Source organism: Medicago sativa, chromosome 7 (genome assembly GCF_051527215.1).
Source record: "Medicago sativa cultivar Bolivia chromosome 7, Bolivia_mono, whole genome shotgun sequence".
Lineage (NCBI taxonomy): Eukaryota > Viridiplantae > Streptophyta > Magnoliopsida > Fabales > Fabaceae > Medicago > Medicago sativa.
Window position 1 is genome coordinate 59,791,795 of NC_140755.1, and position 144,179 is coordinate 59,935,973.

The 144,179-nt window shown below is 35.1% G+C and overlaps 6 protein-coding genes, 3 long non-coding RNA genes and 1 pseudogene across 9 annotated transcripts; 6 read left to right on the plus strand and 4 right to left on the minus strand.

The window, feature by feature from the left end:
- Nucleotides 1-4,005: 4,005 nt before the first annotated feature.
- On the plus strand, nucleotides 4,006-5,514 carry LOC146907261 (uncharacterized). Its single transcript, XM_085729065.1, has one exon. It carries the CDS (start codon nucleotides 4,006-4,008, stop codon nucleotides 5,512-5,514), a length of 1,509 nt encoding a protein of 502 aa, XP_085585191.1.
- A 15,027-nt stretch (nucleotides 5,515-20,541) lies between these two features.
- On the minus strand, nucleotides 20,542-27,523 carry LOC146907262 (putative receptor protein kinase ZmPK1). The gene is made up of 2 exons (XM_085723334.1): nucleotides 27,138-27,523; nucleotides 20,542-23,033 (listed from the first exon to the last, which is right to left on the minus strand). The coding sequence occupies exons 1-2, from the start codon at nucleotides 27,412-27,414 to the stop codon at nucleotides 20,914-20,916; spliced, it is 2,397 nt and encodes a 798-aa protein (XP_085579460.1). The 5' UTR covers nucleotides 27,415-27,523; the 3' UTR covers nucleotides 20,542-20,913.
- A 623-nt stretch (nucleotides 27,524-28,146) lies between these two features.
- Nucleotides 28,147-32,857, plus strand: LOC146907263 (uncharacterized). The gene is made up of 2 exons (XM_085729066.1): nucleotides 28,147-28,209; nucleotides 32,036-32,857. Exons 1-2 carry the CDS (start codon nucleotides 28,147-28,149, stop codon nucleotides 32,855-32,857), a joined length of 885 nt encoding a protein of 294 aa, XP_085585192.1.
- Nucleotides 32,858-42,449: 9,592 nt separating this feature from the next.
- Nucleotides 42,450-52,133, minus strand: LOC146907264 (uncharacterized). Its single transcript, XR_015019921.1, has 2 exons — nucleotides 51,724-52,133; nucleotides 42,450-42,756 (listed from the first exon to the last, which is right to left on the minus strand). It is a non-coding gene; the product is annotated as an uncharacterized LOC146907264 (long non-coding RNA).
- A 2,076-nt stretch (nucleotides 52,134-54,209) lies between these two features.
- Nucleotides 54,210-57,405, minus strand: LOC146907265 (putative receptor protein kinase ZmPK1). Its single transcript, XM_085723336.1, has 2 exons — nucleotides 57,122-57,405; nucleotides 54,210-56,495 (listed from the first exon to the last, which is right to left on the minus strand). Exons 1-2 carry the CDS (start codon nucleotides 57,393-57,395, stop codon nucleotides 54,376-54,378), a joined length of 2,394 nt encoding a protein of 797 aa, XP_085579462.1. The 5' UTR covers nucleotides 57,396-57,405; the 3' UTR covers nucleotides 54,210-54,375.
- Nucleotides 57,406-64,915: 7,510 nt separating this feature from the next.
- LOC146907266 (uncharacterized) lies at nucleotides 64,916-66,472 on the plus strand. Its single transcript, XR_015018294.1, has 2 exons — nucleotides 64,916-65,054; nucleotides 65,132-66,472. It is a non-coding gene; the product is annotated as an uncharacterized LOC146907266 (long non-coding RNA).
- A 626-nt stretch (nucleotides 66,473-67,098) lies between these two features.
- Nucleotides 67,099-70,737, plus strand: LOC146907267 (uncharacterized). The gene is made up of 5 exons (XR_015019761.1): nucleotides 67,099-67,496; nucleotides 67,835-67,899; nucleotides 68,307-68,504; nucleotides 69,357-69,419; nucleotides 70,370-70,737. It is a non-coding gene; the product is annotated as an uncharacterized LOC146907267 (long non-coding RNA).
- Nucleotides 70,738-84,412: 13,675 nt separating this feature from the next.
- Nucleotides 84,413-92,521, minus strand: LOC146907268 (putative receptor protein kinase ZmPK1). The gene is made up of 2 exons (XM_085723955.1): nucleotides 92,242-92,521; nucleotides 84,413-86,656 (listed from the first exon to the last, which is right to left on the minus strand). The coding sequence occupies exons 1-2, from the start codon at nucleotides 92,513-92,515 to the stop codon at nucleotides 84,540-84,542; spliced, it is 2,391 nt and encodes a 796-aa protein (XP_085580081.1). The 5' UTR covers nucleotides 92,516-92,521; the 3' UTR covers nucleotides 84,413-84,539.
- An 808-nt stretch (nucleotides 92,522-93,329) lies between these two features.
- On the plus strand, nucleotides 93,330-95,781 carry LOC146907269 (uncharacterized). Its single transcript, XM_085729067.1, has 3 exons — nucleotides 93,330-93,754; nucleotides 93,869-94,365; nucleotides 95,633-95,781. Exons 1-3 carry the CDS (start codon nucleotides 93,330-93,332, stop codon nucleotides 95,779-95,781), a joined length of 1,071 nt encoding a protein of 356 aa, XP_085585193.1.
- Nucleotides 95,782-107,605: 11,824 nt separating this feature from the next.
- LOC146907270 (uncharacterized) lies at nucleotides 107,606-109,650 on the plus strand (annotated as a pseudogene).
- The last annotated feature ends 34,529 nt before the right edge of the window (nucleotides 109,651-144,179 follow it).

Sequence of the window (144,179 nt, forward strand, 5' to 3'; positions counted from 1 at the left end):
CATGTTTTTATGTTATTTCCATTTTTATCACTTTTTTCTCTTGTCTTTTAAAGGTCACGTTTTTTATTTTCATTAAGATAGAATTCTTGTTGTTTTATTTTTTTAATGTCCTTTTTTTAGTCCATAGGTCCATTTAGTTTAGTCCAATGTCAGAGTTCTATGGGTCCATTTTCATCTCAGCTGCAAGAGTTTCTTTTGTCCAATTACAAGGTGACATGTCATCAAAATACCTGTAAAACCCTACATTTGTCAGTATAAATACACTGCATTGATTGCAGTCACTGGGGACCAATCATTGACACTGTAGCCGCAGCCCCAATCACATCTCAGAAAACCCTAATTCTCTCTCTCTTTCTACTTTTTCGGATCAAACACCCAAATTACACAAGAAAAACTCAAGAACATCAAGAATAAAATTTCCAGAATTTTTTAACAGCATCAACATTTCACAAACCTACCACCAGCTTCGAATTTCCGACTAAACACAATAACCACAAACAAATCTGTTTCAAAATGTAACATATAACACAACCATCATCATCTTTATTTTCGAAATCCATCACAGATCTAAACCCAAACACCATTTTCGAAATCCAGTGAACGTGAACAACAGAGTTCATCATCAAGTAACAACATACAAACTCGGCTAGCAACTCAACCGAGTTAACAAGCGAGTTGTATGAATCCAGACTCACAACAACGCAACAATCCCTCAGTAGCTCTTAAGATCGGATCTGAAACGAAATAGAAGCAGAAGAAGATCGATTGGAAAGCAAGAAAGAACGCAACAAACAGAACCGGCCGAAGATTATGCATGAAGAATCAAAGCCGATTGCAGCGCGCATGCCTCTGAAACAAACCAGATTCGAAACGAGGAGAAGAGGTAACGGTTTGATGTCTGTTTTTGTGAGTTTTTTTTTTTTTCGAATCTTTAAGCTTAGATCTAGGGTTTTTAGTTTATCTTTTGTGATTTTTGACTTGAGAAATGAATAGAGGATGAAGAGAGCTTCCGATTGGTATAAAAAAATTCAAAAAAAAGGAAGTTGAAACTTCTGGCACGGCGGCGCCGCCGTCCTCGACCGGTCACCACCGCACCGGAGTTCATACCTTCATCTTCTTCGTTTTTGTTTGAGAGAGAGTGGTTGAAGAAAAATGTTTAGAAAACCAGCATATTCCCTTTTATACAACTACAACCGGTTCGGTTTTACCCTGAACCGATCCAGGTGAACCAAACCGGTTCATTCTCTGCAGCCCAAACGAACTGCTCTTAAGCCCAACTGCTGGTTTTGTTTCACTGCTTGCTACTGAAACCCCATACATGCTGCTTACACCCCCTGAACCTTTTTGTTTCTTTAAGTCACACTTTCTTTTTTCATTGTTGTCATTCATTTTCACTTAATATTTTAATTAATATCCTCATTTTGTAAGAATCATCACATGCACTTTAATTCAAATAATTTTCATATCATGCATTATTTTATAGTTTGTTCAATGTTAATTATGTTTTCATTATGTTTCAAATAGTTTATCATGAATTTTCCAAATCATCTTCTTCATATCTTGTAATACTTCATTATGTTTTGCTTAATTTTAGCCCTGCTTTCATGCTTTTAATTCAAATCATTCTTTATGTATCACACATCATTTTACCATGTAGCTCGCTTAGTTTTAACCATGCCTTCACATATTTCTCTAAATCAAATCATTTTCTTCTTTGGTTCGTGCATTTTTTTGGTTTTCAAATTCTTTTATCAACTCATGCATATTTTAAACTCCTTTTGTGACTTTAATTCTAAGCATTTTGAAATATTTTAACTTCTTTGTTTTTTTTTTATTTTTACTTCAATATTTTTAAACGTTATTTCACGCACTTTAAGTGTTTTTATTCCATTATATCCTTTGTCATTTTTGCTTTACTAATCCAATTTCTATTTCGCGCATTGCTTCAAAATTTCAACATCATGCATTTCATTTGATAATTCATCCTAGTATGTGAGACCTCTAAGTTTTTTTTTATATCTTGTTTGCTTTAATTTGCTTTTTATTATCTCGCTTGCTTTAATTCGCTTATTATTATCTTGTTTGCTTTAATTTCAGTATGATCTCATGCATTTTCTTTATTCTTGCAATTCATTTAAAGCCCCATGATATTTAGTGTGTATAATTAGGGAAATGATGTAATTTATTTTGGGCTTTGCATTTCTCTTAGTGTGTATCTAGGAAGGGTATGTAATAGCGTAGTAATTGCACACACCGACACAAGCACCGACACTACACCATTTTATTCGTTGCTTTACGCTTGCTTTATTTTTTCGCATCGTTACGCTAGTTTACCGTTAGTTTAGTAAAATCTTTTTATCTCAAATATCAAATAAGCAAAAGTCAAATTATTTTCTTAATAAACCTTGGATCCAAATCCAAGAGATTTTTCCTTTATTTTCTTAATCAAATTCCTAAATGAATCTTAATTAAACTTAGACCAAATTTCTTAAATAAAATGAAACAACCTCACTTCTATTTTATTCTTCTGTACCTTGAGGTCTCGCAACCCTTCTTAAAACCATTTTCAAAATCAAATTAAAATCAACCTAACCCACCAAATTTTTTTAAGAGAGAACTACGGCGGTTTTGATCCCTTTTTAGGGTACGTAGGCAGAGGGTTTATTCATTCCAAATCGATCAAATAAAAAACAACAAAGCTCATACTTCTTCTCCCTCCATTCTTTCACTTAGATTTTAAGCAATAATTTTTTCAAATAAAAATAACCTAGCACAAGATAAAGTTAGAAAGATGTTCCCACGGAGTACCGTGGACGATGCAGGTGCCTAACACCTTCCCCAATCGTAACCAACCCCCGGATGCAAAAAGGGTTTTAAATTCATCTTTTCCCTTCCCACGAATAAAGATCGAAAAGTCCAAACGATTGAAGGTTCAAAACCAATTAATGGATTGACACCCGAAAATCACGGTCTACAAAATTGGCGACTTCACTGGGGATCCTACGCGGGGTTAAACCCACCTTTCTTCCTTTATTATTGTGCTTTATTTGTTTATACTTTGTATATATTTACCTTGTTGCGTGAGGGGTGAGAAAATAAGTCCTATACCCGGACTTGAGGAAAACATAAGATAGGAGTGGTAGACTCATAGTGGCATACCGAGAGTATTCTCGTGTCTTGTCACACGTGAGATAACCACACTTAGCGGAGGAGCTTAAAGTGATATATGTCGGCGGGTGTTGTCACGCTTAGACACTATTGCTTTTAAGTTTCCGTTGAACGCTAAGGACCTTTAGTAACCCTTAACCCATCTTGGCCTTTTTAGGACGTAGTGCGGTAGGCTAACCGGGTGTTGTCTCGGTATTAGTCGACTTGCAATGCTACACTCGAACTAGACTTTCCTACGAACGATGTTGGACCGGGTGTCGTCTCGGTATCCGATAAAGTTCTGTGGCGGTTGTAATTCGGGAACCTTGGTAGAACCCTTGTTACTTGTACAAATGGAAACCATAGTCCTTACCAAATGGCGTTGTTGTCCCTAAGCTCCAACCTTGTATACCATAAACCTCATCATAATCATGCATACATGAATTCATCCATAAACCTTTTTTCATCCATTAAAAAAATATTGAAGGATTTATCCAAGCTTCTTGTAAACATCAAAGGAATGGACCTTGTAAGAATGAACCCCAAGCAATACAATTTCAAAAATCTTTACTAAGCTTTTGCTTTTGTTAAAGAACTTCGTCCTTGGTTTCATTCTTATCTCTTGAAAAAGGAACCGATTGCGATATCTTTACAATTTTCAAATGAAACCTGTTCCTCTACAATGTTTGCAGATTAGCTTCGATAAGTCCTTCAAAAAAAATGTGTCCATTTTTACATAAACATATCATGCATCATTTTGCATTCATAGTTTTTAGTTCGTGTCTCATACTTTGTTTCTGTCTGCAAAAAGGTCAACCCATCTGTCTAATCGCATCTACAACACTCGAGCAAATCAGAATGGATCATCTTGAACAAGAGAACCACAAGCTTCGTGAAGAGGTGACAACCCTCCGGGCCGAAAATGAGATTTTGAGGAACTTGGTATCTTTGATGACAGTTGCACAGAGTCAGCCATTATCTCTTCCTATTGACGGCACTCAAGCTCAGACAGTTGCTTCCACTACCCCAATTTCAACGGTGTTTGCTAGTAGTCCTAAACATGCTATGCTTGAAGGTTATCTCTGGAGTACACCTTTAAATTCTGGTGAAGTATTCTGTCCTGGTGTCTCTAAGGTTCAAGCTCCTTTTTTGCAACAGACAATGCCTACCCCTCAACTAGGCTCTTTGATCCCTCAAGCTGCTATGACCTACTCAGCTCCTTTGATTCATACTACTCAGCAGGGCCCTGGGCCAACCTATCACTCAAAAAATGTGGTCGCATACGACCGGATAGCTGAACTGGAAGAAAAGTTTGACAAAATACAGTTGGAATTGAATGCTCTCCGTGGGAAAGAACTGTTTGGGAAAAATGCTTATGATCTTTGCTTGGTTCCCAATGTCGTGATACCACCCAAATTCAAGGTCCCTGATTTTGAGAAGTACAAAGGGAACATTTGCCCAGAGCTTCATTTAGTGATGTACGTGAGAAAGATGTCTGCTCAAATAAGTAATGATGAACTCCTTATCCATTGTTTCCAAGATAGTTTGACTGGTGCTGCGCTGATATGGTACATGGGTCTGAGCAAGGATGATATCAAAACTTTCAAGGATTTGTGCGAGTCTTTCATCCAGCGATATAATTACAACTTGCACTTGGCCCCAGACAGAAAGGAACTGCAGGTTATGACTCAGAATGATAATGAATCCTTCAAAGCTTATGCCCAACGTTGGAGAGATTTCGCTGAACAAGTCCGTCCACGTCTAGAAGAGAAAGAGTTGACCGAGATTTTCTTGGAAGCTCTGGATCCGTTTTATTTTGAGCATATGCTTGCAAGTGCAACTGGCAATTTCGCGGATATGATGACTGTAGGCATGCGTATTGAAGATTGGGTCCGAAAAGGACATTTGATCAAAGAAGTTGTTCCCACTGATGGTTCAGAAGAGGAAGACCAAGAAATGAGTGTGGCAGAAAGTCAGCCTCAACAACAGTATCTGGCTTATCACCCTGTTTCCGCTGTTATGCCTATCATAAACGCTGTTCAAAGTTCGGGTTATCAACCCAAGTTTCAGCAATACCTACAACAGCCTCGACAACGGACTTCAAGGAAACAAATTGATCCTATTCCCATGACATATGCAAAGTTGTTTCCAAAGTTGCTTGAAAGGAATTTGGTCTACACCAAGGCACCCTCTCCAGTGCCAGCAAAATTGACATCCTGGTACAGGCCCGATCTCTTTTGTTCTTTCCATCAAGGGGCACCAGGTCATGATATTGAGCACTATTTTGCATTGCAAAAGATAGTTCAGAAGTTGATCCAAAAAACCTCATACCTTTTGAAGAGTTTGGAATTTGAATATGCAAGTTAATCCGCTATCGGATCTTGGAGCTTGATGTTGATACATGGAATGTTTAGCTGCAATTGGGTCATTGCTGATGTTTATTTCTACTACTCATTTGTTCAATTAATATGTTTGTTTGTTGCTTTATGTTTTTAAAAAAAAAATCCTTTCGTCCCACCCGAGACGGAAGTGAACTTGTTTAGGGCTTTTTGCTTTATGTATTTTCATCATTAATTTAAAGGTCGCTTTGATCCCGACTTTGTTCTTATTTTGTGTTTTTTCTGGAAAAAATGGTAATACAAAAACCAAAAAAAATTATTATTAATCATTTCCATATATCTGCATAATCATAATGTTTATATCAATAATCAAATCATGCATTAATAAACCCGTTGAACACTTAAACCCTGTACTCTCTCTCGACTTTGAGTTCCTTGTATCCGAGACTGAAGGAAAAGATGATGAAGAAGTTTCCAATGAGATTTCTCGCCTACTGGGGCATCGTGGTCGTCGAATCTGCAAGTATCAAGAAATATTGTCCAGAAGAGGACTTTCATGTACAAAGACTGGCACGAGATGCTACCATTTGCTTTGTAGGGATATGGTACTTCAAGGGCACACTTCAACATGGGCAACCCCCCACCATCTCTCAGTATACATTATAAAGGCAGTGCTCTACAGGGAGGTCAAAGTCCTGTCAACAAAGGTTCCAATGAAAGCTAAGCTTGATTGAATTCAAAAGTGTTATTGTCGTGTGCCACCGACAGTTATATCAAGTATTCGACAAAGAAGGTTCGTCCCCGTGAATGTCAAGAAAGTGGCTTTGTGATCAAAAGAATATGTTACCTGATTCCAAGGGCAAATGGATGCCAATTTACAAAGAATGGTGATAAACTTGTATGTCCTGTGAATACCGATGTAGTCAAGAAATACTTTGTTAAAATGAAAAAGCTCGATAAGTCGCAAACCTGAAAAGGCGGCTTAGGCAAAAAAAGAGCGTCTCGATGGACTGAAAACCCAAAAGGGCGGTCCATGCAAAAGTTAGAGACATGTAAAAAAAAATGAAAAAATGATGATTATCCTGATAGGTTGAAACCCGTAAGGGCGATCTATGCAAAATTTAAGGATCATGACAAAGTAACTGCATCTGGTCGGACATGACTCACTTGGGGCACTTCAGCCAACAAAAGATTTCCGAATTATGGCAAGGTAACTGCATTAAATCAGATATGATTCATCTGGGGCATTTTTAACTGTCAAAGGACCTCCGATATGAAGCACTTGCAAATCAAAGACTCGGAACAGTGGAATTCAAAGTTGTTAGGGAGCATAGCGGTTATTGTGTTCAATGTACCTTTCCCATACAATTACCATTTTCCAAACTTTTTTAAAATCTGTGGAGCTACGCCTTTGGCAGGTCACCACTCCTTTACATCTAATTTGAGCCTGTGCCCATTTATTTGAAATTCTCATTTATTCTGTTTGCATAATTTTCTTCTATTTTTGATGTGAATACTTAAAGCAAAAAATTTAAAACTTTTTTAATGTCTTTTGAAGAGCATAAACAACAGGTACATCTTCTTTGAACTTATGAGTATTAGAAACATACATCAACATTCGTCTCAAGGACAGTTAAACTCTGCAAGGTAAGCATGACCAAAAGCTGTGAGATGACCTCTGTCAAAAAAAAAAGAGAAAAAAAAGAGAAAAGAAAAAAGAACACAAAAAAAAAGAGCTCGCTAAGTCGAAAACCCGAAAGGGCGGCTTAAGCCAAAAATGAGCGTCCCGGTGGATTGAAAACCCGAAAGGGCGGTCCAGCCAAAAATTAGGGGCATACAAAAAGAATATATTCCCGGTGGATTGAAAACCCGAAAGGGCGATCTAGACAAAAATTAGGGATTCAAAAAAAAAAAACAACAATACAAAAAATGAATGAAAAATAAAGACAGAGGCATCACAGTTCAAGTGGGTCGAATGGAAAGAATGCACTTTGTGCTGGCTTACAAATGGCGACTTCTGCCAGTGGTTGTATTGATGGCGACTTCTGCCAGTGGTTTGATTAAATGGCGACTTCTGCCAGAATGATTGATTGATGAGTTTTACCCCGAGAAATGGCGACTCCTGCCTATGGTTTGATTGACGGTGTCTCCTATCTGTGGTTTGATTGATGTATTTTATCCCTTAGAGATGGCGACTTCTGCCAAATTGTTGATTGATGAGCTGTTTCCCCAAGTGGATTGATTATAGGGCTTTCTCCCTTCAGTGGTTTGATTAATGGGTTGTTTATCCCTTCAAGTGGTTTGTTTATAAGGCTTTACCCCATCAGTGGTTTGAATGGCTTTACCCCGACAATGATTTGATTCATCTCCAGTAATGTTATCCCCAAAGAAGATTGCCGAGTGATTGTGCTGCAATGTCTGTCCATCTCTCATCTTACCTGTTTTGTTTTGTTTCATAGAGTTCACCTGTTATATACGGTCATACAAGTCACACAAGTTTCACTCATACATTCATTCATACATATATTCATGCATATAAACGTTCAGGCAAACATAAATTGCATACAAATATCATTCATACATGATTGCATTGACCACCTTGTGTCTTATTTCAATTGTATCTCCTAAAAGTGACATCCTCAGTGTGTCTGCTCCAGAGAAGTCACCCATAATCTTGTTTGGCTGTATCCTTTTGTTTTATCTTGGTTTTCGGGTGTCAAACATTGATTACGTTTGTACCTTTTTAACCTTTGATATCTTATTTTTTCTTGGGAAGGGAAAAAATAAGCAAAACCCTTGAGAATCGAGGTCCGGGAGTTGTTTTCGCTACGGGAAGGTGTTAGGCACCTACGACTATAGTATCCTATAGGAACCGTCTTTAATTTCTACGCGCGCGCTTTATTTTTAAATGCTATTTGAAAATGTTACCTAAGAATTTACTAAGTCAAGAATTGGAGGGAGAAGAATGTGTTTGAATTTTTATTTTATTTGAATTGAAGGAATTTTGATTCCTTGCCTACGTACCCTTTTAAGGGATCAAATCCACCGTAGTTCTCTTCCAAAAGTATTTTTTTTGTTTTTGTTGGTTGATTTTAAGTTTGAAAAATGGAATTTTGAAGAATGGAGATTGAGAGGCTTCATGAGCATTGAGATTTAAGAAAAAGTGGGGTTTGATTAGTGATTTTGGAAAAAAGTCAAGTATGATTAATTTTCATTGAAATTTGATTAAGAAAATAAAAGGAAAATACAATGGGATTTTGATCCCAAGGTTTATTTAGAAAATGATTTGGGTGATATTGTTCATGTTTATTTGGAAAATGATTTTTTTGCTAAATTTCAAATCCTAAACATACATCTAAAGCATTCAAACCCTAAACATACATCTAAGGCATGCATATCCTAATCATACATCTAAAGTATCTATGTGATGTGTGTGCATGTGTCGGTGCTTGTGTCGGTGTACATCATTAGAGTCCATTGTCCTTTACATCATGCCCTAATTACATGCTATAGTCTTGCAAGAATTTAAAATTGCATAAAAGTAAAGTACAAAAAATTCCTAAGTGTTACATTCTAATTTTTGCATGAACTTTAAAGTGTAAGAAAGATAAAGGCTAAGAATATAAGATGGAGGATGGGATGTCTTATGGAATGCATGAAACATGAAGTAAAGTGGTTAGTGATAAAAGGCATAGTATGGTAAAAAAAAAAATTGGCAAAGAAATAAGGCATAATAACATAGTAAAATGGCAAGAAAAAGTGGCAAAAATGCACTTAATAGAATACCAAAATTCCAAAGCAAGCAAGAGACCCATAACTCTCCATTTTGGCATTCTTCAAAGGGTTTAGGTTCAGCCCCAATATGAGAGTTATGAGAAAATTACAAGTCAAGAAACTATGGTATGATATTAAGCCTATTTTTACACTAATTCACACATTTAAACATCAAGTAACTTGCTATGTAAGTAACCAATTATCACATGTTCAAAACAGCCCCAAACACTACTTATCAAGCATCAAACAACATTCCAAGATCATATGACGAAGAGGAAGAGGAAGAGGAAGAGGAAGAGGACGAAGAGGGAGAGGACGAAGAGGGAGAGGACGAATTTGCTATGTAATTAACCAATCATCATCATCACATATTCAAAACAGCCCCAAACACTACTTATCAAGCATCAAACAACACTTCAAGATCATTCAACAAAACACAATCATTATGAGCCAAAAGATTGGAATTAGAAAGTGCAAAAAACTTCATAAAATTTGGACAAAACAACACAAAATCACAACAAATCCTACAAGTATATTTTCCTAACAAATTTCAACATACAACAATCCACATGCAATAATCCTAAATCAATCAACACAAATGCAAAAAGAACTCACCAAATTTTACAAGCTTTTCATCAAGATTTTTCAACAAAAAGTAAAAGAAAAAGTATTAAACCAAGGCAAAATAATTTTCTAGTATTTCTTGATCAATCTTGACATGCAATATATCAAAATTGATCAAAATATACTAGAAAAATTATAGGAAGAAGCACAACAAGAAAATTTTCTCTCTCTAAACCAATTTAAAAAAAAAAAGTGGAATAAAAAGCTTGGATCAAGAACAATACCGTGATGCTTGACGAAGCTTTGAATGGCTCCGGATTCTTTTTATGTGTTCAAATTTGGTGCTGTTTCTCTTCTCTCTTTGCTTCGATTGAATTCCTTTCCTTCGTCCGATTCCGGTTCGTCGTTAATGGAATTGATTGAAGGTTGTTGTTTATGGATGTGATTTTTGTGGAGTTGAAGGTTAATTTGTGGTGGTTGAAGTTTGTTAGAGATGAAGATTGTGGTGGTTGAAGTTTGTTAGAGATGAGGATTGTGGTGGTTATGGAGGTTTTGTGGTGAATTTTAATGGTGGATGTTGTTGATGATGATGATGGAGGAAGAAGATTGTGGTGGTTAGAGAGCGATTGAAGATGAAGTTGTGGTGGTAGAAGTTAGTTAGGGTGGTTAGAGGTGGTGGAAAGAGTTTGTTATGGAGGTTAGAGGTGGTGGAAAAAGTTTGTTATGGAGGTTGTTGTTGTTGATGAAGGTGGCGGCTTGGAGAAGAAAGAGGGAAAAGAAAATTTGATTTTTTTTGTGATTTTTGTGTATTTGTGAAAAATGATTAGTGTGTTGACTCTTTGACCATGGGACCCATTATATAGGTGATGTGTGAATTTTTGGACCAATAGGAGTAGGACATGTGGCGTAACTAACTTCTTGGACAAAAATGAACTAAGATGCAATTTTAACAACTTGAGGACTAAAATGCAAAATAACAAAAGGACTAAAATGTAATTAAAATAAAATTGGTAAAAAATGTAATTTGAAAATAACGTAAAGTGAAACGATTAAAAATAACAAAACGGACTAAAATGAACCAACTACTGAAATGAGGTACTTCAAAGTAACCTCTCTCCGTCAAAATTTTATGTGAAATGACCAAAATGCCCCTGGGGACTAAATTGACTCAAAATGTTTCAGATGCAATTTTAAAATGGTTTTTAACATTGAATTAAAGCAAGAGTTTATTCAACCCAATTAAAAAGACTCAGAGACAATTTTTAGAGATTAAACAGAGTTTTAACACTGGAAATGACTAAAATGCCCCTAGGGGCTAAACTGACTCAAATGCAATTTTCGAAATGGATTTTAACATGGAATTGAAACAAAGAATTATACAAACCAATTGAAAAGACTCACACAATTTTCAAGGATTAAAATGAGTTTGAATGCAGGAAATGACTAAAATACCCTTTTTCATGAATTTTGTAAACAATATTGAAATAAAATGCAGAGAAGTATGCAATCGATCAGAGACCAATTCAAATGACTTGAAATGCAAGAAAGATGTTTTGGATGACTTGAAATGCAAGAAAACATGGACAAATACACAGTTGAAAAGATTTTCAGACATAGACAGTAGAAATATGCAAATACAGCAGCGTAAAATATCAGAGTAAACATAAACAAATAGGCAATCTTTCAAAGGTCCAAAGACACATATCAGAGATAGAAAACATCTTGAGAAAATATTTTTAGGTCCAAAATTAGGGTATAACACCTTTCAGTTCAGTCTTCACTCTTTGTATGTGTTAAGCGAATAGCTTGCAAACCTCTTTTGTGCCTTGGTGTCAAGCGAATAGCTTGCAAACATATTTTGTTACATGTATGTCAAGCGAATAGCTTGCAAACATTTTTGTCACTTGTGTGTCAAGCGAATAGCTTGCAAACCTCTTTTGTTACTTGTGTGTCAAGCGAGTAGCTTGCAAATATCTTTTGTTGCCGTTGTGTCAAGTGAGTATCTTGCAAACATCTTTTGTAGCCTGTGTGTCAAGTGAGTAGCTTGCAACCATCTTTTGTTACCTATGAGTCAAGTGAATAACTTGCAAACCTTTTCTGTTACCTTTGTGTCAAGCGAAAAGCTTGCGAACATCTTTTGTTGCCTTGGTGTCAAGCGAATAGCTTGCAAATTTCCCTTGAAGTCGGGTTGATATCCTGCCAAATGCCTTTGAATCAGGTTAATACCCTGCAAATGCTTTTGAATCAGGTTAATAGCTCGCGATTACTTTTAGTGTCAAGTAATCATTTTACCAATGCTTTTCAGTTCCCCAGTATCCTGCTTAAGGTACTCTTGTATTGATAATAGTTTTTTTTACCATTTTCATCATCTACCACGGGCTGTTGGTAATAGACAAGCTTTACTTTCCGTCTTAAGCTTTATTTTCCGTCTCAAGCTTTATCTTCCGTCTCAAGCTTTATCTTCCGTCTGAGCTTTATCTTCCGTTCAAACTTTATCTTCCGCATTTTCATCATTTACCACAGTAGTGGTAACAGACAAGCTTTATCTTCTGTATGTTCGTCGTTACCACGATAGTCGATAATAGACAAGTTTTATCTCCCTAGTGATACTTATCAGTTTGTCCCCCAGTCAGTTTATTTTTGTCGTCTTAGCATTCATACTTGCATCACAAGGCATTCATATCATTATATTCATAAGCATTGCATCCCTAGCATTTCAACTGGTCAAAATTGGTGTACTTAATATTTAAGTCTCTTCGACCCGTTGACTTAAAAATTTCATCTTTTAAATCCCCGTGACGAAGAAACTTAAATAGGGGCATCTGTCATACCCTAAATTTTGACCAGTCGTCTTTTTTATTTCGTGTTTTAAGCAATTAAAACCTCTTAGAATTTTTATTCATTTTTTTTAATTAGTTAAAACCTTTTATTTGTTTTTTAAACTGTTACATGCTTTGTTCGCATTTTAAAAGTTTTATTCGTATTTTAGAAGCCGAATAATTTCGTCGTCCCAGACGAAATTTCGGCAGAGAGGTATTTTAAAATACCTCATTTTGGTTCCAAAGTGACAATTTTTGCTCTTTTATCAATTCATTTAATTTATCTTTATTATTACTTATTTCTCTTTATCTACTTTTTTTTTATTTATTATTTCATGTTTTTATGTTATTTCCATTTTTATCACTTTTTTCTCTTGTCTTTTAAAGGTCACGTTTTTTATTTTCATTAAGATAGAATTCTTGTTGTTTTATTTTTTTAATGTCCTTTTTTTAGTCCATAGGTCCATTTAGTTTAGTCCAGTGTCAGAGTTCTATAGGTCCATTTTCATCCCAGCTGCAAGAATTTCTTTTGTCCAATTACAAGGTGACACGTCATCAAAATACCTGCAAAACCCTACATTTGTCAGTATAAATACACTGCATTGATTGCAGTCACTGGGGACCAATCATTGACACTGTAGCCGCAGCCCCAATCACATCTCAGAAAACCCTAATTCTCTCTCTCTTTCTACTTTTTTGGATCAAACACCCAAATTACACAAGAAAAACTCAAGAACATCAAGAATAAAATTTCCAGAATTTTTTAACAGCATCAACATTTCACAAACCTACCACCAGCTTCGAATTTCCGACTAAACACAATAACCACAAACAAATTCGTTTCAAAATGTAACATATAACACAACCATCATCATCTTTATTTTCGAAATCCATCACAGATCTAAACCCAAACACCATTTTCGAAATCCAGTGAACGTGAACAACAGAGTTCATCATCAAGTAACAACATACAAACTCGGCTAGCAACTCAACCGAGTCAACAAGCGAGTCGTATGAATCCAGACTCACAACAACGCAACAATCCCTCAGTAGCTCTTAAGATCGGATCTGAAACGAAATAGAAGCAGAAGAAGATCGATTGGAAAGCAAGAAAGAACGCAACAAACAGAACCGGCCGAAGCTTATGCATGAAGAATCAAAGCCGATTGCAGCGCGCATGCCTCTGAAACAAACCAGATTCGAAACGAGGAGAAGAGATAACGGTTTGGTTTCTGTTTTTGTGAGTTTTTTTTTTCCGAATCTTTGAGCTTAGATCTAGGGTTTTTAGTTTATCTTTTGTGATTTTTGACTTGAGAAATGAATAGAGGATGAAGAGAGCTTCCGATTGGTATAAAAAAATTTCAAAAAAAAGGAAGTTGAAACTTCCGGCACGGCTGCGCCGCCGTCCTCGGCCGGTCACCACCTCACCGGAGTTCATACCTTCATCTTCGTCGTTTTTGTTTGAGAGAGAGTGGTTGAAGAAAAATGTTTAGAAAACCAGCATATTCCCTTTTATACCACTACAACCGGTTCGGTTTTACCCTGAACCGATCCAGGTGAATCGAACCGGTTCATTCTCTGCAGCCCAAACGAACTGCTCTTAAGCCCAACTGCTGGTTTTGTTTCACTGCTTGCTACTGAAACCCCATACATGCTGCTTACACCCCCTGAACCTTTTTGTTTCTTTAAGTCACGCTTTCTTTTTTCATTGGTGTCATTCATTTTCACTTAATATTTTAATTAATATCCTCATTTTGTAAGAATCATCACATGCACTTTAATTCAAATAATTTTCATATCATGCATTATTTTATAGTTTGTTCAATGTTAATTATGTTTTCATTATGTTTCAAATAGTTTATCATGAATTTTCCAAATCATCTTCTTCATATCTTGTAATACTTCATTATGTTTTGCTTAATTTTAGCCCTGCTTTCATGCTTTTAATTCAAATCATTCTTTATGTATCACACATCATTTTCCCATGTAGCTCGCTTAGTTTTAACCATGCCTTCACACATTTCTCTAAATCAAATCATTTTCTTCTTTGGTTCGTGCATTTTTTTGGTGTTCAAATTCTTTTATCAACTCATGCATATTTTAAACTCCTTTTGTGACTTTAATTCTAAGCATTTTGAAATATTTTAACTTCTGTTTTTTTTATTTTTACTTCAATATTTTTAAACGTTATTTCACGCACTTTAAGTTTTTTTATTCCATTATATCCTTTGTCATTTTTGCTTTAGTAATCCTATTTCTATTTCGCGCATTGCTTCAAAATTTCAACATCATGCATTTCATTTGATAATTCATCCTAGTATGTGATACCTCTAAGTTTTTTTTATCTTGTTTGCTTTTTAATATGCTTTTTATTATCTCGCTTGCTTTAATTCGCTTATTATTATCTTGTTTGCTTTAATTTCAGTATGATCTCATGCATTTGCTTTATTCTTGCAATTCATTTAAAGCCCAATGATATTTAGTGTGTATAATTAGGGAAATGATGTAATTTATTTTGGGCTTTGCATTTCTCTTAGTGTGTATCTAGGAAGGGTATGTAATAGCGTAGTAATTGCACACACTGACACAAGCACCGACACTACACCATTTTATTCGTTGCTTTACGCTTGCTTTATTTTTTCGCATCGTTACGCTAGTTTACCGTTAGTTTAGTAAAATCTTTTTATCTCAAATATCAAATAAGCAAAAGTCAAATTATTTTCTTAATAAACCTTGGATCCAAATCCAAGAGATTTTTCCTTTATTTTCTTAATCAAATTCCTAAATGAATCTTAATTAAACTTAGACCAAATTTCTTAAATAAAATGAAACAACCTCACTTCTATTTTATTCTTCTGTACCTTGAGGTCTCGCAACCATTCTTAAAACCATTTTCAAAATCAAATTAAAATCAACCTAACCCACCAAATTTTTTTTAAGAGAGAACTACGGCGGTTTTGATCCCTTTTTAGGGTACGTAGGCAGAGGGTTTATTCCTTCCAAATCGATCAAATAAAAAACAACAAAGCTCATACTTCTTCTCCCTCCATTCTTTCACTTAGATTTTAAGCAATAAATTTTTCAAATAAAAATAACCTAGCACAAGATAAAGTTAGAAAGAGGTTCCCACGGAGTACCGTGGACTATGTGGGTGCCTAACACCTTCCCCAATCGTAACCAACCCCCGGATCCAAAAAGGGTTTTAAATTCATCTTTTCCCTTCTCACGAATAAAGATCGAAAAGTCCAAACGATTGAAGGTTCAAAACCAATTAATGGATTGACACCCAAAAATTATGGTCTACATTGGGGTTAAAAGATTTTTAGCCTAGGAGGGTATTATGGTCATTTCCAGAGCTGAGGGTATTTTGGTCATTTGTAGAGTAAGGGTAATGTAGCAATTGTAGAATGTGGATTATTTGGTGTTCTAGCGTGATTGGTTATTTTTACTAAGTTAGTACTCCCTCCGTTTCGAAATGAGTGTCGTTTTAGCTAATTGCATAAAAATTAAGGAATGGAATAAAGTAGTCGAATGTCATAGCAATTTTACCAAATTATCCTAATCAACTATTGGTTTGTTTTTCATTAAAGTAAAAATAATACTTTCGAAGTAGTGTAACATAGTATTAATTGAAGGGTACAATTGAAAAGAAAAAGTTATTATTGCATTGTGAACTAAAAGTGGCATTCATTTTGAAACAATTTTTTTTGGCTAAAACGACACTCATTTTGAAACTGAGGGAGTAGTTACTTGTGGCAATTATTTCTAGATGATAATTATTCGATATTCTAGCGAGTTATTGAGTAGTAACTTTTTAGAATTTATTAGTAAGAGTAGGCCCATAGTGAATAATTGTAACCTAGCCCATTGGAGAGTCAAATTAGTATATATATACTTAACTCATGAAGGAAAATTAGGGTTAGAAACATTTCACATTCTCATAAGGATAGAGTGGCTAGAGAGATAAATTAGAAATATAGAGAGAAGACTAGAAGAATAGAAGAGGAAGAGCTTAGAAGACTAGAAAGCAAGAGCTAAGGAGTTAGAAGAGGAGAGTGAAGTCTAAACTAGAGATTTTGAAGGTTTAAGGTAAGGGGATAGTTCTATTTCATCAAATGAGCTATAATCTTCTTTTTCAATTATGGGTCACAATCAATTTCTAATGAATTATGATTTTGATGATTTTGAATGTTGATTTTCATGCTCCTAGTTAAGTGATGATTTTGAGAATGTGAAATTTATTGGAAACTTTTTATGGCTGCTTAAATTTCATTGTTTAATTATGTTGAAGTGATTACTTGACGTTTTAGCTTAAAATGTTGAAAATGATGATGCTGTTGTTACTTGATGTTGAATTCATGATGAATATGTGATAATTGTTGTTGGATACAAGTTTTTGATGAGAATTTATGAATTTGAAGATTATAAATGTGAAGTTTGAATAAGTTGTGGTGTTTTGATGATTTTTGAGAAAAAGGGTCAAGAATGGATAAGTTTGATTTTGATGAAGTGGAGTGGATTTTTGATGTGTTGTGTTAAGTTAGGATGAATAGAATTTCTGTTTTGAACTATAAGTTTTAGGTGTGGGATTGTTTGGAAGAAAATTGGGTTTTGAGTAAAAAGTTGTTTTTAAGTGTTTTTGAGAAATAAGTGATTTTGAAAGAATTGGAGTAAGTTGTTTTGAGATAGGAAAACATTATTTTGTAGTGGGATATGATATGTTTAAATGATTGGGATGCGGAGGAGAAAACGGAATCGAAAAACAGAACGAAGATTAAAATTTTACGCACGAAAATGTGAAAAATTATAAATCGGAAATTCTACACTGTTAGGGCCGCACGACCGTGCGTGTCCTTGGCAAGGACCGTGCGGCTGGTTCGCATTTGGTCAGCACGTCTGTGCATCCAGCAAGCACGACCGTGCCAAGCCTGCAGGTGCTCAAAAACTTGATTTTTCGCCTTTTTAATGATCCAAATGCATTCCTATGAGTTCCAAGCACCTAACCCTACCTAATTGAAGTGTAATTGAACTTCTAAGAGTGTTTTCACATTGTTTTACTTTGAAATCAAATTGGGTTTGAATAATGAGGAAAAAGAGACGAACTTTCGAAATTTGGCAAAAAAGAGGAGCTTTATGAACTGAATTTGCTATGATTGATTAACTAAGATGTTAGGTGATATGTAGGGATATTTTTGATGTGAAAATTGAAAACAGACAATTTTTGGGAAATAGTCGAACTTTGCAAAAAGTGAGTTTTATGATTCCATAACCTGTAAATGGATTGTATTCATGATAATATGATGAAATAAGGATGAATCAATGTTGATTGGTATATAGTGTGTTGGTGATCATGATTGGTGGATTGTTGTCTAGTTGTGGATTGTATTATGTGAAACGATGGTTGTTTCTTTGTGGTGATAGATCTTGATGATGATTTTGGTGATGACTCTTTTGTTGATTATGATTTGTTGATTGTGTGGATGTAAATACTTTATAATGCAAATGGTGGTGAATGGGTTAATATATTATATGATGGTGAAAATTATATAATATGGTTTGGTGATATATGTATTGTTGAATCTTTGCTTAAATTCCATGCATTCATAGTCATGTTGAGTCTTTATGAAGAATGTAGTTGAAGGTGTACCTTTACATTGCTTTGGTGATGAACGTATTGGAGGTGTACTTTACGTTGGTGTGGATTCATACGGTAAAATCATCTCCGAAATCCATTTGGTACCACATGCATGAAGAAATGTCTAGAACATTGGATGCACTTGAAAATTGGTGAAACATGTCATACTTGACTATGTGAATTGGTAATTATATGTGTTGGTGAATTTGTATATGTTGCTTTATTATGCTTGATGATTAATGTTGATGTAGAAATTCATTGTTGAATGATCTATTTAAGTGTTTATTTATTGATCATTGAAAATGAATATGTTGATTTACTTTCATTTGATTATACATTATTTATCGAATATAATATATCCCCAGTGGTCGTTTGGTTGACCGTCTGCCTATTTGTATGAATGGGTAGACGGTGTGCATGATTGATTTGCTTTTGCTTGTGAGTTGCTTGAGGACTAGCTTTGGAGCTGCCTCTTTTTCTTATGCTTGGGGTCTAGTTTAGGGCTCTGATTAGGGTGTCCAACTTAAGTCATTTTTTATGTCTTTTGAGACTTGTTGCTCATTTATATTTTGAGATTTGAGTTTTGTTTGGTGTTTCCTTATAAGATGTGAATCATGGTTATTGAGAATTGTTTACGCTTGAGATAAATTTGTATGATGATTTTCTGCTGCGAGCTTTTGAAAGCATAATTATGCATGTTTTGAATTAATTGAAGATGTAACATCTAAACTCTTTTGAATAACTGTATTATTTACATGATTTATTGCATTAAAGGGGTTTAGGGTGTTACTGCTATTACCCTAAAACAAAAAAAAACTAAAATATATTTGGTGCTAATTTAAAAAAAGAATATATATATTTTGTGTTTTTGAAATAAGACGAAATAAAAACAAACTAAATCTAGTCTAACTAGAAACAAGTAAAATGAAAACTAAACCTAAACTAGATACTAGGAACTAACCCTAATTTCTAGGATCTATATAAAACTAAAAACAAAAAAATAAACTAATCCTAAAAAAAATTGAAATCGAAAATTAAAATTAAAAAAATAAAAAATGAAAAATGAAAATAGAAAATAAAATACTTACCATACACTACCTAATTATTCACAAAAATAAATTTTACCGATTACCTTGTCGAATATCCACAATTTCCGGCAACAACGTCAAAAACTTGATGGTGATTTTAGTGAGTTGCACCAAGTCGGACCAAGTAATAAAGTAGTAAGTTAATCGTCTCCACAAAGTTTTTTTTCCTCAAAAAAATAAAATAATAGTCTCCACAGAGATTGTCGTTCAAATCGGTAATTAGCAGAATCTATTTAAAAAAGCAAATAAAAGAGAAGATTTAAAGCGGTTGCAGGGTTTTAATTGTCTTGTTCAATGCGAGATTATGTTTGATTGATTCAGAAGTTTAGCGTCGATTAGGGAATCCTTGAATCCCCTTCATCTTTGTTGGAAATTAAATATAGAAATCATTAGTTTATAACTTGTCTTATGTTTGGATTTAAGAAAGTAGAAGATAACTCTGTAATGAATCACTGGAAATTTATATTAATCCCCGCAACCAAACCATTTGAAATTGCGGGATTCCCTTAAGATGAGTTATAGCCATAAATTCATACTTAGATTCAATTATATTAGAAACTAAGCAATTCACTACTGCCTTGTTCGAATGAAGGCGAGAGTTGTCAATCCTAATATTGCTCCATCTAAGATATGGCATAGAAACGGGCATACACGAATTAAATTAGACTTTAGATTATAAACCGAGTAAAAAAATTATTAATAGAATCCAACAAATAAGAAGGGGGTTCATCCTAAAACCCTAAGGAAAGAGGTTTAGTTGCTCACGGAAACTGACATAATTAAAAAAAAAAAAATACAAAAACATACCCTAATAAGAACAAGAGGAGCATGGAAATCCTCTTCCTTGAAGCTTTGATGTTTTACCCTTGCCTTGAACTGGTAGCTTTCTGAATGAATAAAAGAGTGTGCAAGAGTCTTTATTTATAGGGCATGATTACTTAGGGAGTGAAAATAGAGGGTTTCCATCAAAAACGACTTGGAAACACAAGTAATCAGCACTCCCTGGCCGTGTCCATCCACAAGGCAAATGAGGCATCAAGGAATGGTGTCTCATGCGCAGGGACGCACGAGGCAACCCTTTCTGCGTGAGTTCCGCAGTTTTCGACCCTTTTTCAAGCATTCTTCTGTCTTATGATGCCATGGAACTTCAAATGAATTTTCTTCACTTTGTATTGTCTTAAAATACCTTATAATACCATTGAACTTCAATATTTATATCCTCAATACTTCACGTGATGTCTTGTTTTGTCAATTTACATGATTTCTCACTAAAAGGACTCAAAACACCTATGAAGTTGTATGATTTAGGATAAAAGTGAATTACAAAGACTCAAGTGAAAATAATACAAATAGTTCCTCAAACCAATAGCAAATACTCTATTGACTTCTAATTTGCCTTAAAATGCAAAGAATGGCACTAAAGACATAGCTAAAAATATCATACGATACTCCATAATCAATGAAAATAGAATTATTTGCAAAGATAAAACATGTAGGTATTTTATTTCAAGACCAAGAGATCAAGGAATCTTGTTTAGCATCCTGAATCACTCAAAAACTCTTCCATTGATTTGAAGCTTCTCAACCACCTGTCTCATATTTGGCCTAATATCCTTATCTACCTCTACACACTGCAAAGCAACTTTAGCCAAAATTTCCATCTTATTAAAATCACAATTAGTCTCCATTGCAGGATCAATAATTTCTTCAACCCAACGTGTACTCATCTTTTTCTCTTTTACCCACGTTATCAACCTTCCATTGTATGCTACTTCTCCATCCACTCCTTCTATATTCATCATTGTTGGACTCTTTCCAGTTATCATCTCTAACACAACAACCCCATAACTATAAACATCCACTTTAGATGTTATTGGTAAATTGGAAATCCATTCAGGGGCCATATATCCTCTTGTTCCTCTAATCATTGAGAATTCTGAATTATTATCAAGACTATTTCTGCTTTTTAGTTTAGACAATCCAAAATCTGCTAACTTGGGTTGAAAATTAGAATCAAGAAGTATATTTTGAGGCTTTATATCACAATGCAAAATCCATTCCAGACATTCTTCATGTAGATAAGCAAGAACTCTAGCTGTTCCTAAAGCAATATCATACCTTTTACTCCAATCAAGTATGTTAGTTTTAGATGAAAGATTTTCAGCTAAAGATCCATTTTCCATGTGCTCATATACCAAAAGTTTATGCCTACCTTCAGCACAATATCCCCACATTTCAATCAAGTTCATGTGGTTAAGCCGTCCAATGATGCTTACTTCGGCAAGAAATTCCCCTTCTCCTTGTTTAGCTTCATTCAATCTCTTTATTGCTGCATGTCTTTGATCTGACAATGTACCTCTATATACAATCCCTCCTCCGCCTCTTCCAATCTCATTACTGAAATTCTTTGTTGCTACCTTTAACTCAGAGTAACTATATCTTCTAAATCCCAATAATGCATGATGATAATTATGTCGATCTCCATTAGACTTTTTCTTGGTCTTGATTAAAAAACAACAAACCACAACAAAGAAAAAGGATTCCAAGCCAGCAATTGTAATTGAAAGCCACAGAAAAAACCTCAACAAATGACTTGTTGGTTTTCTGACAAAGTCTTTGTGAAGATGAACCAAACAAACACTATCTGTTACACTCATAGACTCTTCTTTAGAGAAGTTATTATGTTTTGGAAGTCTCAAGAATGTTTTTCCTATAAAACTTGGGGAATGCCTCCCATTTAGCAATTGTAGTTTTGTATAGCATTGGAAGATGTTTTGTTCCTCTTCATATGAGTATTGGAATCCTGTACAGTTACAAGCTTGTAAACATAAATTTTCACATTTTTTGTAGGTACTATTTGGAACAAAATTACTATCATAGCCGTAGAACTCAAAACCATGCAATTCTAAAAAGGTAGACTCACTTTTATTGCAAGTAAAATCAAACATAGGTTCACAACCAGAAGACCAATCATTATGATTCTTCATTTTATACCCTGGCAAACAAGAGCATTTCTTACCCTTCATAGGATCATAGCTACAAGCGCTATTTGCACCACAAATTCCATTAATGAGGCAGGTGTCAGATATGACTTGCCATGATACATACCAATTTTCTAACAAGTTTTTTCGGCTGTAAACTCGAATATTACCATCAGAATCCAAGGTTAATCTTCTTTGCATAACCATACCATAATCATATGTGGAAAAAAAGTAATTATCAGATGATATGAACTTTCCAAGAGAATCCAACAAAGCAATTCTAGTACTATTGTAATTGGTCCTTCCAGCTTGCCAGCTTAACAAAAAAGATGGTGGCCAATATGTGCTTGAAACATCAGGACCATCATAATCGAGACGAATAACATTGTTATCATCAAAGAACAACTTATAGAAGCCAGAAGAATGATTACTCAGGCTTCTTGAAGAAACAAGGTTTGTATATCTGGTGAGAGGTTGATTAGGAAGGAGAGTATTTGTCGGGAAATCATAGCTTTGCCACAAGATGGTATTTCCTTGAAGCTCACGTAACACAAGATTCCCATCTTCTTTGAGATACAACTCTAATGGAGCATCTGATGCTGTGTTTGAAGACCAAGTGTTATGTTGACCCGCATCAAGCAAGATAATGTTTCCAGTGTTTAGGAGGAAAATCTTTGAGTGCTTACCTGTCGGAAATCACAAGGAGAAGATCAGAAAATTAGAGGAGATAAAACAAGATTGGTAGAATGATAGTATTTTTTTTTCTTCTTATTGGTAGGCCCATTACCTAAGTCATCGTCACAAAATCAGCTTGTAAGACGAGAAATGTTTTTTTTTTTTTTTTTGAAGGAAAGACGAGAAATGTTATTCTTTATAAACTTTATTTAGACCTTATCTTTTAGATATGTGAGACTTGGTTTATATATATATATATATATATATATATATATATACACACACACACACACACACACACTCTAATACCAACAATACTCTAATACTCCCTACGTCCCAGTATAATTGAGCATTTTGTTCATTTCACACGTATTAAGAAAAAGTGAACAAGTGAAAGAGAGAGAGAAAATTAGTTTTGAGTGTCTTGTCACTTATTGGTGCATTTCTCCTTATCATAAATGCAAAGTAGAATATATTGAATTGAAAATGATGAAAATAATATTAATTAGAGTTATATTTGAAAAAAAGTAATTAATTAATGTTGTATTGAAAAGTGAAATAGATCAATTTTTTTGGACAATATGTTTTTACAAATGACTCAATTATTATGGGACGGAGGGAATATCATTTTAAGATTTTATATTGAGTATAACCCATTCATACAAAACTAGTTTATAAGTGGATATATGTCTCTTATTATACACTCTGATCAAACTTATCGTTAATCTACGTGGACTTTATTTTTTTTCAATAATACCAAATTGTAGTATAAGGTGTACCATAGTCACATACACCATCCGGTCACCAATAAATGTTGTATGTGGCCTATAATATAGATCACATACATTATTTATTGAATCAATCTAAAAAGTCAAATTTTCGTTTATAATAATGACCGCAAGGTGTAATTCGCAAGTATTTCCATACTCCTACAAAGTATTGGGTACATTGAGGTATACTTTGAGTCTATTATACATATTTTACTAATAATTTTTCTATCATATCTAATATACCGATTAAATCTGACCCTAAAAAAAAAAAAATTAAATCTGACCCTCAAATCCTTTTGTTGACAACTATCCTCTTGTCTTATACAACATTTTATCTAAAACTGCCACATCCGATTTATTCTGATGTGACACCTTTCAAAATAAATCTACCACTCCGCTATTGCTAAAACTCACATCAACTCTCTTATCTATTATTCCATGCAGTTGCTTCCCATAAGTCTCAAGGGATTAGTCTCCGCAGTTGCGCGTGGATGATAATTGGTTTATGAAAAAAAAAATCATATAATTTCTCCCCTTCCTGATCTCATTCTCTTCTTGACATAAACAGTGTCTACAAAATGTGTTTTAGACATAAATCTATCAAAACCAAATTACTACATGAGCCCTATCATGCCCAAGTTCACTATTTGTATCTTGTTGATTGTTGGGAATTCCCACCCCAAACTGATTATTATCTAATTTTAGGGCTTCGGCCCTTTTCCCTCCCAAAAAAAAAAGGGAAAAATTTGCAATCATTACTACGGTCATGATCAAGAAAGCAGGGGCGAATGGTAGTATAAGGGAGGGGTAGCCCTTGAGTGAGTAGGTATATTTTTATATTTAGCTACCCCTAATAATATATATTTAGCTACCCCAAGTTTTATTTTAAGTGAACTAATTTTTTTCTATCTTTATTTAACTTTCGGTTGAACTTCAAATTATTTAATCGTGTCGTATAGGAATCGGAAGATTAACACCCAAAAGAGATAATAATCTTTATAGTTTATCTAACAGTAAAATAATACAAAAGTGGGCACATACCCACAGTCCACCACACAATTATTATTAATAAAAAAACAAGGTAAAGTGGCTTTTTAACTCTTCAGATCACAACACAACACACAACACAGGATCCCCACGCAACACAATTACACAATACACATGAGAGAGACAAACAAACAATCTGTGCGGTGCCATGGTGACCTAAAAGTAACAGGTTAACAACAAGCAACATTAATTAGATTCTCAATTCACCCAGGTTACCAGGTATGATCTCAATTCACTAATTAGATTCTCAATTCACCCAGGTTACCAGGTATGATCTCAATTCACATTTCACAATAATCTCATTTAGTTTGAAATCAATTTTTTATGTTTTGCTTTGGAATTTAGGGATAGCAACACAAACCGCTAAAATTTAGTTAGTTTTTATGGTTACTATGTTTCTATAGTTAGTTTTTTTTATAACTTTTTATGTTTTAGTTTAGCAAATTTATAAAAAAATTAGTTTTAGGTTAGGAAAAACAAATTAGGTTAAAACAATTTGTGTTATACTGTATAATTTTACTTCCGGTTCTTATGTTTTTTTTTTGTTGTTGTGATATTTGATTTAAACAACAAAAATTCTTATGTTTATTTGATCTATTATTTTAGGTATGAGTAAAATGAAAACTATTGACAACTTCTTTAAAAGAATTGATACAAATGATACAATTATGGATGAATTTGAGTCTTTGAAGGGCCGTCGAGTTCAATTTTCATAAATAGCTACTATTAGTCTTTATTTTTTTTTGTTGTAGCTTTTTTGGTACAATACGCTATTCTAATGTGGCTTTTTTGATACAAAATAGTTTATTGCCGCATTTTTTGGTATAATCCGTTCTTGTTGAATCAAGTGTATATTTTATTAAGAACATTTTATATAAGTAATAGTTATTGTGAGTTTTTTTGCCTACTGCATTAGATTAGTTTAAAAAAAAATTATATGTGGCCACCTCATAGAATTATCGCTAGCTTCGCCGCTGCAAGAAAGGATACACTGTACGCAACATTTGATTGAAACACTACCTCTTCTTAGAACAACATGTCAAAATTGAGATATGTAAGCTTTCAGCCTCTGTGTATTTTTTAGTTTTTGTTATTTTACATTCAATATCATTAATTTTCTTGTTATTATGTGTTGATTCATTTATATGGCACTCTTTAATCTTTATAAGAAAATATAGTTTTGATGTGATTCTTTTAATCACTATATGTTCTTGGAACAACGTGTGAAAATGGAGCATGTAAGCTTTCAGCCTCAATATTTTTTTAGTTTTTGTTATTTAAATGCATTTATTTAAGGGTATTGTTGTAATATGGGTCGTAGTAGTTATATAAGACTTGTAATGTCTTAAACCCTACATTTCAATTCACGTAAGTAATACTCAGAGATACAATTGCTTTGGTCACAAAATCAGTCACTAAATATGGAGGTTCTAAATCCGTATCTAATTTGGTCTCTGACTTTCGTCGCAAATATGGTCTCTGAATATCAGTTGCTAATTTGGTCACAAATGATTTGCGACCAATGAATTAGCACTTCTTATTTTTGGTCGCTACTTCGGTCACTAAATCTGTTAGTGACCGCTTTTGATGATGTAGTGAGCAAATATTTGATCTTTAAAACATTGATTATCAAAATTTTGTAATGGGATCAATTGCAATAAAAAATGGAGTATTTTTATGAAGATGATAAAATAGATGGACAAAAAATACAATATAAAATATGAGGTTAAATATGTTTTTGGTCTCTATCGATATACCACCTTTTAGTTTTAGTACTCTAACTTCTTTTTTTTTCACCTTTTGTCCCCCAAATTTTTTTATCATCACTATTGGTCCCTACTTTTAAGTCATCTCTTGTGTAACCTTCATATTTTTTAATGAATTTTTTTTTCAAAAATGTTTAAAATATTATAAGATTCTCTCTAAAAAAATTAATTTTTTTAAAAAAAGATGAATTAAATATTAATTGTTATGTTTTTGGCGCTTAAAAATTCATATTTATTTCATGTTTTGTTAAAAAAATTAAAAAAAATTGGGAAAAATTCTTATAATATTCTAAACCTTCCTTAAAATTTTCTTTCAAAAACATGAAGGCTACACATGATTTGATTTAAAAATATGAAGCAAAAGTGATGATTAAAAACTTTTGGAAGACTAAAAATCAAAGAAAAATTTAAGGGGACTAAAGTGAAAATTTTGTATATATTTATAAAGACTAAAAACATATTTAACTCTAAAATATATATTAATAGAGGGATATTTTTGGTATTATAAAATTTGCATGAGTTTTAACATTACCATTCACAGGTTGTTCACGGTTTGCCATCCAAACAATATTGGCTGGGTTGTGACTTTGATTCTGCAGCTCCGTGAACCATATGGCGAAGGAAAAAGCATTTTCACCAACTTGATAAAAACCAGCAGAGAAAGTGCCATTTGAAGAGACAATTACATCTTCTGTATGTTTCTCTACAGAGAGAGAGGATCCCTTGTTCAAAGATGATACAGAAGATGAACAATATTGGAAGGGAAATAGCAACAAGACTAGGAAAATATGTGATATTGTGAAAGTCATTTTAGTTATTATTTGTAAGTTACAATAGCAATGTAAGTTAGAGTCCAGGTGTAGATATGTTGAATATGTAATGCATGATTTATTTGTCGTAGGTGATATCAAGGTGTGTTTATGTAAAGAAACATATAGTACAAAATACAAATAATATATTCCAAGTTTGAAACTTTCAATGCTTAAGGCGGCGAGTCTTTGCACTAAGGACAACAAATAAGGAGTGAATTGCACTCCACTTCTAATTTTAATAAGTTATATAGTCTATTGCATTTTAATGGTAATTTCATTCATATGACATTTTCAAAAAAAATATATTCACAATTGAAAGAGTTGAAATTTGGGGTTGTCCTCTATATAGGGAAAATATGCTATTTTTAACCAGTGCCCCTGGTTAACATTTCCCTTTTTATTATTATGTAAGAGAAAGATGTTTAAAATTTATATTACATATTCCTTTCTATTTGAAAGAAAAATAAACTTATAAACTTAGTTGCTTTATTAGCGAGTTACCATTTTTTTAATGGCAATTTTTTCTTGAATAGCGAAATGATATATGTAAAACCGGAAAAAGAGTTACTAAGGACTAACGTACCAGCAGAACCCTAGACACCCCAAATCTTTTCCCAATTTTTTTGACAGCCTTCACCCTCACTACTTGATTGCAACCCTTCCTCGAACAATCATTGCCACCCTTGATTTCAACTTCTTCAGTATGTCAGTTGATGTCGAGTATCTATAATGCCACCTTCGATTGCAACTTCTCTTTGGCACCAACCTCTACATTCACTCACTCCCATTACGGTAGATCAAACCATCGGCATGAGTACTATCAGGGCCGTCTCTAAGAATTCAGAGGCTCGGCTTTGGGAATGAAAAGAGGTCAGTGATAAAATCAAAACGTATTTTTTTTTAAAAGAGCAATGTTCTATTTATATTTTTTAAAAGATAAATATATGGTGTCGTATATATGCGGAACACCCAAAGGTGAAAATGACCACCGTATACCAAAAGCAAGAGGACCTAATTCTAATAGGCCTAAAAGGCTAAAACAAGGGTACAGAAAATGGCTGGGGGTATTAAAAAAAATTGGAGGACAGTAATACTAGTGGGTATTAAATTTTTTTTCGAGGCCCATGGCTAAGGGAGGCCCAACTCTGTTGAGCTGTTTGCACCCCCTCAGGGCCGGGCCTGAGTACTACACCTCATGCTTAGGAGGTATACCCCACTTGTTCATACAAGAACAATTCTCATAATGAGAATAATAGAAACAAATGTATAAATCCAATAAAACATCACAAACCTTAAAAATAGTGAAATAGACTTCTTCTCCATTATGACCCCCAATATTGATTGAGATGAAAAATATAAAAAGGACGCATAATGAAGATATATAGATTTAAGAAGTTTTCAGAGACTTACTAGTTCAGGAAAGTGAGAGCGACTGAGATTTTAAGATAGGATCTTGGTGTGAGATTTTAAGATAGGATCTTGGTGTTGATTTTGAGATAGAATTTTGAGTGTGGTTGTCATGTGGTGTTCGTGCGACTCCTCTTTTTTTTGTAGAGAGTGTAAAAGGGGTCCTCATGAGTTTAGTTCAGTTGGTATGGACAATGCATAAAAATATGCAAGATCTGGGGTTCAAACCCCGGTCAACAAAAAAAAAACAAAAAAGAGTGCAAAAAGGTGGTGTTTTCAAAAGTTAAAGATTTTTGTATGTAATTTTTTTAATTAGGGGTAGGATTTTTCAGAGTTATTAGTGAGAAATAGAAAAATAAATTGGAAAATTCAATAATAATGACAAAATAAATTTACTGAATTGGGTCCCACACTAAAATTTTGAAGATAACTTACTACTAGATGCATTATAAAATTTCTCACTTCGTGTGAATCTTAGGGATGGGAACATGTCAGACCGACCTACAGGGGCCTACAACCTAGCCTACGGTCTAGCCTACGATAGGTCAGACTTTTTTCTTAAATAGAGGATGCCTAGGCATTTTTAGAAGCCTATTTAGCTTAAAAGGTCAGGTCACAGACCATTCAGAAAGCCTCTTAGGCCGGCCTATTTAAGTAAATATGAATATATTTTGTACTTTGAATTAAAATAAAAATTTGTTAACTTTTTCAGTAATTTAAGCTCATTAGTATACATTAATTTTTTGCATATTTAAATGTATTATTATAAAGTAGAATTGAAATACGATACAATAAATAGTTAAGTTGACTAAAAACTCATGTTGATTATCAAAAGAGAATTTAATCTAATTGATATATTAGTTCGTTAGTCTATTTAAACTTAGATCACATTGCTTATTTAAATACGTTCATATGAAATAGGCTAGCAGACCGCATCAGACTTTCAGAAGGTCAGACTCAGACCTAAAAAGTAAGCCTATGATAGGCTGCATGCTAGGTTTAGGCTTTCAAAAAATTTGACAGGACAAACTCAGGTCTTGGAAAGCCTAACTCGACCTACCATATTCCCACCCATTTGCGTGATATATTGTTTTCATAGGAGAATTGACAAAAAAAATTATTCATACCATTATTAGTTGACTTTTGTTTAGAGAATCAAAATGATTTTATTCAGGAGAATATACTATACTCCAAAACTTTTTTATTTTATTTTTAATAATGGTACTCCAAACCCATTATTTTTTTGACAGTATACTTCAAACCCATTATTAGTTGACTTATACGTAGATAAAATATAATTCTACATATATAGATATAATTAATGGAAAACGATGATGGGAATTAGATAGCAACATTTAAAGGTGTCTCCAGTAAAAAACTATTAAACCAAAAATCGATAGCTTATGCAGTAGAATTTGTAAATATTAGTAATTTGCTAAACGTTGAATGTGGGATAAGGACATAAATAATAAACTAATAATGTTTCATATGAAGTTGTTTATTATTATTATTATTACTACTACTACTTTGAGTGTCCGGTTATCCGCTCTTTTCTGTTGTATTTAATTGTATATATTTGATTTTATACTTTAATTTAATTAATTTGGTTAACATCTATATTATTTAAATCCCTAAAAAAAATCTATATTATTTAAAATTAATTTGTTTATTGATGATTTTGTGTTCAGCCAAACCCTACAAAAAATCAAGAGACCCAAACCATAAAAAATCATTTTTAACATGTATGTATAAACATATTATAGTTTGAAGTTATCTTATTTATACCATATATGTTGTGAAAGAATAACGATTGTTTGAAGTTATATTATTTATACCATATATGTTGTGAAAGAATAACGATTGTATATATTTTCATAGTGGTAAACTTGAGAGACCCCATGCCATCGTGTTTCAAGTTTGAATCCTGCATACCATAGTTTTTTAATTTCTTTTTTTGAGAGAAGTTTTTTAAAATTTTTTTTTTTAAATAAAATCATTAAGGGGGATCAAACCAGCACGTAGTTGTCCTCGTGAGCTTAAATAATATATGTCTGAAGTTCGAATCCCGGGCACCAAAAAAAAAAAAAAAACACGCACTTGGACATTCACATAACACTCCTAGGCGCTAAAGCAACTACCTTTTTATCTTATATAGCTGCTTTTAATTATGATAAATCTAATGTTATAGCTCTCATCAACTTTTTGTGTGATTATGATAAATCTAATGTTATAGCTCTCATCAACTTTTTGTGTGAATAAAACACAATTTCTTTTTCAATTAAAAGAATGTGTAATATAATAAAACATTTTGAACAAGGCAAAATTGATTATATGTTACCAAAAAGCATTCTACCTAGCACAAGACGTACCATAATAGAACACCACAGTTACAACAAATTACAAGTCAAAGCACATAAAGAGAAGAACAAAAATAAGCAATTAAACAATGTTCAGACAAGAGAAAGGGCTTAGCCACGAATTATGATAACCTAAAGCATGATTTATATGTTTTTCCTTTAGTCACCAAAATGAGAGTAGCTTTATATTGTCCAAAAGTTGTTGAATTGTTTCTTACTTATTGTTGAAGATTATGTTATTCCTCTATTTCCAAATTATCCATATACACGAGTATCATATGACATGCAAAATAGAACGCCGCAATTTAGAATCGCATGCTGGATGACCAAACTGAATAAAATGTTTTGAAATGCTCAAAGGGTGGACTGAATCAAACCAAAGCCACAGTCTAATGAAACACTAAATAGTGTTGAACAAGTTACACTCGAAAAAAAGGCGGTTTGCCGACTCAAAAGGACCGTAACCACAAACATAAAGCCTTGAATCATTATTAATAATTCCCTTTCGATTTTGAAGAAGACGCCATACAAGTAATGAGACCTTCAGAGGAATCTCCTTATGCCAAATAAGTTCCGAAACAAGTGAAAGAGCTCTCGATTGAGTGGAAGTAATGAACCGATAAGCTCCGCATTCTGAAATCTAGTGTGAGATGAGTGAGAAAGAAGAGAGAGAAGCTGTGGGGGGGGGGGGGGGAAGGGTCCACTGGGACAAAAGTGAGTGACTCTATCAAAGACAAAGGCAAAGAACCGGCTAGTGGTTCCCTGGAGGTGGTGGCGGTTGTGGTGGCTTCCGCCATCTGGATAATACTACGATTTCGTTTTTCTGCACCAACTTTCCGGACAATGCTTCGAAGGCGGATCTCTGGAAGCTGTTTGTGAACTTTGGCAAGGTTGAAGAGGTCTTTATTCCAAACAAGTTGGATAGATGGGGTAAGAGGTTTGGTTTTGTGAAATTTAAAGAGGTTAGGGGTGAGGATGAGCTTGAGGGCCGGCTGGAAGAGGTGTGGTTGTGGAAGTCACGGTTGAAGGTTAATAGGGCCAGGTTCAGCAGAGATGAGAAGAAAGGGGTGGAGAAGAAGGTGACTGAGGTGAAGGTGGGGTCGAATAGTAGGTATGTTGGTGATGGGAGGCAAGCTTTTGTGGATGGCCGATCCTTCAAAGGGGCATTGTCTAATGAGGTGGCTATAGGTACTGGTGGGGGGAAGGAGGTTCCTTGTTTGGATTTGCAACCAAGTGAGGAGATGATGAAGATTTTGAAGGAGGGCTTTGTGGCAGAGTTGAATCATGGTTTGGAGGCAAAGGAGGTTCAACAAGGGCTGGTGATGGAAGGCATTTCTACTATGAAGGTAACTACAATGGGGATGAGGATGCTGTTCTTGCAGATCGAGGAGGATGGGGGCCTGAATTCTGTTACTAAAAATCATGAAGAATGGTGGTCTGTGATGTTTAAGAAGGTTAGTAGATGGTCTCCCAAGATGGTGTCTGCTAGTATGTCAACATGGTTGAAGGTTTATGGTATCCCTCTCCATGTTTGGGATGAACCATTGTTTAAAAGGATTGGCTCTCTATTTGGTGTGTTTGAAGACTTTGATGAAGACACAATTTCTAGGAACAGGTTTGATGTTGGGCGAATTCGTGTCTCTACAGAAAGGAAAGCGGTGGTTGATGGAGGGTGAAAATCAAGGTGGTTGGGGCAGAGTATATTTTGAGGGTGGTGGAGGACGGAGGTGGACGGCGTTGCTCAGGGAGGAGGAGGGAAGGAGGGATAAGGGATGACATCACGTCGGTTGGATCGAGAGAAGCAGAAGTGTGGGGTGAGCAGAGGGACTTTTTTAGTGATGATGATGTGGCATCTGAGTGTTCTCATAATTCTGGTCATCTAGGGATTATGAGAAGACAGAATAGGGATGACTGATAGACGTTTGGCAAGTGCACCAAATACTATCGAAGTAGTAAAAATATCGATCCCACGAGGACTGTTTTAACTTCAATAATTCAATCGCGCTATAAGAATAGGATGTGTAAAAGTTTATTTTGATTTGCCACTAGGCGGTAGATTTGGTTTGATTTTAATTAAATCAAGTAACAGAAAATAAAGATTTGGTTAAGAAAATATGGGAGAGATGAGATCAGATCCGTCGAATCCTCTAAGTTCCTCTAATTGGTCTACTGCACCTATTTGTTATGAACCCTCTTCTAGTTTACGATGATTAACAAATTAGCCCTAATCAATCCCTTGAGTTAGGACCCTCTTCTTAAACTACAGCCCCTAATTCCTTAGGTGGTCTAATAATTCTTAAAGGTTTTACCGAACGTTAACCTATTATCACTAACAAACGATTATCTATTCCTAGACTAACCCTGTTTATTAGAACAATTCAATTAGGTCTAAGTTGAAAGCCATGGTCAGTGGTCATTCATTCTCACGAAATCAAGTTATATGTGATCAAGATATAAAAAGCATTAAGAACAATTGAATTGAATAAACTAGAATTGAATTCATAAACAAAATAGAGTTTCACAGCAACATGTGTCAATTAGGGTTACAAAGATTCATCTCGGATCTAATCTCTAAGAGATTTAGCTACTCATAATCGAGTTTACAAATAGCATAATCAATGATTGAAATAAAACATACATGAATTGGTAAAAGGATGAAGAGATCGCCCTTCTAGCCGTCTCCGATGTCTCAAAATCGCACTTTGCTCTCCAAAATCGTAACCCTTGTTCTTCAGATTGAGTGCAGTATTTATAGAAGTCATGGGCCTGACCCATCAAAATCGCGCCGCGCCTTGTTAATTGGCGTGCCGCGATTTCCCCTTTACAGGAAGTGTGTAATTTTGCTTCAAAAATCGCAGCACGGCTTGAAATTGGCGTGGCGCGATTTCCTTCGAACAGACTTCAAATTTTAAGCTTTTTGCACTCCAGAACAGTATAAAATGCATGAGAACTCTATCAAAATGTCACAATAAGTCCCTAATATTACGTAATGACAGAATGTCATCACAACCCCAAACTTAAACCATTCCTTGTCCTCAAGGAATTTGCTTGCAACAGTGACAAACGACAGTAAAATAACAGTTACCTGACAAAACGATAGTACCCAAAAGTTCATTCTCCTTCTAGATAAAGATGAGCTAGTTTGACTTGTTCGCATCCACCAATTCACAACTCCACGCATCAATATGAAATAGGGTTCTACCAGTCGACATGCAGGTCTACAAATTACCATACGCTTGAAAAGTTTCTAAACATCAATCAAAGTCAATATCATTACACACTTTTGAGGTCTTTAGGGTTATAACGGGGCTTAGGTGAAAGGTGGGATATATTTGGATAAGTAGGCTACACAAAATTTGAGTTAGGCATTCCTACGGAAGTTAGAGCACAAAATTCAATCCTTCAATCATTCACCTTGTGGAATAATAATCAATGCAAAGGTACTAGAGAATATTTTTAACATTTAGGGACAATCGAGTTTTAAGTTACTCGGATTTTCAATGTTTTGTCCCTTTTTCATCATTCAATTTCTTTTTTTTTTTGATACACCATTTTTATGTGTATATTGCATGACAATCTCATATTTCTTTCATTTTTTTGTTCTCTTATTCTCTAGTACCCCCACCCCAAACTTAGTTGGTTGCAAATTCCAATAGCAACCCCAAACTTAATCTTTAGCAACATTCTACAATGCCTTAACTCAGAAATTCATTAAGGGACAAGTCCTAAAAGTCTCTAGGCTTGTAATGTAGTTTGTCACCGAACAAAAAGTTCTAATCCTACCGGCTCACAATTGGTTAAGAAAGGATAAATTCAACAAATTAAAACAGGGTAGGCTTCAAAAAGGCTCACAGGACCAAGCACTTTTGCCTCAGTGTGTAATTGACAAAGACCAATCAATAATAGAGAAACAATGCAAGTTCTAGAAATGTAGTTGCATGGAAAACTAATCTAAATATAAGTAAATTGAAAAACAAGATTTGGCAATGAACCTTATGGCTGAGATTTCTGGGAGTATGTGACTACCTAGCAACGCCGTACACTTCGCCTTTGAATCAAGTCACCCCTCCTTTAGAACTTTTGGAATACCGTTTCATCAAACAACTGTTACTAAACTGGAATAGGTCACATGAAACAAAACAAATTCATTAATAAAACAAGTGCAGGAGCAATTACAATAGGGAAATAAGTTCAATGGACTTCGACATTAAAAAGAAAATAAAGAAAGTACATCAAAAAGAAAATAACTGAAAAATAAAATACAACGCAGAAAATGCTAATCCATCAGTAGATCAGCCCATGTCTTGATCATCATCCGAGTGTCCAGCCCCCGGTGTCCTCAATCCTTCGAAGATGCCATCCCCTTGATCTTGCTCGGTGGTGTTGAAATCATTAGTGATTTCCCTCCTCATGCGCAGCCCATACTCTTCTTGATGTGTAAAATATTGCTCCATGTGCTCACGGGAGCCTCCAAACCTCTCAAAAGACCCACGAATCGGACCCATATGCAATTGAGCCTCCGCAGCAAACGCAGCTGAGAACCTAGGACGGTTCACCCACAGCTGGTCCGAAGTCTCATTCATCCAATTAGCTTGCACATGCATGAATTCCTCAAGCTTTGGATGAAGAGGAGCATAACCCCCTTGGCTACTACTCCCTCCTTGCTCCATTTGTTGTTGCCTCGCTGCCTCCCTCTCTCTCTCCTTCATATAGCCTTCATATTTCTTGACAAACCCATCCATGACCGAGTCGGTGATTGGCTTCATATTGCTTGTGTTGAGATCACTATCATAAGCCGGTACCAACTCTTGCTCACACAACCAATTAATTAGACTCCCATGCCCCAATTGTGTGGTGTTTCCGGTTGCTAGATCATGAAGACTATTGGCCAAGAGGCGGCCAATATCTATAGGGTGCTCCTTGATGATGGCATAGGCAGCAAGCACCCTCTTGAGAGGAATTTCAGAAGTGCAGGATGCACTCTCAAGAGTCTGGACCACATATGATACCCACGCCTTGGGTACCGGCAGCATCTCCGCATAGGTAAGCATCCGGGACTTTTTCCAAGTCGACCCAGGCCTACACATGGTGGTGATGATCTCATCAAAAGTATCCTCCGTAATAGCAAATCTCTCCCTCCTCAATTTTTCAACCCAACACTCTTCCGGTGCTTGAACATTCAGCCATGCGTTGAGAGCATCCGGGCTGAAATCGATGTATTTGCCTCGAACAAAAGATTGAAAGGGTGTATCGGACACCCTTGCATTTGCAAAGAATTCGACGATCACCGTTTTGTTGTTTGCCTCGTCGATCATTTCATTCAATCTTGTCCATCCCCTCCTTCGTATTTCAGACTCAAAGAAAGGATATTTCACAAGCTTTGTGAAATCAAACTTCCTCTCCCCTATGACTTCAAAACTCTTCATAGATTGATGGAACTCTTGGGCTAGGTCATTGATGAAATGGATGGCGTTTTCGGGTGGTTCGGATGCGGCACGAGGGCGTTTGGATTTGCTTGTGGATGGTTTGGGGTTGGTGGCTTTCTTTGAGCGGGTGTTTCTTTGGTTAGAGGCCATTTGTGAGTGAAAGGAAGATGGTGAATGGAAAATTTATGGAGTTTTGGAAAATTGGTGAATTGTGGAGGTTTAGGTTGATGAATGGATGATAAATTTGTGGTTTGATGATGGTTAGGAAGTGAATATTGAGATGAAGATGAAGAGAATTCGTGAATGGAAGTTTAGGGAAGTTTTGGTAGAGAAGGGTAGGAAGAATGGAATGAAAATGATGATGAACAGTGAAGGATTTATAGGTCTGTTTGGGCAAAATCGCGGCACGCCAAAATGTAAGGCGCGGCGCGATTTTGAGTTGCAACGGTCAATAACGGGCAAATTTTGTAACGGCTAGTAACGGATAGTTCCAACGGCTATTTTTTTTTCACAAAACGGCCAAAATCGCGCCGCGCCTTGTATTTTGGCGTGCCGCGATTTTAGTGAAACAGGGGGTAATTCCTTGCTTTCTCAGGCCAAAAATTTTGTTTTCTTGAAAAATGCCTGAGTTCATTGAATCTTTGAAAAACTTTTGAGGAGAAAATCATGCAAGACATCAGTACCTTGCATGATTTTCTTGGCAAGAGGTATCCTTGAACAAATTTTTAAACTTTCCTGCCTTGTATTAAAAGAAAAGAAAAATATTTTTGTGTTTTTATTTTAGAAAGCTGATAAAATCATACCTGAAAAATAAATAGTGGGTTGCCTCCCACTCAGCGCTTCTTTACCGTCACTAGCTTGACTGATGAGCATCCCTAAGGATCAGTTGATGTGGCTCCCTCTTCATTGTTTGGGAGTCCTCCTTCACGGTACCATTTCAGCTTTTGTTCCTTACCCTTGAAAGTTCCTTGTGCACAAGACTTCTTGAGGTCTACAGCTTCATCAACAGGCTTGTTTCTTGCCAACCCTTCGTCACAGTACCTCCTAATTCTTTCCAAAGTATCAGAGAGAGTTGAATGCATACACCATCGAAAAGCAGCCGGCCCATTACGCATCCCACAGGGAATCCTTCTATAAGCCAATTTACCACCTGGACCAGTGGTAGTAGTCTTTATTTCATTTTTACCAGTTGTCAATCCCCCATACTTGTTGTCACGGATGTCTCCTGATGATTGTTGGTGCATCTGTTCTTTGCTTACTTCCAGTTGCTTAACATCCTCTATAATTCCAACATCTTCAATCACTTCTTGTCTGTCTATAGATTCCACACTTTCCACCTCCGTAGATTGAATAGGTTGAGATTCAAGGGATTTATCTTCGACTGTTTCTTCCACAACGTCAATCCGGTAACACTTGGGATTCTCATCTTGGTGCTTCATTGCCTCAAAGATATTGAAGACTACCTGCTCCTTATGGAACCTCAACATTAGCTCCCCACGTTCAACATCAATCAAAGCACGACCAGTTGCAAGGAAAGGTCTTCCTAGAATGAGTGGCATGTCTTCATCTTCAGCCATGTCTAGGACCACAAAATCTGCTGGGAACACCAAGTCATTAACCTTGACTAGCACATCTTCAAGTATACCGAAAGGATAAGAGATTGACCGATCAGCTAAAGTAATGGTCATTCTTGTTGGTTTTGGTTCCCCACACTTAAGCTTCTTCATCATTGAAAGAGGCATCAGATTGATACTTGCTCCCAAATCACATAATGTTCTTCCAATGTCTACCGGTCCAATTGAACAAGGGATAGTAAAAGCACCAGGATCCTTCAGCTTAGGTGGCAGCTTCTTTTGAAGAATAGCACTACAATTCTCAGAAAGTGCTATGTTCTCATCATCCTTAGGCTTCCTTCGTTTAGTCAACAAGTCTTTCATGAACTTAGCATACAACGGCATTTGATCGAGAGCTTCACCGAAAGGAATATTCACCTGAAGTTGTGAGAAAAGTTGCATGAACTTCTTGAATTGGCCTTCATCCTTTTCTTTCTTCTTCGAAAGGTGAGGGTATGGAAGCTTCACATATGATGGAATAACCTGTGGTTTGTCTCCATCTTTCAAAATTTGACTCTTCGACTTCCTCAAGATTGAATCTTCATCAATTAATTTCTCACTTTTTTCTCCCTCTATTTTTTTCTTCCTTTCGTTTTCAACTACTCCATGATCATTTTCTTTTTCAACTACACCCTCATCATTTTTTTCAGCTACATCATTCTCCTCCACCTCAACTACTTCATCAACCTTCTTTGGAGCTTTTGGAACTAAAGGTGTCAAAACCTTTTTGCTCCTCAGTTCAATAGCATTACAAGACTCATTCTTAGGGTTATCTTTAGTGTTACCTGAGAATCCGCCTTTGTTTTGTTCAGCCAACTGCTTAGCTAATTGCCCCAGTTGAGTTTCAAGCATCTTCCTAGAAGCTTCATTGTTCTTTCTTTCAGCTTCTTGACTCTTCTTCATCTCTTCAAAGTTGCCTTGAGTCATCTTCATGAAGTTCATCATAGTTTCCTCAAGAGCTGATGGCTTCCTTTGTTGTTGTTGAGGAGGAGTGAGCATCTGAGAGTTCAAAGCATTGTTATTTGAGTAGCTTAGATTTGGATGCTTATTAATGCCTGAATTGTAGTATTGATTTTGCCTTTGATATCCTCCCATGAAGTTAGCTTCTTCACTTGATCCTTCCGGAACACATTCACCGTTGGGATGTTCTTCACCACATAAGTCACACTTGATTGCAGCTACTTATTGTTGCTTATGAGCCAAAGTGAAGCCTTGAAACTCCTTAGTTAGAGCTTCGATTTGTTTGTTCATAGCTGCTTGGTTAGCAAGGATAGCAGTTTGTTCACTCACCCCAAACACTCCTCTTTCTTTCTTTTTAGCTTGATCACGATACTCATTGCCAGCCATGTTTTCAATTAGAGCTTGAACTTCATGATCAGTTTTACTTTTGAGACTACCTCCTGCGGATGCATCTAAGAACATTCTAGTGTTTGGTGTTACCCCCTCGGTGAAGATTTGGAGGTATTGTTTCTCAGTGAACTCATGATTAGGGCACCTCTTAAGAAGCAAATTGAATCGCTCCCAAGCATCATACAATGATTCGCCTTCTCCTTGCTTGAAGTTAGAGATCTCCATCTTCTTTTCCCAATATTTAGACATAGGGAAATATTTCTCCAAGAACTTCAGCTCTAACTCTTCCCATGTTTGGACAGTCCCGTTCGGTATTGTTAGCAACCAATCTTTTGCTCTTCCCGTCAAGGTGAAAGGAAACAGCCTTAGCTTCTTTTGTGCTTCAGTCACGGTGGCTGGTTGCACACAAAACTCGCAGGTTTCAGCAAAACGGCTCAAGTGTTCATGAGGACTTATAGTTTCAGTCCCATCGAATTGCTTGTCCCTCAAACCGTTGAGGACAGTTGTCTTGATGTCGAACGCTACGGGGTTAGCTGGTTGAAAAGTGTGGGTCAGTTGACCGCGATGAGTGGCTAACCCGTAGTCTCCAAGCTTAGGTCTTGGTGGTACAACTCCTTCTCCTTCCATAGTTGCAGATTTAGGAGAAGAGGTCGTTTCAGATTCACTTGAGAGTTGCTCCGGTATTTGTTCTCGAACACCCGGTGGAACGGATTGAGCTAACCTTTGCGATCGGACAGCTTTCCGAAGTGCTCTAGCAGTTCTTTCAATTTCCGGATCGTACTCTAAATCGTCCGAGCTCTGTTTACCTCGCATAAACAGCAAAATACCTTAGTAGCACTGCACAACGCAAGGTAATCAAGTGAATATGAAAACAGAAAAATAAAAATTAAAAACAGAAAATTAAATTGCAAAAAACCTAAATTATAACGTAATTGCCTTGTTGAAATAATTCAACAGTCCCCGGCAACGGCGCCAAAAACTTGATAGACGTTTGGCAAGTGCACCAAATACTATCGAAGTAGTAAAAATATCGATCCCACGAGGACTGTTTTAACTTCAATAATTCAATCGCGTTATAAGAATAGGATGTGTAAAAGTTTATTTTGATTTGCCACTAGGCGGTAGATTTGGTTTGATTTTAATTAAATCAAGTAACAGAAAATAAAGATTTGGTTAAGAAAATATGGGAGAGATGAGATCAGATCCGTCGAATCCTCTAAGTTCCTCTAATTGGTCTACTGCACCTATTTGTTATGAACCCTCTTCTAGTTTACGATGATTAACAAATTAGCCCTAATCAATCCCTTGAGTTAGGACCCTCTTCTTAAACTACAGCCCCTAATTCCTTAGGTGGTCTAATAATTCTTAAAGGTTTTACCGAACGTTAACCTATTATCACTAACAAACGATTATCTATTCCTAGACTAACCCTGTTTATTAGAACAATTCAATTAGGTCTAAGTTGAAAGCCATGGTCAGTGGTCATTCATTCTCACGAAATCAAGTTATATGTGATCAAGATATAAAAAGCATTAAGAACAATTGAATTGAATAAACTAGAATTGAATTCATAAACAAAATAGAGTTTCACAGCAACATGTGTCAATTAGGGTTACAAAGATTCATCTCGGATCTAATCTCTAAGAGATTTAGCTACTCATAATCGAGTTTACAAATAGCATAATCAATGATTGAAATAAAACATACATGAATTGGTAAAAGGATGAAGAGATCGCCCTTCTAGCCGTCTCCGATGTCTCAAAATCGCACTTTGCTCTCCAAAATCGTAACCCTTGTTCTTCAGATTGAGTGCAGTATTTATAGAAGTCATGGGCCTGACCCATCAAAATCGCGCCGCGCCTTGTTAATTGGCGTGCCGCGATTTCCCCTTTACAGGAAGTGTGTAATTTTGCTTCAAAAATCGCAGCACGGCTTGAAATTGGCGTGGCGCGATTTCCTTCGAACAGACTTCAAATTTTAAGCTTTTTGCACTCCAGAACAGTATAAAATGCATGAGAACTCTATCAAAATGTCACAATAAGTCCCTAATATTACGTAATGACAGAATGTCATCAATGACTCTAGTCATGGGACAGAGAGACAAAAGGGGCTACATGAGGAGGCTACTAGGGACTCTCATTACTGATAGGGCCAAACCGCAAGTGCACGGACTATCGAAGTAATAGTAGTAAAAGAGTATCGTTCCGCTAGGGAGTTATGAATTCGATTAACTTTTAGAGAATGATTAGAAAAGAAGAAAGATTATAAAAAGGGAGGTTTATTTGCTGAATGTAAATAACAATAATAATAATAATAAAAGAGCCTTGGGATTATTGGTTCATCATAACAACGAATCTTTTCACAAGCAAGCCTTAAACTTATAATTATATGTTAATCTTAATTTCTAAGGACAAGTTTCTCTTTAGCATATCACAGCTTCTCTCGAAGTCAGTGAGTGTATTCCTCCAACAACCACACCTATTCTCATGGGTGATTGCCTTTGGGACCCTTGAAGATTGAAACTTTATGTGTCCCAAGGTTTGCTAGACTATTCTCATGTTTCGCAACCCTTGTCTAAATTCACTTGTTCGGATATCAAAGCTCCGCGTTCGCTTTATGAATTGATATCTGTGATGATGAATTAACCATTATCAAACCCTCCGCGTTCGCTTCCACGGTTTGATAATAATTAATTCATGTTAAAACGGTGAATTTAGATTAGGAATTAAGGTAACATATAATTAGGGTTTAAGACTTGGCTTGATCCGGATTACGTCATTAGACTTATCCAACAATCCCAAGACAAAGAAGAGTCTACTCACTAACGTTCATTGTAGACATGGGGGAAGAAGAGAGAAAGCAATAAAGTAAAAGAACAATAATATAAAAGTGAACTTTTATTCCAAGAACAAAAGATGATTGTTTATGATGGAGAGCTACTCTATTTATAGCTTTGCAATTGACTTAAAATCTAAGCAACTATAAGGGCTATTCGATAAAACTACAACAGGGTAACTTGGGCCTAAAGCAAAAGCAGCAAAAGTCATCCAGAGAGGTGGCACGGCCGTGCCAAGCTTCTGACTTGGGGGAGACTTATTTTTGTCTCCGAATCTTCGTATTTTAGCTCCAAATCAGCTCCAGACTCCTTTCTTTTGCTCCAAGACTTCGTCCATCATATATTCATTCCTGAAATATAAAATATGCAATTGTAGTAAAAAGATTCAAAAAGGAAATAATATTGCAATATAATAAATTCAAATCTAAATAAAACTAAACTAAATAATGCATAAAAATAGACTAAATATTAACTCATCAAACTCTCCCACACTTGAATCTTTGCTTGTCCTCAAGCAAAAGGCAATAGACATAGTAGCAACAAGAAAGATTAAACATGGCAACACAATTGAAAAACTCATGCCTCTCCTAAGGTTTTGTTTCAAGTACACTAATCATGACTTCAAGTACTTCTTGTAAACTTATTCAACCCAACAACGAGTCTCAAGTGAGTGTGTGTGTGTGTGCAGTCCAACCCTTTTCTTGCTCCTGTATAAGATAGATATTATGAGGAACAGGTTCTATCCCTAATGCTAAAGTAACCGAGAAAAGTCCTTTCTTCATTTCATATAAGAGTGATGGGAATTTAGTTAAAATTAAATTTAGATTAACAATTTAAGCACAAAGGGGCTGCAGATGCTTAGGGGCTATCTATCCTCATAGGAAGTCTTTTTGGATGTAATTGTCCTTTCCCCCTAGATTCAAAATCACCCTAAGCAGTGCTGCAAAATTTCTTTATTTCATATCCGCGTAGGAAGTCTTTTTGGATGTAATTGTCCTTTCCCCCTAGCATTGATAAATTTATTTTACTTTAAGTTCAAATTAGGGAGTCACCACCACAATTAGGAAGTTAGGGATTGTCCTTTCCCCCACATGTTGGTGCCATTCTCCCGCCCCATTTAACTTTAACAATTAAAAGAATATAACAATAAAGCACAATTGATTATTTTCCCACACAAACTTATATTACTTTTACTCTAAAGACTTTTAAGGGTCTAAGTTAACACTGAAGATAGAACGTGCTCCTTAAAATACCTACTCATACACTTGCTCAAAGATTGCAACTGGGTGCTTTTCTCATTGGAGAATTTTTCACAATAAAACATGATGTGGGTATAACAAGAACACTAAAAACACAAGAAATTACTTTCGTGTACAAGAAACAACCTTTTTTAAGAGAAGACAACAAAAAATTTTATGCCATGATTTCCATTAAAAACAAGCTACTTAATCATGCCTTTCGCTATAAAACAAAAGAAAAGAATAAAGTTCAAGGGAGTTTGGAAACACTACGACTCTAGACACTTTATTAGGCTCCCCCCACACTTAGGAGAAGCATTGTCCTCAATGAAAGCTCACAATTTTATTGAAGTCCATAGTGGACTTTGGAGGTGAAGGTGTTGCATCATGTTTTGGAGCATTTGATTGTTTTCTTCATTTATTCGATTGCTCCTTTGGACATTGTTCCTTTCAACACCTTATTTTTGTTGCTCGGTGCTTATTCTTTGAACTTTGGTTTGCATCCATGCCCGCCGTTCATCATTATAGCTTCCACCGGCTTCTTGTTCATGGTGCAAGTTTGCACCTACCTCCTCTTTATTACCATCGTCATCACCATCATTATGTACCTGTGGGTTAGTACCAACATAAAGCAAATTTTCCACCACCTCCAGAATAGTGAAGTCCGGATTAGATAGAATAATCAAACAATAAGCTCTAATAATTCTCCATTCATATTGGTAATTGTGAGTAGGGTCATGGGTTCTAAGGAAGGACAAAGTAGTATATAAGTCTAGATAATAGTTCCCCTCTATCCTCTTGATCCCTTGATTCACACTCACCCCAAACTTCCTAGCAAAAAGTGATGATTCCACCTACCATTATATCACCCTTATCGTCCAGTTTCGTTTTAACAATCGAAACAAGATAATCAAGCAAATAATAACAAATGTTAATATGATGGTTATAAAGCATAGCCCACAACATAAACAACTCTCATCATTCCCTACCTCTTTCCTACTCTATACGATGCAAGCCCTAACCCTTTGAAGGTACCTAAGCACAGGGTTGTGTTATTCAACAGCCGAATCACATATTCATCTATTTCTAGTCTATCCATAGCATTAATATCAAGGTACCTGTAAGGAGAGATAGTTCCAGAGATTAGAGAATTATACCTATTCCTTTGCTCGGAATCCTTGAATTGGATCCCATTATTACGGGCTGTTGATTGCTTCTTGCTTGCACCACTTCCGGAGGCTTCAATCTACTTACCTTCCCTCTTTGATTCCAATTGACCTTAGTTGACTTGGTGTGGATTTTGGGTGAAGGTTTGGGTCAGGCAAGGTTTTGGTTGGGAAGGGTTGGTTTATTGATGGAGTTGTGGTTTAAGTGAAGTTTAAGAGTTGAATGATGGAGATTGGTGAAGAAGTTTTGGTTTTTTGGTTATGGTTTAATGGGGTATGAATTTGGTTTAGAGAGTTATGGAGAAAGGATGAAAGAGGTTATTTTGAATTATTTTTTTTTCAATTTTTTTTTTTCAATTTTTTTTTTTCAATTTTTTTTTTTTGGCTGAAAAGTTGGCACGGCCGTGCCACCACCGGCACGGGCCGTGCCAAGCTTCTGGTAAGAAGCAAATTTTTTTATTTTTTGAATTTTTTTTTTGTTTCCGGTCAATGGCTTCAACTTTCTTTCACTTTTTTTTTTTGCATCATATTTGGACAAATCCTACAAAACAATTTAAAATAACACAAAACAAAAAAAATAAAAGCAATAAAATTCATGGGTTGCCTCCCACGAAGCGCTCGTTTAGAGTCATTAGCTTGACGGTTAGAAAGTGGTTCATCTATCCTATACCCAATCTCTCAGAAAGGGACAATGACATCAAACTAACATTCTCTCCCAAATCACACATGACTTTTTCTATAGTTTCAGATCCTATGACACAAGGTAGGGAAAAGCTTCCTAGATTTAAGGAGAGTTTGATAGGGATGAGCTTAGCCTTCTTAAGGGAAGACAAAGAAATAGAAAGAAGAAAAACTTGGGATCTCTTGAGAAAAAAGAAACTTGTTGCAACTATGGAAGGGAAGGTATCCAGTAGCCAGAAGTTTGGGAGACGGGAGAAGAGGAAGCAACAGCTCAATTCCATACATAAGAGAGCCTTTTCACTTCAAGATAGGGGTCTTGTGGAGGATTCCGAGGAGGAAGATAGAAGAAGAAGGTCACTGGGGTTGTTCCCATTTGATCACCAAGGGGAGATGAGTGACTCTCAAGAGTGGCCAGTTATTGGAAAGAGGTGTGATTTGAAACATTTGGCGGCAAAAAAGGTGCTCAAAATTCAAAAAGGCTTCGGGGTCTCATATACTATGAAGGAGGTACACCAATCATTGAGAAACTTGTTGCTCTAGAAGAGGTTGCGGTAATATATAAGGTTAGGAGGGAGGAGGAGCGGGAGTGTCAATGATTGTGACAATCTTTAATGTTAGAGGGTTAGGAGGGAGAGTGAAGAGGAATAAGATTCGTGAATTAGTGAAGGTGAATAATGTGGATTTTTTGGCGATTCAAGAATCCAAATTGCAAGATATCTCACCGGAGCTTTGTTATTCTCTCTGGGGTGGGGTGGATTGTGATTGGGTGTTTAAACTGTCGGAAGGGAGTAGTGGAGGCATTCTTTCACTTTGGAGGAAATCAAATGTAAATTTTTTTTTTCCTTTGAAGGGGAAGGTTATGTGGGGGTGTGTTTAGAATGGGGCGTGGAGAAGAAGAGATGTTTTGTTGTTAATGTATATTCTAAATGTGATTTGGCGGCTAAGAAAAGGTTGTGGGAGGCTTTATTGGAGGAATGGAGGAGTAGAGGTGGGGGCGTGGTGTGTCCTAGGGGATTTCAATGTGGTTTGTAGGAGGGATGAGAGGAGGGGGGTTAATGAAGAAGCTTCGACCGGCCAAGTTTTGGAGATGTATCTTTTTAATAATTTTATAGGTGAGATGGAGTTGGAGGATTTAAACGTTTTAGGCCGCCGATTTACTTGGTACCATACGAATGGGAGATCCATGAGTAGGATTGATAGGGTGCTTATTTCGGAGGAATGGACGAATGCATGGGGGGAGAATACCCTTTGGGTGCTTCCTAGAGATGTTTCGGACCATTGTCCTTTGGTGTTGAAACATGGTGTGACGGAGTGTGGCCCGAAACCGTTTCGCTTCAATAATTTTTGGTTAGACAATCGCAAATTCAAAGGGGTAGTGGAGGAGGCTTGGAGGAATCATAATGTGAGCGGTTGGATGAGCTTTGTTTTAAAAGAGAAACTAAAGGGTCTCAAAGCTAAATTAAAGGTGTGGAACAAGGAGGAATATGGGGGGATGGAAGAGAGGGTGGAGAGGTTGGTGGAGGAAATCAAAGGGCTTGATGAGAGAGGGGATGAGGGTACTTTGGAGGAAGTGGACGTGATAAGTCGTAAACGTAAGTTTGAAGAGCTTTGGAAACTTCTAAAAGCTAAGGATGCTTCGATTGTTCAAAGTTCTCGGTCTAGATGGCTTAAGGAGGGTGATGCGAATTCAAGGTTCTTCCACAATTGCCTTAAGGTGAGAACTAGTAGGAATTCGATCAAGGCTTTGAAGGATAATGATGGGTGGGTGGTTTCACCATTGTATATTCGTTCTAAAGTTGTGAATTATTTTACTAATCATGTGGCGGATACTAGGTGGGAGCGACCGAAGTTGGATGGGGTGATTTTTGAGAGGATTTCCGAAGTAGAGAGGGGGTGCCTTGTCGCTCCGTTTACCTTGGAGGTAATTGAGGCGGTGGTTAGAGATAGCGATGGGTCGAAGAGTTCGGGTCCGGATGGGTTCAACTTCGCGTTTGTGAAAGAGTTTTGGTACTTGATTAAACATGAAGTTAGAATAATGTTTGATCAATTCCATGCTAATGAGGTGTTTCCTAAAGGAATGTTGGCTTATTTTGTGACACTAATTCCAAAAGTGTCCTCTTTGATGGAGTTGAAGGATTTTAGGCCTATTTCTTTGCTAGGAAGTCTTTATAAGCTTCTAGCAAAGATGCTTGCTAGACGGTTGGCAGGTGTTATGAATTCCATTATTTCTCCCTCTCAATCCGCGTTTCTTAAAGGGAGGAATTTGGTGGATGGAGTGCTAGTGGTGAATGAGTTGGTGGATTATGCTAGGAAGGTCAAAAAGGAGTGCTTGATTTTCAAGGTGGATTTTGAGAAGGCATATGATTCGGTTGATTGGGGGTTCTTGGAGTATATGTTGAATAGGGTGGGGATGGGAGAGAAGTGGGTGGCTTGGATGAAAGCTTGTGTGTGTGGAGGGTCGATGTCTATTCTTGTGAATGGGAGCCCTACGGAAGAGATTAGTATTCAACGTGGTCTCAAACAAGGGGACCCTCTAGCACCATTCTTGTTTCTTTTGGTTGCGGAGGGGTTTAGTGGTATGATGAGGAAAGCGAGAGAGGGTAATTTGTTTGAAGGGTTCGAAGTTGGAGAAAATGGTTTGGTAGTATCTTATTTGCAATATGCCGATGATACGCTATGTATTGGGAAAGCAACGGTTGAGAACCTTTGGGCGTTGAAATCAATCCTCCGTGGCTTTGAGATGGTGTCCACATTGAAGATTAACTTCCTCAAAAGTTCCTTGATAGGGGTTAATGTTGAGGAGGAGTTTATGGAGATGGCATGTAACTTTTTGAATTGTAGTAGAGGGAGTGTTCCTTTTAATTATTTGGGTTTACCGGTTGGTGCTAACGGGAGGAGTATGTCTACTTGGGAACCTTTGGTGGATACGTTGAATAGAAGGTTGAATTCATGGGGCCATAAATACATTAATTTTGGAGGAAGAATTGTCCTTTTAAATTCGGTATTTAACTCGATCCCAATATTTTATTTGTCTTTTCTTAGGATGCCGGTGAAGGTGTGGAAAAAGGTGGTGAGAATCCAAAGAGAATTCCTTTGGGGTGGTGTGGGGGGAGGGAAGAAGATTAGTTGGGTGAAGTGGGAGACGGTGTGTCAACATAGGAGCAAGGGTGGATTGGGGGTGAAGGTTATTCGTGTGATGAACGTTAGCCTTTTGGTGAAGTGGCGGTGGAGGTTGCTTGTTGGAGAGAGAGCGTTGTGGAAGGATGTTTTAGAGGAGAAATATGGGCCTTGTGTGGGGAGATTGTTGGTTAGGAGCATTTCGTCTTGGCCGAGATTTGGTCCTTATGGTGGAAGGACTTGGTTAAGTTAGGAGATTTTGGCGACGAAGGTTGGTTCAATATGGAGGTTTTGCGAAAGGTGGGTAATGGTATGACCACAAGCTTTTGGAACGATAGGTGGAATGGGGGGAGGTGTTTTAGGCTCAAGTATCCTAGACTCTTCATGATTTCAAAACAACAAGAGGCTATGGTGGGAGAGGTGGGGGTGGGTGGGGAGGATGGATCGAATTGGATGCTTACTTGGAGGAGACAACCTTTTGTTTGGGAGGAGGAGTTGATTATTAGTCTAAGGGAGGACTTGGAAGATATGACTTGGTCCTTGAGGGAGGATGAGTGGAGGTGGAATCTAGAAGACTCCGGAGTGTTTTCGGTTAAGTCGGCTTATGAGAAGTTGTTGAGGGTGGTGGGGGTCGACGAGGCTTGGGGTGGGGAGGAGAAAAGGGTGTTCAATAATTTATGGAAGACCCCGGCTCCGTTGAAGGTGGTAGCGTTTGCTTGGAAGGTGTTGATAGATCGTATTCCAACTACGGTGAACCTTGCATTGAGGAATGTTCTTAATCCGGACGAGACCTTGCTTTGTGTGATGTGTGATGAGGTGGTGGAGTCATCTAATCACCTTTTTTTGCATTGTATTTTTGCGAGTTCGGTGTGGACTAGGTTGATGTCTTGGTTAGATTGTGTTTTCCTAATTCCGCCTAATCTTTTTGTTCATTGGTTGTGTTGGAATGGGAGGGCCAGTTCAAGAAATTTGAAGCGAGGTATGTCGATGATTTGGTTTGCAACTTTGTGGGTTTTGTGGAATGCTAGGAATGATAAAATCTTTAAAGGTATTAATCATGATGTTGAAGAGGTGGTGGAGGAGGTGAAGGTTTTATCTTGGCGTTGGGTGTTGGAGAGAATGAATATTCCGGCATGTCTTTTTTATGAATGGTGTTGGAACCCAATTATTTGCCTTGGGAGATTGAGGTAGCCTGGATGTGTATGTCTCGGTTGTTGGGGTTGCTGGTCCAGGAGTTCTCTGTTCTTTCTATCTAGTCCAGTTCGTGTGGAAAGCTTTTATTCGCCCCCAGCTTTTGGTTCAGTGCGGCTGCCATCTTGGGGTGATTTGCTTTGGTTTTTAGTCTCTGTTGTTGTAGCTGTTCTAGATTGGGGGTTGAAGCACATATATGCGTCTTGTTCTGTTTCACAGGGAGTATATTTATGCTTCATCTTTTGGTTTGGGTTGGTCCTTGTTGTGGGTGGTTTTTTAAGGGGTTTTTGTTCGAGCCACAGTTTTATGGCAACCGATTTCCCCTTGTTGTAATTTTTTTTCTCCACCCGAGCTTGTTAGTGCGTCTTGCACGGGCTTGATGGTTAATAATATTTGCCATTTCAAAAAAAAAAAAAAAAAAAAACCGATAAGCTCCGCTGACTGTATATCCAGCAACAATGTCTAACTGACATTGTCATTGATCCACATTTTCTTAAAAACTGACCTGGCATAACCATTTTCTTAAAAAGTAATTGAAAACTCCCTTGTAAAACTCAAGTGTCAACAAAAAATATATTAGTCACTGATAAGATATTTGGACTTAAATAAATAGTCAAATGCTCGACTCATGATTGGGAGAAAAATTAATTGAGAGAGTAAAATATATCTTATGTGTTCAACGTATTTTCCAATTGACATTAGGAATGGCTACACAAGGATGAAAACTTTATACCGAGCGGAGCAAGCTTCAACAACGGTCTAGCATTTGGTCCACCTCTTTGTTGTGGAGGATGACTCGGAGCAAGAATTTAAGATTTTATCGGTGGACACAAAATTAAAAAATGGGATTCTGTTATTAACTTCATCCCTCAATAATCTTAAATAAAATGTTAAAAATATTTACAGCAATTTTTAAATAAATATCTATATCTTAAATTGTTATTTGTCAAAAATAATAAATGGGATTTACCAGGAACATTACCGACGGTGATGTTTTACAACTCGAGAGTTTACCTCAACTCGTTTTGCCTAGGTAAACTCGACTCGAAAACTCGTACGAGTTTACCTAAAATTAAAATTATATAAAATTTAATATATGCAAGACATATATAAGCTAATATAATATTGTAAATAGGTCAATAGTGCAAAATATGACTTAATTACAAAGGTTAATTATATCAAACTACTATAATAAAACGTTATTCTCAACTGAGCATCAAAATATAAAAATTAATGCAAAAAATCATAAGTTTCATAAGTATTCCATCCATAAAACCATCAAACAAAACAAGTTTCACAAGTTTCTAAAGTTGTTAATAAATGGGCCAGAAAAAAGGGCCAATTTTCATTAAAATTTTTTTAGATGTAAACTCGGTAAACTCGGTCGAGTTTACATGAGTTTACCGAGTGTTAACTCGGTCAAACTCGTCAAACCTTCCGATTTTACCAGAAACCGAGTTTACCTCAGAGTTAACACGATTTTTGTACCTAAACACGTAAACTCGGTAAACTCGAAGCGTTAACACTCGATTTGCGGAACAATGGTGTTGGCCACCACAGACGTTAAAACAGTCGTCAAAAAATTTCTTGAGCTTTTGGCCGCTTGTAATTTTAGTAATATACCAGGTTTATTGTAAATTGGAGGCCGAGGCCGATGCCCTCGGAGATATGCTCAGCTGTATTGTTATAATACACCGTGTAGTATTTATATAAGATTTGTAATATTGTAAACACTAAATTTTAGTTCCACATGAATAATACGGAATTACAATTGTTCTATAGTTTGGAACGTAGACACTTGACAAAACTTCATAATCAAACATCATGTCTTAACAACTGAGCTATATTCGCAATGATTTTCATTTCGGTACTCTAGCCAAATTATATTAAATTGTAAATGTGCATGAATTTTAACATTACGTACCGTTCACAGGTTGTTCACGGTTTGCCATCCAAACAATATTGGCTGAGTTGTTTCTGTGATTCTGCAGCTCTGTAAACCATATAGCGAAGGAAAAGGCATTTTCACCAACTTGATAGAAACCAGCAGCAGAGAAAGTTCCCTTTGAGGAAACAATTACATCTTCTGTATGTTTCTCTACTGAGAGAGAAGAGCCTTTTTTCAAAGATGATAAATGAGATGAACATTGAAAGGGAAATAGAAAGAAGATTAGGAAAATATGTGAAATTTTGAAAACCGTATAGTGTGAGTGTATGCTTTATTTGTTGAAGGTGATGTCCAAGTGTAAACATAGGAACAAATTTTCCAAGTAAGGTCCACAGGACACTGCTTCGTGTAAAATGTCATGTTTGAAACTTTCAATGGTTGACGCGAGTCTTTGTGGTGGGATTTGGAAGCCTTGCAATAAGGACTAATAAGGAGTATAGGGTGGTCCATTTATAGTAGTATATTTGTATTTTTTATATTTTTTGGTAGATAGATAGGAGTAGTATATTATTATTATTATTATTATTATTGTTGTTGTTGTTGTTGTTGTTGTTGTTGTTGTTGTTATTCTTGTTATTATTATTATTATTATAATATAGGGTCGTTATATTATACTATCGAAAAGATGGATACTCACGTACCCGTCTTTCCACTCTTTTTAGTAGGGCTGTACGCAAGTTGGGTTGGGTAGGTTTTAACCTAACCCGTTGATCAAACTATGAGGAGGGTTACATTGAACCCGCATTTACATAGCCATATCCGAACCGAACCAAACCAGTTTTTTTGAGTTGGTTCGGGTTGGGTTCATGGGTACCCATTTAATTATAAAAATATTTTATTATTACGTCTATTACCATTTAAATGTTACATCATGGTTACACCATTCAGAAGGTCCCATATATATATATATATATATATATATATATATATATATATATATATGACCATTTTGAGATTTTTCCTTGCCCCTCCTTAGAATATCATTTACAAAATTTCAAATGAATGAATTATATTTTAGAAATATGTTCGAATTATTTTTGACTTTTTTTTTTATTTGCAATTCTTTAAGAGTAAAATTGTAAGAAAATATCAATTTGTCAAATAAATTTTACTACTAATTTTCTTGATTTAGTCAATAAGATTTTATTATTACGACTAGGAACAAAGATACTTAATCTTGAATTTTGTGATTTAGTCTACATACTTATAGATAGGCCACATGAAGCACCAAAGCTTCTCTAAAAAGTGGATTTGGAAAATAAAATTGAGAAGACTTTGGGTGGAAAAAGAAAATGACATACACAAGAGAGAACAGGACCAATTTGTAGATCAAACTGATATTACTACACAAATTTAAATTAAAGTAATAAAGGGAGTAGTTAAGTGTTACGAAATATTAATCTTCTTGATGTTAAGTGATAACCAAGAAAAAATACTCATAGGTGAGGAAGTGAAAATAGAAATCTTGAATCACTTTGCATCATTTTTTTCTGACCTGTGTTAATGAAAGACCAAGGTTAAGCTGAATCAACTTCAAGCATTGACTGATTTATTCACATGGACAGCCTCAAAATCATGTTTTATTAAAATTAAGACAACTTTTTTTGGGTTAGAATGAACATATGGGGGCCATATGTATCATAAGATCCTATAAGTTTAACATTTGTTTTAGATTAGTCATTTTAGTTTTTTAAGTTTTAAATTGGTTTTTTATGTTAGTAAAATTGTGCATCTAGTCATTTAAGTCATAAAGTATATGCACCATTACCATATTTCCATCAAACTTGGTTAAAAGGTGCTTATGTGGATGTTTATTGCTAAGTTGACGGTTCTAAATTTACCTTTCTCAAAACTAGGGTTCATAAGTTTATTATTCAGTCTTGATTTATAATGTTGTTGATGAAATATTTACTTCTAAAATCAAGATTGAATTAGTAAGCAATAAGAAGAAATGTATATAACTATGTTTGGTGTCATAAACACTTTTTGACCTTCCACCTCAATGTTAAATGGTCATATAATCACTTTTTAACAAAGTTGTATGAAAAAATGATCAATTTGTTACAAAAAATCATTGAAGGACTAACTTGTTCACTTTTACTACTATAAACGACCAATTTTAAACTAAAAAAACTAAAAAGATTAATCCGATATAAACGTTAAACTCAAAAGACCTAGAATGTATTTAGCCACATATGGGTCACCCACCCAACTTACTCCAGTTGCATGTTCTTATTTTTAAGGGGACAACCAATCTTTTTGGACAAAATAGACATGTAGACAAACCATTATTCCTTGTACGATATTATTCTGATTGGTTTGATAACCCTTTATATAGCTTCAACTCATTTAAATTGTAATATATTTGCATATTTGATAGAGTATCCCTTGTACTTCGTTAATGAAATATTTACTAATAATCAATCTATAATAATAATAAATAATAATGAAACTTAACATGCTAAAAGTATAAATTGTAAATCCACTTTCATCTAAATTTATTAACAGGCAATTTACAAAGATAAACCAATGGGTTCATCAATCATCTAAGCTCTAAATATATTTGTCAAGATGAAGAGACTAATGAAAAAAAAAAAAAAAAAAAAAAAAAAAACTCAGCATCATGCATCACTCAACATCTCTTTCACAGCTTTGAAGCATCTCAACAACTTGACTCGTAGTAGGCCTAATATCCCTATCTTCCTCTACACAATCCAAAGCAACTCTAACCAAAATTTCCATCTTACTTAAATCATAATTATTCCCTATTGCAGGATCCAAAATTTCTTCAACCCAACATGCACTCCTCTTTTTCTCTCTTACCCAAGTTATCAACCTTCCATTATACGTCCCTTCTCCATCAACTCCTTCTATATTCATCATTGTTGGACTCTTTCCGGTTATCATCTCCAACACAACAACCCCATAACTATAAACATCCACTTTAGATGTTATTGGTAGATTGAAAATCCATTCAGGTGCCATATATCCTCTTGTTCCTCTAATCATTGAGAATCCTGAACTATTATCGAGATTGTTTCTGTTTTGTAGCTTAGACAATCCAAAATCAGCTAACTTGGGCTGAAAGTTAGAATCAAGAAGTATGTTTTGTGGCTTTATATCACAATGCAAAATCCATTCCAAACATTCTTCATGTAGATAAGCTAGAACTCTAGCTGTTCCTAAAGCAATATCATACCTTTTTGTCCAATCAAGTGTGTTGGTTTTGGATGAAAGATTTTCCGCTAAAGAACCATTTTCCATGTACTCATATACCAAAATTCTATGCTTACCTTCAACACAATATCCCCACATTTCAATCAAATTCATGTGGTTAAGCTTTTCAATGATGCTTACTTCAGCAAGAAACTCTCCTTCTCCTTGTTTAGCTTCATTCAATCTCTTTATTGCTGCATCTCTTTGATCTGGCAATGTACCTCTATATACAACTCCTCCTCCACCTCTTCCAATCTCATTACTGAAATTTTTTGTCGCTACCTTCAACTCGGAGTAAGTGTATCTTCTAAATCCCAATAATGTAAGATGATAGCTATTTTGATTTGCACTAGAATTTTTCCTGGTCTTAATTAAAAAACCACAAACCATAAAGAAACAAACTAATTCTAAACCACCAACTACAATTGTAAGCCACAAGAACAATCTGAACAAATGACTCGTTAGTTTTCTAGCATAGTCTCTGTGAAGCTGGACCGAAGAAACACGATCTTTTACACTCATAGATTCTTGTTTGTAGAAGTTATTACCTTTTGGAAGTCTCAAGTAAGTTATTCCTTGAAAACTTGGTGAATACCTTCCATTCAGCAATTGTATCTTTGTAAAGCATTGGAAGATGCCTTTGTCCTCTGCATATGTGTATTGGAATCCCTTACAGTTACAATCTTGTAAACATGAAGTCTCACAAATTTTGTAGGTACTATTTTGAACAAAATTATTGTCATAACCATAGAGCTCAAAACCTTGTAATTTTAAAAAAGTAGATTCACTTCTATTGCAAGTAAAACCAAACACAGGTTCACAACCATAAGACCAATCACTATGGTTCTTTACTTTATATCCTGGCAAACAAGAGCATTTTTTACCCATATTAGGATCGTAGATGCAAGAGCTGTTTGCACCACAAATTCCATGTATGGTGCAAGGGTCGTGTACGACTTGCCATGAAACATACCAATTTTTTGACAAGTTTTTTCGACTGTAAACTCGAATATTGCCGTCAGAATCCATGCTTAACTTTCTTTGCATAACCCTACCATAATCATATGTGGAAAAGGAGTAATTATCAGATGAAATGAACTTTCCAAGAGAATCTAAGAAAGCAATTCTACTACTATTGTAATTGAATCTTCCAGCTTCCCAACTTAACAACCATGGCGGTGGCCAATATGTGCTTGAAACATCAGGACCATCATAATCGAGACGAATAATATTGTTATCATCAAAGAACAACTTATAGAAGCCAGACGAATGATTACTCTGGCTTCTTGAAGAAACAAGTTTTGTGTACCTAGTAAGAGGTTGATTAGGAAGGAGAGTATTTGTTGGGAAATCATAGCTTTGCCACAAGATGGTTGTTCCTTGAAGCTCACGTAACACAAGATTACCATCTTCTTTGAGATACAACTCTAATGGAGCATTTGATGCTGTGTTTGATGACCAAGTGTAGTGTTGACCCGCATCAAGCAAGAGGATGTTACCAGTGTTTAAGAGGAAAAGCTTTGAGAGCTTACCTGTTAGAATTTATAACGAGACGAATAAATCAGAGGAGATAAAATTAGATAGACACAATATCAAGATTGGAGTATAAGCATGAGTCGAAATTTGCTTCATTTATTTATTCTCTATTTATGAGAGATTTATATAAAAGGAAGATTAGTGGAACTCTTTAGTTGAATTCACTTATAATCCGTCAATAGAAATGAAAAAAAAAAGGTTAGATACAATAGTGTCCTCCTTGCAATTATCCGTTCTCATAAACAATCTCACTCTTTTTCGTGATACGTTTAGCCCTGAGAGAACTTGTGTCTTCAATCCAACGAACTATCTACATAATTGAGGCGAATCAATTCGCAAAAGTACCACAAACTGGTATGCAATTAAGGCATCAATTCGGAGCTGACAAGTGGATAAAGATTATGTGACTATGGACCATACACTAATTAGTGGTGGAATATAGAGTGAACACAACCACATCCACCATGTCAATAACATATATTGTCTATCTATAGGTATCGAAGATTTCTACTCCAAAGATTCTAAAATAATCTAAAATTTGCATCAATTTTCATTTCTCTATGCAAAATATTTTAGACGGCATGAATATTGTATAATTTGCATGAATTTTAACATTACGTACCATTCACAGGTTGTTCACGGTTTGCCATCCAAACAATATTGGCTTGGTTCGGACTTTGATTCTGCATCTCTGTGAACCATATGGCGAATGAAAAGCTGTTATTGCCAACCTGATAGAATCCAGCAGAGAAAGTTCCATTTGAAGAAACAATTACATCTTCTGTATGTTTCTCTACTGAGAGAGAAGATCCCTTTTTCAAAGATGATAAATGAGATGAACATTGGAAGGGAAATAGAAAGAAGATTAGGAAAATATGTGAAATTTTGAAAACCATGTTATTAGTTAATTATTGTTGTTGCAATTGTAGTTTACATATACGGTGGAAATATAACAGATGATTTACTAGTGGTGCTGGTAGTTGACGTGATGTGATGTGTGTATTTATGACAAACATATACTAAAATGTTTCTAGTAGGACCACAAGATGCTTCGTGGAAAATGGTATGATGTTTAGACTTTTAGATGTGAAATTATTTTTGCTAAATTCAAGATACCATCACGTAACTACAAAGATTAACTTGATAGAATTGAAATTTTGATCTCCCATAAATCCTAGCTCAACTGGTAAAATTATCGAAATTGTTAGATCGGGCGTTATGATTGGGATTCGAACTCCGATACCTCCACTTTATGTGCGTGAGTTTATCATGGTTTTGCCATCTCTTCTATTTATATAAAAAAAAAAAAAAAAAAAGAATTGAAATTTTGATGTTTTTAACTAATATTTTTTTCTTTAAGCCACACCAATTTGAGATCGAACTCTAAACCAAAAATGTGAAAGACTTTGTATCTACACTTATGTCACGCTACACTTATGTCATACTATATTAGTTGATCCATGCCTACATTTAGGTACACTTATGTTGAGGCGGCTCTCCGTTCTTAGAGGTGGGGTCTTGGGAACGTTGAATTAAGGGTAAATGACATGACATGACATGTTCTCTTCTCTTCCATACTATAACACGAGAAAATCTTGTGTGGACCAGGACCAAAAATTTTGGTTTGGTCACACACACAAGAATTTGTCTTCTCTCTCTTCTCTTCTCTCTTCTCCATTTTCTCTCTCTTCTCTTCTCTCTCTTCTCTCTTTGTGTGTGACCAAACCAAAATTCTTGGTCCTGGTCCACACAAGTGTTTCTCACTATAACACTATGAGTGGTCCTCAACGTAATGACTTACGAATATGATATTGAAGTCGTGTCAACAATACGATTCTTGAGGATATTTTTGTTCTTTTTATAAGATTTTTTTCTACTATTTTGTTTTCATTAAATATTTCCATATCGTCGTATCTTTTCCTACAATCAGCGATAAGTATTGTTTTTTGAAATAAACAATAATTAATATGTTAAAAACAAAATTAACTTTCCTAAAATAAACTTGTAAAAAAAAAAAAGTGAATACACAGGTATCTTTGAAGTTTGAATGAGTATGAAATTAATTATGATTCAATTATTTAATGACATGTTATATTTTTATATTAGTTTATTTAAAAAATCAAATTTGTTCCTTAAAAAAAATCAAGTTTTAAATGACTTTTGCTTATGAGATATCGGTAGCCAACCAAATTTCAAGGTAAATATGTTAAAAAAAAATTAAAAATTAACTCTCCTAAAATAAACTTTAAAAAAAATGAACATAGAGGCATCTTTGAAGTTTGAATGAGTATGAAACCATGATCCAATTATTTAATGACATGATATAATTTTGTATTAATTTATTTATAAATAAAGTTAAATTTGTTCCTCACAAAAAAAATAAAATTGAATGACTTTTACTTATGGGATACCAATACCCAACTCAACTTTAAGATATCTAAGAGTGTACCAAATTTACTGATTTAGCCTAGAGGGAGTTGATATACTTAGACATAGATATAGTGTTATAAAAAAAAAAATGTAGATTGATGAAATGACAATAATCATCGATACTATCAGACACAAGTAAATGAGTTGAAGTTCGACTCTGGTCATAACATTTAACCTAACAAGTTTAGTATTTCTTCAGTTGTTCTAGAACCTGTGAAATTTTAATTTTTTTTTTTTTTTGGTACAAGGAATTTTAAAATTTTTACTTATGTTAAAATGAATAAATGTGTTATTTACATTTGATTCTTAAAGGAAAAAGTGTAACTAATACATTTATTAGAGAGAGGTGACTTCAATAATTACTCTATAAATACTTCTCAATAGAGAAAAGTGTATATTTTTACAAAAAAGAGGTAAAAGTGTATGATATAACTTTTTTTTATTATCCGTTGTTATTACTAAAAAAAATTCAATTGTTTCTTTTTGTTAACCATCTTAATGGGATCTTCCCTTCCATCCAATTTTTTCCATCCACAAAATTTGAACTCATAGTTTTAACCAGGGGTGGCCCTTAGGGTGGGCGAGAGGGATGGCAGCCCAAGCCATCATTTTTTTAGGGGCATCAAAATTATTATTTTTAGTTAGTAGTAGTAGTAGTAATATATATATACATATATATATATATATATACACACACACACACACACTCGCTTTGATTAATTCTATTAAATTTTTATTTTTAAATTTTTTTGATTATGAATGAATCTTTGACAAATTTTTTTTTTGTGGTGGCCAGGGTTTGAACTCTGGGCCTTGCATATTTTTATGCATTGTCCTTAGTGAAGTTGAAGTAAATGTCACTAGAAGGGGAGGGGTTGAATAGTGACCCTTTAAAAATTTATCTGTACTCTTTAAGAGTTTGAACACTTAAAACTTTGCTTGCAATGAGATGGTTAGTAAAACAATAAATACGTAATGCTAAAGTAAGCAAAGCAGAAAGTAAAGAGTAGAGTTAAGAGAGATCACACAGAGAAGTTATCCTAGTTCCCCCAATATGGGTTAGTCCAGTCCCCACAACTTTGTGAGATTATCCACTAGTTCTTAGGAGTTTCTTCCTCCTCTTTGCAATATGCAAAACAATATGTATTCTCTAAGCCTCACCAGACTAACACTCAAACTCGAGCTTTTAAAGAGGCTGAGCTTGTACAACTATGTATTCTCTTAGCCTCACCAGGCTTACACTACTGATATTATTAGCTTCAGCAAGCTTACACTATCACTCAAGATTTTACAGTCTTGAGGATATACAATCAAAATAAGATTTGATGTTTGGATCTAATTACAACTTTCAAGCTACTAAGAGAATGAGAGATTGTAGCTTGTAATACTCTTAAAAAGATGATCCGAAAATATGATTGAGTACTGTAAGAGTAATTTTGATATTGGGATTGATTGATGAATTTATTGCTTGTATGTAGGCTTGTGATTGTATTTCAAATTCATGCTTTCCTTGTTGAGAGAAAGCTTCTATTTATAGCCAGCCTTCATCCTTCAATATCTGCAGTTGTTCATTCTTGTGTAGACACCCTTGCTGTTGATAGGAATTGCAAAACTGCCATTGTCCCATTCTTTTGTATGTTGAGCTTGAGCTTGTCAGCCTCGACCTCAACTTTTAACACTAAGAGCTTGAGCTTGTCTTGGACCTGGAACGTGTGTGAACAGTGAAAAGTACATGAACAGTAAAAAGATCTTTTCTTTTTACTACTGGTTCTTACTTGTTCTCCAAGATGCATTGCTGTAAATGTCCTTGCATTTCTTTGCTTCCAAGACACCATTAATTAATCATATTAGCATACTTGGTCACCAAGTCTTGTTTCTTTAAGATTTTTTGCTTGCTTGCTCATCAAGATTCATCTTTAGGGATTTGTCATCATCTTTATCTTTACCAAATGATTAGCACAAGATTGAAAGATAATTTTCCCTTGCATTAGCGCATGGCTTTCCTTTGTGATTGCTTTATTAACCTTTCTTGATTAATAATGCATTACCATCATAATGTTCACGAGAGCTTGAGCATAATCACAATGTTCATGAGAGCTTGAGCATAATCATCCATGGTTTTATCAATGTGTGAGAATTGGACTTTCCTATCCTTAATAAAATTCACTCAAGAGCACACATTAAATAACCAAATAAAATTATAATCTTAATTTTAATGCAAGAGTTTGTTTATCATTTAAAAACATTTTCAAAGGGATTTTTGCTTCAACACTTAGCAACTGAGCTAAACTCACGAGGTCATCTTTGACAACAATTAATACAAGAAGAAAGACTTCAAATAATTAAAAGAGCACAACTTTATTGATTCGTCCAATACATTAGAAAACTTAGGGCCGACTCTTATTATACCTAAGAGATCCAAGGCAAATTGCACTCGAATCAAAATAATGTTGGTATTTTCTCTCTAAAGATATAAAATTTTGCAAAGCCAATTACTATACTTTGCTTTTCGGTTCAACAATGTTGAAAGAAGGAAATGTTTTTAAAGAGAGAATTCAAAATTTTCTTGATAAATTCTTGGGTTGGCAGTGGCAGTTGGCACTATTCAACATTGAGAGAAATATAAATGGAGAGGATCTTAACTCATATACAACATGCCATGCTTTCTAGAATACTTTATTAATCTGTGGTTCCAAAGATCGTTCATATTTTTCTTTTTGTGAATAAACCAATGGCCATGTTATAACAGGACTCGAGAATAATGACAATAATAGTAAAAGACAGAATGAAAAACGACATAAGATTTAATGTGGTATCCAGCAATGTGCTGACTAATCCACGAGCAGAGACACTGAAAAGAATTCACTATAATCGATAATTCAGACGACATATACTGAATAGTAGAGGTAATGCTAGCTATAACAAGACCACTAACTATTGGTGCAAGAAATACTAACACACAAGGCTTTTATTTATATGGACAAATCTTTGCATATTTCTTCATATTATCCGATGTGGGACATATTCCAAACACTAATTCAAGGCATATTTCTACAGGCCATTCATTTAACCATTATCTATTTGTGATAGGTTGAAATTTATTTACCTTCATCCATTTATAGTCATTTTACTTCAACAAAGGAAGAGGAGATATATTTTATTGGAGGGGAAGAGAGTGGAATGAAGTTTAATTATCTATAAATATGGTTTAAAAGAGATGGGGAGATGAGAGGGGAAGGTTTTAAAACTAATTTACTATTTTATGCTCTTAATCAAAACCGAGATTGTACCGGTGTGATCTTCGGATCATGGATCTATTGGTTCAATTCAACTGGTTGAATCACAATTGAACCAAATAATTAATATATAAATAAATATAGTGCTAAACTTCATATGTAATTTATGTAAATCATAATATATAGTATAATCCATAATAATTTATACTATATATAAAGAAAATAACTTATTTAAGCTCTTTTGGGCTGACTTTTTCTTTTTCCAAAAATACTTTCTATTTTCAACACAGATAACACATGTAACAAATAGATAAGAACAAATTTAAATATTAAAAAATATGTAACAAACATGAAATGAATATATCTATCTATATATAAAAGTTAACCCATAAGCAAATGTTAGCCCTAATTTTAACCTAAACCTAGGGATTAAATTTCCTGTTTTACCCCTAACCTAAATTTTACCCCTAGCCTAAATTTCCTGTTTCACGAACTACTGCAAGCAACATCATGCGTTTCCTTTTCATTTCCTCCCTCCTCTCATCGACCAACCATGACTCGCCGGCGACAACACCTACATCTCCTCTCTTCTCTGTCACCACCAAATCATTAGTTTCCTTTTCATTTCCTCCCTCCTAATCGATTTTGAATCTGCGATTTGAAGGTATGTGTCTGCGATTTCAATCTCTTCCATATGCCTTTTTTACTTTGCTGCTAAATTTAATGTTCACAAACACAGAACACAAACACGATTGATGCTGTGATTCGAAGGATATCCGGTGATGGTTGACAAGATTTCTTCAATCGCCGTTCTCATCTGTTGCAATCAATTGGCAGAAGATATGGCTCCGAGGTGGTTCCATCAATTGGATTTTAGGTACTGACTTGGACTCTAACACAAATATAAAATCCGACTCTGAATCTGTCGTTAAATTCCTTGATGCAAAATGAATGAATTATTGTATCTATTGAGCAAGTTATCTTGGATTGAACTAATTTGTTCTCTTTGAGACCCAACACTAGAGTAGTTTTTATTAAAAGATGTATAAATTCTGCAGCAAATGCATTATTTAGAGTGGCTGGAAACTCTTCCCGAACCCATTGTTTTTATCATCTGTAAGGATTCAATGTAGTCTCTATAATGAACGGCCTTAGTTTCTCAGCTGATAGTCCAGACAAAAATTGATGTTCATATATCTTTTTTTTCTTCTGATGCTTATCTCTACATATTTGCACATGAGATGTCCAACGTTCATATAGTGTAGTTGTTTGTGTGATGTTTTTGTTTTCTCTAGAAAGTAATCTGACATAGATAGATTATCTTGCGACTTGAGACAGATATGATCCACTTTTGATTGATGGAACAAATTGTGCTAATAAATTTGAGAATGTATTTTAGTATTGAAAATAAGATATGTTCCATTATGGTTAGAGTTGTTATACTTGAAGTATAGGTTCTCATTATGTTGTTTTTAATTTTCTGCTACCAGTTTGTTTTACACTTTGAAGTTAATTCAAGTAGAATTTGAGTTTGTTTTTTTTTATCATGGTCTGCAAGTTAGCATCAGAGTGCTTTAACTTTTGTGTTAAGAGGTGTAATACGGATGTAATTTTCGTTGCTGCGTTGGGTCCGTTTTGAGATGTGCTAAGGTTGTTGTTCTTCAACAAACAAGGTATATTTTGTTATGGTAATATTTGAGTTTCAGATTTCAGATTTTTATATAGAGCTCATTTCTATTTGTTTTCTTAGATTGTCACATATTTCTTTAATACTTATGTGAATGCTAGACAAAATTCAATTTCCTTGGTCACATGAATATCAAACTCTCTTTATTTTATTTTATGTGTATGTGTATACCTTCACTAGCAGCTAGCTTGAAGCATGTGTTAACGGTATCGAGTAACTTCAATAGTAGTGATTATTAGAGTCATGTATTATCAGCTGATAATAATGTGTACACCAAACTCGTTTTATGACATCATCTGAATCGTTTATTTTTGTTTGATTTTGAAATTGTGAAATTATCTAATATCAAATTTCATTTTATAGTTTGATTTTTGGTTATGGAGTTGTTTGATTGTAGTGAAAGAGAGTATCAAATTGGGGACAACATTTGCGTGGTATGCAACAGTGATAAGATTGTTAGAAATGAGTAAAATCAAGCTACTGCTTTGCATTAGGTATTTGCTTTGCATTAAGATTATCTTAATCTTAATATATAAAAGGAGTAAAGTTATGCATTTAATCCTTAGAAAAATCGTATCCCAACGGACCTTAAGCTTTATTGGCTTAGATGAATGCTAGCAAGATTTCAGTGAATATGTCTTTTAAAGAGATAGATCTAATAAGGAGTACTTCTGGTCTCAACCGATTTGAGATTGAGGCATCACAGGTTTGAAATTACAATTTTATGGAGTATTGTGTGTAAAAAGTCAACCTTACACTTCTTTGTTTTTTAATTGCATATATCATCATCTTGCTTCTCTGCCACTGGTTAGATGCATGCTATTATTTTGTTTGAGCATTATAATTAAATTTGAAATTCATCCTTTGTTTGAGCTCCTTTTATTTTGTTCATATCAATTTTTAAACTAAAATGAAAATTTTACTTTCATTCCTTTCTTAGTGAACTAATAGTTATTGTTGGACATGCAAAAAGAGGGGAATTTACTAATGATAGATTCTTAATAGTAGCTTATATCATGTTGCAGGAAGTAGCAAAAAATTAAGAATGATTCCTTAAGCAGTTGGAACTGCTAACGAGAGTAAGGAGCCTTTGATAGTTAAATTTCACCAATCATTGTACCACTACTTTGAACTCCAAAGCAATTCAGTACTTTTATTTGATAATATCATGTGTGGAATTTGCTCTTAAACATTTTTACTTGGTACGTTTGAGGTTGTACATTTTGTTTATTTCTATCATTGGTTGTTTGACATGCAAAATATAAAATCTAAATTGCAGCCAAGTTTTCTATTGTCATGTATCAGTCGAAGAAAGCCCAAGGAGCCTGAAGTTACAAGTGTTCAATGAAAAGCCTCCTACCGGTAAACTTTTGTTGTGCTCACAGCGGTAGGTCGCTTGCGACGACCGCAACAATTGAAGGTTAATGGTACCTTTCTCTTATTCTCTCTAAACAACACATTTGGTGCTATTTTATTTTTATTTCTGTGATTTGTTTGGCAGCATAATGTAGGAGGAATCACCAATGAAGCATTTATACACTAACTGTGAGGTAAATCAGCTATTAGTTATGTTTGGGCTGAATTAGGAGTTAATACTTGATTGCAAAATGCATATTTTGACTTCAGTTGGTCTTTGTTTTTCAATGTGGTTATGTAGATTAACATGTGTAATTGTTCTCGGTCACCCTTTTATTAGCTCAGATTGCATGTGCTGCAGCGCCTCTGGCCAAACTAGAGAAGGTTGTTGCATTTTCAGTTTTTTTTACCAAAGGCAGTTGTTGGCTGCAGTCTACTACAGGTCTCTTACTATAATTAGATTGAAAACAGTTTTTCCTTTTTGCTCCATGATTTTGTTGATTGGATGTAAATCCATAAACACAAATTCCCGATCAAAAGAGCTTCAGTGAGTCATGGTTTAGATGAATCTTCAATGTGTATGTAATATTATGATTTATGACAATGATTCCTGATTTTGGTAATTGCCTTTTTACTTGCATCAGGTGGGAAGTTAGCTACTACAACAGCAAACATTTGTAAAGATGATGACCAGAGAATAAAAATATTAGATATCTACAAGATATGTACTTCAACTCTATTGGTTATCGTTTAAGCAATAATTTTTGTGTAGGACTCACAAAAAGGAACACCAGTGGTGGTGAAATTGGAGGACCTTGATTTCTCATTTGTGAATATTAATGGTGCAGATGATGACAAAAACTGTAGCAAGAATGTTATACAAGTTATGTGGGTTTTGCTTCTCAGGGCTCATTCTTCATTGATTGTGTTACTTGGTTGGCAACTGTTTTTTATGATTTGCTTGGAGCTTTTAAGGTTGATTAGTAGACAAGGTGTGGCTGTTGGAAAAGGATTTAAGGATCATGAGTGATGAGGACTGCAATTTTTAAAAGGCAAACATTGTTGAACATGTGCAGGCAGAGAGGCAGAGGTGTTGACTGCATTATTCTTTTGTTGAGATTTCCTGTCATTGGATTTGTCTTAATAAGTACTTTTTCTTAGCCATCTATAGGTTGTTACTGAAGTATATGAACGGAACCAAATATGGGTCCAAGAAACTACGGTGCTTTTTTAATCTATTAATGATACCTTTTTATTCTACTGACATGAATTGCAAACATGATTTTTTTTTCCTTCATCAATCCAGGATTTTGGGATGAAGTTGATTTTTAAGTCATGGTTTTTCTTGGCTTTTACTTCACTTTTTATATTGCAAGAAAGTTAGAATCGATAAGCATTGGTACTACTAAGTAATATATATAACCTTAAAGATTGATTAAATTGTAGAATACCATCATGAAAGAAATAATAGATTTAATTGGAATAGTTGTGCAATGGTTTCTTGGACCAAAGGTTAAAATTAGGTCCATCATGAAAGAAATACAGTAATACCTTGGTCCAAGTAAGAAACTGTCACCCCTGTATTCCAATTGCGTAGGTTTCTATTATTTCTTTCATTATGATTTAATTCCAAAACATCTCTTATTACTTCTCTTATTACTCAAAGTTAACCCGTAAGCAATATTTTGCCTTAGATTTACTTTAATTTTTTTGCTTAATTTTACTATATTAACACTATTTAATTTAAACAAAATGTTAATCTAATCTAATTATTTCTAATACTAATAACAATGTTAAGAAAAATTGTCAACCCTAATTCTACAACTATTGGCGCCAAGTACTCTTTGGTGTTATTGTTCCACTATATTTTGTCCCATATTTAATGCAAGGGCAATTTACAGCAGGTGATTCAACTTCCAAACGCCTGTATTTGAGGAATGCAAACAATCATATACATTGATTTCGTTTTACCCTTTCTATGAATTGAATTGAGTTTCTCTCAAGTATTGTTCTCAGTTTCTCAACCCCAGAACCCTTATTCGCTGATTCAATCTTCATCTTATGGAGTCGAATCATTCTTCATTATTCTCAGTTTACCTCTCTCTCTCTCTCTCTCTCTCTCTCTCTCTCTCTCTCTCCAACAATTGAGATGATTCAGTTTTTAAAAATTGTTCATCTTTTCACTTTCACCTTCTTGCTTGAGATGATTCAGGTATTCCCAAAATTGTTTATCTTTTCACTTTCACCTTCTTCTCCATTTCGGTGACGATTCGATTTCGTCGGTTGAGGTAAGAATGGAATGAAACGTGTTACATCAGTGTTATATACTCCCTCTTTCACTATTTTCCTCTCATTTGCAAACCTCTATCACCACTTTACCTTTTTGAAACATTGTCTTTTAACTCAATTAAAATAAATATATACAGTTTATTTGCGTCTGTGTATTTGGGATTAATTTTAAGCATTCTACTACTTCATCTATGTTTGGATGACATTTTTAATGGTGAAGCAAATGAACTAATTGCATGAATGTTTTGTTTAATCATGATGTTATACCTTTGTTTTCTCTTTTAGATTTATGAATTTTGTTTTTTTCTTCTTAACTTATGGATGGTTGTGCTGCTAGGTTTGAGTTCAAAAGTTGAGGATGATGGAGAATGAGGCTTTGATGAGAAGGTGACACTTTGACAGGTTTGTTTCTCCTTCAGCTGTTTCACATTTTCCTCCTGTTTGTTGTTTTGATTTCGTTTTTTTATAGCTTTTGTCTCATTATGTTGTGTCTTTTTTGCTGGGTATTTTATTTTAAGAATTTGAGGCAGAAGAAATGAACGTGCAAAATGAGTGAGCGTACAATTACAAAACTATTTTGGGTTGAATTTCTTAGTTAGAGTTCTTCAATGCTAAGAGTATCTTTATGGTAATGGGATTTATTAAGTTGTTTACTCAAACATGTCCTACACATCTTTCTATTACTGTTATTGTACTATGTCGGAATACTCATCCGTGTAAATTCCAAATGTTTAAACAGATTGATGTATGCAAAATGTAAATTATCATAAAGTATAATCTAATTGATGAGTAGTGATATTCCATTGCAGGATTGAAAGATGGGTCAAGCACTAGGATTCGTTCAAGTTGATCAGTCCAATGCTGCTATCAAAGAGCACTTTGGAAATTTTGCCGATGTTTTTGAACCTGGATGCCATTGTTTGCCTTGGTGTCTTTGTTACCAGATTGTTGTTGGATTGTCGCTTCGTGTCCAGCAACCTGATGTGAAATGCGAAACATAAACCAAGGTCCTTGATTCTTCCTTTATTACTCCACCTACTCAGCTTCGTGATTCTATTGTTTAGTTTGTGTTGTGTGATAAGAAAGTGTTCTGGTTCTTTTGTTAATAAGCTTCATAATGAATTTGTTTAAAATCTTGAAAACATTATGTTCTAAATATTTCGAACAATGATTTTAAAAGTAACAGTTTTCAAACAAGGATTATCAATGTGTCTCTAATTTTGTCATATTTTTATAACTTACCTAAAGAATTATATTGATGAGATATTGTTACCAGCTGTTTTGATCATTGAAATGGTTTAAGTTCTATGTAATTTGAGGTTCAATTTTGGATACTCATCTATTCTTTTTTCTTCCCTACAGCTTTAACTTTTGTCTTGATTTATTCTTTTTATTCTTATACAATTTATCTTTATTAATTAAGTTTTATATCCAAAAACCTTTAAAATGAATGTGTACAATATATGAGATTAGTTTTGATATGATTCAACGACAAAAAACTGTACATGAAATTAAGAATGTGATATACTAAATGTTTATAGAAACTAGAATGTGGATAGTATGAATGCTATATCATGATATTGGAACAAATCTAAACTCAACTGTATTATTTTTTAAAAAGAGTTTACATATAAACCTTAGACATGAACCAAAAATGTATGATGCATTTGAATCTTATAGCAACTCAGAAAGTTATTTAGCATGGTCTTTCATGTTGAGAATGTGTCTTGGTAGTTATGCATCTCATTTAGAAATTGCTTTATAGTGTTGGTAGTTGTTGCTTTGTTTTTAGATTGTATTAGAATTAAGAAGACTAAAGTTTATTTGTTGGGACATGATTATTGGAGAACCTTGAACAGATTTGGAATGGACATTTGCAAATCTCATGAGGAAGGTCAAGATGAAATAAGAAGAATTTTCAGGTATGAATTGGAATAAAATGAAATATTGTGAATCAAATTAACTAACTGAAGTGTGTATAGTTAAAGAAACTTAAATATTACTACTCTTTTTTTGATACATCTAATTTTTTTTATCTAATATGAAATTATTTTCGTTTTTTTATATTCTGTTAGAAAGGAATTTTTTTCAATTCATAGGTAACCTCTTCCTTGAGTTCCAACCCCTTAACTTATATAAACTAAAATAATATCATGATCTTGAATTGTTGTGAACAATGAGGTATCATGGCCTCTGATGTAATTAATGTCATGTTAGACTTTCCGGAAAAGAGAGGTTGATGGAATTGGTTGTATAAATTCGTATCTGCAAATCATCGATCATCTCCATGTTATTTACTATTTGTTTCTTCTCCATCTGTATTTTTGGATCTAATTAATCAGGATATATGTTATGTTGGTGTGCAAGGCTAATTTGGCACAGTCAATTGAGAAGAGAGAGTTCATACTTTGATGAAGTTGAGAGAGCTATTGAAAGTTATGCATTGGACTTAGAGGGTCGTCATACTTTGAATTTAGGATTACGACTAAGTTCATTATACTACATTTTGTGCTTTTCATGAATTTAGGATTGCAGTGAAGTTCATTATACTACATGGTTTTGCTAATCCAATGCTATTTTTGAAATCCTTTTTAATGTGTTATTCTTGAACAATACAAGATCTATTGATAATTGGACTAATCACGCATATGGTCACTTCAAATTAGTTGCAAATTATATTGTCATGTCTGCCCAAGTGGGTTAATATCAATCTAACTTCTAATGTGGTTTCTAGAGAAATTTATCGTAATTTGTAATAGATAATGTTGACAATGTGGGCAGATTTCAAATTGAAATATGTTACTGTTAAGTTATATATGTTTAATATAAACACTAATACCTTCCATCTGCTTATATTTTTGAACGTTTGCAGGTGATTTGGAATGTAAGTTAGCAGATATTGCTGTCATTATTGTTATATGACCCTTTCGGAATGACACGGATTGGAAATTGATTTCGTGAGATGGAAAATGCAATAGGATTTGCTTCCAGAATGATTGCATATGTATAATATTTCCAAGTGTATTTCAACTTATGGATTATGAACAGCTTTTATAAAAAAGTCACATTAAGACCCATTCGTATTTCATGAGATTGTGAATTGTTTTGTCACAGTAAGTCATAATTCCGTGTGACAAAGGGCGATCCTTAATTTTATTTGTTACTATATAAGATTGGCTTGAAACTATTTACCAACAATGTACATATATTATGTGTTATATTCTACTATATTTTAATCCACACTATAAATGCCCGTGCGTCAGCACGACCCTAATCCTAATGATTTTGGCTCCAAATGGTTCTGACCGTTAGATCAATCTGTGTTGATCTACACACAATCTTGAGATTATGTGGCAACCCTAATCCTCTAATTGTTGGGATCCAGACATTTATCACATTTATCACGTATGCATCTTTCCAATGCAAAAATTTAAAAGCTCAATTTTTGTTCAATATTCAAGAAGAAAATTGCTTTTTTGACAATGAATACTTCCAATTGACACAAGTAAATGACGCTTTTACCCCCAACGGTAGTTAACTACCGCTGGTTAAAGTGCCGGCAGTTAACAACCGCTGGCTTCCAGCGGCAGTTAACTGCCGCTGAGTTCTGCGATTAAACAAGAACATAACCTTCATTTTCGCATTTTCCAGAAAAACAAACACAAGAAAACACTCTTCCAAATTTCTCCAAACTTCATTTGATCGAATTTGAGCCCAATTTCTTCAATTAATTCACAAGTAAGTTCTCTTCTTCTTATTTACATGCAATGTAGTTTGTTTAGGTATGTTGATTTCTTACTATATCCTACTCGGATTGGTACTATATTGTTTATAATCAAGACTATAAATGCCCGTGCGATAGCACGGGTAGGGGAACTAGTTGTTATGGAAATCTTCTATTGCTATGCAAAGCAAAATAAACACATCGCAATAACCCTAGATTTATCCTGATTTTTTCGCGTGACTTTACTATATTAAAATTAGATTTAATTTATGAAAAATGTCATCTCTTATTTCTCGCAATAACCCTAGATTTATCCTGATTTTTTCGCGTGACTTTACTATATTAAAATTAGATTTAATTTATGCAAAATGTCATCTCTTATTTCTAAAAGTTAACCCGTGACGCAGTATTAACCTTGGATTTAACCTAATTTTTTCGTGTGATTTTACTATATTAACCCTAGATTTAATTTATGCAAAATGTATATTAACCCTAGATTTAAGTTATGCAAAATGTCATCTCTTATTTCTAAAAGTTAACCCGTGACACAGTATTAACCCTAGATTTAACCTAATTTTTTCGCGTGACTTTACAATATTAACCCTAGATTTAATTTATGCAAAATGTCATCTCTTATTTCTAAATATTAACCCGTGATGCAATATTAACCCTAGATTTAACCTAATTTTTTCGCGTGAATTTACTACATTAACCCTAGATTTAATTTATGCAAAATGTCATCTCTAATTTTTCCCTCCACACTTTTGCACTTAATGTTTATCTAAAGTAAAATAAAATTATGTTCCTAATTATAAGCTGTTTTTTTGGAAATGAATAATCGTTAACCCGTCTTGCTATACTTAACCAGGGACGGAGCCAGAAAAATTTATCGAGGGGGGTGAAAATATAAGACATGATAAATAAGATAAACAATAACAAATATCTACTACTAAATCTTGAGGTGTGGCGGTACTTGAAATTTTTAGAAATTGGAACTTTAGAATATAATTGTTCTTGAATGTATGGTTTAAGGTATCTCTATCACCCCTAATTTCCCAAACGTTGTTGGCTTCTACTTGGAAATAGGATTAAAACTTAATAGACTGATCAAATCAATATGCTATATTTATTATTATAAAAAAATATGAGTGGATGGTAAGAAAAAAGAGAATATGAGTGGACCTTTAATTAAAAAAATAAAATTTAGTATAAGTGAACCAAGTGGATATGAAAGCATGGGTGGCGAACGGTTAATATGCACATGAGTCCAATAGGGGTCCTATATATTTCATGGGTGGCGGCTGCCCCTTTTCATTAGTACCTAGCTCTGTCCCTGTACTTAACCTATAATGTTACGTTATGGTATCAAGGACGATGTCATGGAAAATTATGTTATGGTACAGTACCAACGTATATGCTTCTTAATATTATGAAATACTATATGACAATCATAACATTCATCTAAACTATTTTGTTACCTATTACCGTCAAATATTACCTTCCATATGACCCGTGCGTTAGCACGGGTCGATGGTCTAGTAAATATTGGTTGTAACCGGGGTTTGAACCCTAGACCTTGCATATATTATGCATTGTCCCTGCCAACTGAGATAAGCTCACGAGTGTGTCATTTAAAAACTGTAACAAACTAGATGAGTATATTGATACTTATTTTTTCATTATCCCAATTATACCCTTAAACATATTTTTATATAATAAAGATTGTTATTAGTGTCATTGAAATAGATAATCATGGTTAGTTTGGTTTGTTTTAATTTGATAGCAACAAACATTTATATTTTTAATTTTAATCAAAATCAAAATGTTATACAAAAACAACGTTCATAATTTTCAAATGTTAGCGCAATAAAAAGAGCGGAAAAACGGACACGTGAGTGCCCGTTTTTTTTTCTAAGTCAGGAGCATGGCAGACATCAAGGGGCAGCGACGACATCCCAGCTAGGTTGGCACCTCGGAGAACCCCCCCATCCTATGCCGCCCAGCTCAAAGAAAATTTTATTAAAAAAGGGAAAAAGATGTACAAGAGGGGGGAACTAGGCCAATACCCTTGAAACAAAAAAGCAGAAAACAGAAAAAGAAAATACACGAAAACAAATAGAAGAAAAAATTGTTTATCAAAGCCGAATAGTAGGCAATCCACATCGGTCCCTAAAGAAATCAGAATGCAAAGGTTGTGGCAACACCGAGTACCAAACCGTACCCGATAACGAGAGACCCATATTAGCCAGCAAAATAAATAAATAAAAGTCATAACAAATACTGTAAATATAAATTTGTGATGGTGCAGCTTGGTGGCATGTGGCTGTGAGAAGTTTGAGATTCTTCTATGCTTACAGATAAGAGCATTGTTGTTGTTGTTGTAGAAAGTTATGTTTACACAAAGTTTTAGATTACTTGTTTGTGATGATATTTTTTTTTCGACATAACTCGAAAGATTACTAGTTTAATTCTCCTGCTTTTTTAACAACAGTGAACAACTAAAATCAAAATCTTCTAAGTTATGTGACAAAAATATCATCCAAGTTCATTTGAATAGGAAAATTATCCCAGTTAATCAGAGAAGTGACATATAAGTGAAAATAACAAAATAGATTATAAAATAACCTTCGAAATTGTTATAAGCTTTGTTGTCAAAGTTTCAACTTAAATCTAAAAGTCTAGGATTTTGCGGTTTTACTCACCTTCGACGATTCAAATCCATAACTGAATCACAAAAATGGTAAAACCACATCAATATCACACAAAATAGTGAAATTCATGCAAAATCGCAGGATTTTAAAGGATTTTGATGGAATATGTCCATTTTTATGATACATGTCAATTTTAACCCGATTCGTCAATCAACCCCGTTTGTACATGTGACCCGGTTCTATAAATACATAAAAGATCAAGTTTTTCTTTATTCTTTCACACCACACGGTCTCTTCACCATAAGAGATTGATGAACATGGACGTGTTTATATGATGGAGGATATCCATATAATTGACGATTTTGTTGTGATTTATGATTGCATCTAGGCTTTGCCTTTAAGTATTTTGTTAGGCATGTAGTCTTTTGTCTTGAAACTTATAGTTATTTACTCACTTATGATCAAGTGTTTTGTTAGACATCTAAGATTTGTTTTAAGTATTTTTTTATAGGTTGTTTAGCATTATTATGACAACTAAAGAATATTTGACACCTATACTTTGAGTCATTTATGTATAAGTATTTTGTGGACTTTAAACTTTGAGTCGTTTGTGATTATATGCAATTTATAACATTAATTTAGCATTATTTTTTGTTGTTGTAGAATTCATAGATTTTGTGTGATTTTACGATTTTCGATTTTACTATCTTATAACGATTCTACAAAAGTTGTTAAGTAAAATCTATCAATTTTGATTGCAATTTTACGATTTTTGATTTTGCTATTCCCTTTCAACATGAAGAAGAATCCTAATTTCTTCAACCTTGGTTATAAGGATAGTTTTAAATTTTAACATAAAATTGAAGGTTATTTTACACATCTTATATACCCTCCTGATGACTGCACGTCAACACTAGTATTTTGGTTATGTTTATGTCATTTTTATGGCATATAGAGAGTCAATTACTTGTAATACATGGTTAAATCAGATCAAGATGGAACAAGAGAGCAAAAGAGAAGTTGAAGAAGAATACAGAAAATTTGAGGTTACTGAAGATATCGTGCCACATTTGTGTTTCATCGTGGCATGTTGCAAGGATGTGGAACTCACTGAGGCTTACTGGAATTTTCGTGGCACGATGGACCACGAAACGTGCCACGATGGTTTGTTGAGTTTGCTGCCACGTCAGATTAATGAAGAAATCGTGCCACGATTGTCACGAAATGTGGCACGATGATGGGCTTTTCTAAAACCCTAATTTTGTGTCTATAAAAGCTAGATGCGGCCAAGGTTTTGGGTGTGGATTATTATTGCGATTTTGAGCATAGGAAGCACCAGGAGACCAAAGAACAAGCCATGAATCTCATGCTAACTCATAGTTGGTCCAAATTTATGTATGTTTACTCTTGTCTATGTTTATGATTGTTTAGTTATGAGTAGCTAAACTCTTAGGTTGATTGAGCCATGACGAACCTATTGCGATATGTGAATCAGTAGTTGAAACTCTCTTTATTATCAAAATTATTCAGTCTTTATTCAGAATTATTTGTGTTCATTTCATTTCTTATGATTGTTTGTATGACTATTAACCCTAGCTTCTTTCAATCATATTAATTGATCTTAGGTATTAATTTACTACTAACCCTAGCTATTAATCCTGAAATAATAATTATGTTTAACTTTACATATGAAACTAGAGATAGGAAGTTGCGAGTTATGACTTAAGAATTAACGTTCAGACCTAGCTTCCGCTGTTATTCAATCAGTTTAAGAAATTAAAAGGTTATAACTTAGGAAAGGGTTTTGAGTCAAGAGATTGATCAAAACTAATTAGTTAATTTGTCTTAAAGAATGAATAATTATTGAGAGTAAAGAGAGATAAACGAATCATATAAAGCAATAGCGGATTCACCGGCTTAATCATTCTTCTCCAATTAATTTTCCAAACAAATTTTATATTTCTGCTATTTACTTTTTATGCACCCAAAAATCTACTACCTCGGGCATTAAAATAACCTTTACACATCCTAAATAATAACGTCACTGCTAAAACTGAGATTAACACAGTCCTCGTGGAAACAAACTTATCTTTATTACTTCGATCGAATTTGGTACACTTGCCAAATATCAATCAAGTTTTTGGCGCCGCTGCCGGGGACTGTTGAATTATTTCAACAAGGCAATATCGTTATTAATTACGATTTCTGCAATTTAATTTATGTTAATTTTTTTTATTGAATCAGTTTTCACTATTTATTTTGTATCATGCATTGCTACTAAGGTATTTTGTTGTTTATGCAAGGTAGAGGTCGTTCAGTCGATCTGCTTTTCGACCCTGAGATCGAGAAGATTCCAAAAGTAAATAGAAAAGTTGTCTGATTGTCTCGGTCCGTTCCACCTAGCCCTAGAACACGATACACCAGCTCAACACCTTCTGAACCTGAATTAATCCCTTCTCCTAAATTTGACACAATGGGAAATTTTGATCCACTACCGAGACCTTTATTGGGAGATTATGGTTTGGCGGCCAACCGTGGCCACCTTACTCATGTTTTCCATCCAGCTAATCCAGTAGCATTTGATATCAAAACTTTTGTCCATAACTCGCTGAAGGAGAAACATTATGATGGGAGAGACATTATGAGCCCACATGAACACTTGAGCCGGTTTTATAAAACTTGTAAATTTTGTGTACCGCTAGCTAACATCACAAAAGATCAAAAGAAGCTTAGGTTGTTTGCCTTTACTTTAACAGGAAGGGCTAAAGATTGGTTGCTGTCCATACCTAGTAGAACTTGAACTGAAATTTCTAAAGAGATTCTTTCCTATGTCCAAATACTGGGAGAAGAAGACTGAGATTACTAGCTTTAAGCAAGCTGAGAATGAGTCCTTGTTTGATGCATGGGAGAGATTTAAACTTCTACTTATGAAGTGCCCAACACATGACCATAGTCAGAAAGTCCAAATGCAAGTTTTCACCGAGGGGTTAACTCATAACCATAGAATGCTTTTAGATACATCAGCTGGGGGGAGCATGAGAGTAAAAACTAACCGTGAAGTCCAAACCTTGGTAGAGAACATGGCTCAAAACGAGTACCTTGCCGACAAAGAGAAAGGTAAAAGAGGAGTCTTTGGGGTGAGTGAAGGTAATGTCATTCTAGCCAACCAAGCAGCCATGCAAAAGCAGATAGAGACCTTAACCAAACATATCATGCAGCAACAACAACCACCCAAAGTTCAACATGTTACAACCCTTAGGTGTGATTTTTATGGTGAGGGCCATGCAAACAGTAAGTGTGTACCAGAAGGGTTAAGTGAGGAAGCTAACTACATGGGAAACTATCAAAGGGGAAACCCTTACTCAAATACCTACAACCCAGGCTATGCCAGACACCCTAATCTGAGCTAATTAAACACCAACACTTTAAATCCGCTCTTGCCTAACCCTCAGCAACAACAATAGCAGCAGCAACAAAGAAAGCCATCAGCTTTGGAAGAAACTATGACTAATTTCATCAAAATGATTCAATTCAACTTCAAAGAGATTAAGAAAAGTCAGGAAGCTGAAAGGAAGAATAATGAGGCTTCAAGAAAAATGTCTGAAACCCAAATTGGGCAGATAGCAAAGCAGCTGGCTGATCAAGCCAAGGAAGGATTGACAGGTAACATTAAAGATAACCCCAAGAATGAAACTTGTAATGCTATTGAGTTACGGAGCAAAAAGGTTTTAACACCTTTAGTTCCAAAAGCTACCAAGAAGGGTGATGAAGTACTAGTGGAGGATGTGGATAATGATGTAGTTGAAAAGAATGTTGAAGAGGATTTATTTGAAAAAGAAATTGAACATGGCGTAGTTGAAAAAGAGAATGATGATGGTGTAGTTGAAAATGAAAGGAAAAAAATGATAAGGGAGAAAAAAATGAGCCTTTGATAAATGTGGATTCAATTTTGAGGAAGTCTAAAAGCCAACTGTTGCAAGATGGAAACAAGCCACAAGAAGTACCATCATATGTGAAGCTCCCTTATCCTCATTTATCTAAAAAGAAGAAGAAGGAGGTAGGGAAATTCAAGAAGTTCATGGAGTTATTCTCTCAACTACAGGTTAACATTCCTTTCAATGAAGCTCTTGATCAAATGCCGGTGTATGCTAAATTCATGAATGATTTATTGACCGGAAGATGGAGGCCTAAGGATGATGAAAATATGGCTTTATCTGAAAATTGTAGTGCAATCCTCCAACTAAAGCTCCCTCTTAAGTTGAAAGACCCTATAGCATTTACTATTCCTTGTACCATTGGGAAGGTGAGTATGGGAAGAGCTCTTTGCGATTTGGGAGCAAGCATAAATCTGATGCCTCTCTCCATGATGAAAAAACTAGAATATGGAGAACCAAAACCTACAAGAATGACCCTCACTCTAGCTGATCGGTCAATCTCTTATCCTTACGGAGTGCTGGAAGATGTTCTAGTAAAGGTAAATGACTTGGTATTTCTAGCTGATTTTGTGATCTTGGACATGGCTGAAGATGAAGAAATGCATGCGTTGTTAGGAATACCTTTTCTAGCGACTGACAGGTGTTTTATCTTGGTTTTTCGGGTGTCAAACATTGATTAAGTTTGAACCTTTTTAACCTTTGATATCTCATTTTTTCTTGGGAAGGGAAAAGTAAGAAAAACCCTTGAGAATCGAGGTCCGGGAGTTGTTTTCGTTATGGGAAGGTGTTAGGCACCCATAACGACTATAGTATCCTATAGGAACCGTGTTTACTTTCTACGCGCGCACTTTATTTTTAAATGCTATTTGAAAGTGTTATTTACACCTAAGGGTTTGCTAGGTTAAGAATTGGAGGGAGAAGACGGTGTTTGAATTTTTGTTTTATTGGACTTGGAGAAGTTTTGACTTCTTGCCTACATACCCTTTTAAGGGATCAAACTCCATGTAGTTCTCTTCCAAAAAAGGTTTTTGTTTTTGTTGGTTGATTTTAATTTTGAAAATGGAATTTTGAAGAATAAGAGAGAGATGCCTCAAGGGCATAAGATTTGGAAAATGTGAGGTTGAATTAATTATTTTGCAAAGAAAGTCTAAGTATTATTAGAATTCATTAAAGTTTTTGTTTAAGAAAATAAAGGGAAAATTCAATGGGATTTTGATCCCAAGGTTTATTTGGAAAATTATTTGAGTGAAGTTGTTCATGTTTTTTTTGGAAAAAAGAATTTCTAAGTATCATGATTCCTAAGCATACATCTAAAGCATACATTCCTAAGCATTCATCTAAAGTATCCATGTGATGTGTGTGCATGTGTCGGTGTACATCATTAGAGTCCATTGTCCTTTACATATGCCCTAGTTTACATGCTATGGTCTTGCAAGAATTTAAAAGCATAAAGAAAATTACAAAATCCCTAAGTTTTACATGCTAAGCCTTGGCAAAATTTAAAGTGCAAGAAACAAAAGCTAAGAATATAAGATGGAGGATGAGATGCTTATGGATGAATGAAACATGAAATGAAAGGGTAAGTAGCTTAAGGCATAATAGAATAGAAATTATAAGCAAAAGAAATACTAAAAGGCTTGACAAAAAGTAACAAAACTCTTACCATAAAGGTAGCAAAATATACCTAAAATTTGTCATAATATCAAAACAAGTATATGACCTATAACCCTCACATCATGACAATTTTCTAAAGGTTTTATTACAATCAACAACGTGAGAATTATAAGAACATATTCGAGTCAAAAATTATGATATATTTTAGACACATTTGGCACTTTATTTTCACAAACAATTATTTGCATGACTTGTAACACAAGAAACCAATACCATACATCACAAACAGTACCAAATACACTAAACTAAGGACAAACATATCACAAAATTCATTCATCAAATATCAATCATCATGAGACAAAATATTGGAATCAACCATACAAAAAAATTCACAAACATTGACAAAAAAGCACCAAAAATCACAAACAAAATCACCTATATTTCTATCCATTTTTAACATGTCCAAGTATCATAAGAAACAAGTTTCAAGTGTCAAAATTAGTTGCAAGAAAGTTCACAAAATTTTAGCAGTTTTAACAAGATTTTAACAAAATTAAAAGCACTAAACTAAACAAGGAATCAACATTTTCACATATATTTCTCTACCCAGTATTAACATAAAAAAAACACCAAGAATCAACAAAAATATCAAGAAAAACATCAGGAAATTTTTTAGGAGTTTTATCAAAGTTTTTGAACACGTAGGGGTGCAATTATCAAAAAATAATGTGGAAATAGCAAGAAATCAAAGAAAGGACGCAGGAAACACAACCCAAAGCCCAAGCCCAAACCAGAAGGTCCAGGATCAAACTCAGGATGCTCAGGGACCGTTGGATCGATCCAGATGGATCAAACCTAAATCCAACGATGGAGGATGCACAGGGATGGACCGGTGTTAGACCGGTCCGGTTTAGTTGTCTATAAAAGCCTATGTGTACCGGTTCATTCATTCTCCTCTTTCACTTCTCTCTCTTCTCTCGTTCTAGTGAGAGAAGCTCTCACTTCTCTCTTCCCTTGTTCATCTCTCACCGCCGGTTTCTGGAATGAAACGGCTGGAGAAGATGAAGATTCATCGGAATCTTCATCGTCACCGCCGTGAATTCCAGATTCCGGCAAGTCCTTAAACAATTCCGATCTACATGGATCTAAACCCTAACTTACTTTACTTTTCACGCTGGTTACGAATATGAACTTTATTTTACAAAATAAACGGTGAATCTTTGTAGATCTACATTTTAGGGTTCGGTTTTCAAATCTTTTCAATCTTTTCAGAGTTCTTCGAAAGAACAAGTCTTAGAACTTGTTAATCTGCTTCGACTCACCGTTTATTTGTGTTTGTAAACCTTCGATGAGCTATTGCGGTGAAAACGAAGAAATTTTTGGTGATTACCTGGTTTTAACTGGAGATTCAAACGAAAAGATCCTCAAGAATGCTTCAGATTCTTCTGGTAAGTTTGAACCGAAAATAAATCGGTGTTCTTCTCTTCTTCTTCTTCACTGGTTCAAAACTTGCTTCGATTCTTCTTCTTCTTTTTTCGAACACTGTGATCGTATGAATTTGTTACTTTGGTGACGAATTTGTACTGGAATTACAGTGCTTTTGGTTCGATGATGAAGATTCAGCTTTGAATCTCTGAGAATTTCACGAAGTTCACTTCAATTTGGTTCAATTTGTGATTCTGGAAAAAATTAGGGTTTGATGAATGTTCTTGGTATTCTTGATGAATCTGGAAAAACGGTTATGATTTTGATTCTGTGGAGAAGAGAGAGAATTGGGAAATCTGTTTGTGTGATGTGGCGTGTTGTGAATGGAATTGTTGGCACTGTGCATTGATGATGTGTCGTATTTATAGCTGACATGTGTGATATCTGAACCAATAGCTTGCTGACACCTGTACTGGACCTGTTTGGCTCGGCCTTGGACTAATTTTGGACTTGGGGCCTTTTTGCAATTTTTGAAAGTTAAGGGACCAATCTGCAATTAACAAAAAATGGACTGGACTGCAATTTTTTAAGACTAAAGGACTAAAATGTAAATTGAAAAAAGACTTTAAAAGGAAAATAAAATGGAAGAAAGGACTGAAATGCAATTTTTTGAAATCTTGAAGGACTGAAATGAAAATAACAATAAAATTGGAATAAAATTGGTAAATTGGAATAAACGTAAAGTGAAACCAATAAAAAACACCAAAAGGACTAAAACGAACCAACTACATAAATGAGGTACTTCAAAGTAACCTCTCTCTGTCAAAATTTCATGTGAAATGACCAAAATGCCCCTGGGGACTAAAATGACTCAAAATGACTCAAATGCAATTTTAAAATGGTTTTTAACAGAGAATTAAAGCAAGAGTTTATACAAGCAATTTGAAAAGACTCAGAGACAATTTTTAAGGACTAGAATGAATTTGAGTGCAGGAAATGACTAAAATACCCTTTTTTCATGAATTTTGCAAATAATATTGAAATAAAATGCAGAGAAATATGCAATTGATCAGAGACAAATTCAAATGTCTTGAAATGCAAGAAAGACCCTTTGGATGGTTTAAAATGCAAGAAAACATAGACAAAGTTACAATTGAAAATTTTTCAAAACAAAGACAGTAAAACATGCAGCTAGACATAGTAAAATATCAGGGTAAACAATATCAAATTGACAATCTCTCAAGAGTAATAGACACATACCAGAGATGGTAAAATATTTTGAGCAAGTATTTTTAGGTCCAAAATTAGGGTATAACAACATGGCACTTATTGATGTGGAAAGGGGAGAATTGATGTTGCGTTTTCAAAATGAGCAGGTAGTCTTTAACATTTTCGAAGTTATGAAGCATAGAAATGAAAATCCACAATGCTACCGAGTAGATGTGGTCGATGAAATTGTTGAAGATGTTACAAAAGTGGGAAATTCCATTCCACAAATGGAACGAGTGCTGTTAATTCCGTGGAAAGTTATGAGAAATATGGTGAAGCTGATAGAGGAATGTGTGAGGCAGCTTGCAGCTAGTGGGCCACAAAGGAATATTTTGCCAAAAGAGACTCTAAATCAAGTCAAAGATGAAGAGCAAACAACAAAAATCCTTGAATTGAAAGAACTTCCTCCCCATCTGAAATATGTTTTCTTAAGTAGAGATGCTTTGAAGTCAGCCATCATCATCAGCTCCTTATTACCCCTTGAAGAAGAAAAATTAACGAGGGTTTTACGGGAGAATCAAGGAGCATTGGGGTGGCAGATTTTTGATTTGAAGGGTATAAGTCCAGCCTACTGCATGCATAAAATCCATTTGGAAGTTGAATTTAAACCGGTAGTGCAACCCCAACGAAAGCTTAACCCAACAATGAAGGAAGTGGTAAAGAAGGAGGTGCTGAAACTCCTGGATGCTGGTATGATCTACCCAATCTCTGATAGCTCATGGGTCAGTCCAGTCCATGTGGTTCCTAAGAAAGGTGGTATGATAGTGGTAGTGTCGCGATGATTTTCGGATATCAAGCTATTGGTTTAGCGTTGACTCACAATTTTAAATTCACCACCGAGCTTTTATTTTTTCCAAGGAAAAGGGGAAAAGTTCGAATAAACCCTAATTTTTAGAGATTAAAGATTCGGGGGTTGGTTACGTAAAGGGAAGGTATTAGCACCTTAAACGTCTATAGTACTCTATAGGAACCTCTTGCTTTTTTTTTTTATTTTTGTGCTAAAATTATTATTTGCTTGCAAAAAAGTTAAGTGTAAATGAAGAAAGAAAGAAAATGTTTTTTGTATTTTGTTGATTTGAAAAGACAAAGTCTTTTGCCTACGTACCAGAGCGGGATCAAAATCACGTAATTCGGGGAAAAAAGCCGAGTGATTTGTTGATTGATTTTAAATTTTTTTGAAAATGGTTTTAAAGATAAAAAGCCAAAGTGGCACAAAAATAAAGTGGATTTGACTGATTTTAATTGAAGAAAACAAAGTCTAAATATGTTTAAAATTGATTGGAATTTAGTTAAAAAAGATGAGGAAACACTTGATTGAAAATCAATGTTTGTTTTAGAAAAGATATTTTTGAGTTTTTGAATATTTTGAATGTTTTTGTGATTTTATGTTTTCTAATTAAAGTCTAAAAAATAAGGCGTGATAAAATAAAATAAAGCACAAGGGATTTTTTATAATGACGTTGGATCAAAATGAAAGTCCCCTTTTCCTTGGATTAAACTATACTACTATTTTTTGTTTTTTTTTTTCAGTTTAGACATAAAGCAAAATAAATAAATGTGCATGCAATGCAATATTTCTCATTTATATTTAGATTTGTCCCTAAGTACATTCTAAAGCATAAAGGAATAAATAAATAAAATGACAAGTAAAATAAAATGATAAATGCAAGATAAAATGCATGAGATAATATAAAGCATTAAATAAATATGCTAAATAAAGAAAAATAAAAGAAATAAAAAAATGTATGAGATAAGATGATATTATACCTAAATAAACTAAAAAGGTAAAAAAAGGTGCACTAAATAAACTACAAATAAAAAAGCTAAATAAACTAAAAAAAAGCATTAAATAAACTAAAATAAAAAAAAGCACTAAATAAAAATAGAAAAATGCTAAATATCCCGACAAAACCCATCCTGATATTTTCCCGAGCGTTGTTAATTTTTACACCTATAAACTACAAAATACCTACTTCCATTGTTTATTGACATAGCTTCAATGCTTAACATACTACTAACAATTGGATGACTTATGAGGCTATGGCAGTGGTTTAACAATGTGACGGTGGGTTTTGTTTTTTCTTTAAAGATGAGTCTTTTGTTTTCTTTCTCATTTGATAAAACACGTGTTCCCTTTTTATCTATTTAGTAGTGGTAGTTTTCTTGTAGAGATTATTAGTAATGGCTATATAGAGGAAAATTGATTAGAACAAAAGCTATATAGAGGAAAGGAATGTCAAAATACAGCATTCGTGAAAATTCTCGTGAAAAAGGCTTCGCGATATATAGCATGGCTGATAAAAATATAAATGCATTAAATGATCAGGTATAAGATTGTTTGCAAAGATAAAGAATGTAGCTTAATCAATCCTCGTATGTTCTCTCAAAATCAAGAGGCGAAGCAATCTAATTTAGCACCATTCATCACTCAAAAACTCTTTCATTGCTTTGAAGCTTCTCAACCACCAGGCTCATATTAGGCCTAATATCCCTATCTTCCTCTACACAATCCAAAGCAACCTTAGCTAAAACTTCCATTTTATTTAAATCACAATTTCTCCCCCATGCAGGATCCATAATATCATTAACCCAACATGTACTCCTTTTTTTCTCTCTTACCCAATTTATCAACCTTCCATTGTATGCCACTTCTCCATCAACTCCTATATTCATCATTGTTGGACTCTTTCCAGTTATCATCTCCAACACTACAACCCCATAACTATAAACATCCACTTTAGATGTTATTGGTAAATTGAAAATCCACTCAGGGGCCATATATCCTCTTGTTCCTCTAATCATTGAGAATTCTGAATTATTATGAAAACTGTTCCGGGTTTTCAACTTAGACAATCCAAAATCTGCTAACTTGGGCTGAAAGTTAGAATCTAGAAGTATGTTTTGAGGCTTTATATCACAATGCAAAATCCATTCCAAACATTCTTCATGTAGATAAGCTAGAACTCTAGCTGTTCCTAAAGCAATATCATACATTTTACTCAAATCAAGTGTGTTAGTTTTAGATGAAAGATTTTCAGCTAAAGATCCATTTTCCATGTACTCATATACCAAAAGTCTATGCTTACCTTCAGCACAATATCCCCACATTTCAATCAAGTTCCTGTGGTTAAGCCGTCCAATGATGCTTACTTCGGCAAGAAATTCTCCTTCTCCTTGTTTAGCTTCATTCAATCTCTTTATTGCTGCATCTCTTTGATCAGGCAATGTACCTCTATATACAATCCCTCCTCCACCTCTTCCAATCTCATTACTGAAATTCTTTGTTGCTATCTTCAACTCGGAGTAACTATATCTTCTGAATCCCAATAATGCATTATGATAGTCCTGTTCATCTCCACTAGACTTTTTCTTGGTCTTAATTAAAAAACCACAAACCACAACAAATATAAAGGATTCTAAACCACCAACTGTAATTGAAAGCCACAGGAAAAACCTAACCAAATGACTTGTTGATTTTACGACATAGTCTTTGTGAAGTTGCACATGGCATACACAGTCTGCTACACTCATATACTCTTCTTTAGAGAAGTTATTACCTTTTGGAAGTCTCAAGTATGTTGTTCCTACAAAACTTGGTGAGTGCCTCCCATTTAACAATTGTAGCTTTGTATAACAGTTGAAGATATTTTTGCCCTCTTCATATGAGTATAGGAATCCCACACAGTTACAATCTTGTAAACATAAAATCTCACAATTTTTTAAGGTACTATTTTGAACAAAATTACTGTCATAGCCGTAAACCTCAAAACCATTCAATTTTAAAAAGGTAGACTCACTTTTATTGCAAGTAAAATTAAACATAGGTTCACAACCAGAAGAGAAATCACTATGGTTCTTTACTTGATACCCTGGCAAACAACAACATTTCTTACCCTTTTTAGGATGGCAGCTGCAAGTGCTATTTGAACCACAAACTCCATGAATGATGCAAGTGTCAGATATGACTTGCCATGAAACATACCAATTTGTTGACAAGTTTTTTCGACTGTAAACTCGAACATTACCATCAGAATCCATGGTTAATTTTCTTTGCATAACCATACCATAATCATAAGTGAAAAAAATGTAATTATCAGATGATATGAACTTTCCAAGAGAATCCAACAAAGCAATTCTACTACTATTGTAATTGGATCTTCCAGCTTGCAAGCTTGCCAACAAAGAAGGTGGCCAATATGTGCTTGAAACATCAGGTCCATCATAATCGAGACGAATAACATTGTAATCATCAAAGAAAAACTTATAGAAGCCAGAAGAATGATTACCCTGGCTTCTCGAAGAAACAAGTTTTATGAATCTAGTGAGAGGCTGATTAGGAAGGAGAGTATTTGTTGGGAAATCATAGCTTTGCCACAATATGGTAGTTCCTTGAACCTCACGTAACACAAGATTACCATCTTCTTTGAGATACAACTCTAATGGAGCATCTGATGCTGTGTTTGAAGACCAAGTGTTGTGTTGACCCGCATCAAGCAAGAGGATGTTACCTGTGTTTAAGAGGAAAAGCTTTGAGTGCTTTCCTGTTGGAAAATAGAAGTAGAAGATCAGGAAATCATATAGCTAGAAAGATATCATTTTTATTATTGATAGCCCAATATTAAATTTTTATATTGAATCTAACTCATATTTACAAAATCAGTTTATAAGATGAACGGTATTATTTTTTATAAACTCTAGTTAGAGCAAGCAGGGATGGACCTAGAACTTTTGTGAGGTGAGGGAAATATTTACTTAAAACTTTAGATTATTAATAAAAAGATGACGAATCATTTTTTTAATAGTAAAAACATAATTAAAATATAATATAGTGACTAGGAAATCGTTTGTTAAGAAAGAGACATATAAATGCTTGCTTATTGTACATTTTCTCTTATAAAGTGGAGGTGAATGATAAATCTATTCATGACACCTATAGAAGGTATTCATAAAATTGAAATTGTTGTGAACGGATACAGAGACAGAATCATTTAGAGACGGGCTATACTGTTTCTAAATTCTGTCACTACACATAAGATATATACTTCCGTCTCTAACACTACAATTCTGTCTTCAAAACCGTCTTTGTATGAGACGAAATATTTTCCGTCTCTAATTTCGGCTGGTAATCTAATTTTTTTTTTAGTAGTGGTGAGGGTCGTTGTCTACACAGATAAAAGTGCGTGTCCACCTTTGAGAGTGCTTGTATATAAATGGTGGGCGACCAAAAACGTTAAACTATAATAATTTATTAATATTTTATATTGAGTTAATTTATCTTTACAATATTGATTTAAAAATTAAGGAGTGTCACTCTTTATAAACTGAATCTTATCTTTGATATTGATTTTTGTAATAATAGGAAGATCGTAGGTATTAGGTCGTACCATATCATGCAATTCTCGAGTAATGCTTCCCTGCCTACCAAGTATTGGGTACGTTGGGCTAAACTTTGTTGGTTCGTTTCAGTCTATTATTCATATTTTACTAATCAATTTATATCATATTAACTGTTTTTTTTTATTTTAAGGAATCATATTAGCCATTTTTTTTTTCTTTTTTAGTAAAGGGATCATATTAGCCGTTAAGAGTGAGAGAAAACTAACAGCAGCCACAACAGAGATATTAAATTATGGATACCTAAATGGTTTTAACTTGCACATAATTTATTTATAACTTTTTTAATAATAATACATAATAAGTACTCAATCACTCCATCCTAGTATCTAAAATATTTTACTAAAGGAGTTCCACCAAAGATTTATATCATTACATTTTAATATTAAAATATTTTGGGACCCGCTATGAGGTACTATTTCTTGTGAAATGAATCTGTAAATAAAAATAAAAATAAATTTCTTGTGAAATGAAGACTCCTCCATTGTTGATTGTTTAACATGTACTGGTGACGGAAAAGTCTGATTGTTTTTTGAAGACACTGAATATTTTTAACATAAATGATTTTGAACACATAAAATTGGACACAAATACGACATCAAGAGTATTTTTGAAGTTTCAAACTCCTCACCTCTCTCTCTCTCTCTCTCTCTCTATATATATATGGTAGTTTTCTATCTGTCCACACCCTATGTCCACCACATCATCCGTCCTCACAACCACCATCATCCTCACCATCAAGTTGTCCTCATCAATCTGTTCAGATCCAACCTCACATTTACATCCATCACACTGCCAAGGGAGAATGTTATAGATAAATGAAAGACAAAAGAGAAAACGAAGAGCGAGCAGTCTCCCAACGTACATGTATTTTTTTTTCTTCATTGAACTAAAACAATATGATATGGAGAAACTTAAAAAATGTATTAATTGGGGGAGTTGTGCGGAGGATTTTTCAAGCCAATTACTAATATTTTTTTTAAAAAAAATTGACTTAAATTTGTTTTTAGTCCCTTTCAAATTTTAAGCTTTTATTTTTTATCATCATAACATTTTTTTTAATTTTTTATCCCCGCAATATTTTTCATGAATAACTTAATTTAATTGTAATAGGGACTAAAATTGTAGACAAGAAAATATTCTAAAAACCAAAAATTGATTTTTTTCATGGACTAAATCATAATCGTACATGTTATTTAGTCACTTACACGCCGCTCATCTATTTCTTCATTTCAACTTTCTCCAATTTGGTGGTTGGTTAGAGTGAACACTCCGATACACAATGACCTCTCAAAAAAAGAACTCTACAATTTGGTGGTTGCTTAAAAATACACTTACTCTATTTTTTATCATCATAACATTTTTTTCGACAACTTTTTTTACTTAACCTATATAAGTAAGTGTATTCGTCATTTTCTTTAAAAATTTAATTAATTTTTTGCCGTCTTCTTAAAAAGTAATTGAAAACTCCCTTGTAAAACTCAAGTTTCAACAACAAAAAATATATTAGTCACGGATAAGATATTTGGACTCCATAAATAAATACTTAAAGAGTAATGATATTTTGACATTCATTTGATGACAAATTTGTTGACAACCTTGTTTTTCTCACTTCTTATTGGTCAAAAACAATGGAGAGAGAAAAACGAAGAGAGAGGATAACAACATCATGTGAGTATGAGAGAGAAAGTTGTCCAAAAGTTGTCAAAAAGTGGTTGTCAAAATATCATTTCTCATACTTAAATGCTTGTTATTTGATTTGGTATCGAAAAAAAATTGATTGGGAGAGTAAAATATATCTTGTGTGTTCAACGTATTTTCCAATTGACATTAGTAATGGCTACACGAGGATGAAAATTTTATACCGATGATATGATAGAGAAAAGAAAGAAAGAAAAACAAGTGTCAATACTACCTCAAGCTCCAACGATATTAGTTATAAAAAAATGGTTTAAATGCAATTTTGATCTTCCTATTTACATATTTGTTAACTTTTAGTCCCTCTCTTTTAAAAATCAACTTTTTAGTCTCTTCATTATGAAAGTCAATAAAATTTTGTAGTACCCTACCAATTTCGATGATGTGGCGTTGACTTGTCATTAGTGATTTGGAAATATATATGTTGACCATGTCATTATTGTGGTAATTAAATTACATAAATTATTGTGGACATGGGCGTGGGAGGAGGAGCAGCTAGGGAGTGTAGTGCTTGTTTGAACTCTATTATTTTGCAGGATGGTATTAGTGACAGGTGGCGGTGGACTCTTCACACTTCAAAATCTTTTACCTTCAGCAGTGCTTACAATCTACTTCCACAAACTTCTACTCAACATATCAATGCCAATGACAGTCATGTTTCTTGGCACACAGATGTTCCTCTGAAAGTCAATCTTTTCATGTGGCTCCTTCTTCTCAATCGCTTACCAACAAATGACAATTTGCTAAAGAGAGGAGAGGGGTGCTTTCGGTTACTTCTCAACGATGTGTGGGGGATGTGGTAATCTAGAAGACGCCGCTTATCTATTTCTTCATTGCAACTTTTTCCGTCAAATTTGGTTAGCTGTATATGATTGGTTAGGTTTTGTCTTGGTTACTCCGCTTAATATTTTAGATCATTTAGCTCAATTTGGTTCCTTTGGTGGTTTTTCTAAACAAAAGAAAGTCATTATTCGTTTAGTTTGGTTTTCTTCAGCTTGGGTCTTATGGAAAGAAAGAAACGCCAGAATCTTCAAGAATTCAAATAATATTATTCACCACTTGGTTGACAACATTAACGCTCAATCTTTTGGTTAGTTGAAAACGAAGCACAAAAATCTTGCTTTTGACTACCATTCGTAGTGGGTCAAACCTTTAAAATTCATGTAATGATTCTTCTTATTTTCATTAAGGTGTCCCTTACTTGTTTCTGATGTAAATTGATTTTTCTCTTTGCTTCTCTTCAACACACCTTGTGCAGTGAAAGTAAAGAGGTTCGTTTAATGAAAATCCATTTTAGCTTCTTCAAAAAAAATTATATAAATTTTCAAAAAAAAACAAAATTATTTAATTATTCGATTTATTTTATTTAATATATTGAACTATTAAGATTTTTTGTGTCAAAAAAAACTATTAAGATTTTTGATTCTCTTCAAAAAAAACTATTAAGATTTTTTATAAAATGACAAATATAACCCTAAATCCAACAAATCCTCTTCGAGTAAATAGCCACTTTGGTTCCTAACTTTGCACCTCGCTGTCTCTTTAGTCCTCGACTCAGGATAAAATACAAAATAGTCTTTGAATGTGTACAACTGTTGTCAATTTAGTCCTTACCGTTAAACGCTTATGTTAATTGATGATGTGTCAATCATAGGGATCAAATTGAAAGTAAAAAAATTAATAATTATTTTTAATTCTATTTTAAGTTTCTTATCTTGTGCCCTAAGGGCACAAGTTAACATGACCCATAAAGAAAATAGTTTTTTCGGCTATTTTGTACTGACTTTTTTGTTATTCTAATTATATCCTTAAACAAATAATCTTATATTGTTGATGTTTGTTGTTAAAAAAGATAAGAATTTTTATTATATTTATTATATTATTGATATTATTGAAAAAGATAAATATGGTTTGTTGAGTTTGTTACATTTGAAAGTCGCAAATATCTATACCAATAATTTTAATCTATATCGAAAAATTTATTTAAAATATTGTTTGTAATTTACACGCAAATTTCTATAAAAAATCGTTGATAATATACACGCGTTCGCTCAATAAAAAGAGCGGAAAGACGGTCACGTGAGTGCCGGTCTTTTTGTTAGTATAAATAAGAGTAATTAAAAAAATAAATGTTTAATTTCAATTTTTTTTTTTTGAGATAGTTTAATTTCAATATTTCTCATCCTATTTTATCACGTCACGGAAATAGTTATTCTATTAAAAAAATCGTTGAACTTTCAAATCCCTTAATTATCATATTTGTTGCAATTTCGTCCAAACTCATACTTTTTTCCTTGAAAATTGTAAATTAAGTATATTTCATAGGTAGCGTCGAGTGGACAAGAGTTGAGCGAGCGGAGCAAGCTTCAACCATGGCCTTGCGTTTGGTTCACCTCTTTGTTGTGGGGGACGACTCAGGTCACTACATGAATTTAAGATTTTATCGGCGGACACAAAATTAAAAAATGGGACACAAAAATTAACTTCATCCCTCAATTATCTTATACAAAACTAAAAAAAAATAAAAAATTACAGCTATTTAAAAAAATATATTTATATCTTACATTGTTATTTGTCAAAAATCAAAAATGGGATTTACCAGGAACATTGCCGGCGGTGTTGGCCACCACAAACCTTAAAACATCGGTCGAAAATTTTCTTGGGATTTGGTCACTTGTAATTTTAGCCAGTAATATTCCAAGTTTTATTGTAAACGGGAGCAGAGGGCGATGCCCTCGGAGATATGGTTCAATTGTATTGTTATTTTTTTTTTTTTTTTACAAAAGTTCAATTGTATTGTTGTAATACACCATAATATTTATATATGATTTGTAACATCGTAAACAATAAATTCCAATTCACATATACAATACGGAATTACAAATGTTGTAAAGTTTGGAAAGTAGACACGACAAAACTTCGTAATCAAACATCATGTCCTACCAATTAAGCTATATTCACCAGAATTTTCATTTCATTACTCTAGGCAAATTATATTAAATTGTAAATTTGCATGAATTTTAACATTACGTACCATTCACAGGTTGTTCACGGTTTGCCATCCAAACAATATTGGCTGGGTTGTGACGTTGATTCTGCAGCTCTGTAAACCATATGGCGAAGGAAAATGCTTTGTCGCCAACTGGATAGAAACCAGCAGAGAATGTACCCTTTGAAGAGAGAATTACATCTTCTGTATGTTTCTCTACTGAGAGAGAGGACCCCTTGATCAAAGACGATACAAAAGATGAACATTGGAAGGGAAATAGCAACAAGACTAGCAAAATATGTGAAATTGTGTAAGCCATTTTATTAGTTAATTATTGTTGTTGCAATTGCAATGCAAGTATATATAGTGTATTTGTTTATATGCTTTATTTGTTGAAGGTAGTGTAAACATAGGAACAAAATATTCCAAGTGTTTGAAACTTTCAAATGGTTGACGCGAGTCTTTGTGGTGGGATTTGGAGGTCTAGCACTAAAGACTAAAAGGGAGTATGGGGTTGTCCATATCTAGCAGTGGTATTTTTTTTTTTTTTGAAAGGATATCTAGGAGTGGTAGATTATTTTTTTTAATGCTAACGAATGTTGGCTTAGTTGATGAAGAAATGACACATCCGTAGGGTTGTAGGTGTTAGTTTCTAATTCAAGTTTTAAGTCATTTTGATTAGTGTTAATCTAAGTTTGTCTAGGTTAACACATGATTAGAGTTTGTTACAAGTTAGTTAGAGAACTAGCTTGAGTTTGTTATGTTTGTTTAGATAGCTTACTAAGCAAGCAATGTGAATAAGCCTCTTATATAAGACATGCTGTAATCACTTTCACCACTAATGAAACTTATAAGATTACAACAATAATTCTCTACTTCTTACTCTCAATTTCTCTCAATATCGGACCCTAAATTCATAACCAAAATCATTGCTTGCATTAGAAGCAAGTATTGTTGCGCTATCAAATTGGTATCCAGAGCTTCTTGTTCTGAATCAAGGAAGCAAGAACCTTCAATCACGCAAGTAATCAAGGTGTAGAAACACTGGGAGTGAAGCCATGAATTGAAACAACAGTTTCAATACCCATCTTCCAACACTTGAAAGTGGGAACAGGGAAAGATGAAGTGCAATGATGAAGAACTTGTTTGGGGAAGAAGACTTGTTGGAAATTGTTAAAAATAGTTATGATGAGTTGGGTGCAAATGCTACTGAGGTGCAGAGGAATGCATACAAAGAACTGAAGAAGAAGGATTGCAAGACACTTTTCTTCATTCAACAACGTGTAGATTCAGGAAATTTTGAAAGAATCTCAAAGTCCACAAAGTCTAAAGAGGCTTGGGATGTTCTTGAAAGGTATCATGAAGGTGATGCTAAGGTGAAGCAGATAAAGCTTCAGTCTTTAAGAAGAAAATTTGAATTGATGCAAATGGAAGATGAGCAAAAGATTGTTGAGTACATCTCCAAATTGATCTATGTTGTAAATCAAATGAAATCTTGTGGAGAAGCAATTTCTGATCATCAAATTATTGAAAAGATTATGAGAACTTTATCTTCAAGGTTTGATTTTATTGTGGTGGCCATACAATAATCAAAATATGTGAAAACCTTGAAGAATGAAGAATTGCAAAGTTCTTTGGAAGCTCATGAATTGATGGTGTTTGAGAGATGCAGTGAAAGATCAATTCAACAAGAACTAGAAGCTCAAACTATTAAGAAAGATGATTCTGATAAAAAGAAATTCAAGAAAAGAGAGAATAACTCTAAGGGAGGAAACTGGTTAAAAGGAAAGAACAAAGGTATTGAAAAAGGTGAATCTTCAAAAGCAGGAAATTCTTACCAAAATAAGAAGAAAGGTTTTGATAAGAAGAAGGTTCAGTGCTATAATTATGAGAAGTTTGGTTACTATGCTTCTGAATGCAGGTCTGGTAAGAGGAAGCAAGCAAAGAATGAAGAAGAACAAGCTAAACTTGCAAAGGAAGATTTAGATTCTGATACAATTTTGTTGATGGTGACAACAACTAGTAATGAGAGTTGCAATTCAGAAAGATGGTTCTTGGATGCTGGTTGCTCTAATCACATGACTGGCAATAAGAATTGGTTAAAGGAAATTGATCCTGGGAAGAGTACAAAAGTTAAGCTTGTTGATCATAGAACACTAGTTGCAGAAGGCATGGGGACTCAAAATCACACCAATACAAACTATGATGTGTGGAGCAAAGGAAAGTAGCAACCAATATCAAAGTAAACACAAGCAATAACAGCACCTAGATCTAATCTAGGAATCAAAGTGAAAAGCACAAAACCACAAGCAAAAGATAAAGGGAGAAGAGAAACAAAACACACCAAGAAATGTTCACCCAATTCGGTCCAACTTGACCTACTATGGGGGAGAGATAGATCTCTCCAATCCACTATCAATGAGTTCTTACAAAGGGATACAAATGGGTTACAAGAAATTAGCTTAAACAAGCTCACAAAGAACAACCCTAATTTATACCCATTTTCCCAATCTCACAAATGAACAAGACACTCAATGATTTTCACTCACCCAAGGTGTTTACAATGTTTTTCCCAACCCAAGAGAACTCTAATCAAAGACCCTCAACCCTAAAGTTATCTCCTTTGATTTCCCAAGTTTTCCTCTCTTGAAGTTCTCTCTCCTATTCTCTTCAAAATGAGCTGAAACACTTAAATAGTACACAGTAACAGACACAATCGCGTCGCGCCAGTGAACAATCGCGCCAGGGTTGAAGCGTACGACCCAAGGTACAACGGCCTTATCCACAAATCTCCCCACGCCTGCATACAATCGTGCCACGATTTGCCTTCAGCAGAAACCATACGTTCTGCCACAAAAATCGCGCCACGCCTCTCTTAATCGTGTCATGATTTTCAGCTTTCCCAGAATCTCAAATTGAAGGCATACACAACATTCTCCACCTTGACTTCAAATTGATGATGATGCCACTTTAACCATCAGCCACCAATCCCCTTTTTCTTTTCCTTGCATCCAACTACACCAAGTAGCTCCACAAGTATGCATCAAACCTTCTTCAACCACGGAACGTCTCCCGCTTCCTTGAAGATCACCTTGCATCCAATCACCCTTGGTCTTTTAGGTAATCACACAAGCCTCTCCATACATTCTTCAAACTCCGAAATGCCTTCCGTCTTCATGAAGAATTCACATGCTCACAACTAGAGCATAACAACCAATGCCTCCATAGTCGTACCATTCCCGGTGTCATCAACTCCACCTCAAGTTGAGCTTTCTTTACCTCAACTTTCAAATGCATACACACACTATTCCTTCACCTTTCAACTCCACCTTAAAGGTTGATCATAAGTATTCTTCACACCGCCTCTCCAAGCTGACCATGAGTATTCTTCCCACCGCTTCTGCAGGCTGATGTTGAGTGTTTAACGTCTCTCCAGACGAGCACCACTCTACAAGGCATTATAACCAAGGTGAGAAACCTCACCTTCGTCCTCCCAACAACACACCACCAAAGCACCCGCATCCTCATACTCCTCGGACACAACTTGCGCGGAGTTCTCATTGTCCTCCGGACAATCCTTCTTGAAGTGACCAAACTTGTGACAGTTAAAGCACTTATACTTATCCTTGTTACCGCTCTTTGAGCTTCCCCGATTACCTCTACCTCCACCTTTTCCTCTTGAAACATTAAGGCCTTCACTGTTTTCATCCGCTCTCAAGTCCTTGGACTTGGTCAACTCCTTGGTTCTCAAAGCCGCTTGAACTTCTTCCAAGGTGACGGTGCCTTCTTTGCCATAGAGCATGGTATCCTTGAAGGATTTAAAAGATCTCGGTAGAGCACACAACAAGAGTATAGCTTTGTCTTCGTCCTCAAGTTGCACCTCAATGTTCTCCAAATCATCAAAGATTTTGTTGAACTCCGTTAATTGCTCCGTCATGGTCTTTGACTCCACCATCTTGAATGAGTAGAGTTGTTGCTTAAGGAATTGCCTATGAGCCAAAGATTTGGTCATATATAATGACTCCAACTTTGACCACATCGACGCCGCGATTGGTTCCTTCGCGACATCCCTCAAAACTTTGTCTCCGAGGCACAAGACAATGGCACTCCTAGCCTTGTCCACCATCTCGTTCTTCTCCGCTTGTGTCATGGTGACCGGTAACACACCTTCACCCTTCAAATCTTTCGCACACTTTTGTTGTATCAACACCGCTTGCATCTTCACCTTCCATAACCCAAAATCATTACTTCCGGTGAACTTCTCTATATCCCACTTTGAACCCATGCTACTCACTAAACCAATTCACTCCTATGCCCCACGGTGGGTGCCAATTGTTGTGAATTCGGACTCAAATTCACACCAATACAAACTATGATGTGTGGAGCAAAGGAAAGTAGCAACCAATATCAGAGTAAACACATGCAATAACAACAATAACAGCACCTAGATCTAATCGAGGAATCAAAGTGAAAAGCACAAAACCACAAGCAAAAGATAAAGGGAGAAGAGAAACAAAACACACCAAGAAATGTTCACCCAGTTCGGTCCAACTTGACCTACTATGGGGGAGAGATTGATCTCTCCAATCCACTATCAATGAGTTCTTACAAAGGGATACAAATGGGTTACAAGAAAATAGCTTAAACAAGCTCACAAAGAACAACCTTAATTTCTACCCATTTTCCCAATCTCACAAATGAACAAGACACTCAATGATTTTCAGTCACCCAAGGTGTTTACAATGTTTTTCCCAACCCAAGAGAACTCTAATCAAAGACCCTCAACCATAAAGTTACCTCCTTTGATTTCCCAAGTTTTCCTCTCTTGAAGTTCTCTCTCCTCTTCTCTTCAAAATGAGCTGAAACACTTGAATAGTACACAGTAACAGACACAATCACGCCACGCCAGTGAGCAATCGCGCCACGGTTGAAGCGTACGACCCAAGGTACAATGGCCTTATCCACAAATCGTGCCACGCCTGCATACAATCGTGCCACGATTTACCTTCAACAGAAACCATACGTTCTGCCACAAAAATCGCGCCACGCCTCTCTTAATCGTGTCACGATTTTCAGCTTTCCCAGTATCTCAAATTGAAGGCATACACAACAATATCTATTTGAAATAAGTAGAGCATCTTATCCACAGGGATTGTAGTTTTGTCCAAACAATTTGTATTACTTATTTTTAAGTTAACAATATAATAAAAGAGTTAAGGGTTAGAAGTTTTCAATTTTTATTTGTTTGTAACAGAGCAAGTTTACCTGTTTTAGTTGTAGGAAAGTAAGCAACGGTTAGGATTCTTCGAATCCCCCCTATTTATTTTGTTGGATATTAAATAACAGTAATATCGCGTTTATTTATCTTAAGTAGAGCATACAAGTGATGAGGTCGTTGGGACGTTACTAACCTAATCGGTCATCAAGCTGCACCTGCTGATCACACGGTGATTCTTACGTGTGGGGTCTATTCTATATCAGTTGACTAGGTATATCCCTCCAATGTTTGGTTGCACCTGCTGGTCACACAACGATCCTTACGTGTGGAGTCTTACCACCTCAAAGGTAATTGAAAGCATATACTTTATGTTGGCTTTCCACCATTTCCCAAGGCAATGAAGGTCAAAGTTCCTTAGTTCTACCCATCTATGAATCTTAGAACACTCATAGCACACTCTCTCGCACTTAGTAGTTCTACAAACGGGCAGCCCTATCAGTGTCTACGTTACCAAGGGTTTAAGAGAATGTTTCTACTAGGTTTACTCCCCAGAGTCGCTTGTTTCCTTAATTACCAACCAGTTACATCCTAGGTTCAACAAATTTTACTCAGTCTTAGTAATGTCACCTCCTAAGTACTTACTGAAGTGGATATAATAGTCACAAGGAAGGGGGCGGGGTTTGAATTGTGACCTTTTGAAAATTAAGCCTGTAACTTAAAATTAATTCTCAAGTTGTGAACTTGAAATGGTTAAGTTAGGAGACTGACTTCAGAACGTTCTGAGGTATTAGTGCTAAAACAGTTTAAATAAATAAATATGTTTGTGTGTGTTGTGTATACTGTAAATAAAGAGTATAGGGAAGAGAAGAAGAACACACAAAGATTTATAGTGGTTCACCCAATGTGGGCTAGTCCACTCCTCTCAATCTTGTGAGAATTTCCACTATGATGCTGGAGATAACCTCTCAAATCCTGCACCTTACAATCTTGTTCACCTGAACAATTACAACAACTGTATTCTCTAAGCCTCAGCAGGCTTGCACCTTCTTGCTAAGTTACCCACTTAGACTTTTACACCTTCTGCTCAAGCTAACACTTTAGTACCCTTAAAGCTAGATGAGACTTTCTTTACAATTTGTTTAGAGTTTGAATGATTGAAATCAGACAAGAGAAGAATGGAAGGGGAAGTTTATCTTTAACAAGATAAGAGAGAATTGATTTACAATTTAGGAGATAATTTGAAATCTCAGTGAGGATCAATTTTTTGCTAAAGGTTCACAACAATGTTCTTGTTGTTTTTCTTGTTGCTTTGCAATGGTGCAAGTAATGTTGAACCTTTTACTTCTATTTATAGAGTTATTGGGCTCTTGTAGCCGTTGGAGGGTGACCAATAGTCTTGTGCCATGTGTTCTGGGTCCCACTAGCTTTTACTTGAAAATCTGGGTAAACATTCTGAACATCAAAATGTTGTTGTGTTCTTGAGAATACTTCCGAATGTTGTTGTGTTCTTAATGATCTTCATCTGGGTTCATCATGTATGAATGTCAATTGAGTTTCTAGGTTCATCATATGTGTTTCATATGAATTTCTGGGCATTATCCATAAGTAGTGGCTTTTCCATTAACATCAGAATGTTACTGGATAATACCTTTCCATATTTGGCTTAGAATTTGTGCAGGAGAGAGAAAAATGGATTTGTCACTTCAAGCCCATGCTTTAGGGGATTTTCTGATACTGAATAGTACTTGCTCCCTTATGTGTCTAATTCAAATTGAATCTGACTTTGAGCTTGCTTTTTGCTTTTGCTTTTGCTTTTACTTTTTACCTATTGTACTGTTCACAGTTAAAGCATGTGCTAAGCTGAACATTTTGATCACCAAAATGTTCCTTCTGTTTCACTTAGGATGATTTGTAAGACTTCCATTTGATGTAATCAAATCCTAATATTGAAACATTAATGAAGTGCACTGTATGTAACATCTAGGATGATATTCTCCTTGGAATATTCCTAATACTTCAATATTCATAGTCTTTAATGAACATTGAATATTCTTTTTGACATTCATCTTGTAAATATCTTTATTGCTTGATTGATCCATGCCAATGTACTTTTTTGGACATTTATTCATGTCACGTGTGCCTTGCACGTTCTTTATAATGTTCTTGAGATTCTGGGCTTGTAGAAGAACAACCTTCTGAACTCTGCTTGAACATTATGATCTTTGAGCAACATTCTGAACTAACTTTCTAAACTCAGATTTAGTTCATGAATTCAAATGTCCTTTGATTTCTTGTATCTTGGTATGATTTAACTTTGTTTGTGTCTTGGTTAATCACTCATGAACGCACAAATACCTAGAATCATCAAAGTCCATTAATCATTTAATCACCATAGATGCCTTTAATGATTTCTTGATCCAAAATCGAAATCCTTTTCTACATATGATATGTTCATATCAACTCTGTTCTTACATTTTATTGGTCTGGACATTGATTTATGGGTTTGCTCTGATGAACCTTCTACGAAACCTTCTGAACTCCTTCTGAATTCATACATATGAACTTCATAATGTTTCTTCTGGGTTTCTTCCTTTTGACGGTTGTACTTTATGATGAACATTCTGTTGTTCTTAATTATTATAATGTTCTTCAATAATTTGAACCTTATGAAGGTTGTTTATTTATTCCCTTGAAAAACTACTTGAAGCATATAAATGAGAGATCATTTGTTTTGATAAACAAGATGATTCTTTCTTTGAAGTTCAAAAGAATATTTCTTTGCATCTAGTTCATCATTGCTTGTAAGTTGTAACCGATGACTTTAAATATTCTTGTTTATCCATGAAATAATCATTTATGATATCTGGAAATATTCTGGTTTATGTTCATGATCATTATGAACTCCATTCATATGAAAATTCTGAACTTTATTCATATGAACATTCTGAACTTTGAACTTCTTATCATATAACATAAAACTCAATGTGAGTTTTGTCACACAACTTCAAGCACATTCTTGTGTAGCTTGTGATGTAAGTTCTTCCATCATGATTCAAGTTCTTCCATCATGATTCTTGAGTTATGAATCTTCATGGAGATATGATATTGTTGTTTGCAAATGATGATATACTCATTTTTTCATTGTTGAGTAGATATAATGCACTTATTGATGTGGGTGGCTTCTAGCTTATCCACTTATGTGATTCATGTTCTTTTAACAAAAACTCAAGTGCAAACATCAGTAGATCACCATTCATAAAACTTATCATTTATTCCATGAGGTTTGTTATCATTAAAACATTCATCAAAAAGATTTTTGCTTCAACACATACTACTAGGGTCAACTCTTTTTCAATATTTTTCACTAGTTACTAACTAATTACTTCCTAGACAGATAGATAATAATTATACGAGATATAAATATCAAGATAGAAGCATCAAAATAGTAATATCAATATTAGGCTCTGTCACAACCTAAGTATCTAATCTTGGTTACGATCCTTTGAAATAAATAATTCATGATAAAACTTAATAATGAACAAAAATAAACAACATTAAATTAAATAAATATGCAACAAAAAATAAATAGAGGTTCATCTTAGAACTCTAACCTAAAAAGAATTAGTTACATATGGTAACTAAAAATAAATTACTAAAGATAAAAACATACTCTAGAAAATCAAAGAGAAGATAGAAATTCCTCCGAAGCTCTAGAATTGCCTTCGTCTTGAACTGCCACAGTTCTGAACGAGAAATTCTGAATGAAGAAGACTTGTATTTATAGTGAGAGTTTCTAACTGGGTAAACGCGGGCTTTACCCAAAAAATAGGAAAATACATTTGCACCCCTCGCATTTTAGATGTTCGGGCCGCATGAGCAAAGCTCTAGACGCATGTGAGTGCACTTAAAGCCATGCTCTAGGCGCATGGCATGTGCTCTAGGCGCAGGGTGTGCATTCATAGGCCCAGTTTCTCCGATTTTCCATCGCTTTAGGTCTTTGTCTTCAAATAACTTGCCTCGAAACTTAGGAACATAATTCTCTCAATGTAAAGTCTCATGAGGCCTCTTGAATCTTCATTCTCAGTCTTCCAAAAGTCTTCACAAATCTTCGGATGTTCTTGATTTGCCGATTTGCATGATTTCTTCGTGAATTACTTCAGAAACCCCCTAAAATTGCTATGTTTTGGGAAAACTAGAATTACAGACTCATATATAGAAACCATTTCAAAAGTCGCAAAATCACAGGCAATCGTTTTAATACTCCTCCTTCTTTATACTAAAACCTACTGAAAATGATTGAAAAGCATGCTAAGAATAACGTAAGATGACCTGTCATCACAACCCTAAACTTAAAATGTTGTTTGTCATCAAGTAACGAAATAAAAACATATTTTATTCTTTGCATTTTTTTTTTCCAGAAAAAATATTCCTTTCCGGGAATTGTGCTTAGGACATCATTCATCACATTTATAACAGAGCAGCAACTAACTTACCATAGTACATTCAAGTATAACAGTTAGTGTCAGTTAGTGTTATCAGATTCGCAAATCGAATACAAATATGTTACCTCATCTGTAAAATCTTTCTTTTCATCGGTTAGTTTTTCATTATTCCTAAATTACTCTTGAGCATTACGGTGCAATTATAACAGATGATTTATTAGTGGTGCTTGTAGGTGACGTGATTAGGGGTAGCAAAAAAACTCATGCCCACGAGTACCCATGGGTAAAATCCATCACGGGCACGGAGCAAGGTAGCTAAATGGGTATCCACGGGTATAATAAACGGGTATTGAATTATCCATTATTATATGGATACGAACACGGATTTGATTGTACCCATACTCACGGGTACCTATACCCGATTATCTTATATTATCTTATTACTTAAAAGTTGTTGCCTTATTGAAGGAAATTTTACCGTCCACCTAATATTCCTCATTAATAACCTATTTTAATTTTTAATTTTTTTAATTCATCTTATTAAGTTCACCGTTTCCACTTCATTGACATCATAAAACATATCCCATGGATTATGTAAGAATCATGAATTTTCTATGGATTATGTATGATTTATGAAATTTTGAATGGATTATGCATGAATTTTTAAAAGTTGAAGTTTTTGGTAATTAAAAAATGTTATTATTTGTACAAAAAAATAAATAAATTCAAAAATTCATGGGTACCCATGAATACCCATGGATACCTCAATACATGCGGGTACCCACGAAGGTACGGGGAGGGCACGGGTATTATATTATCCGTACATATGAGTATTCATTGACATCCCTAGACGTGATGTGTGTATTTATAACGAACATATATAAAATGTTTTAGCAGGACCACGGGATGTTTCGTGGAAAATAGTACTTTAGAATTTTACATGTGAAATTATTTTTGTTAAAATTGAAGATATCATCCGCATAATTATAAAGCTTAATATGATATAATTGAAATTTTGATTTTTTAACTAATTTTTTTTTCTTTATGCACACCAATTTGAGATCGAACTCTAAACCAAAATTTTTATAGACTTTGTATCTATACCTATGTCACACTACACCCTATGTCATACTACTACTATGTTAGTTGATCCTTCCCTAAATTTAGGTAGACTTAATGCTGAGGCGGCTCTCCGTTCTTAGAGGTGGGGTCTTGCTAAATGACATGACATGTTCTCTTCCACACTAACACTACGAGTGGTTAACTAAAAAAAAAAAACACTACGAGTAGTCCTCATAGTAATGAGGATGACTTACGATTAGGAATATGATGATATTGAAGTAGTGTCAACAATAGGATTCTTGAGGATATTTTTGTTCTTTTTATAAGATTTTTTTTTCTTTCTACTATTTCGTTTTCATTAAATATTTCTATATCGTCGTATCTTTTCCTACAATCAGCGATAAGTAATGTTTTTTGAAATAAACAATAAATAATATGTTAAAAACAAAATTAACTCTCTTAAAATAAACTTGTAAAAAATTTAAAGTGAATGTACAGGTATCTTTGAATGAGTATGAAATTAACCATGATTCAATTATTTAATGACATGTTATCTTTTTCCATTAGTTTATTTAAAAAAAAATCAAATTTGTTCCTAAAAAAAATCAAGTTTTAAATCACTTTTGCTTATGAGATATCGGTAGCCAATCTAATTTCAAGGTAAATAATATGTTAAAAATAACAAAATCAACTCCTAAAATAAACTTTAAAAAAAAAAAAGGTGAACATTGAGGTATCTTTGAAGTTTGAATGAGTATGAAACTATGATCCAATTATTTAATGACATGTTATATTTTTGTATTAATTTATTTAAAGTCCAACTTTTTTTTTTTTTGAGGAAAAATAAAGTCAAACTTGTTCCTCACAAAAAACATAAAAATAAATAATTGAATGACTTTTACTTACGGGATACCACCAATACCCAACTCAACTTTAAGATACCCTAAGAGTGTACCAAATTTACCGATTTAGCCTAGAGGAAGTTGATATACTTAGACATAGATATAGTGTTATAAAAAAAAAAATTAAATTGATGAAATGACAATAATCATTGATACTATCAGACACAAGTAGATAGGTTGGGGTTCGACCCTGATCATGACATTTAACCTAACAATTTTAGTATTTTTTTTCCAGTTGTTCTATAACCTGTGGAGTTTTAAATTTTCTACTTATGTTAAAATGAATAAATGTGTTAAGTGTAACTCATACATTTATTAGAGAGAGGTGGCTTCAATTTACTCTATAAATACTTCTCAATGGAGAAAAGTGTATATTTTCTTATATAAAAAGAGGTAAAAGTGTGTGGTTTACTCTGGTTTTTGCAGGCAATTCGGATATTTTTATAAGTTGAGGTAAAAGTGTATATTTTTATAACTCTTTTTTTGTTATACGTTGTTATTACTAAAAAAAAAAAAAAATCATATGTTTCTAACCATCTTAATGGGATCTTCCCTTCATCCAATTTTTTCCATCCACAAAATTTGAACTCATAATTTTAACCAGGGGTGGCCCTCAGGGTGGACGAGAGGGGTGGCAGTAGGGGTGGGAATAGGTCAGGCTGTTCATCAGGGGCCTATGGCTCAGCCTACTAAAAGCCCGGCTCGGCCTAACTCGTTTAATAAATGGGTCAAGCTTGAGCTTTTTAAAAAGCCTTTGAATTTAATTAGGTCAGGCTTAAGCTTATAAAAAAGCCTATCAAGCCTATCAGGCCGGCCCGTATACGCGTACATTACATTTTTCCATATTTATTATTTATATTTATATATATAAAAAAAGAATTATTGATCCTTCAAATTCTCATACCACAATTATATTATTATTTTGTTTTTTTTTGTATGGCTTGCTACTGATATATTTATATATATATATATATATATTTGTGTGAACTGTTAAGGCTTGCTACTGATATGCCTAATGTCAAGTATGGTTATTAGATTAAGTTTGAAATCCTTGCTGTTATCAGATATGATTATTCTTGAGTTTCTATCCTTCTATAAATTTTACAATTGTGTTTCATTAGTTTAATTTGTCTCTAATTAATGTTTATCTTTATATTAAGTACGTTGCACAAATTGAAAGAAAAAAAAAATTGATGAACAGACTCTGTTTGAAATTTGTGACACAAACTAGGCTTTTAGACAGGCAAATAGGCCAGACCAGACTTTTAAAAAGGCCAGGCCAGGCTTAAAATAAAGTCTTTGACAGGTAAAAGGCCAAGGCTTAGGCCTTAGGTTTTTCAACTAGGCCTAGCCTATTTAAGCAAAGTCCGGCTCGGTCCGGCTCATTCCCACCCCTAGGTGGCAGCCCAAGCCACCATTTTTTAGGGGCATCAAAGTGATTATTTTTAGTTAGTAGTTAGTACTATATTTTCTTTTACTTGCTTTGACTAATTCTATTAAAATTTTATTTTTAATTTTTTCTATTATGAATGAATCTTTGACAACAAATAATACAAAGAAGAAGACTTCAAATAATTAAAAGAGCACAACTTTATTGATTAATCCAAGATATAAAAAAAAACTTAGGACCGACTCTGATTAGATCCAAGGCAAATTCTACTCGAATCAAAATAATGTTGGTATTGTCTGTCTCTCCAAAGATATAAAATTCTGCAAAGCCAATTACTATACTTTGCTTTTCAGTTCAACAATGTTGAAAGAAGGGAAATGTTTTTAAAGAGAGAATTCAAAATTTTCTTGATAAATTCTTGGGTTGGCAGTTGGCGTTATACAAAATGGATGGAAGAAATGGAGAGGAATATAAATGGAGAGGATTTTAACTCTTATAGAACATGCCCTGCTTTCTAGAATAGCTATGTTAATCGGTGGTTCCAAAAATTGTTGATATTTTTCTTTTTGTGAATAAACCAATAGCCATTCATTTAACCATTGTGTATTTGTGATAGGTTCAAATTTATTTACCTTCATCCATTGAGAGTCATTTTACTTTAACAAAGGAAGAGGAGCGATATTTTATTGGAGGGGAAGAGAATGGAATGAAGTTTAACTAGTGTGTTTGTTGAGGACAAAATCCTTATTTGATGTTTTAAAGATCACAAACATTATATATGTTTTTACTTGTTATCTACTAATATGTTTTGTGAGAATTGTTTCATGAAGAATGTTCTTGATTAAGAGAAGAACATTCTAAGCTTATAAATATCTCATCAAAGCAAAAGAGCAAAAAGACACAAGTGCACTTTCTGCCAATAACACTTGCATCATTGAAAGCAAGAAAATATTGTTCCCTTTGTCTCACTAAAAAAGGGTAGAAAGATACCTTTGATAAATGACTTTAAGGAAGAAATCTAATGACAAGGAAAGGCTTGACAAACAAAAAGAATATTCAATGACAAAAGGCCAAAGACTCACGTGAGTCTTAAAGAAAAGAAGAAAGAATCAAAGTTGCACAAAAAGAAGGTTCTGGTGAAGCTTACAACAAACAAAGAATGTTCTCAAGCTGGTCTGCTGAAAGTACAACAAAGATAAAGACAAGTTCACATGGCCACCACATCACAGCTGGTGATCTTTCACGTGTATGCTTGCTGTAAACAGCTGGAACTCAAAGAATGTTCTCAAGAACATTCTACCACTCACAAAGAGTTCATTTTTTGCATCCTTGCACTTCAAAGAAGAAAACACACGCACATGGGATGTTTCATGGAAGGACAACACAGCTGGTTCTGTCTTTAATTCATGAAGCTCAAAGCTTCTATAAAAGCAAGCATGCCTCCACTTAGTTTCTCAAGAGCTTACAAACAAGAATACATAATCTCTCAAAGCAAAATCAATTGTCTCTCTCACGTGAATATCAATCAAGAATATTCATCAAAGTTCTTCAAGCTCTTCAACTACAAACAAACAAACTTCTACTCTTACACTAGATTTGGATCATAATCCTTTAAGTTTGTTTTACATTAATCTCAAACAAGTGTTGAGAAAATAGGATCCACAACCTAAACCTCTCATAAGCAATTTGTATTTAGATCTCAAGTCTATTGGGCTTAATAGTTTGAGATAGGACTGATCTGGTGTGATTAAGAATTGTGACTAGACTGATCTGGTGTGATCAAGAACTGTAGTGCTACTAAGGACGATTTGGTGGCTTGAAACTATAGTGGAAAAATCTCACACTAAAAGTGTGGGGACTAGACGTAGCCCACGTTGGGTGAACTAGGATAAATCTCTTGTGTTCTCTCTCTTCTCTTATCTCTTATATTCTGGCCGTCACATATAACTATAACTAATCGTATTAATTTTCCAGAGTGTTCTGGTCCTTAAACTAAAATTAAATAATTAACTTACTACTTAATTAATTATCCAGAACCTTCTGGTCCTTTATCGCTTTATTTATTTCAGTTATATATCCAGAGTTTTCTGGTCCTTTACTACTTTATTTATTTCAGTCTTTTATTCTAGAACTTTCTGGTCCTTTTACTTATTTTATTATCCAGAGTTCTCTGGTCCTAATATTATAATATTCTATTATTACTCACGTAACACTAACCAAGAACTTTCTTGAGCATACATATATGTTTATTTAATCTTCAGGAATAATTTTTAAAAAGGGTCACAATTCAAACCCCCCTTTCTTGTGACGTTTATTGCTACTTCAATTGGCATCAGAGCCCGGTTCCAAACAAGAAACACTTAACACGTGTTGGAAAAAGATTCAGAAAGAAGCAATGTCAAAAGAAAAATACATACCAGAAGGTCTCTCATGTACTAGACCACCATACTTCAATGGAAAAAACTATTACTATTGGAAAGGAAAAATGGAACTATTCTTAAGATCTCAAGATGTGGATATGTGGAAAATAATAACAGACGGAAACCATATACCTATGACAACTGATGATATTACTAAAACAAAAGTAATTACACCAGAGGCTTCATGGACAAAAGAAGATAAAGAAAAAATACTCTTAAATTCTAAAGCTCGACTCTTTCTATCATGTGCACTAAGCATGGAAGAAAGTGAAAGAGTTGATGAATGCGATACTGCAAAAAAGGTGTGGGATACTCTCAAGGTTCATCATGAAGGAACAAGCCATGTTAAAGAAACAAGAATTGACATTGGTGTTAGAAAATTTGAAATCTTTGAAATGATTGAAGATGAAAACATTGATGAAATGTACTCTAGATTCACATCTATAGTCAATGAACTAAGATCACTTGGAAAAACTTATTCTACCCACGACAGAATAAGAAAAATACTGAGGTGTCTTCCAACTCAATGGAGACCCATGGTCACTGCAATCACTCAAGCTAAAGACCTAAACACTTTAGCTCTTGAAGATCTCATCGGATCACTAAAAGCTCATGAGACATTACTTCAAGAAGATAAACCAATAAGAAAAGGCAAAATGATCGCTCTAAAAGCTTCCCAAAACGATCAAGAAATTTCACCCACACAAAATGAAGAGATCAAAGAAACCGAAGAAGAAGAAATCATTCAAGAAGAAGCAGAAGATGAACTAGCACTCATCACAAAGAAAATTCAAAGAATGATTAGAAGAAGAGATCAAATAAAAAGATACTTTCCAAATAGAAAAGAAAATCCTAAATGAGATATAGACAAAAGTCAAGTAACCTGCTATGGATGCAACAAACAAGGACATTACAAAAATGAATGCCCACTAAACAAGAAGAGTCAAAAGAAACCGCCCTACTCAAAATCCATGTTTACATGGGATGATCTTGAAGAACCAAAAGAAGAAGACATTGAAGCAAATCTTTGTCTAATGGCAAACTCAGAAAATGACGAGGTATTTCTCTTTGACAAACCTCTTTTAGATTTTACTATTGATAACGAAGAACAAATTATTACTAATAATAAGGATCTAGAGAATACAATTGATAGTCTATTATTCGACTCAAATTTCTTAACAAACAAATGTCATTCTCTGCAAAAAGAAGTTCTTGAGATAAAAGAAGAAAAAGAAAAACTTCAAGTCTTGAACGATAATCAAAAGAAAATCATTCAAAACTTGCAAGATTCATATTTTCAAGCAACTGAAAAAATCAAAAACCTTAGCAAAAATAAATTTCCAGAAACTTCTAAAGTTACTGAAAATGATTTACTAAAGATCGAAATTAAAGAACTCAGAAATGATCTTAATCATTTTATCAAATCAACTGAAACATTTCAAAATATTATGGGTTCTCAAGCAGGAATATTTGATAAAGCTGGGTTAGGTTTTGATATTTCCAAAAACCAAAAAATGTATGAAAATTTCTTTATACCTGAAAAGGGTAAAATGAAATGTTCCTTTTGTAACAAAAATGGACATCTTGAAAGGTTTTGCTTTCATAAGAAAAGAGAAACAAGACTAGAACATTCTCATCAAATGAACCCAGAACATTCTCAAGAACATTCTCTTAGATTGAAAAGAAAAGAATGTTTATATTGCAAAAGAATAGGTCACTTAGAAATAAATTGTTTTCTCAAGATTAAAAATCTTGAGCTTAAGAAAACTAACCACAAAGGACCCAATTCATCATGGGTACCTAAGGGACAACTAACTCAAAATGCAGGAATCCTCTCAAAATGCAAGGAAAAAGCCATGGTACTTGGACAGTGGTTGTTCAAGGCACATGACAGGGGATAAACAATGTTTCATCTCCTTCGAAAAGAAAGAAGGAGGACTGGTTACCTTTGGAAATAATGACAAAGGTAAAATTAAAGGTAAAGGTATTATTGGTAAGAAAAATACTGCAAAAATTGAAAATGTTCAATATGTTGAAGGATTAAAACACAATCTGCTAAGCATAAGTCAATTATGTGATAGTGGTTTTGAAGTTAGTTTTAAAACCAACATATGTGAAGTAAAACAAATATCCTCAGGAAAAACTTTTTTCACCGGCTCTAGAATAAAGAACTTATATGTTTTATACTTAGATGATCTTCCAGCCGAATCATGTTTTATGGGTTTTGAAAAAGACAAATGGATTTGGCACAAAAGAGCTGGACATGTAAGTATGAAAACTATTTCAAAAATTTCTCAACTTGATCTAGTTAGAGGGCTTCCAAAAATAAATTTTGAAAAAGATAAAATATGTGAAGCATGCACAAGAGGAAAACAAGTTAAAAGCAGTTTTAAACCTATAAATGATATTTCTACTCAAAGGCCTCTCGAACTTCTTCACATAGATTTATTCGGCCCTGTTAGAACTGCTAGTCTAAGTGGAAAACAATATGGATTTGTTATAGTTGATGATTTTTCCAGATATACATGGGTGTTATTTTTAAAACATAAAGATGAAGCCTTTGAAGCATTTAAAACTTTTTGCACATTAGTTCAAAATGAAAAAGAATTAAAAATCATTTCTGTAAAAAGTGATCATGGAGGAGAATTTGAAAATGCATATTTTAAAAACTTTTTTGATGAACAAGGAATATCACACAATTTTTCATGCGCAAGAACTCCTCAGCAAAATGGAGTAGTTGAAAGAAAAAATAGAACATTACAAGAAATGGCAAGAACAATGATTAGTGAATCAAATGTAGAAAAATATTTTTGGGCTGAAGCCATAAATACTTCTTGCTATATTATAAATCGTGTCTCTATTAGAAAAATCTTGAACAAAACCCCATATGAACTTTGGAAAAATAAAAAACCTAACATCTCTTATTTTCACATTTTTGGGTGTTATTGTTATATTTTAAATGATAAAGAAAATCTAGGAAAATTTGATTCAAAATCAGATAAAGGAATATTTCTAGGATATGCAACAAATTCCAGAGGATACAGAATTTTTAATCTAAGAAACCAAACTATGGAAATTAGTATGCATGTTGTCTTTGATGAATTCGATGATCTAATAATTAACAAAGAAGATGAAGAAGAAATTTCTCAAAAAGAAAATGAAGACAATCAAGAACAGTCTCCACAAGCACCACCAAGGAGTTGGAAGACCATTGGTGACCATCCTCCTGAGCAAATCATTGGAGATACATCTGATGGGATAAGAACAAGACGATCTTTTATGAACAATGATGGTAACATGGCAATGATATCACATATCGAACCAAAAAATATAAAGGAAGCAATATGTGAAGAATCATGGATAAATGCCATGAAAGAAGAACTATCTCAATTTGAAAAGAATGAGGTATGGACTCTTGTTTCTAAACCTAAAGATCAAAGTGTAATTGGAACAAGATGGGTCTTCAGAAACAAACTAGATGAAGAAGGTAAAGTCATTAGAAATAAAGCTAGACTTGTTGCACAAGGATATAATCAACAAGAAGGTATTGACTATGATGAAACTTTTGCTCCAGTGGCAAGGTTAGAAGCAATTCGTATTCTTCTTGCATATGCATCTCATAAAAACATTAAACTTTTTCAAATGGATGTTAAAAGTGCATTTTTAAATGGATTCTTAAATGAAGAAGTTTATGTGCATCAACCTCCCGGTTTTGAAAGCACAAATAAACCTCATCATGTCTTTAAACTAACAAAGGCACTATATGGTCTAAAGCAAGCTCCTCGAGCTTGGTATGAGAGGTTAAGTACATTCTTAATCAAAAATAATTTTTCTAGAGGAAAAATTGACACAACACTTTTTAGAAAAGATGATAAAACAAATTTTCTTATTGTTCAAATATATGTTGATGATATTATATTTGGATCAACAGATGAAAAAATGTGTGAAGAATTTTCCGGTCTCATGCAAAGTGAATTTGAAATGAGTATGATGGGAGAATTAAGATTTTTTCTCGGTTTACAAATTAAACAAGAATCAAATGGAATATTTATTTGTCAAGAAAAATATATTAAAGATCTTCTCAAAAAATATAAAATGAATGAAGCCAAAATAATGGTAACTCCCATGCATCCGTCTTCAAGTTTAGACAAAGATGAAAACGGAAAAACTATTTCTGAAAAAGAATACAGAGGCATGATTGGATCTCTGTTGTACTTAACTGCTAGTAGACCAGATATTGTCGTTGCAGTTGGACTATGTGCACGTTTTCAAACATCTCCTAAAGAATCTCATTTCACTGCTGTAAAAAGAATTTTTAGATATCTAGTTGGTACTACTGATCTTGGCCTTTGGTATAGAAAAGGTTCTTCTTTTGACTTAATAGCGTATTGTGATGCTGACTATGCTGGAGACAAAATCGAAAGAAAAAGTACAAGTGGTGCATGTCAGTTTCTTGGAAATGCACTTATCAGTTGGTCATGCAGAAAACAAAACACAATCGCTTTATCAACCACTGAAGCAGAATACGTGTCAGCAGCAAATTGTTGCTCCCAGGTATTATGGATAAGAAATCAACTCGAAGATTTCTCAAAAAGGTACACAAATATTCCAGTATTCTGTGATAATACTAGTGCTATAAATTTATCAAAAAATCCCATTCAACATTCAAGATCAAAATATATTGAGATAAAACATCATTTTATTCGAGATCATGTGAATAAAAGAGAAATTGAATTAATCTTTGTTGACACTGAAAATCAATTAGCAGATATATTCACTAAACCTCTGGTAGAAGATAGATTTAATTTTATTAAAGAAAAATTAAATATTATTCAAAATCCTCATAAAAAATAGGATGTTAACTCTTAGAATGTCTTTAGAACATTTTTTATATGTGTACTTGTGTGGGGCTCACGCTCAAAACTTGTTTAGTTATAATTCTCTAGTTAAGTGAACTAAATCATCATTAGCTTACTCTAAAAATAAATTTGACACTGCCCAAGGCAAGTTTGAAGCTAATCACATCACTAAGTAAGGCCCACCTGAACTCTCTATTGTTCCCAAAACCACTCTCAATCAAATCATGTTGTACTTCCTTCTCTCTTCCCTAAAACGAAACTCTTTCTCTTCTTCTGCAAAACTACCAAAAACAAAAATCCATCATCTTCTATAAAACTCCAAACCCTCTTCCATAAAAAATCAAACTTTTCACTCTTACAACAATGGCAAGAACAAAAGGAAACCATGCAAACTTTCGAACTCCTTCACCATCTCCTTCTCCACCTCGCTCTCCTTCACCACCCTCACGGCCATCTTCGCCGGCAAATCCTCCACCGGCCTCACCAGAATCCTCAGAATACCAAACTCCAACTGAAGCTACTCCTCACACCTCTCCCCAGAACGAATCAAAAACCAAACTTTCTTCAAACCCTAACCTCATTAAAGAACCTTCTCTCCAAAATCCTTCAACCAAACCTTCTCCTCCAGAACAAGCTGTTCCTTTATCTTTCTTCCTACCACCACTCTTCCAAGCCATAGCTCCAAACATAAATCAAACACCCCCACATCTTAAAACTCAGGCAAAGAAGGCAAACTCAGCTCCATCACTTCGTCCACTACTCGTACGAAGAAGATCCAACAGGTTACTATCTGCAAAAGGAACGAAGAAAAAGGGAGAAGCAGATAATACTGTTTATGAAATAAGTGACTCAGATGAGGAAATTTCTCAACAACCAAACCCTAACCCTATTCCTCAGAAAACCGCTCCAGCTGCTGAAACGACTAATCCACCTACAAATAAGGAAAACGAACAAAATCATGATGATTTTGTTGAACCAGAACCAATCTCTGCTGAAGTTGCCTCTGAGAAACCTCCTTCTCAAATCGAAACTCCAAAGGAAGTTCCAAAGTCTCCTGTGCAACAAGAAGAAGAAGTTCAAGCTGCTCCAAAACGTTCTAGGGAAAGCGCTCGAATCAGGAATAAGGGAAAGAGAAAGCTCACTGAAGACTCAGAACCTTCTCCAATCAAGCAGTCAGTTTCAAAAAAGGGTAAATCTCATAATCTATCTGTGTCTAAGTCTAGTCGCATTCCTCTAATCAATCCTGAGTTAACCAAAACTTTTTTTGACAAATGGGCATCTAGACCTATTGGGGTAGGTAGATACTTTGATTTTGAAAAACTTCAAGATGCTGAAATCTTTGTCAAACAATATCCTGATGCTTTAGGATGGGTTCCATTCCTACAAATTAGGGAAAAGTATTACCCTGAAGCTGTTCAAGCTTTTTATTATATGGCTGAATGCTATCCAGAAAAGAATTTGATCATTTCTCACATTAAGGGGGTCAAGATAGAAATCAACTTAGAAACAATAGCTAAATTATTGAACATACCTCTAGAGGGTCCAGCTGTGTTTGGTGATGATTGGTATGATGTACTTCATCTAGATTGTACTACTGTTTTTGATACAATTTACCAACCAAATGCAACTGATTTATCTTATTCAAATCTGTTACACACCACACAAATCCTTGCAAATATGTGTCACAACAGCCTTCTTCCTAAGAATGGCACTTTCAATCACATCTCTCACAATGACATTCTGTTAATCTATCACATGTTCACTGGAGAACAAGTTAATCTCCCATTTATCATTCTCAAAAATATGATGCTTGCTGCTAACTCCACACATAAAACAAGCACTGTCCCATATGGAATGGCCCTATGCAAAATCTTTAGGTTACTCAAAGTCCCTTTGCATGATGAGATGTCCAGTTTCAAAATCTCAACATTTGGACCTAAAAATGTTCACCAAATGAAAACCAAACCTGAGTCTGTAACTCCTTCTGTTGAAAATGTGTCTCAATCTCATGGTCTCAAAAGGAAAAGTCCAATCTCTATGGAACACCTTTTGAATTGTCTCCAAAATGAAATCACAACTCCTAAAGAAAGTTCTCCTGTCTCACAAGAACATGCTAGGCTATTAGACAATTTTGCCAAACATCCCATTCTTCCTAAATTTCAAAATTTGGATGCAATGAAAAGCTTCTTTGCAGAAGCTGCTCCAGTAAATAAAGTTTCTATTGCTGCTCCTATCTTTATCTCTCCACCAAGGCACAGTTATTCAGCTCTTTTTCGATCTGAATCAATAGACAAATTCTTTGCTGATCCACCATTCTATGACTCTTCTGTTCCTATGAAATCTGCCTCTCCTTCCTTTAATGTTCTAACTGGGGCTTCTCTTCCTCCTTCAATGAATGAGCGCCCTCCTAAGCGTTCAAAAACTGAGAAAAACATTAGAAGGATTAGGAAAGACATTCTCAAGCTGTTTGAATTTCTGCATGGTATTATGAATCATATTGTATATGATTCCATGGAAAGAACATTGATTAGGCAATGGTTCACAAGTCTTGCTGCAAGATGGGGTGTTGATGCACCAATGGCAAATCCATTTCCTCCACCACCTGCCATGCCCATGCCGGTCCCTTCAGAATCATCTTCATCAGATGGATCTTCTCCATCATCTTGATTCTCTGATGCATTCCCTCCTTTTTTATGTGACAAAGGGGGAGAAAATAAGAAGTACTTTTGCTATTTGGAATGGTATTGCTGCGCACTTAATGTATACAAGGACATATTTTTTAGGTTGCTAGTTGCTTCTTAGAATATGTTGCTGCCTTGTATTAATATTCCATGTACTTCTGCATTATGCTATGTTATATTTTGTCCTTGTGCTATTTTGCTATCTTATGTATTTGAACCTTGTTGGACTTAAAATATGTATCAGCATCATTATATGAATGCAATGTTATTTCGGTTCAAAATTTGCATATATTCTCAAGTTAATTAAAAAAAATCTTGAATGCTAAAATTGAGGGGGAGCTATTGATAAAATTATTTCACATTATTATCAAAATCTCAATTTCTAAATATCAAAATCAAAAACAAATTATAAATGTTTGTCATCATCAAAAAGGGGGAGATTGTTGAGGACAAAATCCTTATTTGATGTTTTAAAGATCACAAACATTATATATGTTTTTACTTGTTATCTACTAATATGTTTTGTGAGAATTGTTTCATGAAGAATGTTCTTGATTAAGAGAAGAACATTCTAAGCTTATAAATATCTCATCAAAGCAAAAGAGCAAAAAGACACAAGTGCACTTTCTGCCAATAACACTTGCATCATTGAAAGCAAGAAAATATTGTTCCCTTTGTCTCACTAAAAAAGGGTAGAAAGATACCTTTGATAAATGACTTTAAGGAAGAAATCTAATGACAAGGAAAGGCTTGACAAACAAAAAGAATATTCAATGACAAAAGGCCAAAGACTCACGTGAGTCTTAAAGAAAAGAAGAAAGAATCAAAGTTGCACAAAAAGAAGGTTCTGGTGAAGCTTACAACAAACAAAGAATGTTCTCAAGCTGGTCTGCTGAAAGTACAACAAAGATAAAGACAAGTTCACATGGCCACCACATCACAGCTGGTGATCTTTCACGTGTATGCTTGCTGTAAACAGCTGGAACTCAAAGAATGTTCTCAAGAACATTCTGCCACTCACAAAGAGTTCATTTTTTGCATCCTTGCACTTCAAAGAAGAAAACACACGCACATGGGATGTTTCATGGAAGGACAACACAGCTGGTTCTGTCTTTAATTCATGAAGCTCAAAGCTTCTATAAAAGCAAGCATGCCTCCACTTAGTTTCTCAAGAGCTTACAAACAAGAATACATAATCTCTCAAAGCAAAATCAATTGTCTCTCTCACGTGAATATCAATCAAGAATATTCATCAAAGTTCTTCAAGCTCTTCAACTACAAACAAACAAACTTCTACTCTTACACTAGATTTGGATCATAATCCTTTAAGTTTGTTTTATCATAATCTCAAACAAGTGTTGAGAAAATAGGATCCACAACCTAAACCTCTCATAAGCAATTTGTATTTAGATCTCAAGTCTATTGGGCTTAATAGTTTGAGATAGGACTGATCTGGTGTGATCAAGAATTGTGACTAGACTGATCTGGTGTGATCAAGAACTGTAGTGCTACTAAGGACGATTTGGTGGCTTGAAACTATAGTGGAAAAATCTCACACTAAAAGTGTGGGGACTAGACGTAGCCCACGTTGGGTGAACTAGGATAAATCTCTTGTGTTCTCTCTCTTCTCTTATCTCTTATATTCTGGCCGTCACATATAACTATAACTAATCGTATTAATTTTCCAGAGTGTTCTGGTCCTTCAACTAAAATTAAATAATTAACTTACTACTTAATTAATTATCCAGAACCTTCTGGTCCTTTATCGCTTTATTTATTTCAGTTATATATCCAGAGTTTTCTGGTCCTTTACTGCTTTATTTATTTCAGTCTTTTATTCCAGAACTTTCTGGTCCTTTTACTTATTTTATTATCCAGAGTTCTCTGGTCCTAATATTATAATATTCTATTATTACTCACGTAACACTAACCAAGAACTTTCTTGAGCATACATATATGTTTATTTAATCTTCAGGAATAATTTTTAAAAAGGGTCACAATTCAAACCCCCCTTTCTTGTGACGTTTATTGCTACTTCAGTGTTAACCCGTGCAAGGCTGTTACTTTTCAATCTCAAATTATTTTATTTTTTTATTTTATTGATGAAAATTAATTATCCCATGAATTTTTAAATATGTCAGTATTTTTTGTAAAAAAAAATGTGACATATTTTTTTGCCGTAATGATGACGAATATCTGTCACATGTTTTTTATGTTTATTAGTGATAAATATATGTCCCGTGTTTTTATGTATAAATAAAAAATATATTTATGGCTGTCCTTTCAGAGTCTTGTTGTGTGTTGATTCTATTGTAGTCACTGATTTCGTTCAACGTCGTCGTTGTCTTGTAAAGCTCTAGTGTTGACGCGATTATGAGTTAGTCTTGATTTGGGTTTTGCTATGTTTTTTTTTTTCATTTTTGTTTATTGGCGTTTGTTTTCGTTTTGTTCCGTGGAGATGAAGATGGGTGGTGACTTTGTTTCGGCTCTGTGATTTTTTTTGAAAATCTTGAATCTGGTTTTCTGGATTGAAGATACGGGTTCTTTAGTTCTTGTGTTGTTCTGTTGGATGCATATCTCGATTCAACATGACTGGTTTTATCCCGATGTTGCTCGAAAGGGCTAGTGTGTAGATGCTCCGTGTTGACGGTAGTAGTTGTTCATCAAACCTAAAAGATTTTATCCACCGTGGTTGCTTCTTGCATCGTTGGTAGACAATGATAGATTTATGTTGCTTGTTCATCCCTTGATCTGGACTGCGACTGAAGTTTCAAGACCACTGCGACTTTGTGGATTTGGTTCGTAATTGTTTGCTTTGACTCGAAAGGGCGTTTACGGCCTGTGATACTTTGAAGATAGTTGTTGGAATATGGATCGTTTCTGTGTTGGAAGACGATCCATACGCCTATTTTAATGCTCAAAATATTCATTATCGTTTTTTTTTTTTTTGCAATTCAGTTCCGTACACATACGTTCGCCGGATTGTCGCGCCCCTACATGGGTTCACTGGATTGTCGGTGGCAGTGGTTGTTTAGGAACGTTCTCTTTTATAACCATTTTTGTACTAAATTGTTGGGTTTTGCTTTTGTGGTTTACTGGATCAGGTCCTTGCCCCCAACCGCAATATAGTATTTCCTTCCCTTGATAAAAACTTGTCCCGTATTTTTTTTCTATTTATCAATGACAAACATATAGTTTTTTTTGAAAAATAATTGTCTCTTGTTTTTTTCGAAGATATTTATTATTATTGAAAAATGCTTTCCCTTTATGTTTTTTTTATTTATCAGTGATAATATTTATCTCGTATTTTTTTTATGTATTAATCATAAATATTTAACCTCATTATTATCATAAAGTTGATGTATCTAAAAAAAATAAAAATAAGTTAACATATTCTTATTTATGCTACTTTTCTTCAAATAAAGTTGACGTATCTAAAAAAAATAAAAATAAGTTAACATATTCTTATTTGTTAATATGAATGAATTGGGGAAATGTAATCAATGATATGTTTTTTATTTTTAACCTCACTAATATCATTTGATACTGTAATTATATATATATTTTTTGATGAAAACTATATTTTCTTTTCAATGGTCTTTTTCATGATTGTGGATCAATGTAAATGAGATAGTGTGTGACATATGTGAATAATCAATATTATACAGTGTTCACATGTACTTCTCATATTGTTTTGTTTGTACTTTTTTTTTAATGTTTTGTTGGTAAGACCATTTCAATTTAAGTTTTTAATTTTGACCAAAAAAAAATTCATATGCAAGAAGCAATATAGTCATTTGAGATTGTGATTTTTCAATCAATGAAAAATATATCTTATAATTCTAGTTTTTTATGATTAATAATTTAAAAACATATATTTTTGCAGATTTAATAAATTATAATTCTAGTTTTTTAATTTTGAAAATTATGTCAATATTTTATATAATTCTTTATTCAGATTATTTTTCAAAATTTTGTTGTTGAAGATTTTTATTTGATTGCGGTTATACTTTGTTACTTTAGTATGTCATAAATGGTATCATTAGAGAAAAGGTTTGTCTTAAATGGTGTGATTGGACTATGACTTTTACGATTCAATAATTACATTACCACATGTAACTTTTCCTTTGAATTTGATTTTGAGATGTCGTGTGTATTATTCATTTTGAAGATTCTCAAATGTATGTATAGATGATTATCTATAAACAATTATCTATAAATATGGTTTAAAAGAGATGGGGAGATGAGAGGGGAAGGTTTTAAAACTAATTTACTATTTTATGCTCTTAATCAAAATGGAGATTGTACCGGTGTGATCTTCGGATCATGGATCTATTGGTTCAATTCAATCAGTTGAATCACAATTGAACAAAATAATTAATATAGAAATAAATATAGTGCTAAACTTCATTTGTAATTTATGTAATTCATAATATATAGTCTAATCCATAATAATATATACCATATATAAAGAAAAATAACTCATTTCAGCTTTTTTGGGCTGACCTTTTCTTTTTTGAAAAATACTTTCAATTTTCAATACAAATAACATATGTAACAAATAGATAAAAATAAATTTAAATATTAAAAAATATGTAACAAACTAAAAAATATGTGACAAACATGAAATGAATATATATATTGGTTGTAGCCGGGGTTTGAACCTCAATCCTTGCATATATTTTGCATTGTCCCTACCAATTGAGATAAACTCACGAGTGTATCATTTAAAAAGTGTAACAAACTTGATGAGTATATTCATACTTATTTTTTTCATTATCCCAATTATATCCTTAAACATCTTTTTATATAATAAAGATTGTTATTAGTGTCATTGAAATAGATAATCATGTTAGTTTGGTTTATTATAATTTAAAAGCAACAAACATTTACATTTTTAATTTTAATCAAAATCAAAATGTTATACAAAAACAACGTTCATAATTTTCAAATGTTAGCGCAATAAAAAGAGCGGAAAAACGGGTACGTGAGTGCCCTTTTTTTTTTCTAAGTCAGGAGCATGGCAGACATCAAGGGGCAGCAACAACATCCTAACTAGGTTGGAACCTCGAAGAACCCCCATCCTTTGCCGCCTAGCTCAAAGAAAATTTTATTAAAAAAAGGGTAAAAGATGTACAAGAGGGGGGAATAGGCCAATAACCTCGAAACAAAAAACAGAAAACAGAAAAATAAAATACACGGAAACAAATAGAAGAGAAAACCGTTTATCGAAACCGAATAATTTTCAAATGTTAAGCAAAGTTTGAGATTACTAGTTTGTGATGATTTTTTTCCACATAACTCGAAAGATTACTAGTTTAATTCTCCTGCTTTTTTAACAACTGTGAACAACTAAAATCAAAATCTAATCCACTTGGAATGGTCTAGTGGTATTGACTTGGGACCTGAGAGTGTGCTCCTCCGTGAGGTCTCAAGTTCGATTCTCTCTAGTGTCAATTTAGGTGGGCTAATTTATCTTCTTCAAACAAAACTAAAATCAAAATCTTCTAAGTTCTGTGGAAAAAAAATATCATCCAAGTTCGTTTGAGTAGGAAAATTATCCCAGTTAATCACTGGAGTAAGTGACATATAACTGAAAATAACAAAATATATAATAATATAACCTTCGAAATTGTTATAAGCATTGTTATTAAAATCCCAACTTAAATCTAAAAGTCTAGGATTTTGCGATTTTACTCACCTTCAACGATTCAAATCAATAGCAAAATCCCAAAACTGGTAAAACCACATCCATATCACACAAAATCGTGAAATTCATGCAAAATCGTAGGATTTTAAAGGATTTTGATGGACTATGTCCATTGTTATGATACGAGTCAATTTGAACGCAGTTCGTAAATTGACCCAGTTTGTACCTGTGACTCGGTTCTTTAAATACATAAAAGATCAAGTTTTTTTTTTTATTCTTTCACACCACCCGGTCTCTTCACCATAAGAGATTGATGAACATGGACGTGTTTATATGATGGGGGATAATCCATATAATTGATGATTTCGTTGTGATTTATGATTGTATCGAGACTTTGCCTTTAAGTATTTTGTTAGGCATCTAGTCTTTTGTCTTGAAACATATAGTTATTTACTCACTTATGATCAAGTGTTTTGTTAGACATCTAAGATTTGTTTTAAGTATTTTTCTAGGTTATTTAGCATTATTATGACTACTAAAGAATATTTGACACCTAGACTTTGAATCATTTATGTATAAGTATTTTGTGGACTTTAAACTTCGAGTCATTTGTGATTATATGCAATTTATAACATATATTTAGCATTATTTTTTGTTTTTGTAGAATCCATCGATTTTGTGTCATTTTACTTATATTTTACTATCCTATAATGATTCTACAAAGATTGTTGAGTAAAATCTGTCGATTTTGATTGCGATTTTACGATTTTTGATTTTGCTATTCTCTTTCAACCTGAAGCAAAATCCTAATTTCTACAACCTTGGTTATAAGGATAGTTTTAAATTTTAACATAAAATTGAGAGGTAATTTTACACATCTTCTACCCTCCAAATCTCTTTGATTTAGGGGAAAGTAAAAAGTGATCCTACAAGGATTATAGTTACCATATTTACCTCCCCATTCCTTCCTTCTCCTAAAAATTCAACTAAATAAATAACATTGAAAATATTCTTTCCCTTCTCCTCTAAAATCTTTCAACCAAACGGATTTATTGACTTGCAATTTTATAAGTAAAATTAATTCAAAATTTAAATTTTTTAAAATCATTTATAATAAAAATAAATAAAATGACATGAAATAAATGATTAGAAGTTGGGGAAGTACAAAACAAAAGTTGAGGTTACCAAAGTGTTCATCTTAGAGAAGAATTCTACTTGTGCAATTTGTAGATCAATTAACTTTCAATTTTTTTAAAATAAAAGAAATGAAATTTCGTTTAAATTGGTAGATTTTCAAAATTAAAAATAAATTCAACATCGATTGGGCTTCGGCCCTCTCTTATACCCAAAATTTTCGTTGTTGATAAAGCGTTGTATGTAATTACTTTAAAGAATGAAAGTGTCAACACATGAAATAAAATTTATCTATTAAGTGATAATTTATTCTTTCATAATTCTACTAATAATTTTCACAAATAAACTCTTTGGGTAGCTAAATCTACACTACAATAGATAATCAATAAACACACTAACTTATCAAAAAAAAGTATTTAATAGATTAAATAAAGGATAGTCAAGTCCACCATAAAGCAATACTATGCTGACTAAAAGCAAAATTGAAAAATTTGTGAATAAACTCACATCATTCTCATTTCTGAAATACCCATGTCTTTGTATGTGCAACATTGAAATCCTAATCATTTAATTGAATTTGTAATTATTTAAAGTTGATTCGTCAATCTAAATCAAAATGAACACAAGATCAAGATGTTAAATCAACTAAGGCCGACCATGACATTAAAACTTTGTTTTAGTGTACCTTTCGGATTTACACGTGTTGTTACAACTTTGTTTGGGTATACGGCTTTGCAACCTAAATATACAAATAATTAACCAAAGAAAAATAATTGCAAAACTTTGTATGAAACTTAAAATGAATCCCAATAAAAATACACATAATATATAATTTGTTTTTGAACAAAGCTCAACAAAAGAACATGAATGAGAGATGGAGGAATTTCCTCAGCCTAATTCTCATCAATTTTCTCTCACTTTAAGTATGAGAATAAGGGCTCAATAAGCCCCTTAGATTTCTCAACCGATCAAGTTATAACTTTCCATGGACATGTTTTTTGAATAAAATGATAGAGAATGATGAAGAATAGTATGGAACTCTCTAGAATACTAAATAATAATATGGAAGTCTCTAGAACATTAAAGAATAACATGGAAGTCTCTAGAATATTAAAGAATAATAAGGAAGATACTAGACATTCTAAAATTAAGCGCTAGGGAAATCTTAATGTTTCTAGATCCTTCTAGTCAAATGAAGTAGGGCATCCATATCTCTAGACTTTTCTTTGTTTCTAGATATTTCTAGTTTGTAATGGAAAACCTTCCTAGAGTAGTATAAATAAGGCTTACCACCAAGTGTTTAGTCATATTCAATATACTCAAGCATCTAAGCATTCAAATAATATAAAATTTTCTTTGAAAATATTAGAGAGTTTCTCTATTTTATCTACCTTTTCTTTTGTCCCTGAGCCAGATTTGGCATCAGAGTTGGTTACGATACATTGGAGTTTAGTTTTAGCAAAAAAAAATCAACGGAAAATGAGTTTTCAAGTGGGCAAGGAGTTGCCTTTGGAAAACTTCGCTTTGCGACCATTTTATTCGCAAAACTAACACCGTCATTTTGATTGGGAAATGAAGAAAACCCTTGGTTAACAAGTCTTCACCACCAACAAAACCACCACTCACCACCACAATCTTCACCAAATAGTTTGTTAAACCACCATCGTCAAAATGCCACCAAAAAAACAAAACCAAAGACCTTTGCATAAAATTGAGATGGAAGAAATGAGGCGACAGATTCAACTACTCCAGGAAACTGTCAACGCCCAATAAGCATTATTGGAAGCACAACGAAGAAGAAATGATGATGATGGCTCTGGTAGTGACTCTTCATCTTCCAGTAGTGTTCGCTCACATCGACGTCAAACTCGGATGAGTGACATCAAAGTAGACATTCCATATTTTGAAGGGAGGCTACGACCTGATGAGTTTGTGGATTGGCTACAAACTATTGAACGTGTATTTGAGTATAAGGATGTTCCAGAAGAGCAAAAAGTAAAGATTGTTGCTGCCAAGCTGAAGAAACACACTTCAATTTGGTGGGAAAATCTTAAAAGGAGACGTAAGTGTGAAGGGAAAAGCAAGATCAAGACGTGGGACAAAATGCGTCAGAAACTAACTTGTAAGTATTTACCTCCTCATTATTATCAAAACAATTTTACTCAAAACCAATTATCCAAAAAATATTCATACCTGCCTTTTTCCTCCACCAAAAATCAAATCGATTCTCACAAACCCCTAATCCATCAACCTATTTCCTCATTTAGAGCCCAACATAACATAATCAAAGAAAGAAATACCAAGATACCTAAATGTTTCATGTGTCAAGGGTATGGACACATAGCCTTAGATTGTCCAAATCGTAAATCCATCACCATCATTAATGGGTAGATACATGATATTTTTGAAGAAGAAAAAGAAGAAATTCATGAATCGTTTGAAAGAGAGTCGATGGGAGAACCAATTTACGATAAAGAATATGTTGGTACTAACAATTGTGAAGTGTTTGAATAAGTGGGAAACATAAATCCAATATATGATGATGAATATGGTTCTGATGACATCCATGAAGTTTTTGAAAAGGAGGATAAGGATGAACCAATATATGACGAAGAATATATTCCTATTGAATATCATGAATCTTTGGAGGTTAAAAAAAGCTTGCAAACAACAACAGATAAAGAAAAATCATATCTAAAACACAATATCTTCCACGCATCCAACACCCCTCAAGGTAAGGTTTGTGATATCATCGTTGATAGTGGAAGTTGTGAAAATGTTGCATCAAATTATATGGTAGAAAAAATAAAGTTGTCGAGAAAGGAGCACCCACATTAGTACATTCTACAACGGTTCAACAAGGATAACGAGGTAAAAGTAACTCAACACTCAATTGTCCCATTTTCCATTGACAACAATTATAAAGAAAATGTATGGTGTGATGTTATTTCTATGGATACTTGGAGGCCTTGTCAATATGATCGTAGTGTATTATACGATTGCTATGTCAACACCTGCACTTTTGTGAAAGTTGTGATTGAAATGAAGTTGGCACCTCTACCACTCAACGAGATCAATGATGGAAAAGAGGAATTCAAGCTACCTGGACTTTCACTCGCAAAGGAACCGTTCAAGAATAAAACAAAGTTATGTCTGCTTCGTCCAGTTCCTAAGCCACCTTGGGAAAATGTTGGTACTGATTTTTTCCTTGGAATACTTTGGACTCAACAACAGTTGAAGATAAAATTTTAGAAAATGACTCATTTCATCCTTTGTCAGAAGGTTACAATTGTTGTTATGAGGATGAACAAGAAAATCTTAACTCGAGGACGAGTCTCCTCCAACCCGGGGAGAATGATAGAGAATGATGAAGAATAATATGAAACTCTCTAGAATACTAAATAATAATATGGAAGTCTCTAGAACATTAAAGAATAACATGGAAGTCTCTAGAATATTAAAGAATAATAAGGAAGATACTAGACATTCTAAAATTAAGCGCTAGGGAAATCTTAATGTTTCTAGATCCTTCTAGTCAAATTAAGTAGGGCATCCATATCTCTAGACTTTTCTTGTAATGGAGAACCTTCCTAGAGTAGTATAAATAAGGCTCACCACCAAGTGTTTAGTCATATTCAATATACTCAAACATCTAAGCATTCAAATAATATAAACTTTTCTTTGAGAATATTATAGAGTTTCTCTATTTTCTCTACCTTTCCTTTTGTCCCTGAGCCATAAAATCTGATCAATCGTAACCCCCTATGAATCTATGATTATGTTTCTGAAATTGTGAGTAATTGGAGGGATTTAATGAGCAATTACCAATAACAAGATGTAGGCCTAAAGTGTTTCCCCAGAGCCCAACGGTCCTCACAAAGAGAACCCTTATGGCCCATATCAAGCTTGTTCTTACTTATTGACAAACTTCCATTTAGTGCATATCAAGCTTGTTCTTACTTATTGACAAACTTCCATTTAGTGCACTTTGATAATCTATATGGCTATGATTTTAAGTTCTTTAAAAAAAATGGCTATATTTTAAGTATAATTATTTTAATGGTTTGTAATATCATGCAAAACAGAAAAGTTAGTAGAAAAGATATTATTATAATGGTTTGTATTGTGTGAAGCCGTTTGCTCTAAATCAGTCAACATTGTGTCATCAATTTTGATGGAGGATATAAAGTTGGTTTTGGTTTTGATTTTAGCTAGTATGTGGAAATAATCAATGTTTTTGTCACCTTCCAAATGCCAATTGAATCTAGCCTTCTCTTTCCAAAAAAACTTCATCCATATCAAGTGCTTTGTCCAAAGAGATTTGAGCAAGTTTTTGTTGGTGGAGAAGATCATCAGTCAAGCCAGAAGAGTCAACTTGAGTTTTAATGTTTTGCATTTCTTGCTCGGCTTGGGAGACTGAGAATAAATGTTACCAAATACATTTTTGTTCCAGACTTTGAGGCTATTCTTAAGATGTTTTAACTTCTGACTAAGAATTGACATTGAACTGCCAGTAGGGTGAATATTCAAAGAGTTAGTGACAACATTGATGCAATCCTCATGTAATGACCACATCTTGAGAAATTTAAATTGAAAAAAATAGCCGAACAACACGATTGTAGGTGATAAACGTCCGTAGCTTCTAGATTCAAAACCAAACAGGTGCTCAAGATTATAAAATTACATAATTTAATAATTGGCTTAATTATCCTATAAAAAAAAAAACTAGCTTAATTAGCATTTTGATCCAGCTATTTTCACTTACTCACGAAATTAGTTCCCTCATTTTAAAATCACACCGTTTTGACTCCTCTTTCAAATTTTTAAACTTAAAAAATTGTGATATTTTATATTTAAATTGAAGTATTTAAAGGAAATTTCAGGTAATTTCATGGTTGTTGATCATTATGTGTCATCGGGTGTCATACCCTAATTTTGGACCTAAAAATACTGACTCAATTCTTCTTTTCTTGCATTACAAGTCATTTGATATGTCCCTGATCAATTGCATCTTTCTCTGCACTTTATTTCAATGTTATTTGCAAAATTCACATAGAAGGGCATTTTAGTCATTTCTTATGTCAAAATTTCTTTCAATCTTTGAAAATTTGTTTGAGTCCTTTCAAATAGTTTGAATAAGTCTTCATTTCAATTCTATGTTAAAAACCCATTTCAAAAATTGCATTTGAAGTCATTTCGAGTCAGTTATGCCCCTAGGGGCATTTTGGTCTTTTCATGTGTTAAAACCCTGTTTTAATTCTAAAAATTGTCTCTGAGTCTTTTAATTTTCTTGTATAAAGCTCTTGCTTAGATTCCTTGTTAGAAATCATTTTAAAATTGCATCTGAATCGTTTGTTAGTCGTTTTAGCCCCAGGGGCATTTTGGTCATTTCACACGAAATTTCGGCAGAGAGAGGTTACTTTAAAGTACCTCATTTAAGCCATTGGTTCGTTTTAGTCCGTTTTGTCAATTTTAACTATTTCACTTTACGTTATTTTCCAATTACCAATTTTAATTCATTTTAGTTTTATTTTTATTTTTATTTTTAAGTCCTAAATTCCTAAAATTTGCATTTTAGTCCTTTTTTTGTCCAAGTCATTAGTCCAGTGCCACGTTTTTTTTTTTTTATTTGTCCATAGGAAGTTAGTTACAATCCAGTCCACATGGCAGAGTCTCATTGGTCCAGCAGTCATACATGTCAGCTATAAAGCCTAATCATCACAGTCAAAGTCACAGATCCACAGAATCATTGACACATCACCAAAAACACCTTTTCACTCGTTCTCTCTCCTCTAACAGAATCAAAAAGTTGTTCTCACAAGAACTTCGTCTCCTTCATTGAACCCTAATCTCAGAATCAAAAATCCACAGTCAATTGCAACAAGATTCAACAAATTCAACGGAATTCGAAGAGGTTCTCAGAGATTCGCCAAGGAATCATCATCATCGAACCATAGTCTCTGCAATTCTAGCACGAATTCACCATGGAAGTGATGAATCATGCGATCACAGAGAAGAGGTGAGAAGAGGAGGGATCGAAGAAAAGTCTGATCAGAGAATACGAAGAGAGAATCAAAACGAAGTCCAATTCGAGCCAATCCAAAACCCTAGGGTTTCGAATCAAGCGTTGAAGGAACTTCGAATCTGCAAAAATCAAAACGGTTAGGGTTCGAACTTCTTCAGAGAATCAAAAGACGAAGGAAGAATCTCTCAAATCTCATCAAGAATTCAATCGATGCAAACTGTTCGGTACTATTTCCTCATCCCTCAATTCGATTTACGTAAGATTATGTGATTCTGAGTTTATCACTGTGATGTTGCTTCGTTTGCCAAAGAACCAAGCCTTTGTATCTTTAGATCTAGCGAAACCTAGGGAGTTCTTGAATGTTTGAGTGCCAGAAACGGAAACAAGAGTGGAGGACGATGCTTTCTGTGTATTTAGTTTTGAAAACGGCGTCAGATCGTCGGAGAAGATGAAGATTCCGATGAATCTTCATCTTCCTCCGTCGTCAACCACCGTCCTCCGCCTCTGTTTCCAGTTTCCGGCGAGGTCTCTGAACCTAGAGAGAAGACAGAGCGTTTGAGGTTAGAGAGAGAAGTGGTGTGTGTTTATGTGGTGTCTGCGTGTTCCAATGTATATATACCTGCCATGATCACACGCGCGCGCGTGTGATCTTCCTTTTGCTGAGCTCCTGCATTTCAACCGTTGATCTCACTTCTGATGTACGTGTACGGTCTAGATTGCGTGTTAGGGTGTACTTGATGTATCTTATTGTGCGCTGTGCGTTGCTAGCCGTCAGATCTAGGTCAAGCATGGACCTGGATCAATCCAAAGGCTGTGAAGCCAATGGATAGTCCAAGATCCACCAAGAACACTGGGCCTGGGTCTCTTTTCGCTGGTTTTTTCGTTTTGGCTTATTTCTTGCTAGTTACACCCCTGGGCTCTGCTTCCTGCACCTCCTGTGTATCAAAATCTTTTGCAAAAAATTCCAAAATATTTTTCCATGAATTCTTGATGTTTTTTGATGTTTTTTAATATTTTTGCACAATAAAATTTGATAAAAAAATATGTGTAATAATTCTTGTTACTTGTTTACTTTTCTTGTTAATTTCTTGAGGAATTTTGTTATAACTTTGATCATGATACATTGATGCATGATATAGGTACCTAATATGTGATTTTAAGATGTGTTTGCCACTGTTTGTTATGTTTACTCCACTATTGTATGATTGATTTGTTAGTTTCTTGTTTTGCAAACCTTGTGAAAATAAAGTGTCCAATGTATCTACAAAATGTGTCATACCTTTTGACTTGAGTATACTCCTATAATTCCCATATTATGGCCATGATAAAACTCTTTGAATGCTACCATAATAAGGAAAATTATAGATCATATACTTATTGAGAGGTTATGATGAATTTTCACTACATTGTGACACTTTTATTCTTGTCATTTTACTTTTCTTTGCTTAGTGCATCTTTGTCTATTTCTCTACCATTTTGTGCCTTAATTTCACTAACCATTCTACTTCATGTTTCATACTCCATAAGGCATCCCATATTTCATCCCTTTCTTCCCATTATATTCTTACACTTTAGAATTAGGCCAAGAATTAGAATGTAACACTTAGGATTTTCTTTTGTACTTTACTTTTATGCAATTTAAATTTCTTGCAAGACCATAGAATGTAAACTAGGGTATGATGTAAAGGACAATGGACTCTAATAATGTACACCGACACAAGCACCAACATATGCACACACTTCACTTTAGGTATATAGCTAGAATATGCATGTTTAGATGTATGTTTAGGATTGTATGTTTAGATGAATGTTTAGGCTTTATACTTAGAAAAATCATTTTCCAAAAAATATGAACAAACTTCACTCAAATCATTTTCTAAATAAACCTTGGGATCAAAATCCCATTGTAATTTTCCTTTTCATTTTCTTAATCAAAATCTTAAAGAATTTTAATCATACTTAGACCATATTTTGCAAATAACTAATTCCACCTCACCTTTTCTAAATCTCATGCCCTTGAGGCCTCTTTCTATTCTTCAAAATTCCAATTTTCAAACTTAAAATCAACCAACCAAAACAAAAAACATTTTTGGAAGAGAACTACGGTGGATTTGATCCCTTAAACGGGTACGTAGGCAAGGAACAAAATTCCTTCAATTCAAATAAAAATAAAAATCCAAAAACATCCTTCTCCCTCCCATTCTTCACTTAGAATACCTTTAGGTGTAAATATCAATTTTCAAATAGCATTTAAAAATAAAGCGCGCGCGTAGAAAGTAAAGACGGTTCCTATAGGATACTATAGTCGTTATGGGTGCCTAACACCTTCCCGTAGCGAAAACAACTCCCGGACCTCGATTCTCAAGGGTTTTGCTTACTTTTTCCCTTCCCAAGAAAAAATAAGATATCACCGGTTAAAAAGGTTCAAACGTAATCAATGTTTGACACCCGAAAACCAAGATAAAACAGCTGGCGACTTCACTGGGGAGATTCGAGAGTTACGCCTAGTCTTTATTTCCACGCTTGCGCTCTTTTTACTTGTTTCTTTTACTTGCTTTCCTATGTGAATAAATGTTTAATTTCTTGCAAACGTGTGGGGTGAGAATATCAAAAGTCCTGCACCCGGGCTGAGTGAACTTAGGATTTAGGAGGGATATAATCGACAATTCATTCCGGGGGTTGCCTCGTGTTTTGGATTATGCGATCAATCCCACATAGCTGAGGCATTTTGGGGGTGATGTTGTCGGCGCGTGTTGTCGCGTTTAGGCACTTTACTTCTAATTGTTCTATGACGCTATGAACCGTAGATAACCAAACCCATCCGTGGCCATTTTCTAGGACGTGGTGCGGAGGCTAAACCGAGTGTTGTCTCGAGTTTTAGTCGTCACGCGATACTACACTCAAGTTAGACCTTCCACGGATAATCATGGAGCGAGTGTTGTCTCGTGGCACCATGATATACGTCGGAGAGGTTGCAACTTGGGAACCTTTTTAGAACCCGGTTACTATCTCCTAAAACCCTAGCTTCACCGGACACCGTGTCCACCCATGACTCCTCGACTTTGAAACTTCAACCCACCATGTTTTCTCCGAATTTGAACATAATCATGCATTCATACATACATGCATACATGCATAAACTTTTTCCATGCATTGTTATCGAAGGGCTTAGACAAGTTGAATTTGTAAACATTGTAGGAATGAAGAGGACTAATTCCTACAAGTTCAAGGAAGTGGATTTGGCTAGTTTGAGGGATTTGGCACTCAAGATCGAGGATCCGACTGGTTTCCGATGTCGTTACGGGGCTTTACTTACTATTCTCCAGACTAATGTGGATGAGAAGCTTGTGCACACTCTAGTGCAATTCTATGATCGGGACTATCGGTGCTTCACTTTTCCGGACTTTCAGCTGGTGCCTACTCTAGAGGCTTATTCTTCCTTGATGGGGCTGTCTATTGCTAAGGGGGTACCTTTCTCAGGACTTGGGCCTCCCCTTACTCCATTGGTTATTGCTAAGGATCTCTATCTCAAGACCACCGATGTCTCCAAGAATCTTGTCACTAAGGCACGCATCCGAGGGTTCACTTCAGAATATCTTCTTGGGAAAGCCAACCTCAATACCACTTGTCAGGACACTCTTGAGGCTATTCTTGCACTTCTCATCTATGGGCTTATTCTCTTTCCGAATCTTGATGGCTTCGTGGACATGAATGCTATTATGATCTTCCACTCCAAGAATCCGGTTCCTACCTTGCTAGCTGACACGTACCATGCTATTCATGATCGTTCCGGCAAGGGTCGTGGATATATTCTTTGTTGTGTGCCTCTCCTCTATAGGTGGTTTATTTCGCACCTTCCGGAGTCTTTCCACGCCAATCCGGAGAATTGGTCTATTTCATAGAGGATTATGGCTCTCACTCCTAATGAAGTGGTTTGGCTCACTCCCGCTTCTAGAGTCAAGGAAATTATCTTTGGTGGTGGAAAGTTCCTTAATGTACCTCTTCTTGGTACCCGGGGTGGAATTAACTATAACCCGGAGCTCGCCTTGCGACAGTTTGGTTTCCCGATGAAAGAAAAGCCCATCAATCTTGCTACAGCTCCTTACTTCTTTCACTACTCCAATGCTCCCACGGGAATAAGAGAAGATTTCATGGAAGCTTGGTCCAAGCTTCGGAAGAAAGAGGTGAGACATATGGGTGTAAGGTCCGGTATTGCACATGAGGCCTATACACAGTGGGTGATAAACCAAGCTGAGGAGATCGGTATGCCTTATCCCTCTATGAGATATGTGTCTGCATCTGTTCCTACCATGCCTCTGCCTCTACTCCCACCTACCCAGGAGATGTATCAGGAGCATCTAGCCATGGAGAGTCGGGAGAAGCATCAGTGGAGAGTTAGATACTATGAGGCTGAGAACTTGATCATGACTTTGGATGGAAAGGATGAGCAGAAGACTCATGAGGTCTTGACACTGAAGAAAGAGTTAGCTAAGGCTAAGAGAGAGATTGAAGAGAAAGATAGGTTGCTTATGAGAGACTCCAAGAGGGCTAGGGGTGCTCGTGACTTCTATGCACGATACTGCAGCTATGAGTCTGAGTCTGAGGATGATGCTTCCACTTCCTACGCTTGAGGATTTCTTTTTCCTGTTGTTATTTCCAGTTGTTTATGTTGTTTTACATTTCAAAGTCTATCCCTTGGCTTAGCGTTTCAAAGGGAATCGTCTTGTAAAACTATATGTTGGTTGTTTGTTTCCCGTTTATGTTGTGTAGTAATGTTTACAAACTTCTAATTTGTCTAAAAACCCTTCGATAACACAAAAAAGAGTCTTTTTGCATATGCATTAGCACATTTCATGCATCATATGCATTCATTGGTCACAAAAAACTTCTCTCATGCTCATTGCCTCCTGGTTTTGTCCGCCGCAGTCCGAAAAGTGGCTCGTGTTCGCAAAGTTTACCAACCAGATAGAGTTCATCAAACAAGATTTCACAAGAGAAGGATTATGGCTAACTTTGAAGAAGAAAATGCTCAGCTCCGTGCCGAATTGGCTGCTATGAAAGAAGACTTGGCTAAGGCTCACGACGCTATGTCCACCATGATGGCTGCACAAGAACAACCAGCCACTTCTATTCCAGTTTCTGCTGAGGTGATTCCCTCTATCCCACTGTCTACTGTGGCTACTGATGCTCGGTTTGTTATGCCCAACGGCCGTCCTTATGGCCTCTCAGCCTGCTACTCTCCTAATACTACTGCTGGTGTCTCTGGTTTTGCCGGTCAAGGACAGATTCCTGTGTCCACTGCTATGCCTCAAGTGACTACTGTTGTTACCGACCCTATTGTACACACTGTGCAACAGGTGATTGATGTTGACACTCCGCGTGGACAAGATCCCGCAATGGAAGCTATGAAAAGACAGTTAAGGGAGTTGGCTGGAGAACTCCGTGAGGTCAAGGCTAGCCGTGGAAACAATGGTGCTCCTGCTAAAGCTCGTGATCTATGCTTGGTATCCCGATTTGAGGTTCCTAAGAAATTCAAAGAGCCAGAATTCGACAAATACAATGGAACTTCTTGTCCACACAACCATGTTATCCGGTACGTCCGAAAGATGGCTAACTACGCAGATAATGATGCACTGATGATCCACTGCTTCCAGAGTAGCTTGGCCGATGATGCAGCAGATTGGTACACTAGTTTGAGCAAAGACAACATCCATACTTTCGAGGAACTCGCTGCTGCTTTTGAAGGGCAATATGAATTCAATACCCGTCTGAAGCCAAATAGGGACTCTCTTAAATCCTTGTCTCAGAAGTCGGATGAAACCTTCCGTGAATATGCTCAGAGGTGGAGAGGGGCAGCTGCCCGTGTTTCTCCTCGACTTGATGAGGAAGAATTAACACAGACATTCCTGAAAACTCTGAAGAAGGAATATAAGGAGAGAATGATAGTCTCTGCTCCAAACAACTTCTCCGACATGGTTACTATGGGGACTCGCCTAGAAGAGGCTGTCAGAGAAGGTATCATTGTTCTTGAGAAGGGTGAATCTTTAACCAGTGCACCAAAGAAGTATGGTAATGGCCACCATAAGAGGAAAGAATCTGACGTAGGGATGGTATCTGGTAACCCATCTGCAGCTGCCACACAAATACCTCTACCCTACCACTACATGCAGTACTCTCAACATCCTTTCTTCCCACCATTCTACCAGCAATATCCTCTGCCACCGGGTCAACCACCAGTGCCCATCAATGCCATCGCTCAGCAAGTACAACAACAACCTCCTGCTCAACAGCAACGGCAGCAACAACAGGGTCCCCGACCCAAACCTTCTTTTCCACCAATACCAATGCGGTATGGTGAGCTGCTCCCAACTCTACTTGTTAAGGGACACTGTGTCACTAGACCAGGCAAGCCTCCGCCTAACCCTTTGCCTTCCAGGTTCCGACAAGATCTTACATGTGAATTCCATCAGGGCGCTCAAGGCCATGATGTTGAAGGTTGCTTTGCTCTGAAATATATTGTGAAAGACCTGATAGAAAAAGGACGGTTAACTTTCGAGAATAGTGTTCCTCACGTTCTTGACAATCCACTTCCAAATCATGCGGCTGTTAATATGATTGAGGCCTTCGAAAGAGTTCCCGTTCCTCAAGAGGATCCCATGTTGGATGTCCGTAATGTTGTTACTCCTTTGGTACCGCTACATGTCAAGCTCTGCCAGGCTTCTTTGTTCAATCATGATCATGCTTCCTGTTCAGGATGTCTTCAGAATCCTATGGGCTGTTGTGTGGTGCAAGATGATATCCAGAGTCGGATGGATGACAAGCACTTGATCGCCAGTGATGTATGTGTGATTGTGCCAGTGTTTCATGACTCTCCCGCTGAAAGTGTATCTAAGACAAGGAATGTTGAGCCTTTGGTGATCAGGTTACCTGGTCCTATATCTTATACCTCTACAAAAGCAATTCCTTACAAATACAATGCAACCATGATTGAGAATGGAGTGGAGGTGCCTCTGATATCCCCAGCTACAGTTGACAATGTTGCCGGTGAAATTACAACTCTGAGAAGCGGAAAAGTCCGTCCACCCTTGTTTCAAAAGAAGGTGGTCACACCTATTGCCACTATAACTCCACCAGTTGATCCTCCCATTGACAAGAGCACTGGCCCATCAGGCCAATCTATTAAAGAGTCTAATCTGGATGAAATTCTGAGGCTTATTAAGAAGAGTGATTATAAGATTGTTGACCAGCTGCTGCAAACTCCATCAAAGATATCCATCCTGTCTCTGCTCATGAGCTCAGAGGCTCACAGGAAAGTGTTAATGAAAATACTTGAGCAAGCTTATGTTGATCATGAAGTCTCTGTGGATCAGTTTGATGGCATAGTGGGTAATATCACTGCCTGCAATAACTTGGGGTTTGGTGACGATGAACTCCCTGAAGCAGGGAAACACCACAACTTGGCTCTGCACATCTCAGTACACTGCAAGTCTGACATGATATCCAATGTGTTGGTGGACACTGGATCCTCCTTAAATGTAATGCCGGAATCTACACTAAGGCAGTTGAGTCATCATGGAATCTCCTTAAGGGGAAATAGCTATCTGGTTAAGGCTTTCGATGGATCCCGCAAAGATGTTCTCGGAGAAGTAGACTTGCCAATTACCATTGGTCCTGAGACATTTCAGATCACTTTCCAGGTCATGGACATCAATGCTTCTTACAGTTGTCTCCTCGGAAGACCGTGGATTCACGATGCTGGAGCAGTAACTTCCACTTTGCATCAAAAGCTCAAGTTCATGAGGAACGTTAAGATTGTCACTGTACATGGTGAAGAAGCATATCTGGTTAGCCAAGTGTCATCTTTCTCTTGTGTTGAAGCAGGGTCCGCTGAAGGGACGTCATTTCAAGGCTTGACTGTTGAAGGTGCAGAACCCCGAAGAGCTGGTACAGCTATGGCTTCATTGAAAGACGCCCAGAGAGCTGTTCGAGAAGGGCAAGCTGCCGGCTGGGGCAAAGTGATTCAGATTTTGGAAAACAAGCGTAAAGAGGGCCTTGGATTCTCCCCAACCTCTGGTGTTTCAACAGGAACTTTCTACAGTGCTGGGTTCATCAATGCTATTACTGAAGATGCTGCTGAGAGTAGTTATGTGCCTACATTTGTTGTACCAGGAGGCACTGTGAGAAATTGGGAGGCCATTGATGTTCCTTTAGTCATGCATACTTCCATGTAATGTGTCTTGTTGCTCATGTTTTCTTTGTTTTCAAAATAACAATCCTTTCGCTCTGCCCAAGGCGAAAGTGATATCATTGTAAGGGCGTGTTTGTTTCGGCATTGCCGTTATCAATAAAAGTTGTCGGCTTTCTCACGACTCTTTGTTTTTTTTACTTTTAGTGCCTTTTTCTTGGAAATAATGGTAATGCCAGAAAAAACCAAAACATCTGTATTTTTCTTATTAATTTCAAAAATCTGCATGAAAAACTTTTTCTAAAAATCATCCCAATCATATTATGCAGATTGAACCACAATAAACCCGTTGAACACAGTGACCCTATGGTTCCTCCAAATTTTGAATTCCCTGTATATGAAGCTGAAGATGAGGAGGATGATGAAGAGATACCGTATGAGATCACTCGACTGCTTGAGCAAGAAAGAAGGGCCATTCAGCCTCACCAGGAAGAGATTGAGCTTATCAACCTGGGTACTGAAGAGAACAAGCGAGAGATCAAGATTGGTGCTGCACTTGAGCCAGAAGTGAAAAGGAAGATTATTCAGCTTCTCCATGATTATCCAGATGTCTTTGCATGGTCCTATGAAGATATGCCGGGTCTAGATCCCAAGATTGTGGATCATCGGATACCGACAAGACCTGAATGTCCTCCCGTCAAACAGAAATTGAGAAGGTCTCGTCCAGACATGGCTCTTAAGATCAAGGCTGAGGTGCAGAAGCAAATTGATGCGGGTTTCCTCATGACAGCTGAATACCCTGAGTGGATTGCCAACATCGTACCAGTACCAAAGAAAGATGGGAAAGTTCGAATGTGTGTTGATTACAGAGATCTGAATAAAGCCAGTCCAAAAGATAACTTCCCATTGCCTCATATTGATGTGCTTGTTGACAGTACTGCTCAATCCAAGGTGTTCTCTTTCATGGATGGTTTCTCTGGCTATAACCAGATACGAATGTCTCCTGAAGATAGAGAAAAGACGTCCTTCATCACTACGTGGGGAACATTCTGTTATAAAGTGATGCCGTTTGGCTTGATAAATGCTGGTGCTACTTATCAAAGGGGTATGACCACTCTGTTTCATGATATGATTCACAAAGAGATTGAAGTATATGTTGATGACATGATTGTGAAATCAAGTGATGAGGAGCAGCATGTTGTGTATTTGAAGAAGATGTTTGAAAGACTAAGAAAGTACAAGCTGCGGTTGAATCCTAACAAGTGCACATTCGGTGTAAGATCTGGAAAGTTGCTAGGCTTCATTGTCAGCCAAAGAGGCATTGAAGTTGATCCTGATAAAGTCCGAGCCATCAGAGAAATGCCGGCCCCTCAAACTGAGAAGCAAGTCAGAGGTTTCCTCGGACGTCTGAATTACATTTCAAGATTTATATCTCACATGACCACTACTTGTGGACCAATTTTCAAATTGCTCAGAAAGAATCAGCCTGTTGTATGGAATGATGAATGTCAGGAAGCTTTTGATAGCATTAAAGAATACCTGTTAGAGCCACCTATCCTTGTCCCACCAGTGGAAGGAAGGCCTTTGATTATGTATCTATCAGTGTTAGATGATTCAGTGGGTTGTGTTCTCGGTCAGCAAGATGAGACTGGTAAGAAAGAGCATGCTATCTACTATCTGAGCAAGAAGTTCACCGACTGTGAGACTCGGTATACGATGCTTGAAAAGACTTGCTGTGCTTTAGCTTGGGCTGTCAAACGCCTGCGTCATTATATGGTGAATCATCCAACTTGGTTGATATCCCGAATGGATCCAATCAAGTACATCTTTGAAAAGCCTGCTGTTACTGGAAAGATTGCGCGTTGGCAAATGTTGTTGTCTGAATATGATATTGTGTACAAAACTCAGAAAGCAATTAAAGGAAGTGTCCTTGCTGAGCATCTTGCTTGTCAGCCTCTTGATGATTACCAGCCAATTAAGTTTGATTTCCCTGATGAAGAGATTATGTATCTGAAAGCAAAAGACTGTGAAGAACCACTGATCAATGAAGGGCCGGACCCCAATAGCAAATGGGGATTGGGGTTTGATGGTGTTGTTAATGCTTATGGTAAAGGAGTTGGGGCCATCATTGTAACACCGCAGGGGCACCACATTCCTTTTACCGCTCGAATAACTTTTGGATGCACAAACAACATAGCTGAATATGAAGCATGCATCTTGGGCATTGAAGAAGCCCTTGATCTGAGAATTAAGCACCTCGACATCTATGGAGATTCTGCACTTGTTATTAATCAGATAAAGCGCGAATGGGAGACTCATCATGAGAAGCTGATCCCTTACCGTGACTATGCAAGACGTCTGTTGACATACTTTACCAAGGTTGAGCTGCACCACATCCCTCGGGATGAAAACCAGATGGCTGACGCTCTTGCTACTTTGTCTTCCATGTTTCGTGTCAATCACTGGAATGACGTGCCTGTGATCAAAGTACAGCGTCTTGATAGACCCGCTCATGTGTTTGTTATTGAAAATATGCCAGATCAAGCTGATGAAGATGTGAATGGTAAAAAGCCTTGGTATTACAACATCAAACAATTCTTGCAGAATCGCGAATATCCACCTGGTGCTTCCAACAGGGATAAAAAGACTTTGAGAAGATGGGCTAGCAGATTCCTTCTGGACGGAGAAATCCTATACAAAAGGAACTATGACATGGTCTTGCTGAGATGTGTTGACAAACAAGAAGCCGAGAAATTGATGCATGATGTACATGATGGTACTTTTGAGACCCATGCTTCGGGCCACACTATGTCAAGGAAGCTGTTAAGAGCCGACTATTACTGGATAACCATGGAGCGTGACTGCCACAAACATGCTAAGAGATGCCACAAGTGTCAAATTTATGCTGACAAGGTTCATGTGCCTCCACATGCTCTCAATGTTATGACTTCCCCATGGCCTTTCTCTATGTGGGGCATTGACATGATAGGAAGAATTGAGCCAAAAGCTTCCAATGGACACCGTTTCATTCTAGTGGCAATTGACTACTTCACCAAGTGGGTCGAGGCTGCCTCCTATGCAAATGTGACCAAGCAAGTGGTTGTCAAGTTTATCAAGAATAATATCATCTGTCGATATGGTGTTCCTAACAAGATCATCACTGACAATGGCTCCAATCTGAACAATAGTATGATGCAAGCTTTATGTGAAGAATTCAAGATTGAACATCACAACTCTTCTCCATATAGACCTCAGATGAATGGTGCAGTTGAGGCCGCTAACAAGAACATCAAGAAGATTGTTCAGAAGATGGTCACTACTTACAAAGACTGGCATGAAATACTACCTTTTGCCTTGCATGGTTACCGTACTACAGTGCGCAGTTCAACCGGGGCAACCCCTTTCTCTTTGGTATATGGCATGGAAGCAGTTCTCCCTCTGGAAGTGGAGATTCCATCTCTTCGAGTGATCATAGAAGCAAAATTAACTGAGGCTGAATGGTGCCAAAGTCGGTATGATCAATTGAATCTGATTGAAGAGAAACGTATGGATGCTATGACTCATGGACAGTTGTATCAAGTGCGAATGAAGAATGCTTTTGACAAGAAAGTCCGACCTCGAGAATTCAAGGAAGGCGAACTTGTATTGAAAAGAAGGATAAGTCAGCAACCCGACCCAAGGGGCAAGTGGACACCTAATTATGAAGGTCCTTACGTTGTCAAGAAGGCTTTCGCTGGTGGTGCTCTGATTCTTACACACATGGATGGTGTTGAACTCCCAAATCCTGTTAATGCCGATATAGTCAAGAAATACTTTGTCTAGAAAGAAAAGAACAGCGTGGTAGGTCGAAAACCCGAAAGGGCGGCCTAGGCAAAAATGCGCTTCCCGGTGGATCGAAAACCCGAAAGGGCGATCCAAGCAAAAGTTAGGGACAAAAAATTAATATGAAAAAGCTCGCTGAGATTGTACGCAACTCAGGCAAGAATGAGCGCCTCGATGAGCCGAAAACCCGAAAGGGCGGCTCATGCAAAAATGAGGTTGACAATAAAAGACAAGTAACTATATCTGGCAAATCACCATCACTCCTTGGGACATCTGCAACTGTCAATGATCGTCTTCATCAGAAGCTTCTGTACTTGTGAATTCAAAATTTCTATGAAATGTAGCGGTCATCGTGTTCAATGTATCACCAACCAATAAAATTACCATTTTCCAAGCTTTGTAAATCCGTGAAGTTATGCCTTTGGCTAATTTTCACTCTTCTACATCAATTTGAGCCTGTGCTATTGTTTGAAACTCTATTCTGCTTTCTATTTTCAAAGCTATATACAAAATATTTTCCTTCCATTTGACAATGCCAATGTCTGGAACAAACATCTTTTGAAAACTGAAAAATCTTTTTCTGTCTATTTTGAAAGCAAACCTGAGCAATAAGGTACATTTCAATGAAACAGGCATGAATAAATGAATGTCAATGTCTATTTCAATACATGTTACAAGCAGGTTACTCCCCAGGATGATCTGTGGTCAATGGCAAGAATGAAAAAACAGAATGAAAAGGAAAAATTGAAAAAAATTAAAATGAAAAGCTCGCTAGGTTGAAAACCCGAAAGGGCGGCTTAGGCAAAAATGAGCACCCCGCTGATTGACAACCAATAAAGGCAATTCAGGCAAAAATGGGGCAATGAAAAGAATCTTATTCCCCGGTGAATCGAAAACCCGAAAGGGCGGTTCAGGCAAAAATGGGGTTTGGAAATGAAAAATGAAAGAATGAAAAATGAAATAACAGCATTGACCACAGATGCGAATATCCAATGTTTACCCAGCACTGACACGCCTAGCAACGGCGACCTGTATCCAAGAATCTTCCAAGGTTCCCTTCTCTACAAGTTTTATTGCCCTCAGTCATGGTTTCGATACGTCTCTCAACGACGGTCTCTCCAAAGAGGTTTTTTCCCCTGTGAATATATTGCAGCACGAGCCACTACGTGCCCAACCTTCCAATGTTTTGTCTGCCTTTGTGAAACTTCTCTGTCAAACTGCCAACCAATCATGCATTTCAAGCATTCATACATGCATAATCATGCATTTTATGTGCTCATACATCCAATAATCTTGCTATACCATACATACATGTTGCATATCCAACTCTCAACTGTCAAATTCAATCCAAATTTCAACTGTCAAACTCAATTTCAATACCAACTGTCAAATTCAATTCAATTTCAACTGTCAAATTCGATGCAATCTCAACTCTCAAATTCCAATTTCAATTCAATTCAATCTCAATTCGAAGCAATCTCAATTTCAATTTCAATGTCAATCTCCAATTTCAATCCAATCTCAATGTCAATGTCAATATCCAATCTCAATGTCAATGTCAATATTCAATTTCAATGTCAATGTCAATGTCAATATCCAATGTCAATGTCAATTTCAACTTTCAATTCAATTCCAATCCAATCTCAATGTCAATTGCAACTCTCCAATCCAATGTCTATGTCTCTGCTCAATCTCAACTTTCAAATCTCTCTTTCAATGTCAACTTTCAATTCAAATCAATGTCAATTCACTCTCAATTTACTCTTGGGCCAACCAAGATGGTCGTGTCTACCCTCAAATCAAGTCAATGACAATTTACCCTCAATTGGTATCTTGTTAAACCAGACTTTCAATTTGTATCTTGTTACTGGTCAAGTGCCAGGTTCGATCCAAAAAAGAACCACTTGTACCTGCTTATATACCTATACCTACGGACAAACGACAAGTTCGATCTGAAGAACAGTTTGTACCTAGCTTATGCTTTGTTATCGGTCAAACGGCAAGTTCGATCTAAAAGAACAGTTTGCACCTTCCCACATGATGTGGTGATAATCCAACGGCAAGTTCGATCCAAAGAAGCAGTTTGTATCAACCCTTTTTGTCTATATCTCCGGCCAAACAGCCAGTTCGAGCCAAAGAACAGTTTGTGTCTGCCTATCTGTTTGTATCTTCAATCAAGTGTCAAGTCCGATCCAAAGAACAGCTTGTATCTGCCTATATGTCTATGCTTCCGGTCAAGTGCCAAGTTCGGTCCCAAGAACAGCTTGCACCTATCTCTTGTTTTGTATTCCTTGGTCAAGTGGCTGGTTCGATCCAAAGAACAACTTGTACCTTATTTTCTATCCCCTGGCTTGTCCACCCTGTCAATGTCCGTCTGAATCCCCAGTGACATGACATGTTCCATGGACTCCAGTTGTTTGTCTTGCATTCATAATCAAAATATTGCATGGCATTCATGTTTTCAACTCTGAAAACGTATTTTTATGTCCAAAAGCAGTGCAAATGTTAATATTTAAGTATCTTCGTCCCGTCAATTCAAAGACTTCGTCTCTTGACTCTCCGGACAAAGAAACTTAAATAGGGGCAGCTGTCATACCCTAATTTTGGACCTAAAAATACTGACTCAATTCTTCTTTTCTTGCATTACAAGTCATTTGATATGTCCCTGATCAATTGCATCTTTCTCTGCACTTTATTTCAATGTTATTTGCAAAATTCACATAGAAGGGCATTTTAGTCATTTCCTATGTCAAAATTTCTTTCAATCTTTGAAAATTTGTTTGAGTCCTTTCAAATAGTTTGAATAAGTCTTCATTTCAATTCTATGTTAAAAACCCATTTCAAAAATTGCATTTGAAGTCATTTCAAGTCAGTTATGCCCTAGGGGCATTTTGGTCTTTTCATGTGTTAAAACCCTGTTTTAATTCTAAAAATTGTCTCTGAGTCTTTTAATTTTCTTGTATAAAGCTCTTGCTTAGATTCCTTGTTAGAAATCATTTTAAAATTGCATCTGAATCGTTTGTTAGTCGTTTTAGCCCCAGGGGCATTTTGGTCATTTCACACGAAATTTCGGCAGAGAGAGGTTACTTTAAAGTACCTCATTTAAGCCATTGGTTCGTTTTAGTCCGTTTTGTCAATTTTAACTGTTTCACTTTACGTTATTTTCCAATTACCAATTTTAATTCATTTTAGTTTTATTTTTATTTTTATTTTTAAGTCCTAAATTCCTAAAATTTGCATTTTAGTCCTTTTTTTTGTCCAAGTCATTAGTCCAGTGTCACGTGTCTTTTTTTTATTTGTCCATAGGAAGTTAGTTACAATCCAGTCCACATGTCAGAGTCTCATTGGTCCAGCAGTCATACATGTCAGCTATAAAGCCCAGTCATCACAGTCAAAGTCACAGATCCACAGAATCATTGACACATCACCAAAAACACCTTTTCACTCGTTCTCTCTCCTCTAACAGAATCAAAAAGTTGTTCTCACAAGAACTTCGTCTCCTTCATTGAACCCTAATCTCAGAATCAAAAATCCACAGTCAATTGCAACAAGATTCAACAAATTCAACGGAATTCGAAGAGGTTCTCAGAGATTCGCCAAGGAATCATCATCATCGAACCATAGTCTCTGCAATTCTAGCACGAATTCACCATGGAAGTGATGAATCATGCGATCACAGAGAAGAGGTGAGAAGAGGAGGGATCGAAGAAAAGTCTGATCAGAGAATACGAAGAGAGAATCAAAACGAAGTCCAATTCGAGCCAATCCAAAACCCTAGGGTTTCGAATCAAACGTTGAAGGAACTTCGAATCTGCAAAAATCAAACTGGTTAGGGTTCGAACTTCTTCAGAGAATCAAAAGACGAAGGAAGAATCTCTCAATTCTCATCAAGAATTCAATCGCTGCAAACTGTTCGGTACTATTTCCTCATCCCTCAATTCGATTTACGTAAGATTATGTGATTCTGAGTTTATCACTGTGATGTTGCTTCGTTTGCCAAAGAACCAAGCCTTTGTATCTTTAGATCTAGCGAAACCTAGGGAGTTCTTGAATGTTTGAGTGCCAGAAACGGAAACAAGAGAGGAGGACGATGCTTTCTGTGTATTTAGTTTTGAAAACGGCGTCAGATCGTCGGAGAAGATGAAGATTCCGATGAATCTTCATCTTCCTCCGTCGTCAACCACCGTCCTCCG

Bases quoted from the DNA above. Each gene is read 5' to 3' on its own strand.
- LOC146907268 (XM_085723955.1), bottom strand. From the start codon at position 92,515: ATGGCTTACACAATTTCACATATTTTGCTAGTCTTGTTGCTATTTCCC. The intron at 86,657-92,241 runs GTACGTAATGTT...ATTTTCCAACAG, and splicing joins CCGTGAACAACCTGTGAATG to GAAAGCACTCAAAGCTTTTC.
- LOC146907263 (XM_085729066.1), top strand. From the start codon at position 28,147: ATGCCACCTTCGATTGCAACTTCTCTTTGGCACCAACCTCTACATTCA. The intron at 28,210-32,035 runs GTAGATCAAACC...AATGCTTCGAAG, and splicing joins ATTCACTCACTCCCATTACG to GCGGATCTCTGGAAGCTGTT.
- LOC146907269 (XM_085729067.1), top strand. From the start codon at position 93,330: ATGAAGAACTTGTTTGGGGAAGAAGACTTGTTGGAAATTGTTAAAAAT. The intron at 93,755-93,868 runs GTTTGATTTTAT...TGAGAGATGCAG, and splicing joins ATGAGAACTTTATCTTCAAG to TGAAAGATCAATTCAACAAG. The intron at 94,366-95,632 runs GCATGGGGACTC...ACGTCTCTCCAG, and splicing joins TAGAACACTAGTTGCAGAAG to ACGAGCACCACTCTACAAGG.
- LOC146907262 (XM_085723334.1), bottom strand. From the start codon at position 27,414: ATGACTTTCACAATATCACATATTTTCCTAGTCTTGTTGCTATTTCCC. The intron at 23,034-27,137 runs GTAATGTTAAAA...GATTTCCGACAG, and splicing joins CCGTGAACAACCTGTGAATG to GTAAGCACTCAAAGATTTTC.
- LOC146907261 (XM_085729065.1), top strand. From the start codon at position 4,006: ATGGATCATCTTGAACAAGAGAACCACAAGCTTCGTGAAGAGGTGACA.
- LOC146907265 (XM_085723336.1), bottom strand. From the start codon at position 57,395: ATGGTTTTCAAAATTTCACATATTTTCCTAATCTTCTTTCTATTTCCC. The intron at 56,496-57,121 runs GTACGTAATGTT...AAATTCTAACAG, and splicing joins CCGTGAACAACCTGTGAATG to GTAAGCTCTCAAAGCTTTTC.